The following is a 143,609-nucleotide window of genomic DNA, read 5'->3' on the forward strand; positions in this document are numbered from 1 at the left end:
AAAATCAGGAGGGGTACTGAGTGAATTGTTTGCTATGAATTATTCTCTCAGCTCCAGCCGGTCTTGGCTCATGTGTATACAATCTGTAGATGTCACGTATGGTCAAAGTCATCTGAAATTCAGAATTAGACTGGCTTTTATGATAGAAAGAATAGAGCAATGGGCAAAGGATTCTTCCGTTTTTTATTGATGTTTAGTGTTAACAAAGCTGTTGTTTTTTTTAGGTACATGATGGGATCTCTCTCTATGGATATATTCTGAAAATACAGAGTTAGAAAAAATGACCTTTCAAATAAAATTTAGCATGGGTTAAAGTCCTATATTTCTGTGGTATTCTCTCTCTCTCTCTCTCTCTCACTCAGACACACAAACAGACACGCCCAGAGTTTTCAGTGTCCCAGTGTAACATTTCTTGGTTGCATAAAAGCTTGTATAATACTAGTAGCCTGGTGACAGCACAAAATAGATTTCATTTGGTTAATTTTTGTGATAGCTAGTCAGGACAGATACAGTACAAGAGCAATAGAAGATGACAGACAGTTATCTGGCTTCTGCACGCAAACTGGCTTAGGTGGTTCAATGAAGATAAATCTAAACCAACTGAGAAAGTATGCACAAATAAATGTCAACTCTCACCATGTTTTCACGGAAATATGCTTATCATTTTTTCCCACTCTGTTCCTGCAGACCTTTTCTCACATGACATAATTTCTAAAAAATATGACCGTATTTCCCCTCTCCCCCAAGCTATCCCTACTTTTAGCTTCCATGTGTTGACAGGCTCTATATATACAAGCAGCTCTCAGTTTTATAACATTGATGCTGTTTCCAGCTGTGACCATCTCAAGCAAATACAGCAAGATGTTAGATAATCAGCCACTAGATAGTACTATGCAGCTCAGAATATAAACAGAAGCATTATAGATGGACTTGATATACTACGTATGAACAATCACCATCAAAGTTTATATGACATAAGTATTGAGAATGCTGATTTTTCCATGTCCGTTTCAGCACCCCCTTTTAAAAACATGTTTAGTAGACGATTTTCTGACTGGGAACTTGATCCTGCACCTGCACAGTTTGGGCGAAGAGTGTTATATGAATAAGTGCAAGTTAGCAAATGAAGAGCCACTCAGGACACTAATGCTACTACACAGCTATGCAATTATTATTCCTGAGTCCTATTTGGTAGCTGCAGTAAGGCTGAGAAGAGGAGTGCGCAGTTGCACAAACCCTTGGCTTGCCTGACCCTTCCTCCTAAAAGAAAAACAAGGACAAGATTCATCATCTCAGTCACCACACATCTGGAACCTTGACCTTACTTGCAATTGCTCAACTCAGAAAAGACTCTTGTGCTCTGTTTCTCTCCCCCAATGATAGACATGTTGATCTTCCCTTTCCCAGCTTGCTCCTCCTCCCAACTGACTTGAGTTTCAGTTTCTCATAAATTCACTGCTGAGTCATCCTCCCTCCTGTAACTTCAAAGCTCATGCTAATTTGCCTTTTGTAACAGAGAAGTGCTGATTCCTTATCATAGCTGAGACTGGCATGATCATCAATCTAATTGTATAAGCTGTGAAATGGAGTGGCTATTCTAATTGCAGCTTTCCATCACTACATGATGCGGTACAGCTGGGACACACAGACATGCTAGTAAGAGTTTTTGGACTTTTCTGTATCTGGATATGTACCAAAATAGCTTTTCCAGAATAGCTATTTATGTAATCGTTCAGTGTAAGTCTCTGTGTGGATATTCTCATTTCAGAAAATACATTTGGTTTTTAAAATGAATTTTATCTTAATGATTTATGATGTTTGTTTACATTCTTCCTATCCCTCAGCTTAATCAGGGAAAATAGACTAGCCTGTTTTTTATTACTTAATTTTGATCCATTTAAGTTGATGAAACAGAAGGTCATTCCTCCTATGGGTCTCCCAGTGAATTTTGTCTTCTGAGAATTTTATTTTGTACCTACTATGGATCTGAGCACCTTATCATATAATAATCTTGAAGTAATGTTAGTTGCAGACAAACTAGATATGGAATATAGGCACTTTGCTAATTCAGATCTAACCTGAACCAAAACAATAAAGGTAGATTTAGATGCAAGGATTCAAATCCTAACTCTCATGGGATTGAAAGGCTTTCGGGTTTGATATTCTGGATCAATCCTGCTGTATTTAGGGTTGCCAGATGATTTAACCAAAAATACCGAACACTTTCCCCCTCCCCCCACCAGGGAAATAATTCTGTTGAGGAAAAAAAAAGGGGGGAGACCAAAATTGTTGAGCAAAAAAAAAAAAAAAAGATAAAACAGCATGGCCCCTTTAAGAAAAGTCTTTAGGTTTTTCACTGGCGGCCATCTTGTTTTCTTGATCGGAGCCAGAAGGCAGCTTCCCTGTGGAACCAGGTAAGTGGGGGTGGGAGGGCGAGGGCCCTGGAAGTGGGGGCCAGGGGCCCGAGGGAGGTGCGGGGGCTGGGCCCGGTTTCTGAGTGTGTATAGGGTTGCCAAGTGTATGGAGGGTTGCCAGGTGTCTAGTATTTTCACCTCCTCTCCTGACAGGGAAAAAAAAATCAGAAAATACCAGACATTTTAGGTGTCTGATATTTTCTGAATTTTTTTACTGGACAGGAGGCAAAAATACCGAATACCGGGTCAATACTGGACACCTGGCAACACTAGCTGTATTTTCCTCTTTTGCCTGTTTGCAAAGAAAAGTTTGTGCAATCATCAATTCTGCTTGTCCTGAACTTTAAAAACATACTAACTATGCATTTTTATGCATAAACCGTATTAAGATAACAGAGGAAGATGCTGAAGACAAGCTCTGGGAGACAGATACATGGTGACCAGAAAAGCTGCAAGGATTTAATAGCAAAATGTATTTGCTCTGTATTTGTTCCATGTTTACAAGGCCTCCATTTCCCACACTAAAGCTTTATGCGGTAGCAGATAAAGTGATGTTTGGATCCTTTGACTAGAAAAATAAAAAATGAGGCATTGCACAGGCATCAGAACTAGATCTGAATGTGGGTCAGTGTGATCAAAAAGTCTGGCAGCACAATAATATATGGGTTGGAGTCAGTGAAAGCCTTGTTGGTTAGCATAAAAAGCTACATGTGCTTTCCTGCCTTGGTGTAAAATGTAAAAACTCAAGTAGATGCCAAAATGCTCCATATCTGATTCCCACAGGACTGGGGAAGAGCTTGCAGAGATAGGCCGGCAACTTTTAAGGCAGTAAATTATTTATTAACTAATACTGCATAGATATTATATCACTCCTCTAATTATTGGCAGCTTTCTTGAGATGGGATCCAGTCTCTGTTGAAATGCAAATAGAATATGACCCCCTTATCACATGAAGCATGAATCTAAGGTCTGGTTTACACTAAAAAGTTAGGTTGACCAGCTACACCACTCAGGGGTTTGAAAAATTCAAGTCACTGAGCAATGTGGAACCTGGTAAAGACAGTGCTCGGTGGATGGAAGTATTCTTCTGTAAACTAAACTGCTGCCTCCCAGTGAGGTGCATTACTACACAATGGGAGAACCCCTCCTGTTGTAGATGTTCCATTGTTAGCAGCAGCTGGGTTTCAGAGATGGGCTTTGATAGCAGCTGTCTACCAATAACACAATCATTACAGACCCGTGGTATCCAACACGCTAGCCACTAGCCACACGTGGCTATTTGGCTGGTTGAGTGTGGCTAGTTCGCTGTATCTTCAGAACTGGTTGGACACCATGGTTATAGACCATTAGAAAGACATGCTAATAGAGATGTTCTGTCCATTAGCTAATTTGTTCTGATTTGCTCTTTTACACAATAATTTTTGCTTAATCTTTGGTGATCAGAAGTGGTTTACGGGACATAAACTCTTCTGTGAAAACAATTGAAATGCTTCACCATATGTTTGCTGCCTATGATTCACCTGAAGGATCCAGTTCAGATAGGAGTCAGAAATAAACTGAACCAAAAAGAATCAATATGTCAATTGTAAAAATTACTACTCACTTATTCTTCAAGAAAGATGTGGAAAAATTGGAGAAGGTCCAGAGAAGAAAACAAAAATGATTAAAGATCTAGAAAACATGACCTATGAGAGAAGACTGAAAGAACTGGGCTTGTTTAGTTTAGAAAAGAGAAGACTGAGAGAGGATATGATAGCAGTTTTCAAGTATTTAAAAGGGTGCTATAAGGAGAAGGGAGAAAAATTGTTCTCCTTGGCCTCCGATGATAGGACAAGAAGCAATTTCAGCAAGGGAGGTTTAGGTTGGAAAGAAAGAAAAACGTCATAACTGTCAGGGTGGTTAAATACTGGAATAAATTGCCTAGGGAGGTTGTGGAAACTCCATCAATGGAGATATTTAAGAGCAAGTTGGATAGACATCTATCCAGGATGGTCTAGATCAGGGGTTGGCAACATATGGCTCAGAAGCCAAATACGGCTCACTAGAAAGCCAGATATGGCTCTTCTGGAGCCCCAACTCAGCCCTCCCTCTGCCCCCCAGCAGGGAGCCAGTGCTGGTGCTATAGCCTTACATTGTCCCCCCCAAGATTGGAACACCAGCGCTGGTTTCCGGCGCGGGGAAGCCCTGAGCCTCTGTGCCGGATCTGGCATGCAGGAAACAAAATGGCTCCATGCACCGCCCTTTCCCTTCCCAATACTGTACGTGCAGGAAACCAAGAACCAAAAATGGCTCCATGTACTGCCATTTTCTTTCCCCTGGAAACATTTCCTGCAGGTTTCCCCTGCAAATGCTTCCTAGCTCATGGGATCAGCGAGAGGTATGTTACATGCAGCATAAAAGCAAGTAAGTATCCCTTCAATCCTCATGCCGAGACTCCACACCTTTCCCACTCATACCCCCGTGGCAGGGGATTGGACTTGATGACCTCATGAGATCCCTTCCAGTTCTAGTGTTCTATGATTTTATGAAAGCTTAGTGGACTACAGAGAGGCACTCAGGAGAGGTTCATGACAGTATGGGGCTGAGGAGATTGGGACTGTAGTTGATGGGGAGGAAGCAATATTATTCCCCACTATGATGTCTGTGTGCTGACAGTTATTCTGGAGGACTCTGTATATCCACTCCTACCATGGCTAAAGAAATCTTATCCTGACATCAAGAACCCAACAAATGGGAATTAAACTCCAAACTAAGCAACTGGATGATGGTAGTAGAGTGTGCCTGTGGACAACTGGAGACTCATAGGTGAGGCACACACACCCAGTTGGATGCCAATGAGACCAATGCCATGCACATTATTATGCTGTGCCCTTCATAACACTTGTGAGATAGAAGGCGAGTATTTCAGGACAGATTGGGCAGAGGATAGATCTGGCTTGCAAACCCCTTTACAGACAGTCTGATTCAGTGAATATTTGTACTGGTGCTGGAGTATAGCAGGCCAGGGAAATCAAAGATGCAATTTGTGCCTATGTTTTGGAACAGGGAGCAGGCAGGGGCTGACCTCAGTCTAGTCCCAAACAAAGCACAACAGATGCCACGAAGGTCATAAAAAAACAAGTGGGACCCTCCCCATGCACTTGTATTAGAACACACAGTTCTGTTCCCCTCCTGACTATGGTTATTAGCTGGCCATTTAAGTAATGACCCATTAAGGATAATTAGAGCAGGCCACCTCTACAAGTATGACACCCTCTGGTTTGTGATGGTTTTGCACAGGATGTCTGCTCAGTTGAAATGCGCCTATTGTTCTTTTGTCTAGTGTTAATCTTCGCAGCTGTTAGCTAGGCCACAGTTTAAAGGGGAATTGAAGGACCTTGAGAATAATGGTTGAAGGGGATAGGAGAGGTTTTTATAACTGATTTCTGGTGACCATGTTTGTGTGTATGGGGATCAGGGCACTTACCACCTGTTAACATGAATAACTTTATAGTTCCAAGCAGTGGTGGTTCTATGAATATGGGGATCTGTGGATATAGGGTGGAGCCCTCCACAGTTAATAAAGTTATCTGTTTCTGTACACGTTGCACTTTCAGCATGTCTCTGTCATATTTATACTCATACATATCTCGACAGAAGACTGGGAGTGGTGGGCTGTGCAATTCTCTGCCGTGGAGTGTTACACGACTCAAGGCAATGATTGGTACAGCCCAAAAAACAAAGGGAAAAGAAATGGACCTTGCCAAATGAGACTACCCTTGAAACTACGACATGTAGTAACTCTTGATGTTTTCTTAAAAAAAACCCCAAATACCGTGAATGAAACCAGAACGGATCAGACACCAAAAAGAAAATTAAAACTTTACTGCCTTCGACCCCACCTCCTTAGCCTTGATCATCTCCTCCCCTAGACCAGGGGGAAATGACTGCAGAAAACATTCTTTGGGACAAATGGGGAGGCCTGCTGCATGGAATTTGGGGGCCAGACACATGCTGGCTTCAGGCAGTTTGGGGTTCATGATTCCCCCCCTGCAGACTTACAGGACTCTTCCCACTTGGGGTTTTGGGTCCCAGTGCAGGGTGTTGTGCCTGGAGCACTGGAGCTGCTCTCCCATTTCAGGAGGAGGAGGTTGGGTCCTCCACCTCAGAATCATGTTGGGCTGCAGATGCAGGAGGAAGTAGCTAGAGGTGCCAGTTCCTGGATATTGGCAATGGTTGTTGCAGCAGGTGGGTCCCAAATCTGTCGTACTACTACTTGTAACAGGGATTATAACGCGGCATTCTCCCTATTGACAAGCTCCCGATCACCTAACCATACATTCTGCTCCAGAAGCCAGATCATTCATGTCTTCTCCTTCAGAAAAAAACATTCCTCCTACCACACAGCTCATTCTTCCCACTTGATAGCCTGTTCCCTCACACTTCTCCTAGATTCTTCTATTGATCCCAATCTGCAGATCCACCGGTGTCATCCTCTCTCTTCTCCTGCTCTCCTTGGCTGCCACTCCTGCCAATTCAGTCACAAGAGAAGCCTTGTATTTTATCTTTTCTTGGAAACGGGGTAAGAAATCTGCCCTATCATAGCCTAACTTTGCTGTTGGAGGCCACAATATTGATACTTCTCAGCATTTCAAGAATGTTTCATTGCTTCTTTATCCTTGATCCTTGGACAACTTTTGCTACCCCGAGAAAGAAGAACTTCTGAAAATGGTAGGTAGCATGAAGTAATGTTTGAGATTTTTTTTAAAAAAATATGACCCTTAAAGTGTGTGATTGGAGTGGGGTGCACTTATTTCAGGTATAAGATTGAGGATTCTCAGTGTGGTCTTTCAAGGCTGGCCATCAGTGGGAGAACATCACAGTTTTGAAAGTTCCAGTTGGAACAGGGAAGTGGAATTCCAGTCCTGTGATGTGGATCTAACAATCTATGCCAGAGGGATGTTTGTGCTACTTGCCACTCTTTCATATATCACTGAATGGAAGGATTTGCTGACCTATGAAGGTGGACCAAGTACATTTGTGCTGCTGTTGAACATTAAGAACCAACTGACATTTGTGCTGCATCAAAAAATTTCTGACACATGCTTATTGGACTGGCAGGCAATTTGAATAGTATCAGCCTATATTATGAATCAGCAGACAGAGCCTGCATGAAGCAGGAAAAGCTAACCATTTCAATTGCCCACCCAACCCTAAACCAGCTCCTGCAGTGTCAGGCTATCTGGCCCCTTCATCCAGTGAAAAGCAGAGAAAGGAGCAGGAAAAGAAAGTCACATGACAACTGTACTTTGTTCTATGAATTCTTTGATCAAGACCACAAGATCCTCACTTATCTACTGCCAAGGGACACAGCATTGTGTTTGTGCAGCCACTGGAGTGGATCCACCCACCCCATTGCCCCCAGATTGCGTGGAATGGCTCTGAGCAGGGAGACTCCGGACACCAGGGCACAAGAATGCTTGAAAATACTTGTGCTGTGACTGTGTCACATTCCTTGAAGAAGCAAAGGTTCCTTTTCTCCTTCCTGTATGTAACCAACCCTGATATTAAACTGAACTTACCCTTCTGCATGATTCCCGTGTGGAGCAGTGAGGGGGAGTGAGGGGAGAGTCATTGTGAAAGTCTGTGAGTTTGAAAGAATTAGAAAACAGCTATAACTTTGGAGAACCATTAATCTTGTACAAATGTCCTGTTCCAAACCGGACCTTTCCTCCCCCTCTCTCTTTGTCAGCCCATTTGTTGGCCAACAAAAGCATAGACCCCGGGGCAATATGCTAATTTGCTGATAAGTTGTATAGCTTCTGGAAAAGGTTTTACAGTTGGTTGTGGTAATTCAATAAAATGATGCAACTACAGTTATGTCTTGGTTTGGGACCACTGGGTGGGTGCTGGCCTGCCAGTCCTACATGTGGTCCTGGACAGAGAAGGAGGGGATGTTGATGAGGAGTGTGGGAGCCTGCTGAGTCTTGGGGTCCTTCTCTGGCTCGTGATGAGGTCTACCAGGCATTTGCTGCCACCTGCAAGAAGTCCCATCACTTTGGCACCTCCCAATTGAAGCAGGCATTATTGTTGGAAGGTGTAGCCAATGATTTGAGTGTGATGTTATTACATAACATGTCATGTCATATGTAATTATTGTCTGTTAAATAGAGTTAAGTTGTAGGATTATTGAAGTGCAAGAGTGATCTGTATTTAGGAGGAGTAATTATGCAGCAAATATCTAAGTAAGGATGGCTGAGGCCTGCATGGTTTTAGCTTAGCTATTTTAGTCCTTGAGATAAGAAATGCTAATATAAGCAAGTAACCAAAGAATAAGATTATGTGAAAAGAGATACCAAGGGGTATTATTGATAAAAAATTATGCAGAAGATTTACTTTTAAATCGCAAAAAATGCTTTAGGGGCACATCTATCTCTAACATATGTCTTAACCATGGGATACAGATTGTGTATCAATGCTAGTGAGAACAACAGGACACTAGACACAACCTATAGTAATTGTGGTACGTCAGGTTTCTAGGGGACATCAGACAATAAGGAAAAAGAGGGTTGACACGTTCATGTAAATGTGCAGAATGTAGGTGTGGGCAGAAACACTTTATGAGGCCCACCAATGGGGGATGGGTGGGCAAAGGGGCAACTGCCCAAGATCCTGGTGATTCAAAAGGGCCCCGGGCTCCCAGCTGCTACTGCTAAATCATACCAGCTGGCATGCTCCAGGCAGTGCCGAGGGCTGGCTGGGGGAAGCTAGCCCCAACCCTGCCCCTTCCACTTTGACGTGTGGAACTGTGCTCCCATATCTTGCCCACTGTCGGCCCCACTGCACATTATAAAGTGGGGGTGCCCTCAGTAGGGAAAATTGAGCTTCCTACCAGAAAACTCCAACAGAAACCATTCCTCTGCTGATCAATTCACTTGGCCCTAACAATATCTAAGAGGATGTGGGTGTGTCTGTAGCTAAAATTGGTTCATGGATATATGTAGGATTTGTATATGCTGTGACAGCCATAACTTTGTTGGTAACTTACTTTAATAAAATCGAGAAAAGATAGAAGACTTTGTTCTTGGCGATCATCTGTGTTATGTGTCCATGGCTTCATGTGTTCCTATGAGCTCTAAAACAAGCAGAGGTAACTATTGAACTTGAGATGGTAGCTTCCAGATCTGACCCACTGGATGCTGTAATACAACTCAGTTTACTTTAAATAAACATAAAAAGCTACAAAGGGAAGAGCAGCAAGGTGAGCAAGGGATGCCAAGAGAGGCCTCTCATAATCAGCTGCAGCCATAACCAGTGAGAGCTGATCCGCTAGCACCTAGAAAGACCAGCAGCAGGCAAAGGCCAATCAGAGTCCAGCAGGCCAGATAAAAAGGCTGCCTTGATAAGGGTCAAATCTGGATGAAACCAGGCTTGAAAAGGCAGGCTCTCCCTGCTCTAACACAAGTAACTCTTGCCTGGCTTTCAGCCTGTATGAGGGACGTGTGCTTATATTATGGACTTCAAAGGCTGGTGGCTAGTTTGAGTTGATATTTACTTTGTTTTCTGCTAACCGTAGAAGGGGTGTAGACTGAGAGCTAATCCAGCTGGAAGGCTAAGTCACTGAGGGCGGCAGGCCATTGCAGAACCAGACCCAAGGGAGCCCTGAAGCTCCTCATCCTATCACAAGGAGGGCTCTTTGCTGGTAAGTGCATGCTCTAACCACACTATACATATAATTGGGACTAGTAATCACATAAAGAATTGGCTGCACTTGCTAGATCCACAGGATTAACCAGTCTGACTGCAGAAAATCTTCCATAACTTTTTGGGATTTAAACTAAGTTTATTTCAAACTCCCCTCTGCACTAGCGACGTAGGGTGTTGTGAGCATGTGGGGGATGTGAACTGGTAAAACCAATTCACTTCTGAGTTATGAATTGACAAAACCCCCTTTTTACTAGTCAGAAACTTCTTACATTTTCAGTGCCCTACAAAAACAGTGTGATTGCTTCTGACACACTCACACTTCTCTTCTAGCCTGAGGTTGAACAGGTGGGGTTTTTATACCACAGGATTGTCTTCTGCTGTTGTTAGAGGGGGACAGTTGTGTGGGTAAAGCACCAATATAGGACTTAGGATTCTTGGTCCAGTTCTTCTTCTTGTCACAGGATCCATGTGTGGCCTTTGGCAAACCACTTGAAGCCAAGCTTCTCAAAGATATTTTGGCACCTAATTCCCACAGACTGCAGCTGACTTGCAGTCAGTGCGAGATGGGTGCCTAAACCCTTTGAGGGTTGGGCCTGTTGTATTAATTGGACCTATAAGTTTATCCTCATTGTGAGCTGAACTGTAAGAAGTGAGTGACATGTGCATGGATGTCTCAATAGCCTAGCACAACAAATGTTGATACAAGCATTACAAAAGTGAGGCAGACTGAATAAAGTACAGGCAAAGAGCCCTATTGATATAACTCAAGCACTGCGTTAAGGATGTGATATGCAGACAAAAGGAGTGGAGGACCAGAAAGCAATGAACCAAAACTGGGGTGTGAGAAGTTAAGAATAACTGGTGGGCAAAACAATGAAGGGCTGGGCTTTCCCACATTTTACTCCTTTGGGGGATCCTCAAAGAAAGGGACTGTATGAGAACAACTGGCTACTGGAGTGAGCTTCACCGCAGTCTCCTTAGACTCTAGGCCTTCATTGTCTTGATCATGAGAGATGTCATGACTGAACCAGTCCAGACCATCACTAGCTCCATCAGCTCTGGTGAATCCCAAACACCACCTCAGATGTGAGATTTTCTCTCTTCCACCCTCTCCTCAAAATGTGTCCTTCTCCCTGCTTATCTTAACTTGTCTCTTCCATATCTCTGTCATTTTTTTTCTGTTTATTAAACACTGATTTAGTTGTCCAAGACTGCATATATTGCAATACTGCTAAAAGCCTGTGACCTGCAAGGCTATGTCTGTACTGTAGCCTTCTTGCGGAAAAGCATATGCAAATGAAAATCATATAAAAAAATGAGGAAGAATGGCTCTCGTGTAAGAGGTGGTTTTTGCGCAAAAAGGAGCCATCTACACTGCTTGTTTTTGCGCAAAGGCCTCTGGCGCAAAAACAGCTGTTCATTACTTATGCAAATAAAGCATGGCTATATTCCATACCACGCTACATTTGCGTTTGCTTTTCTGCAAGAAGGCTACAATATAGATGTAGCCCAAGAAATAGCTAAAAGCAATGCCCTAAATATAGACTCATAGAAACACAGAATACTAGAACTAGAAGGGATCTTGAGAGGTCATCAAGTGCAGTCCCCTGCCCTCACGGCAGGACCAAGTACCATCTAGATCATTCCTGATAGATGTCTATCCAACCTGCTCTTAAATATCTCCAGTGGTGGAGATGCCACAACCTTCCTAGGCAATTTATTCCAGTGTTTAACTCATAACACTTCTGTGACCGTGTCCGGGTCCGGGGCCCCAGCCCCGTCCCCTTGGGGTGATCCCTCTTCTGGCCCAACTGGGTCCCACCCCCACCTCCAGGTGCAACTCATGTATGGTGCACGACGCTAGACGCGTTCTAAGCTCAGGCAGAAGCGCCCGATGCTCTCTGGGTTGGAGAGGGAGAGGGGGGCCCGGGCCTGCCCTCACTCACGGGCCCCAGCCCAGGGCTCTAAGGACTTGGATCCTCCGCGATCTGGCCCGGCTGACGGGGCGCCTAGCTGAAATGCGGCAGCCCACCAACCACTCCTGGTTGTGCCCTGGGCTGCTTCCTCTCCCCCTTTCACTCCTTCTATACTGCTGAACAGGGCAGGGACCACAGGGGCCCTCATCTCCCCTCTTACCCACCCGACCTGGGGTCTTGAGGCTCACCTCCCCGGAGAAACTAAATGAATTCTTTGCTTCAGTCTTCACAGCTGAGGATTTTAGGGAGATTCCCAAACCTGACCCGTCCTTTGTAGGAGAACTTGTCACAGATTGAAGTGTCATTAGAGGAGGTTTTGGAATTAATTGATAAACTTAACAGTAAGAAGTCACCGGGACCAGATGGCATTCACTCAAGAGTTCTGAAAGAAATTGCGGATCTATTAACTATGGTTTGTAACCTATCCTTTAAATAAGCTTCTGTACCCAATGACTGGAAGATAGCTAATGTAATGCCAATATTTAAAAAGGGCTCTAGAGGCGATCCCGGAAATTACAGACTGGTAAGTCTAACATCAGTACTGGGCGAATTAGTTGAAACAATAGTAAAGAATAAAATTGTCAGACACATAGAAGAACATAATTTGTTGGGCAAAAGTCAACATGGCTTCTGTAAAGGGAAATCGTGTCTTGCTAATCTACTAGAGTTCTATGAGGGGATACATAAACATGTGGACAAGGGGGATCCAGTAGATATAATATAGTTAGATTTCTAGAAAGCCTTTGACAAGGTCCCTCACTAAAGGCTCTCATCATGGGATGATAGGGAAAGTCCTTTAATACATTAGTAACTCGTTAAAAAAACAGGAAACAAAGGGTAGGAATAAATGATTAGTTTTCAGAATGGAGAGAGGTAACTATTGGTGTCCCTCAAGGGTCTATACTAGGACCAATCCTATTTAACCTATTTAAAAATGATCTGGAGAAAGGGGTAAACAGTGAGTTGGCAAAATTTGCAGACGATACTAAACTGTTCAAGATAGTTAAGACCAAAGCAGACTGGGAAGAACGTCAAAAATAACTCACCAAACTAAGTGATTGGGCAACAAAATGGCAAATGAAATGTAATGTTGATAAATGCAAAGTATTGTGCATTGGAAAAAATAATCCCAACTATACATACAATATGATGGGGACTAATTTAGCTGTAACTGCTCAAGAGAAAGATCTTGGAATCATTGTGGATAGCTCTTTGAAAATATTCAATGTGCAGCAGTGGTCAAAAAGGCATACAGAATGTTAGGAATCATTAAAAAAGGGATAGAGAATAAGACAGAAAACATCTTATTGCCTCTATATAAACCATGGTATACCCACATCTTGAATACTGTGTAAAGATGTAGTTGCCTAATCTCAAAAAAGATATATTGGCATTGGAAAATGTTCAGAAAAGAGTAACAAAAATGAGTAGGGGTTTTGGAACGGGTACCATATGAAGAGAGATTAAAAAGTCTGGGACTTTTCAGCTTAGAAAAGAGAAGATGAAGGGGGGTATGATAGAAATCTATAAAATCATGACGGGTGTGGAAAAAGTGGATAAGGAGGTTATTTACTTGTTCCTATAACCTAAGAACTAGGGGTCACCAAATTAAATTAATAGATAGCAGGTTTAAAACAAACACAGGAAGTTTTTCTTCACACAGTTGGCCTATGGAACTCCTTGCCAGAGGAGGTTGTGAAGACCAGGACTTTAACAGGGTTCAAGATAGAACTAGATAAATTCATGGAGGTTAGGTCCATGAATGGCTATTACCCAAGTATGGGTAGGAATCAAGGCCGGCTCTAGGCACCAGCAAAACAAGCGGGTGCTTGGGGCAGCACATTACCAGGGGTGGCATTCCGGCCTGAGGAGGAGCAGGAGGCGAGCACCGTGGAGGCCACCCCGAGCTGGGAGCCCCATGGGTGCTGGTGCTAGAGCAGAGTTCAGGGGCTCGGTGGGTGCTGGGGCTCCGCTGTGCTGGGGTCCCATCCCCTGAGTGGGGAGCCCCATGGAGGCTGCCCTGAGCTGGGAGCCCTGCGCCCAGCTGCTCGGAGCCTGCGCCTGTCCTGGGGGAGGGGAGGGCAGGGCAGGGTGCTGGGAGGGCGGGGCACCTGGCCCCAGCACAGGGAGGTTGCAGCTGGTGATGCTGAGCTTGGTAGGGCAGGCCATGTCCATGGTGGTTGCTCCTGGCAGCCAACTCACTAGTCTGGAGTGGAGTTCAAGGGCTTGGCGGGCACTGGGGCTCAGCCACGACGGGGCCCCATCTCCTGAGTGGGGAGTCCTATGGAGGCTGCCCTGAGCTAGGAGCCCTGAGCCTTGCTGCTCGGAGCCTGCACCTGGCCCCAGGGCACTGGGAGCTCTGCATGGGCAGCCCCGTGGTGCTGCCCTTTCTGCGGTGCTTCCTGGAGGGCGCATGGGATGGCCACAGCTGGAAAGACTGAGCCCGGCGGCCTCTTCTTTGCCTTCGTGAGTGCGGCCCCACCTCTCATGCACCCTCCCCACAACTCCCCCTCCCTCAGCCCCCCACTGCCTGTGTTCTCTCCCTCGCAACTCCCCTGCCTGTGAAACCCCCTTGTCCAGCTGTCCCCCCACCCCCCACCTGTGTGCCTCTGCCCACTGTCCCGCGCCCCCCCCGCTACCTCTCCACTCTCTTCCCCTTCCTGGCTCGGCTTCTGCCCAGCAGCTCCACCTCCTGGCCCACTACAACCCTGCTGGGACCCCGTCTCCTCTTCTCTCCTCCCCCCGTCTCTCTAAACAATCGCCCGTCCCCTACTCTCTGGGCCCTGAACCCTCTCCACCCCCCCATACACATCTGCCCAGGAACCCAGCCCCCTTGTGCTGTGTCCTGACAACCTCAACCCTGCCTGGGACCCAGGTGATTCTCCCTCTCCCTTTGTCTGAGAAAGGGGAACTCTGGTGTTCCCAGTGCCTGTGTCCCCAAGTCCCTTCCTGTCTGGGGCAGGAGAGCTTTATTAAAATTGGAATTGTGATCCCATTTAAATAGACTTTGTTTTAAATAATTTACCTTTAAAATTAAATTAAAAATTACTATGGCCTAAATTTATCATAACCTATTTAAATAATGTATTAATTAAATTTAAAAATTAAATAGAACATGTCTCCTGTCAACTTTTAAAGAAATTCTACCAGTTCACTAGTGTAAGTACCCAGAACCAGTGTTTACATCAGCAGTAGCTTCTTCTGCAGGTGAAGAGAGAATGTTTTTATCACTTTGGTTTATTAAGCTAGTTCAATTCAATGATTAGTTCATGCACCATTGCAAAACTGAGAGTTGATGAATCAGAAAAACTTGTTTTCCTCTTCTCTCAGTAAAAAAATGCTTATGAGAACGTTCTAAGATCTTGAAGAACATGATGACTAGATTCGATCTGTTAAATTCACCATGGATATTTCCTTTGTTTACTAAATTAATTTTAGATGCAAAATGTGTTTGGATACTTTTTTGTTATGTGTCCTTCACATTTAAAGTAGTTTTATTTCATACAAAAACTAAATGGTGGTTTTGTTTATTTTAAATAGAATTTCCATTCAGATAGAAGTAGTTGCAAATCATATGTTTTTAAAAAGTAGCCACCACTTAGCAATTAATAAATGGGGTAAAACCTGTCTCTTAAGTGTTCCAATTACACACCATGTAAAAATTAAGAATCCGAATACATGTAAGTTACACAATTATTTGGGCATTTATTTAGTTGGTAGCTGTACTGAGTGTATTCTCCTAGTTAGTAAGTAGAAGCACCAAATTTGGTATAAAGGTTATATTTAGATGTAAATCAATATGTTTTAAAGGTTGCTAATCAATAAGACTCAACCATCCTTTAGGAAAATATTTTAAAAGTATAATTTAAATGATTAATTGCTCATTTAAACCTAGATTTTCTGCTTGCCGGTTTAAATCATGATTAAAATTAGAGATTTAAATCAAAGCTATTTAAATCAATCCACTCTGCTTCAGAGGCTGTTTGGTCCATCCCTGAAGGAGAAAGCACAGGGCTGCGCTCATGGAATAGGTCCTAAGCTAGTGGGGTTTTGTTGTCTGGTGCCTGTCTGGTTTTTGACAATTGAGCTGGGAAGTCGAAACAAAAGTTCTCTTAATCCCTTTGAACTGTCTCATTGTATAGTGAGGCTGATTCTTGTGCATGGACACCAAGAATCGGACAGCTTATGTGTTGGGGTTGGAGTCTGAGTGACTATAAGGCTTCTAATAATAAAATCCCTTTGCAGAGTGAGGAGTGGGACCAGGACTCCAGCACTAGGTGATGTGAATAGCTGCATGCTTTAGAAGTCTTTAACTAGCTTGCTGTGAATGAACCTGCCCTTCCATTGTCCTCATGTGGGGAGTGTCTGGCGCTCTCCTAGGAGATGAAAATGCCTACCCCCCAGGAAGCCACACAAGCTGCATTTGCACGCACAGCCCCAGCAAGCCGTGGAAGCTGCATTTGCGCATGGACTCTCCCCAGACAAAAAAAAAAAAAAAAAAAGTGGGGGGAGCGGCCAAAAATTTTTTTGCTTGGGATGGCAAAAAACCTAGAGCTGGCCCTGGTAGGAAGGGTGTCCCTAGCCTCTGTCAGAGGCTGGAAATGGGTGATGGGAGAGCGATTACTTGATGATTCCCTGTTCTGTTCACTCACTCTGGGGCATGTGGCATTGGCCACCAATAGAAGATAGTATACTAGGCTAGATAGATCTTTGGTCTGGCCCAGGATGGCTGTTCTTATGTTCACCTTATAGTAGCCCCATCAAGGCTGTATTTCCCTAGTTCATCGACAAGAAGGCCATTGAGACCATATCAAGTGCTTTTCTAAAGTCTAGGTATACCACATCCACCTCTTCTCCCTTATCCACAAGACTTGCTATCAAAGAAAGCTATCAGATTGGTTTGACAGGAATGTATGTTTAAATGAAAGCCGTATTTCATACTCCCCATTTCAAATGCTTTATCTGTTTTCCCTTCTTTTCTGTATCTTTAAAAAAAGATTAATGATGTTCACCATGGTGATGAACAGGCTGATGTCTCTGGATGCCAAACATTGTTTAAAACTGTTTAATGCTAGACAGTCCTTGGATTGTGATAACAGTGCTGATTCCTTGGGCCAGTTTGTTCCATCTAATTCTGTATAACAGCATCCTTTGGATGCATCTACACTCCACCCTTAGCTCAAAATAAGCTACACAAACTGCATAGCTTATTTTGAGTTAATTTTGAAATAGCTTATTTGGCAATTTTGCGCTGTCTATACAGCACCAAATTTTGAAATAAACCACTATTCTGAAATGTCCCTTAATCCTTGTGGAACAAGGTTTACAGGGACATTGGAATAGCGAGCCAGTTATATTTGAAAATAACGGGCTTGTTTCAAAGACACGGAATAGCTATTTTGGGATACCAGAGGGTATGTCTACACTACCCTCCTATTTCGAAATAGGAGGGTAATGTAGGCATACCGCAATTGCAAGTGAAGCCCGGGATTTGAATTTCCCGGGCTTCATTTGCATAAGCGGGGCGCCGCCATTTTTAAATCCCTGCTGGTTCGAACCCCGTGCCGCGGGGCTACACGCGGCACAAACTAGGTAGTTCGAACTAGGCTTCCTAGTTCGAACTACCGTTACTCCTCGTGGAATGCTCCACAGGGTGTTCCACAGGGTGGTCCGCCTCGCCGACCCGGATGCCATCATCCAGGGGTTCGGCGCCTTCGGCTTCCCCAACTGCGGTGGGGCCATCGACGGGATGCACATTCCCATCTGTGCCCCGGAACACCAGGCCTCCCAGTACATCAACCACAAGGGGTATTTCTCCGTGCTCCTGCAGGCCGCGTGTGACCACCGGGGCCAGTTCACGGACATTAATGTGGGCTGGTCCGGCAAGGCACATGACGCACGGGTGTACTGGAACTTCTCTGTGTGCCAGAGGCTGCATGCCGGGACCTTCTTCCCCAACCGCCACATCAGTGTCAGGGACTTGGACATGTCCATGTGCCTGGTGGGGGATGCGGCCTACCCCCTACAGCCCTGGCTCATGAAGCCGTACACGGGGCACCTCAACCCCTCCTGCCAGGCCTTCAATGCCAGGCTCACTAGGGCCTGCATCATGGTGGAGGGGGCCTTTGGACGATTGAAAGCACGATTTAGGTGCCTCCTCACCCGCCTCGACCTCGCCAAGCACAATATCCCTCCCGTGGTGGCAGCATGTTGTGTGCTGCACAATTTGTGCGAGAGAAAGGGGGAGGCTCTCCTGCCAGCCTGGATGGCTGAGGCTGAGCGCATGGCTGGCCACTACGCTCAGCCCTGCACTGCCGCCATCCGGGAAACCCAGCGGGGGGCCGTCCTGATCCGGGAAGCCCTGTGGGAGAGCTTTCAGGTGGAGGAGGAGGACTGAACTCTCCCTGCATACCCACTGGGGCCTTCTTCCACCCTCCCCATCTTGCCCTCCTTAACCCCCCTTCCTAATGTCAAATAAAGACACCTGTTTTAACAACAAAAATCTCTTTTTATTTTACATAACTGGGGTGGCGGGAGGGAGGAGTGAGGGTGGGAGAGGGGAGGGGAAACCTGGGAGGAGGGGAGTAGAAGAGGAGGAAGGAAAGGGAAAGCTCAGGCTTGGGGGTCCTGCTGGCTATCCCGTCTCGCAGCACTACGGGTGCAGGGGTGTCGGGGGGGAGTGGGTGTGGAGGGTGGGGCAGGAGGGACGGGGGTTTCGGAGGAAGCGGGAGGGGGAGCAGGGGTGGGAGGAGGAGCGAGAGCAGGGACGGCCGCAGGGGCTGGAGCAGGAGGAGGCAGGAACCTGTCGACCAAGGTCTGCAGGTGGCCTCTGAGGGCACGGCCCTGCTCCTCCAACACCTCCACACTCCGCTGCCGCAGCCGCAGGTCCTCCTGGACCCAGTGGTCCTGGGTGCGGAGCTGGTGCTCCAGGAACTGCAGGTGCTGCCACTGGTACTCCTCCTCATTCCTGGCATGCCTGCTGGCCCGGGTACAGGTGGCTGTTGCAGGCAGGGTGGTGCGCCCTGCAGTCCCAGGTGCTGCGACTGTGGTGAAACAAGAGCAGCGGTCAATTCTCCCTGGGGACAAGGTGGGTGAAACCCAGCCCCCCTCTGCAAGACCAGGGCCCCTGCATGAAACCCAGCTGCTGCTCCATGGTGGGCAAGGCCCAGGTGCACGGTCCCTGGGCTCCCCCTCCCACCACGCCCCCTGTACACATAAGGGGAGCATGATGGTACTCACATGTGGAGCCCTCCCAGCCTCGGACGACACAGGTGTTGTGCTCTGTGGGGTGCCTTGGTGGTCCTGGGTCCTGGGCAGGCTCCCTGCAGGTTCCTGGCTCTTGGCGTCCTCCTCCTCCTTGTCCGGGACGGGTCCCTCTGCCCCGGGGTCGATCACCACCCGGGGGGCATGGATGGCATGAGCCCCCAGGATGCGGTCCAGAGCCTCAAAGTGGGGGCAGGCCTCCGGGTTGGCCCCTGGCTGGCATGCCCTGGAGTAGGACTGCCACAAGTCCTTTATTTTACAGTGGACCTGCTCCCGGGTCCGCATGTGGCCTCTGGCGGCCAGGCTGTCAGCCATGTGGCTGTAGACGGCCACGTTTCTGTGGCTAGTGCAGAGATCATGGACATTGGAGGCCTCCCCCCAAACCTCAATGAGGTCCACGATCTCCGCACTAGACCAGGCGGGCGCCTGCCTCTTGTGGCCTCAGGCAGGCTCCTGGGAGCCGCCAGCCTGGTCCTGGGAAGAGGCAGAGGGCTGGGTGGCAGCGGGTGGCTGGCTCATGGTGTGCCAGGTGCAGGGTCTGCTGGCTGGGTGCTGGCAGACTTGCAACTGGCACAAACACTGTAGTCAGACCGTGACCCTTTAAGGGCTCTGGGGACAGGAGGGGGGGCAGAAGAGTTTCCCTGGTGGTGCCCAGAGTGGCCACCAGGGCAAGCTGGGAAGGGCTAGCCTCCCACTAGTTCGAATTAAGTGGCTACACAGTCCTTAATTCTAACTATTTAATTTGAACTAGGTGTTAGTCCTCGTAGAATGAGGTTTACCTAGTTCAAATTAAGCGCTCCGCTAGTTCGAATTAAGTTCGAACTAGCGGTTTGTATGTGTAGCGCCTATCCAAGTTAATTCGAACTAACGGTTGTTAGTTCGAATTAACTTTGTAGTGTAGATATACCCCTACAATGCAGTATGTGAGGTAGAGAGCATAACACTAATAAACAAGTGCTAGTAAAAGAATTCATGCATTGGTGGTGGCTGCCAGAGTACTCAGAGAGAGGCTGCTTCTGGGCTTCGTAGTTGGTTTCAATTTCTTGGTTTCACTTTTAAAATTGCTTGAACAAGTCAGAGCAGTTGTAGAAAAACAGAACTACCAGTGGTTGTATTCTGGATATTTGAAAGATATTAAAGGCAATTGAAGCTAGTGAAAAAAGTGCTTGGAAGTGACCACCTATAAAGAAAGGGACTGAACAAAGGAAAAGTTACAGAAAGCAGAGCAGAGCAAAGAAGATTCATCACCACACTATGACCATTTTTCTCCTCTTTGATTTTGGAACTGTGTTGGAGCCTACAGGGTAAATCACAGGGATGTAGAAATAACGATAATGCATTAGGTAAAGAAATGCCCAGGAGGACAGATTTGCCATGACATGATGGAGACTTCATAGAATGCTCCGCAGCAGCCACTGAGAAACCAGGACTAAAAAGGAAACAAAGTTATAAGTTACATAACCGAGAAGCTGGGGAAACACAAACAAGGAAGGCGAACACAAATTCATCCCCAGATTATTTTAACTGCTTCATAGTCTTTGATCTCATGCCACATGCCAGATCCACAAAAGGTAAGGCTACAACATATTAGCAGAGCCAAGCGCTTATAGCTAAAACACGAACATTATGGCCTTGTCCTTGATCCCTCAAACCATTTAAATGTATGAATTTAAGAACTTTGGTAGCCCTGTTGCCCTTTGTGTGGCTGCTTAAATGCCTCAAGTCACACATGTGCTTAAATGTGCTGCTGGATTAGGGCATAAGACCCAGCTATTACAAGCATGCAGACAGTGTTGTGTTTTTAATGTTTATTTCCTTTCTTATGGAAACTATTTTACCGTAAGCAGAAAAATGATGAAATAAACTCACAGTGATTCTGCTAACCAATAATTGTGTGTCAAGGGATATTGAGAGGGGGAGTCCTGGCTGTTTTGATGGGAATGTATCTTATAAAGTTATTGACATAGAGGCCAGCTGTCATTGGAAAGGGCAGATATGAAAAGCACAAGTGACAGATAGTTGGAAAAGCTGCTTGGAGCTCAAATGTAAACTGCTGTTAGTACCTGAATGCGCTGAGAGAGCCAGATATTTTGATGTATCCAGCATGGCTATGTCTTTTTGAATGGAAATGCAATTAAATGGTTATTAAAATTGATCTGTTGCAATAGGAGGCGTCAGCTCTGTCATTACTGCTGAGGAAACACTGGGCATTTGCAGTTGGCACACCTTCAGATTGATTCTCATATAACTTGGGGGTGGAAGTAGAGTTAAACATTCTTACATCTGATTCTCATTGGTTGCCTCAATGTCAGTGTTGTTTATTCTCTTATGCTGTGCAGGCCTGCTCTGAGATCGCTAGTGTGAATCTGAGCAAGTGCCAAGATGGCTCCAGAAAGGAAAACAGATCAACTGGTTTTCTTCGTGAATGGAAGAAAGGTAAGGGAGAGTCTAACTTTTCGTTCTCTTTGCTCTTGGATCCTGGCTGTGTTAATCAGTCCTTCTATCGTAGCCTTTTCCACTGAAGTTTTCTAAGAGAGAAGCAGCAGTACCAATATCATTTAAAGTTGGGTATATAAGCTCTATGGATGGAAATTCTGTGCTTGTGTAGCAGTTGGAGTAAACTACTGACCACCTGACCAAGGAGGTAATTGGGATTATGAAATGCTCAGGAGGATTAGAGAGGCTACATAAATTCCCCTGCATACAAAATTATGTTTACAATTGCTCCTATCATCAAAAAAGAAATTTTTGAGACATTGTGGCTAGTTCTCTGAAAACATCCTCTCAGTGGAGAGGTTGAGGTTTAGGGGTTTTGTCTGTAAATAGGTGACAGGAGAGGGATCACGCGAGGGCATGAGAAGCAGTAATCAAACAAGCAAACACCGTTAGGAGAGAGGGTTAGATAATAAGAGACACAAGATCATAATGCCACTATACAAATGCATGGTATGTGGCCACATCTTGAAAACTGCATACAGTTCTGGTTGACCCATCTCATTAGAGACATATAGGATTGGAAGAGATATAGAGAAGGGAAACAAAAATGATTAGGTGTATGAAGCAGCTTCCGTATGGGTACAGGTTAGGAATACTGGGATTGGCCATCTAACCCCCTTTAATAATCTCTTCTTGAGAGGTCTATCAAATCATAATGGTGTTGGGAGAGTGCATAGGGAAGTGTTATTTACCCCTTTACATGATGCAAGAACTTCAGGTCATCTCATAAAATTAATTTGCAGCAGTTTTAAGACAAACATAAAGACGTACTTCTTTATCCTGCGTTCCATCAAGCTGAGGATTTTATAAGGGAATGTGAAAGTCGAAAGTATAACTGTGTTAAAAAGACATCGCTGCACTTTGAATGCATTTCTTAGAAAGTTACTTTATCATAAAAGTAAAATTGTGCACTAATTATATGTAATTATTTGAGAAACCATTTCAACAGACAAAGCAGACCTGAAAAATGCTGCTGGGGGGAAGCTTTCTAACTTTCTATCAGAGGCAGCAGTGTAGGTGAGGACAGGGGAGGCTGCCGCGAAGTAGCTTCTGTCTGTGGCAGCTCAGGCCCGCTGTGAACAGAGGCAGGTTTGTGGTAGCAGCCCTTGTCCATGGGGGGTCTGAGCTCCCACGAACGGAGGTTGCTGCCATGGACAAGCCTCTGTCCATGGGGAGCTTGGACACCCATGGACAGGGGCTGCTGCCACCCTGAGTTGCTGCTTCTGTATATAGGCAGCAGTGTGGGGTGCATAGGCAACTGGTCTGCGTGGGGAGTTGGTTGTTAAACTGACTCCCCTGATGGACCGGCTCCCACCTGCCATTCTGCGCTGCTGCCTCTGTTACAGAAGCAGCAGCGTACGGTGACAGGGGGCTGCCTGGAAGTGGAGCCAGGAGTGCACTGGCTGCCGGCCCTGCCCCCGGGGGCTATTGAATAGTTATGTAAGCACTCAGATTTCATGTGGTTACACGGCTATTCAATTACACGCTATCTAGCATCTCTAACCCAGAATTGCAGTCTCTGTCCTTCAAGGCTTTGGAACAAATCAGGTCCACCACTCTCCTGAACTCTCAATAGAACTTACTTATGTCTATGTTCAGTGTGGGGCAAACCCTTCCCCCTCTTTATGGCCATTGATCCTGAGTGTTACTGAGCCCCCTTATTCCCATTAGGCCTGACATGCCTATTGCTTGCCCAGCTTTCCATTTAGGTATTGCCAGTTACTCCAGTGGAGTTCATGCTGTTTTATAACAAGAGGAGGAAGAGGTGAATTTGGTCTGTTAACTTGAAAAGGAGGTGCAGTGAGGAGCCAATTCCATTCCAAGGCCTCAGCTTGAAAATGTTTTAAGTTATGTGGACTTACACGCAGTCTTAAATGCTTTGTTGAATAGCTGTGGGCTTAGCAGATGTCTAAAGCTTTGCTGAATCCGGGCCTAAACCCATATTTTCAGCCATGTACAACTTCCCAAGTCATGGTCATTTGGTGATGACTCTTCATTGTTGATCCACAGTTGGATTCTTCTAGGAAAGCCACAAAAAAACCTATTTGGCCATTCTGAGTTTATCGAAGCATTAAAAAAGTGTCTAGAATAACTCAAAAAGAACTTGGTTTGAAAGGATCAGGCCAGACATGTGCATAGACCACAGAAAGGGATGTGGATTTTGCTTAGTTTAACAGGAACGTGATTTGGAAATAGTAATTCTCGAAATGATCTGAAATAGGGAACTGGTTCTTGTTACTAAAACAAGCACACACCGAGCTACCATTTATGCAGGTGGAATGCAGGCCCCGATGGCTGGAGGCAAGAATGGCTGCCACGGCGGGGGATGCATTGCAACCAGGAATACTGCCCCAAGGCTGGGAGAAGGGATGTTGTGCCTCTATTCACCAGAGCAGTTGTCACACAGGGTATGTCTACACTAGCTCGTTAGTTCGAGCTAGGTAGGCAAATGAGGGCAACCGGGGTTGCAAATGAAGCCCGGGATTTAAATATCCCAGGCTTCATTTGCATCTTCCTGGGCGCCACCATTTTTAAATCCCCCTTAGTCCGAACTCCGTGCCCACGGCTACACGCGGCAAGGAGTAGGTAATTCGAATTAGGATTTCTAATTCGAACTACTTGTACACCTCGTTCCACTGGTACCCCAAGCAGTCCTCTGCCTGTGGCTCACAGTGGACGGAATGTTGCTCCAGCCTTGTGGGGGCCAGGAGCAGAAGCTGTCCTCCCTGCGCTTGGGGCTGCTGGCTTCTGCTGCTCGCCCCCTCTCCTCCACGTGTAGGAGGGGGCTGGCAGTGGTAGCCCCATGCATGGGGGAGGGAGAAGCGGGAGCAGAAGCCACCTCCCTATGCTTGGAGCTGCTGGCCCCTGCTTCTCCCTCCACCTCCACGTGGGATCCCTTGTAATCAATTAAGTGGTTAAGCCTGAGATTTAACTGGTTAACTGATTAAACAGGATTTTACAGCCATAATGAGTCTGTTACAATATGACATCTGTGCATCTTATTGGTTAAATTTGGCCCCAGAATAATCTGAAATGCTCAGCAGTGTGTAAGTGAAAATCTGACTTCATGAGTCTGTTTCTCTTCTTTCCCAAATCACATGCACAAAACAGGTTTATGTGCACCTCCCTACTGGTGCTATTAAAATGTTTGGCTACTTTCAAGGACAAAGTTGCAGTATTACAGAGATACATATCGTAACCCCCAGGATTCACATACTTTCAACTGAATGCTGCAGTTATCACTGGGGTGCCAGTTACCTGAAAAGGTGATATTTGTAAAGATTTGAATACTGGCAAGTGCCAGTGTCCACTTGTCAGGAAAACTGTCTCTGTTTTATGGCCGCATATAGGACTTATATGTGTAAAAGCTGCCCAGCTGCATTTTGCAGGAGTACTTTGATCAGTCAGTTATAAAAATGTGGGTCTTGGGGGCGGGGGGAACTGAAAGTACAGAGGGTGGTAAACTATCTTATCTTGAAGGTGTGGGGGAAATTATACATGTGTCCTTTCCTTCAATTAATCTCTCTTGGTTATGAAAGTCTATCATAAACCAGTTGTCATGACTGCACTTAGGACTTCTACATTATTAGAGTAAAAAACACATTATCACATCCCTTATTATGCAATTTTATTGGAAATGTGCCTTGATACTGGTGGAGCAAAACAAGCCCTGCAGGTCAGAAGAAAAAAACAAGTAAAGAAAAATTTCTGATCAAGGGGTTAGAAATTTCAAGGTTCAACAGTAAACAACATTGCTAACAATCAAGAGCTCACTGACATAGTGCAGATTAAGATTCCTCCACACCAAAATCTCCCATTTCCAAGTTCAAGCTGTTTATTAATGTAACAACTATCAGTATAACATTTAAAAAAGCCATCTAAATGTCATGTCAAGTCACAATCAGTACTGAACCTTAGGTTGTATCCTCAGATCCTACCATGGTTAAACAGCTTGTTACCTTAATAAATGATATCCAAAAGCCCCTGCTTCTATTCCCAGTTGTGCACTGCACAGCACAGCTGACTCTTGCCTCCCCGCTGCCACGCTGGCGATTCCCCCCCAATTTCTCTCACAGCCTCCTCTCCCCACAGACCAAAGAGAGCCAAATCCTCCCCTGCGTTCCTGGCAGGAGAGTGTTTGCTGTTGGGAGCTGGGCAGTCTCTTTGCTCAGTGGGGCTGTAGCTATGTGAGCACTCCATGCTGAGCAATTTCCAAACTTCCTGGGCATTGAAAGAGGAGGGGTGCATGCCCATGTAGCTGCATGCAGGGCCATAGAGTCCAAAACAGTGAGCAGAGTGGTCACAGTGAGCATTGTGGGATATCTCCAGGAGCTTAGCTAAGGCAGTGTGAGGATCACAGTGTTGACAGTGATACAACGTTACTCTAACTGTGTTGGGAGAAGCTCTGTGCCTCTTGCGGAGATGGCTTTATTTTGTCAGCATAGCAGGAGGTTTAAATCAGTGTGTACACTTCCACTGTTCTGTTGACAAAGCCATGAGTTGTAGACAAGGCCATTGTCTGCTGCTAACTCTGGGTATGTCTACACAGCAAAGTTATTTCAAAATAACAGCCGTTATTTCGAAATAACGTTACCAGCGTCTACACAGCAAACCGCTATTTCGAAATTAAATCAAAATAGCAGAGGGCTTATTTCAAAATTGGTAAACCTCATTCCATGAGGAATAGCGCCAATTTCGAAATTGCTATTTTGAAATAAACGCTGTGTAGACACTTATTTCGAAATACGGGGCCTCCAGCCCTTCCCAGGGTGCCACTCTGGGCACAACCAAGAAAACTTCACCCCCTCGCCCGAGCCTTTAAAGGGATAGACTCTGACCACAGTGCCTGTGCCAGCTCCAAGCCTGCCAGCCCAGAGCCAGCAGTCACTGCACCTAACCCAGTGGCTCCAGCATGAGCCAGGCAGCCAGTATCAGCCAGCCCTCCACCGCTCCCCAGGACCAGTCTGCCAGCTCCCAGGAGCCTTCCAGGGGCCAGAAAAGGCGGGCACCTGCCTGGTTCAGTGTGGAGATCAGGGACCTAATTCAGGTTTGGGGGATGCCTCCAACGTCCATGATCTCTGCACTAAACAGAGGAATGCAACTGTCTATAGGCAGATGGCTGCCAGCCTGGCCAGCAAAGGCCACATGTTAACCCAGGAGCGGGTTCGCATGAAAATAAAGGAGCTGTGCCAGGCATATGCCAGGGGCAAGGGGGAAGCTCCCAACCAGAGGCAGACCCAGACCCCTGCTCCTATTTTGATGCTATGGACCACATCCTGGGGGGCAGGATGGTCCGTGCCCCCTTAGATGGTCATCGACCCTGGGACAGAGCTTGCTACCTCCTGCTGCTCCAGCCCCTGCTGCCTCCCCAGCTACCGCTTCTCCTCCCACTCCTTCTCCCCCTTCCACTTCTTCCTCCTCACCTTCCCTACACCCCCAGCAATGCTGAGGCCCCTGCACCCGTGGTGCTGGGAGACAGTTGGGCCGGCAAGACCCCCAACCCTGAGCCCCGAGCTTCTCCTCCCCCTTCCTATCCTTGCCTCCCCCTGACAGCTCCCTCCTCCCAGTTTTCCCCCTCCACTCTCCCACCCTCCCTCCTCTCTCACCTTCTTTCCCTAGTCTCACCTCAGTTTCATTCCCCCCCGTCCCACCCCAGTTTTGTTCAATAAAGAGGCCTTGTTGTAATGAACACGTGTCTTTTATTGTACAGCAGGAAGGAGGGCTAGGGAGGGGTAAGTGGAAGGACGTGAGGGAGGAATGAGACACAAGCCCCCAGTGGGGCACACCAAGGAGGCTGTTACTGCCTGCAGAATGTGCTGCCAGACTTGCAGCAACATGTGCAGGAGAAGCACCAGAGTGCCCAGGGGCGGCTCTGGCTCCGTGCTGCAGAGTGCTGTGGTGTCCTGAGTGAGGGCAACCAGAGGACGCAGAGAAAAAATGCTTTGTTGTCCCTCAGGGAGGTAGGCAAGCAAACAGGGAAACCTTAGAACTGGCTGTCCGGGGAGGGGAGAGGTCCCTTTAAGCACAGGTCTCAGATACCTTGTGTGGCTGCTGCCTGAGGCTAACTCCTGACCTGATGCCCTGCCAGAACCAGTTCTGGCCGGCCTTAAATGCAATTCAGTGTCCTATCAGTGTGGACGCACTATTTTGAAATAGCAAAACACTATTTTGAAATGCATTTTGGGTCTAGACGCATTATTTCGAAATAAGTTATTTTGAAATAACCATTTTGAAATAAGATACTTTGAAATAACGCTGTAGTGTAGACATACCCTCTGTTACTGGCACATTTTACTTCAGTGTTTCTTAAACTATGTTCCGCGGAACACTGGTGTTCCATGAACAACTCACAGGTGTGCTGCGACCTCTTCTTTGTTTTTGTCTTTTTGTGTGTGACAACAATTTTTTTTTGAAGAACATTTCCATAGGTGTTTTGTGTGAAAAAATTATTATTGTTTGGTGTTCCATGGTTTCAAAAAGTTTAAGAAACACTGTTTTACTTTCTAACTTTTTTGTGCTATAGAAGCAGATCTTAAAAGTAGCAGGCAGTGGGAGAAGGGGCAAAGTGTAATATTGATTTGTACAGAGTTGATAGAGTTGTACAAGGACTGAAGTTCATCTTCAAAGTCTTTATATCTGGCTCATTAAATAAGCAAATCTTGGTTATATGTTTTACCATCGTTTTCTCTTCTTTCAGGTGGTGGAAGAAAATGTGGACCCAGAAACAACTTTATTGACCTACTTGCGGAGGAAATGTATCCAATGTCAGGAAAGCTTGTATAAGGTTTCCAATAGTTATGACATTCCACCGTTGTTTACTGTTGCTATCCATCTATCAAACTCTAACCAGGCAGTGTGTTGGGGAAAGAGAGGGGAGCAGGAGAAGAACAGTATGCGGGTTGCTCTTATTTGGACTGTGAGTTCATCAGGTCATCTAAGTTAAGCAGCATCAAATCTAGATAGTTCTTGGAAGGGGGCCTCTGATAATTGCTAATGATTCAGGATACGACATGGAGGCAGATTCGTACAAAAGAAGAAGCCTACAAAATTGAGTGAATGGTTCGTTTCTGGTCACATGTAAACTGTGAAGCAATTTCCTCACTTTTACAAATTAAGGCTTTTTCCATTTCTATTTTAGTACATCAAAGCTATTTGTGCAAAGAGATTCCTCCCTTGGACTCAGTGTCTCTATATAAAGCTGTGCTTTGAGTGTATTTCCATGACTAAGCTGTGTTCTGCTGTAGCCGATGCATGGTTGTACAAAGACGATCAGTTTCACGTTAATTCCAAAGGGAACTTCCAATACATTAGTATAAAAGGGCCCAAGCCTGCTCCCATTCAAGTCCATTTGCCACAGACTTCGGAAGTGGAGGGACAAGCCTAAACTGATTATCTCAGCGTAGCCATATATTTACTCTAACCAAACCTGGCTTCTCTGTGAGAATCAGTTCAGTTTCTCTCTGCAGGGCTTGGTCCCATTTGCAAGAAACAGTGATAAATAATAATATAGGATGTTGGCCTAGCACCTCTCCTCCTAGCAATATCCGAAAGTTTATCTTTTAGCAGGCATCTGGTAAATGGAGATGATTTGAGGATGATGTGAAAAGCCCTAATATGGGCATTTTCCTGGCTAAAAATGATGGGATTTGCTGCTGCGAATTCTCTCTGCAAAAAACGCCATTTGAGGTCAGTAAGGCTATTGCTATTATGCTTCTGTATTTTCCTTAACCCTTGTTCTCTTAGTGGGGCTCCATGGAACCAAGCTAGGTTGTGGAGAAGGTGGATGTGGTGCTTGTACTGTTATGATATCCAAGTATGACAACTTCCAGAAGAAAATTGTGTATCCTTTGCAAACTGAACAAGGAAACTGAGGTGGAAGTGAAAATAGCAATCAATCCAGGTTGTTGCCTTTGGGATGTATCATTTTTTTAATTAAATAAATGTTGTTATATAATGTTCTGTGTCTGCTGAAGACTCAATCCCCATTTAAGGAGTAAATTCAGCAGATACTAGAAGTTATTTCCTCCAATGGTATTGTAATTGCTTATGGAGATTTTACATCTTGCCTTGGAGCATGTGCATGTGACAGACTAGATGATAGTTTAGATGGTCTTTCATGATAGGATAGCCTTTATGACCCTAAAATAGCAGTCTCCTGTTGCAATGAAGCCCAGCTTTTAGCCTGGCAAAAATAAAATAACAATTGCCCTGCTATTACATTTCTGGAATCATCTGGCTTCTGTGTGTCTGTCAATATCATCACTGTATCTGTAAAATAATGTAATCTGCAAAACAGTTCTTTCTGCTTGGCACATGGCTACGTTGTTCTGAGTTCTTGACTGTTTTTAGAGCTAAAAAATGAAAACACACAAGAAGTCGTCAAATACTGATTATTCTGTTCGTGGGGAATGTCAAAACCTTCAAATAGTGAAAATGCCATAAGTATTGAACAATAGATTGCTGAACATCTCTAGTGAGGAAATCACTTTTTGGTCATTCTCAGAGGGTAACACAGGCTACATCTAAACTACAAGCCTCTTTTGAAAGAGGCTTTTTTGAAAGAATCTTTCTAAAAAGCCTTTTTCAAAAGAGAGTGTCTAGACTACAAGCAGATTTTACAAAAAAGCGAGCCGCTTTTTCGAAAGAGAGTCTAGACACTGTCTTTCGAAAAAGCAGAGTTTGCATTCAATAGCACCTTTTTTCGAAAGAGTACTTTAGAAAAAAGGCATTATTCCTCGTAAAATGAGGTTTATCGCGATCGAAAAAACTGCCGTGTTCTTTCGATTTACTTTCGAAAGAACGCATCTGCAGTCTAGACGCAGGTGAAGTTTTTTCGAAAAAAGGCTACTTTTTCGAGAAAACCCTGTAGTCTAGACACACCCCAAGAGAAGGAAATGTATGTGTCTCGGTAATAAATTCCTTGAATCATTCTGTCCCCTAGCAGCCGGAATATTTATTTTTAGGGCTATCCCAGCTGTAGTGATTATGAAAACTAATTATGAGGAAAGTTCTGGATACTTTGTCCTACGGATGTCAGCTTGTAGTCGACTATATGATTAACCATTAAGCCTAGGCTTATCGGTTAATCTTGTTGACTACATGCACTCCTCCCCTTTGCTGCCTCTATATCAGATGCAGCAAGAGCGGGAGGGGAGCAAGAGCCGGTGTCTGTGAGGTTCTGGCTTTTAGCAGGCTCCCCATGAGCACCGGATCTGCCTGTCCCCTAACTCCCACAGCAGAGGGTGAAGGGGGCAGGCAGGAGCTGATACGTGCAGGGACCCAGCATTCAAGTAGGCTCCTTGTGGTGTGCTGACTCCATGAAACTGCCTGCCCCACTTGCTGCCTCCTACAGAGGCAGCAAGGGGGGGTAGGCAGGAGCTGGTCCTGGGGGAAGCTGTCTTAAAAGCTGGTCCCCCCCAGTATCAGCTCCTCAGTGCCACTTGTCTCCCCTGCTTGCTTCTTCCCCTCCCCCCCCACCGGCATCCCACGGAACAGCCTCTGCCTATGGCAAGCCTGGGCCCACTGTGGACAGAGGCTGTCACCATGGCAGTGCAGTGAGCAGCAAAAAGTACACTAAGAAAGTTCCACCTGGCCCTGCCCATCCAGGGAAGAAGGCCTAGTTATACCCCTGGGAGTTTCAGGCTTCACAAGGGCTCTGCTTTGTCTATTCTGTCACAGGCAGCATTGCCCATTTATCGTACCCAGATTGGCTGGAATTGCAGGATCAGCGGCTGCAAAGCGGGTGGTGAGCATGGCTGGCAAATGATTTTACAAATGGAGCGACCTTAACTTACGGTCCCAGCCACTACTCTGTCAATGCTTGTCTCTTCCCAATCTGCGCACTGCACCATGTAGCAGTCACTACTGTTGAAGGCATAGGAAGCTCAAAGACGAGGTTGCATCCGGTCCAGGTGAGCTGTCTCTGCTATTAAATCTTAGGATTTAAGCTGTGGCAGGCCTCTTTTGTAGCCTCACCCTCTTAGCCCAGGGATCTAACACTTGTGGAGCTACTGCTTTCTGCTGACTCCTTGTGGGCACATGTGGCTTGTTAGCTTGACCCTGGCTGTAAGGGACATTGGGATAATACTATTTCCTTGCTTCACAGGGGCATTGCTGAGGATTAATTCCATAGCATTTCCAAAGGGCTCTGGAAATTGTGAGAGAAATGCGAAGTGTTACTATTACACATTGCAGATACTACAGTGCAGTGTTTGGAGGTGTTAATTGTTTCATCATTGGCAGAAATGCTGCCCTTGAGATGGAAATTCAGTCTGCACATCCATAGCACTTTGTGTAGCTTCTTTCCATGATGATCCACAACAAAGAGAGACCACTTGGACCTAGAGTGACACGGGTGGGTGGGTCCAACTGCATAGAGGTTGTGTCCTCCTTTCCCTACTGCCTCCCCACCTCCCAGGCTCCACACACATAAGCTTTGAGATAAAAGAGTTTGAAATCCAAAGGCACATCTGAGTCTTATCCATAGCTCCTATCATTATGATGGAGCAAATGAAAACTCAATTACACCTGAGACTCAAATACCCCTGGGGTGAAATCCTGGCCTCAAAGAATTCTATGGCAAAACCCTCATCAATTTCCATAGGTCAGATCCCAATTTTGCAGTATGAATTCATTTTGTGAGTCTGCTTGAAATCTGTCTGTATGGACTAACTCCTTGGGAAGAGCCTGCCCAGAGAAGCAAAGAAATACTGACCTAGTGAAGTGAGGAAGTCCATGTAGTCCTGTTCACAAGAGCTGTTTGTTTTGTTGCTTTTTCATCTCAGGAGAGAATAGCAAAAAGCCATGGATCCCAGTGTGGCTTTTGCACTCCTGGCATTGTCATGTCCATGTATGCATTACTTCGCAACAGACCTAACCCAGTAATGGAGGAGATCGAAGAGAATTTCCAAGGTAATGCCTGTTCCAAAACAGGTTTGCAAGCAAGCCCCTTGTGCACTGTTTTTTTTTTTTTGGCAGGAGGGGGAGAAGGACTACATTTCCCTCCTCTTTGAAATGGTCAAATACTATCTGAGTAAAACCCAGATTCTCCAGAATAAGAGAATCACTTTACTTAGCTGTGTGTGTGTGTGTGTGTGTGTGTGTGTGTGTGTGTGTGTGTGTTTGTGTGTGTGTGTGCATGTGCAAGAGAGAGAGAGAGATTTTGGTCAGAAATAGCCAGGGAAGAATTCCCATTGTTATTGTTAATTATCTTCATTACAGTAGTGCAGGCCATATATCAGAGCCCTATTGTGCTAGCTAGGTGGTATACAAATACAGAACAAAATGGTGGTTTCTGAACTAGAGAGCTTACAAACTAAATAAGTCACCAAAGGTATGTCAAGACTACATGGCTCTGTCGACGGAACAATGTAAAGTACTTCACTCGACATAGTCAATGAAGCGGTGATTTAAATAATCCCTGCTTCATTAAAATTAAAATGGCCGCTGCGCTGTGCTGACAGTCAGTTGATCCAGCACAGCATGGCAGTCTAGACATGGAGCAGTCAACAAGGGAAACCTTTGTTGACTGCTCCAGTAAACCTCGTTTCACGAGGCATACTGGAGCAGTCGACAAAGGCTTCCCTTGTTGACCGATCTGGGTCTAGCCTGCCCCGCTGTGCCAGATCAGCTGATTGTTGGCACAGCACGGCAGCCATTTTTATTTTAATGAAGAGGGGATTATTTAAATCACCGCTTCATTGACTATGTCGAGTGAAGTACTTTACATTGCTCCGTCGATGGAGCCATGTAGTCTAGACACACCCCAAGAGCTGTGGGCAACCTCTTGCTGGCACCAAGCCAATGGAGATGACAGAACTGGCTTCCACACTAAACACCAGCCCTGGTGTAGGGGTGTGCCATGGGTTGGGGATCTGGAAGAGCAAAAGTGGCATTATGCCAATTCTTCTCTTGTGTAGGTTAGAGCAGTCTCTTGGCTGCTGTAACTAATGCTGGGACTGGGCTGGAACTGGAACCAGTGGCGACCCTGCTGAAGAGAGGTCAGCCCCAAGAGAGAAATGAGCTGTGTGTTGCTCCAGGCATTATATAATTGGCATGTGTTATCAAGGCCACTGATTGCTAAATAGAGATGGCTGAAATTTTTGAAATGTCAGTGAAAATTTTCATTGCAATTTTGAATTTCCACATGAAGATGTGAGTGGTGGTTTCTGTGCAGAAATATACCCCCAATTTCATGCCCCCACAGTTTTTGATCAGCCGTGTCTGATGCTGATCGAGTTAATGTAGGGAAAAGCCCACACAATCAGCCTCCCATGTGTGCACAGAAATTGTTGATGGAAAGACTCTTAGCCTGTATCACTTTGCTTTTACCATGCAGGAAATTTGTGTCGCTGTACAGGATACAGACCCATTGTGCAGGGATACAGGACATTTGCTAAAGTAAGTGGCTTAAGATAATATTACACGTTTCTGGAAAGCATTCAGCAGGCTGACTTGCTCAACTGTGGAATCAATACACCCTTGGGCTGGAGAAAAAGGAAATACGCTTGCCAGCCAACCCTCCCTCATGTCCCAATCAATCCTAAACAGAGCCCTGGCTCCTGTCAATATATGTGTTACATGTTGCTAACATGACCAGACCTACTCATAAATGGCAATTGCTCAGGTAGGCTCCCTTTAATAACTAGGATGCTCCATGTGGTGGTCCTATGTCAGGTTACTAGTCAGCAGCCTCTTTTTTTTTTTTACATTGCTTTTGCTTAGACTCTTAAAAGTACTGCATCTCACCAAACAAAGCAGCTCCCAGATCCCCCAGGGAAAAGTGTGGGTAGGGAAAAGTGCATAACAGCAAGGTTTGAGTAAGGACGGATGCATTACTCAGGACATACCAGTGCAGAGCCCCATTGGGCAGCAATTACTCCTAAGAAAGACAACTGCAAAACTAAAATGACAAAGGAGGTTAAGTTGAGCTCTCTAGGGATATTAAATTCAGTGTGATCAGCTAACCGAGTAGTCAATGGAATTTCCATTGACTACTCAATTAGTTGATAAGTGGGGAAACTGCAGAGCTGCAGCGGGGTTAGCTCCCAACCCTAGGCACTAACCCCACTGCATCTCTGCCTTTTAAATATATTAAGAGCTGCCAGGCTCTTAATACATTTAAAAGGTAGAGGTGTAGCGGGGGGATGGGTGTGAGCCAGGTGTAGCGGGGGGACGGGTGTGTCCCTGCTGTCTCCCTGGCTCCTCCACTGTGCCTCTGCATTTTAAATGTATTAAGAGCTTGTCCGGTAGTCGGCTAGTCCTTTACATCCCTAGAGCTGTCATCACTGAATATACACATGCCGTACCCACGTGCTCCCCAGGTTGGGTGGGGCATTAAGCACAGCCGTCCATTTGTTACTTAATCTTTTAAAACAAGTCTCCTCCGAGGGTTACCTGGAGAAGTGGGAAGTGATTAGTGCAAGGGATGTACCTTAGATGGGAAGTGAGCACTAAGATATAAAGCAATGAACTAGAATGATGTGCATCAATATTTTTCTGTGTAATGTCTGAAATTAAAGAGAGGAAAATATGGGTAGCTGTGAAATCCATTAGACTTGGGAGCAAAATCCAAAAGGAGATGGAGAAAGCACCACTACTTGACTTCTTTAAAACTTAAATAGACATAAAATATGCTATAAGGGGCCATCGGACCCACTGATGAAGGGAGAGATGTAATTATTTGGCATCTTCCATCTCCAATGTCTCTGTTTCTATGATAGAAATTATAAATGGGAGAGCATTTTCCTTTGCAAGTAGATGAAATTTATTTAGCCTGCTTGAAATCTACAGATTTTTCTCTAAGAAGTTTTTTGCCTGTGTAGGACTGGCGTTGCTGTGGGAAAGGAATTAATGGCCCAGGCTGCTGTAAGACTGGAAAAAGCGAAGGTTGTTGTGGTGGGAAAGCCAGTGGCCAGGGTTGCTGCATGAATGAGAAAGAAGACAATGCGGTAAGACCTTGCCACACCTTCATTTTTTCTCCTCCTCTTTCTTTTCTCTATCCTTTGTTAGCACTTCGTAGTTCATTTTTTGTTTTGTAGGTGCCAAAGCCTGGCTCTTCTGATTTTATCCAAGCAAAGCACCTTAGACTGAGGTCTTGTCTACACTTAAAGGGCTACAGCATCTCTGCAGTAGCACCTCAGTGTAGACACTACCTATCAGCGGGGTGGTTCTCCCTTCAACATGTGTAATCCACCTCTCTGAGAGGTGGTAGCAAGTTTGATGGAAGAATTTTTCTGTTGACCTAGTGCTGTCTACACAGGGATTCCGGTCAGCTTAACAACACTGCTCAGAGTGTGGATTTTTTACACCCTGATTGATTTAGTTAAACTGACCTAATTTTCCAGTGTAGACCAGGCTTCACTTTGCTTTTATGTAATCCGTGCTCAGGCAAATCTACCACTGATTCTGTTCAATTATCCCAGTCTAGCACTGCTAGAAGGGAGACTGGGATAAATCCCTGTGTGTTTATCCAGGCCAACTCCTGAATAAGAGAGAGAAATAGAAGTGGAGAGCTCAAGATCTGGGCCATTGTTTCATCTGTCTGTGTTGTTCCGCTCTGTTAGTTGTACTGTTGATCATTTAACAAAACAATGACAAGCATTTGGGTCAGAAAGGAAAAAGGAACCGGGGTTAAACCTGGGCAGAGTTAAGTCCTCTTGTTCTAAGACAAGAAGCACACCAACCAACAGCAATATTTGGGGTCAGGAAGGAATTTTCCTCCAGGGTAGATTGGCAGAGGCCCTGGAGGTTTTTCACCTTCCTCTGTAGCATGGGGCACGGGTCACTTGCAGGAGGATTCTCTGTATCTTGGGGTCTTTAAACCATCGTTTGAGGACTTCAATATCTGAGATATAGGTGAGTAGTGGGTGAAATTCTGTGGCCTGCATTGTGCAGGGGGTCAGACTAGATGATCATAATGGTCCCTTCTGACCTTAAAGTCTACGAGTCTATGCTTTGTTTTACAGGCCATGGTGTCCTCCATCTTGTTCAACCCAGCTGAGTTCCAGCCTTTGGATCCCACTCAGGAGCCTATCTTCCCTCCAGAGTTGTTGGTAGGTGCCTCCATGCAGCAGTGCAAGGCAGCTCGTTGGCCTGGTTCTCTCTTCCAGGGTTTGAGTGCCGTTGCGGTTCTGGCGCAAAAGACAGACACCAATAAAACAAGACCCTGTGGCTGACCCACAGCAGGCATTGGCATTCCAGCCTTTCCTAGAAGAGCCAGGCCAGGAGAGGCTTTCCATGGGATATGCAGGATAAGCTCAATCGGTGCATCCCCCAGCTGCCCTGGCTATGCCACTGTCCGGTCAGCACTTCTCAGGGCTTGTCTACACTGCTGCTTTCCTGCGCTGTAAACGTCTCGCTCAGGGGTGTGAAAAGACACCCCCATGAGCGCAGCAAGTGACAGTGCTGTAAAGCGCCTGTGTGAACAGGTTCCCAGTGCTGTTACTCACTCCCCTTGTGGAGGCAGTTTCCCTGCCAGGCTGGGAAAGCTCCACTCAGCGCTGCTGCTGTGATCACACTGCTGTGGCAGTGCTTTAAACTTGGAAGTGTAGACAAAGCCTCATCATTTTCAGAGTGCTCTGGCTTCCTCTTCAAGCGTTCCCTACTACCCTGTGAAGAGGCAATTATGGAGGCTTGTGCCCCCGCAGTCTCTGTCTGGGCAGACTTTGTACTCGCAGATGCCCTCCACACAGATTGTATCATCCTCGCCCAGGTTTTGGTCAGCCAGGGGCATGTGTTCTCCACGTCCCTGTACATTTAACGAATCACCCTTAAAATCAATTGTTAATTCTCTGGCTGCTGGTAGTGCTCCCTGACTCAACCCAACATTAGTTTGTGTGCTGGGGGTCCCTCACACTGAGTTTGTTTATGCCAACACCAGCTCTCTCTATTTCACTTGTAAGAAGTTCCTATGTTATTGGAGGGCAGCGACATTGGGCTGACTCCTCTAGTTTCTTCTTCCTAAGAAGCAGCAGTCACAGAGAACTGGCAAAACCAAAGTCAGGGCAGGGATTCTGCGTGGAAGCATTTCCCCATCAGAGTCCATCCTATTTTATTTTCTCAGATGCAGAAAAACAAACCCCTGGAACAGCTGTGCTTCAGAGGTGAGCGTGTGATGTGGCTACAGCCAGCAACCCTTGAGGAGCTGCTGACGCTCAAGGCCCAGTACCCTGCTGCCAAGCTCGTTGTGGGGAACACAGAAGTTGGTAAGAAGGTAGAGCTGAGGCTCAGCTGGAGAAGCTGCTAAAATTATCCACAGAAGGGTTTTTCCAAGCACAGCACAAGACCAGTTTGGATTTCCTTGAAACAGTCCCAGTCAAACACCCACGGAAGTGGTTTCTAGAGGGCAAGTCAGGGAAGCTTTTACTTCCTCTTTCCTGGATCAGTCTCACAAAGATCCTTTGGCCTGTTTGTTGTGGCAAGCTGAAGAAGTGCAAATTTGTTCTAAATTAGTGCCAGGTATTGATGACACCTTAAGGACTAACCAGTTTATCAGGGCCTACGTTCTTGTGAGATGCAACTCACATCCTCGGATGCTTGAAGCAAAAGAAAGACAGAGATACAGAGATGGGAGTGTAACATCACCTTCAGATACTCTCATTGTTGCATGTGAGCCACATCTCCCTGATTTAATTAGCACTGATGTTAAACTCCCATCTCTGTATCCCTGCCTTTTTTCACTTCAAGCATCTGAGGATGTGAGTTGTATCTCATGAAAGCTTATGCCCTACTAAATTGGTTAGTCTTCAAGGTACCACCGGACTCCTTGCTTTTTTCTGAAACAGACTGACAGTCTACTTCTCTGAAAGTTATCGATGGGATATTGACAAGAAGAGGCACACAGATACAAAACAGACTGCTTTGTTTTCAGAGAAAGGGAAGAGAGACACTGACAAAGGATTAATCCTGGTGTGTCCAATCCTGAAACTTTCAATCATTTGTCTGAAGTTGTCCAGGAGCTGCATAAATCTCTTAGGATGTTCAGGTTTGCACTGCAGCACTCTCAAACATTTTTGGTTTTGCAGCGGGTAGAGAGGGAAAGAGATATTTGTAAAGCCAATCTGATTCCATGAACAATTCCTCTCCTGATAGTTAGTCCCATTTTCACACTCAAGTGCTATTCAATCTAACAGGGTGATAGCACCGAGCTAGTAGTATCCACATGCAGTCTGAGAGCTCCTTCTCAAGGGAAAAGGTTGGTGGGTGCTGCAGATGGGAGAGAGATCTCATGGATTCTATCCCTCAAATGTTATTATGCAGGTGCTGCCACCATTGGCCAGTGATAATGTGGCCCTTCTTTGGGAGCTCTTTAATCTGGTAAGCTGTGTCTAGACTGCATCCCTTTTCTGTAAAAGGGATGCAAATTAGACACATTGCAATTGCAAATGAAGCGGGGATTTAAATCTTCCCCGCTTCATTTGCATAAACATGGCTGTCACTTTTTTTCCGGCTTGGGGCTTTGCCGGAAAAAAACGCCAGTCTAGACGGGGATCTTTTGGAAAATAAAGCCTTTTCCGAAAGATCCCTTATTCCTCTTAAAATAAGGAATAAGGGATCTTTCGGAAAAAGCTTTATTTTCCAAAAGAGCCCCATCTAGACTGGTGCTTTTTTCCGGCAAAGCCCCGAGACAGAAAAAAGTGGCAGCCATGTTTATGCAAATGAAGCAGGGAAGATTTAAATCCCCGCTTCATTTGCAATTGCGTTGTGTCTAATTTGCATCCCTTTTACAGAAAAGGGATGCAGTCTAGACACAGCCGTAGGGTATATCTACACTTGCACCCTCTTTTGAGAGAGGGATGCAAATGAAGACATTTGAAATTGCAAATGAAGCCAGGATTTAAAAATACCGCGCTTCATTTGCATATTTGCATTATGGCGCTATTTCGAAATAACAGACGCTGTTAAGACACAGTTATTTCGAGAGAAAACTCTTCTCTCGAAATAACTGGTAAATCTCATTGTATGAGGAATAAGGGTTATTTCGAGAGAAGGGTTTTCTCTCGAAATAACCGTGTCTTAACAGAGTCTGTTATTTTGAAATAGCGCTATTTCAAAATAGTGCCATAACATGAATATGCAAATGAAGCATGGGATATTTAAATCCCAGCTTCATTTGCAATTTTGAATGTCTTCATTTGCATCCCTCTCTGGAAAGAGGGTGCAAGTGTAGACTACCCTTACTGAGCAATTTTAAGATGCAATTGCTGAAGCTCACTGGTCCGAAATATACAATAATGTTGCTTTTTCCATGAGAAGCATCTAACTCAAGGAGTCTTGTTTTTGCTTTAGGTATTGAAATGAGGTTAAAGAACATGCTGTATCCAGTGATAATTGCACCAGCATGGATCCCTGAAATGACCTTTGTTCAGTACACAAAGAAGGGTAGGTAAAGAATATTCAAAACACTATGCGCTCAGTGTGGTTTTTGGGAGAGGTACAAGGGAGGGGCTGTGTACATCCACCAAAACTAGTGACATTAGAATGGCTCTGAAAAGGAAGGACTCCCCCTTCTTTTATTCCCATTACCTTTTCTGAGGCTAGATCTGTTCAGCTTAATCCTGCTGAAATCAATAGGACAGTTGGCATGTGTAAGGGTAGCATGCATAAGCCCATCTTCATTATTCTGAGATTAACTAATTTGCAAGGGACCATAGTCTTCCATTTTAAAAAATTGAACTTATAAAGCATTGCATTAATAGCCCATGTGAACGACGTCCTGAGTTTATCTGGATGGCAGAAGCAGGCCAAACTTCCCATAGTTCTGCCCTGCCAGTATGCCTCAACAGCTAGAGCTATGTAATGGTAGCGCAGAGTTGGTGGGACTTGAGCTTGTTGATCCATGTTGGGGAGCCCTGGGTGTAAAGCATCTATATTGTATATTAGCTCTATGTTAAGACTTCCCTAACCCAGGACTGAAAATAAAGCTCTGGCATCCACACTGCAGGATGCAGGCCCAAGCCAAAGTGACCATAACTCAGAGTCCCTAGTGCTCCCTGTCCTCCCCACCCCCCCAATATGGCTGCTGTAGGGCTAAGGTGCATGGTGGGCAAATGTTACTGCCCACCTTTCACATTACCAGGAAGCAGATTGCTTTGCAGAAGGCACAGTCAGTTTGTGCCTCCTGTCCGGGAGACTCTCTGATAGTGGGCTTGCAGATTGAGGATCCAAACAGAATGGGTTAAGGCTGACCTGAGTGACTGCCGCTTGCAAAGCTGGGTTGGCTTTCATTTCCAACAGAGTGAGTTGCAGATTCTTGGGAAATAGAGGAGTAAGGATGTTGTCCCATGGAACTGTGGGATACTTCTGGCTGAAGTATCAAGCAGGGCAACTGAAGTCGGGACATAACTTGAACATGGATCCTCTAGCCCTGCAGGGTCCTGGGGCTGTGTCTGAGCCCTTGAATGACACAATTGCAGGGTGGTTACAAGAGAGTAAGGCTTGGGCTCAGGCTCAGACAGGGTCTTTTGTTGCAGTGTAGACATGCCCCTAGGAGTAATTCAGTATCCATGGTCCAGTGCAGTTCTTCACCTCTTTGATGAGCCTAGGAATCATATATATATTAGCCCAGTGTCTGTGAGTCTGTAACGCCAAAATGCTGGCTGTTCCCTCTGGGGGGGCGCTGTTGCTGAAATGCTGGCTGTTCCCTCTGGGCAGCCCGTGCTGCATGGGGAGTGTGGGGCCCAAACGGCCGCTTGCGCCACTTGCTCCCCTGCAGCGGCCCGGCTGAGTGGCACAGAAGTCAGCCGAGTGCCACAATGGGAGGCGAAGTGGGGCGGGCGGTGATGTGTGGCGTGACAGCGGCTCCAAGCCCTGCCCCCTGGCTGTGAACGTCACCACCCCGCCCCCCTTTCGCCTCCTGCCGTGGAGCTCGGCTGACTTCTGCACTGCTCATCCAGGCCGCCGTGTGGGAGCAAGTGACCATTTGGGCTCCACTTCCCCCATGCAGCACGGGGAGTGCAGAGCCCAAACGGCCATTTGGGCTCCACGGTCCCACGAGTGAGAGGCAGGAGGGGGAGGAGAAGAGAAAGAGAGAGACAGAGAGAGAGGCAGGAGGCGGAGGAGAGCTGAGGGGGGGGGGAGGCAGTAGGAGGAGAGAGAGAGAGAGAGAGAGAGAGAAAGAGAGAGGGAGACAGACAGAGCGAGAGACCGGAGATTCAGGAGAGAAGACCGACGTGGAGAAGAGACCTGAACATCCTGTCTTATGATGGGCTAATTGGCTAGTTCATATAAAGAATCATACTCAGTTTCTTAGGGTAGAGTTGGAATTGGCATCCACTAATCTCATCTCAGATAGGGGCTCCCATTTGATAGGAACAATCTTTATATGGGTCTGACAGCCTATGAGCGAGAGGTTTTATCGCTCATTAGCTATTCCCAGAGGCATTGGGTCCCCCAGTAAGTGCTGGCATATGAGTGGTGGGGGGAATGCTAGGGGAGGGGATGTAGTTTGTAAGTGGTGGATGCAATTTGTGCGAGTGCCTGTTGGTGGTGGCCGGTGTGGTTCAGCCAGAAGATGGCATTAGCAAATGAATGAACAAAAACTTTTTATGGACAGAATGCAGTACCTCATGCCCCTTTCTCTGTAACTTTCCTGGGAAATGTACACTTGGGCTGCTGGCAAAAATTCTGTTCTTCTCCCTTGCAGGTATTATCTTTGGTGCAGCCTGCACCCTGAGCTCTGTAGAAGTGGTGCTGAAAAAAGCCGTGGCTGAGTTGGATTCCTACAAAACAGAAGTGTTCCAGGCTGTGCTAGACCAGCTGCGGTGGTTTGCAGGCCCACAGGTCAAAAATGTTGCAGTAAGTGACTCAGGAAAGCTGGTGAGCTAATGTTGGAGAGAGGGGCAAGAAACAAATGAAGAAAACACAGGTTGAGTAACTCACTCTGCCAGCGTCACATGCCTAGTGGTCCTTTTATTATGTTGTAACATCTGAAAGTCATTGTGTTCCTATTTGAAAGACACTGTATCCCTTTCTTGTGGATTCTTTTCCAATAAAATTCTATTGCAGGCTCATTTCAGCTGTAGGGATGTTAGATATCATGTAACTGAATAATCATGTAACATCACCAAATTTTTTGTCGGTTACATGATTATTCGATAGTCCCTGAGGACAGGGACAGGAGCCAGTGTGCTCCCAGCTCTACTCCGGGAAACCCCCTGCTATCCTGTGCTGCTACCTCTGATGCAGAGGCAGTAGGGCGGGGTGGCAAGTGGGAGCCAGTCCATGAGGGCAGCTGTCCCACACAGACTGGCTCCCGCCTACCATCCAGAGCTGCTGCCTCTGTATCAGAGGCAGCAAAGTGGGGGTGGGGCAGTGCTTGTACTTGATAGGATTAACTGATAAGCCTAGGCTTATTGGTTAATTGTGTAGTTGACTACATGTTGACATCCCTACTAGGCTGTAGACTATTTTGTCACATAGGGTGTGTCTAGACTACATGCCTCCTTCGACGGAGGCATGTAGATTAGCCAGATCGGAAGAGGGAAATGAAGCCGCGATTAAAATAATCGCGGCTTCATTTAAATTTAAATGGCTGCCCCGATCTGCCGATCAGCTGTTTGTCGGCAGATCGGGGCAGTCTGGACGCGATGCGTCGACAAAGAAGCCTTTCTTCATCGGCACAGGTAAGCCTCGTGAAACCAGGTTTACCTGTGCCGATGAAGAAAGGCTTCTTTGTCGACGCATCGCGTCCAGACTGCCCCGATCTGCCGACAAACAGCTGATCGGCAGATCGGGGCAGCCATTTAAATTTAAATGAAGCCGCGATTATTTTAATCGCGGCTTCATTTCCCTCTTCCGATCTGGCTAATCTACATGCCTCCGTCGAAGGAGGCATGTAGTCTAGACACACCCATATTGTCTAAGGTTGCTATATGACAGTGGTTCTCAATAAAAGGTATGTGTACCCCTGGGGGTTTTTAGAGGTCTTTCATGGGGTACATCAACTCATTCAGATATTTGACCAGTTTTATGATAGGCAACATAAAAAGCACAGAAAAAGCATAGTGAAGTCAGTGCAAACTTATATACTATACACTGAAATATAGGTAAACATTTACATTCTAATTGATTTATTTTATAATTCTATGGTAAAAGTGAGAAAGTAAGCATTGTTTTAGTCAAAGTGCGCTGTGGTACTTTTTATGTCTAATTTTGTAAGCAAATTGTTTTTAAGTGAGATAAGACTTGGGGCTACACAACACATCAGTTTCCTGAAAGAGCTAGATAAATTCATGGGGGTTAGGTCCATCAGTGGCTATTAGTCAGGATGGGTAGAAATGGTGTTCCTGGCCTCTGTTTCTCTGGAGGTGGGTGACAGGAGAGGGATCATGTGAGGATTTCCTGTTGTGATCCCTCCTTTTGGGGCATCTGGTATTGGCCACTATCGGCAGACAGGACACTGGTCTAGATGGACCTTTGGTCTGACCCAGGATGGCCATTCTTATGTTCTTACGTTATGTTCTGAAGGGATGCAGTAGCCTAAAGAGGTTGAGAGCCACTGCTCTATGACAGAGGCAGCTCACCAAGGGGAAGTGGAAGGAATCTGCTGCATTGATCACTATTACCAGACAAAGGGGAAAACTCTAGAGCAGCCAGGCACTGTGGAGAGATATCACAAAGAAGCACACATGGTAGATCCACAGTGTCAAAGGGTCTGTAACAGAAAAGCCTGACCAGGCAGCCTCAGAGCATTGACTCCATAATTCTGTAAGCAAAAGAGACTCCATCGTCGATAGTCACTGCTACTGCTTCACATGGCAGCCCTCACTAGGGGATTATCTGTAACGGTGTCACAAGGCTGCCTGAATGACACAAGCAGAGCTGATGTGGTTTGTTCTGGTCTGAATCGCCCTATGCCCACAGTGTCTGGATTGTGTAGGGAAAGATGTAGGATGGGAAGAAGTGGGTTGGCCAGTATCTCTGCAATGTGACGCTAACATGGTCACCTTGCTCAGTGATGAGTGTGGCAGCTGGTAGCTCCTGAAGCCTTGTTCCCTGCAAACCCCAGTTCAAGTGCTGCTCTTAAAGCAAGAATATGAACATCCACTGATCTTACTAGAGCTCTCCTCTGTGCTTGGCAGGTTATCTAGAGCTATGTTTTTTGAGGTCCAGAGACCAGTTGAATAAGAAAATCGTTTTTATCGCAGGCTGAAAAACCTGACACGAGTCCTTACGGTGCAAGGTTCTAAGAGAATTTTTCAGGGGGTGCTAGGCACCTTGTAGGGTTGGGCCATTGATTAAGGTTCCTGTATTTGAACTTTGGAGCCATTACCATGAATGATTAAAGCACGAGGCATTTATCATATGTAGCTAAGGACTGTCGTTGAAAACCATTTCAGTTATATCACTCTATTGATTAGGATTGAAACTGGCTCTGTGGGTCTTGTGTGTTCATCATGGGAACTGAATAAAGGCCCTAAAGTTGGCATGGTAGCAAAACAAATATAAATCTAGTCAAGCTCTAGAGCTTTGGGTGAATCAGTGACACAGAGCAAAGTAGCATGAGCCATACCTTTTTAACTGTCGTCTAACCCATGTGTTCGGATTGCTTTGTTTCAGGCCCTTGGGGGAAATATAATGACTGCAAGTCCAATTTCTGATCTCAACCCTGTCTTTATGGCATGTGGCAGCAAATTGACTTTGGCATCAATTGGTAAGTTTATTCACAGTTCTAAATGACAATGGGGGATGTAGTATAATCAATAGTCCTTTTCTATAACTGCTTAGTTCAGACCAGAACATAGGGGAGAAAACCCCACATATAACGTTAAGGACTCTGTTTTAATTTCCCTGGCTGCTTAACAGCTAGGGAGAATCACAAGGCCTATCTATGTTCCACAGTCTCAATAAAGAATCCCTTTTGCTTTTATTATGGCAGATGTTCAAAAGAATCATGCTAACACCCCTACCTCCTCTCCCTCCACAGATAGAAAATTAACTGAAAAGGAAAAAACAGGACTATGTAGCACTTTAAAGACTAACAAGATGGTTTATTAGGCGATGAGCTTTCGTGGGCCAGACCCATTTCCTCAGATCAAAAGTGGAAGAAAATTGTCACAACCATATAAACGAAAGGATACAATTTAAAAAAATGAACACATATGAAAAGGACAAATCAAATTTCAGAACAGAATTTCTGTTCTGAAATTTGATTTGTCCTTTTCATATGTGTTCATTTTTTTAAATTGTATCCTTTCGTTTATATGGTTGTGACAATTTTCTTCCACTTTTGATCTGAGGAAATGGGTCTGGCCCACGAAAGCTCATCGCCTAATAAACCATCTTGTTAGTCTTTAAAGTGCTACATAGTCCTGTTTTTTGTTTCAGCTACACCAGACTAACACGGCTACATTTCTATCACTATTCTAACTGAAAAGGTGCATTCCTGAAGAAGAAGTAAAGTGATTATGGTGACCATGGGAAAGAAGTCCTTGTTTCTATCACCATAGTTCCTTGGGATGGGACAGGGGCCTTGACTAGATGATCTCTTGAGGTCTCTTTCAGTTCTATGATTCTGTGACCCATGGGTCTTGTGAGATCAGAGTTGTTATCTGACTTTTCATAGAATCATACAACTGGAAGGGATCTCGGGAGGTCATGTAGACAGTTCCCTGCACTCAGGGCAGGACTAAGTATTATCTAGACCATTCCTGACAGGTAATTATCTGATCTCCTCTTAAAAATCTCCAATAATGGAGAGTTCACAACCTCCCTGAGCAATTTATTCCAGTGCTTAACTACCCTGACAGGAAGTTTTTCCTAATGTCCAACTTAAACCACCCTTGCTGCATTTTAAGCCCATTGCTTCTTGCCCTATCTTCAGAGATTAATGAGAACAATTTTCTCCCTCCTCCTTGTAACAACTTTGTAGGTTCTTAAAAACTTTTATTATGTCCACTCTAATCTGGAGAAGACTGAATCAACTCAATTTTTTTTAAACTTCACTCAACGATCATGTTTTTACACCTTAATTGTTTTTTTGCTTTTCTCTTGACTTTCTCCAGTTTCTCCACAGCTTTCCTGAAATGTGGTGCCCAGAACAGGAAACAATACTTAAGTTGAGGCCTAATCAGTGCAGAGTAGAGTGGGAGAATTACTTGTCATGTCTTGCTTACAGCACTCCTACTAATACATCCCAGAAATGATATCTGATTTTTTTTGCAACAGTGCCGCACAGTTGACTTGTACTATCATGCTAAATATGACAAAGATCATATACAGTATTTGCTATTCAGAAGATTTTGAAGGGGTTGGTATAAAGAAGATCCTTTTGGGAATTAAGAAAAAGTGATAGTTTGTAATGTTCTCCTGTTAATGGTGAAAAAGGTACATTGGGATAAGTGCTGGGTGAAATTTTTCAACAAAACTGTTTTAGGGAAAATAATAAAGACTTGGTAACACTGAAATGTATTGGGAATTTGTGAGACAAGGTGAGTAAGGTAATATCTTTCACTGAACTAACTTCTGTTGGTGAAAGAGACAAGCTTTCAAAGTACATAGAGCCCTTCTCCAGATATGATATGCTGGGACCAACACAGCTACAACATTGAGAATTTGTGTCAGTTTTGTCATATCGTTTTAGCCAAAAGCACCCTTTTAAAAAGTCATTCCAAAAAAGTTAAAATGTCAAAAATGTTTGAGATTAAAACAAAATGATATTTTATAGTTATTGTTATGTATTTGACTTAATGAACATTTTGAAATAATTGTGTTTTGAAAGATGATTTTTTTAAATGTTTTGGAATTGCCAGCAAACTGACAAATTTTTTATTCACAGAGCTCTAATTAGGGATACTGGAAACTGATTCAGCATATCCCAAAGGGACACATCCCAAAGTCTTTATTTCATATTTGACTCAGCCCATATGCCGTCAAAATTCCTACAGAAGTCAGTGGGAGCTATTCCTGCATAAGGGCTGAGCTGACCTTGAAGTTATTCAGGATTTGGCTAAAAAGATTTAGAAATGAAGAAGGAAAATAACAGAAATTGTATCAACTTTAGTTCATGTAGCTGCAAAGTTCCCTCTACATACCTGACCATAGTTTTTTATCTGGATGCAGTTGGAAACTATTGCCTGATACACTCAACTAGCCAATTTGTTTCTCTTTCCTTTCCCTGTTCTGCAGAAGGCAGAAGGACGATAAAGATGGATAAAAACTTCTTTACTGGTTATAGAAAGACAGCACTAAAGCCTAATGAGATACTGCTCTCCATTGAGATACCGTTCACTAGGAAGGTGAGAGGTTGGAATTAACAATAATCTAATAGCCGTGTAAACCTGTGCTGTTCTTTTGGTGTTGCTCTATAGGAAACCCAAAAGTGCCTAATGCTTCTAAACTAACCTTTCCTTGAAGACTGACTTCCAGCAGAGATGTACTTAAATAGTCCTTTACTGGGTCAGCCAGAAGGGGTGGGGGTCATTTTTAGAATGTCTGACCCCTCTTGGATCAAAAGTGCTCTGTATTCAATTTTGGCTATTATAATATGTCCTTAGATGGGGAACTCCAAACATTATTTAAGCCTCTTAGTGGCTGTCTACCAGATACATACGAGCCTTCTCAACATAACCTTTTAGGCTGTCAAGAAATATGGGTGGACCCCAAGAAAATAATAATAAGAAAGCTAGCTGAAATCAATGCAATATTTCCTCTGAAGCTATCTGACAATACAGTTTTTAGAAATGAACTGTCAGTGTAATGAATATCTCTACTTCCTTCTGGATGATTTTTTGGAGGTGGGAAAAGACATGGATGGGAGATGCTGAAAGGCTTTTCTACTCAATGTTTTGGCAAATCTAACAAAAGCTATTTCCCCAAGGAAGTCCCATGCTGGACTTATCCTCAGCCAGTTCCCCACTGCAGATATTTTTTTTACTTCACTGCTACTACTTCATTTTCAAAAACAGTCCTGGCTGCACTGCATGGAGTGTTGTGTTTCAGTTCCCTCTCCATAAGGAGGAGCAAGATGACAACACAAAATGTAAAGTATTAAAGCATCAATTAGTTGACCAATGAAGTTTTGCCCCCTTCCCCTGTATGGAACAATGCACAGCTATATCCACAGTCAGAGGAGCCTATCAAATTCAGGTATTTAACTAGTACAGGAAATCATCAGATCGGCAGAACATTTCACCTGAGTGTTTTGGGGTTTCCCTCCCCTCCCAAGTGAGTTCAGATCTGTCAGAAGGTGTTAGTTTAATATTCCTGCAGATTCAAGTTCCCTGTTGATCACAGTAAAGCTGGTGGCCCTTCAAACTTCCCCATATAGTTCTTGTGGAGTTAACCGTTGGAACATTTTACCAAGGAATGTGGTTGATTCTCCATCGCTGATAGTTTTTAAGTCAAGGAGGGATGGTTTGCTAAAAGCTCTGCTCTAGAAATTCTTTTGAGAGAGTTCTATGGCCTGTGTTATACAGGTGGTGACTAGTTGATCACAATGGTCCCTTCTGGCCTCAGAACCTATGCCTCTGTTTCTTGACTGTGAACTATAAAGTTAGTCTCTAGGGATAAGAAGGCAGTGCAGTCTCTGGGTCCACTCAGTCCTTGGCCTATATTTGCTGAGACTGTAAACAAAAGCACTGGTCAGGGTGGTGGTTTTTGCACTATGGACTTTATTCTGTGGGGATCTGGACTGAGGCCATGAAACTCACCTCAAACTGAACAATGATCAAATCTGTTCACCGGTGGCATGGTTTGAAATTTAACAAGTCACAACTAGTGGTAAAAGCCACTATTTAGCACTATCAACCATGAATCATAGAGTCCTCCTCAGAATCTACATTTTTTCATAACTGTTTGTAACCCTTTTTACAAATACAGAACTTGATCCTATTAGTCAGAATATGAAAGGATTCTCTGTGCAGTGATTTAGTCTTTTCTTTTAATAAATGGCAGGTGTTCAGAGAGCGATAGCAATAATGCCCATTATATGATGGGATGGAACCAAAACCTTCTTTTCCAATTTCTGGTTATCCCGCACTTCAAGTCATATTTCTTTATCCCAGACTATTAAGGGTAATTGGATATTTTATTTGTTGTGGCATTTCATTTCCTTATCAGTCATTTTGAGCTCATGGTAATTGTGAATAAGATCAGTTCCTGAAAAATAAGGAAGTGAAATGAGGAAATCAATGAAAAACTCAACATGTCAACAGGTTTATGGCTTTGCTAAGGAAACTAACTCATGCTCAGCAAATTGTGCAAAGTCACCCCATCAAGCAATTGACATAACCTATAGCCTGGTCCTGCGGATGTTCATCAGTTGACCTTGAAAAACCAAAGCAACTTTTGAGCTCTCTGAAGATCATGATGTCTTGACTCGTCTTTGGCTTTTATATCAGCTCAGCTCAGTAATTAAAGTTCTTCAATGCATGCCCAAATCTATTTGAATATTGGTAAGAAGATTTTCTTTCTTCTAAGTGGCAGGCAAGGTGGTCCAGGGTCAAAATATTTTGGCAATTGGTAAGCTGAGTTACAGAGAGGCTGGCTTAGCACAGTGCCAGTAGGAAGGGTCTGGCTTTCCATTGTGTCACACCAGTTTTATACTGTTATAATTCTGTTGATTTCACTGGTGTCATACGCGTGTAAAGCCGATATAACAAAATAGAGATTCAAGCTCCATGTTCAGCAACCTTCACTGTTGCTCAGTGTAGTTGTAATTTGTAAAGCCATTGTCTTATCCAAAGGAGATGACATCTCAGTGGTGAATGTTGATTTGTCTAGTGTGTATATCTTCACTTCGAAATTTTTTTCATCTTGATTTTGGCTCCGTATCCTCACATGGTATCACAACTTCCTGATCTAAACAAGTTTACCTTACAGAAGGAAATTCAAAGGGTGACAACCAACCCCTCCTTCATCTCTCCTATTAATATCACCTATTGCAATTTTATTATTGGACATCTTGATTGGCCTTCCTCTTTTGTGATGCTTGCTGGGGAAGAAGCTTGCATTGCAGTGTTATCCCTGAAAATGTGAACATTGGCTGCTACACTTTTCCCACTGAGTTGGCATTGTTAATGTGACATAAGCGGGCAAGCTGCCATCTGACACGTGGGTGTGGAAGAGAAGAAAGTAATTTTGATTTGCAACTGAAACTCCTGCTGCTACCAGGAAAACCCTTTCTTTCTTTGTCTTCACTGATCAGATGGGTGTGTTTTTACTGCTAGGTGACTAATGCAAGTTAGTTTTATCCTACTGTAACAAGCTTGAAGAAATCAGGCCCCAGTATCAAGGTTAGCTGAGGGCTGTACAAGGGGCATATAGTATTGAGCTTACCTAGCTATATGGTGGAATAAATTCCACGTGCTTTGTTTAACTTGTGTCTCATTGTAAAAACTGCACCTTTAGGGCAGTGAAGTCCTGGCCTCTGGTACAGAGTCTACAGGAGATTTGCTGAGTATCAACTTCTCAAGATCACTTCATGACTGGAAAGCTCCATTGAAATGCAAAGCGAGAGTAGAGACTGCATTTCCTCTTTGTCAGTTAATTAGCATAACAAGCAAAGTAGCAAAATGAGATACGTTGGCAGGGAGAGCACCAATACTTGTGGTTCTCACATTACCTGCTGGCTGGCTGCCTGCTAATTAGCGTCATGTGTGGAAAGAATCATGCAGGATGTGACATGTATGCTTTAGCTGGGTTCCTCCAGTAATGAGTTCTCCAGGCACAAAGCCAGACCTTTGAGGGACTGCGCTCATTATAAACAATAGAGGAATCACTCCTGGCTGCTGCTGAGAGAGGATGATTAACTGAACAGAACTTTCTGCTGGCTGCTCAGTGACTTAGGCTATGTCTACACTGGAAGGTTTGGCGATGAAAGTGCTGTTGACAGGCAAAAGTTGCCAAAAGCGAAAAAATGGTCAAACCAGTTTTTCTGCCTCCCATTGTCAACATTTCATGACCACATTGCTAGCTCCCCTGTTGAAAGACAGAGCAAAGCAATGTGGGTGAGCATCTCACAGTGCAGTGTTGTGGGAAGGCACAACTGATCCTTGAGCTTCTAGGAATTCCTTTGTAGCTCAGTGAGCTCTCCATGCTGAGGAATGTCAAAGCAGCACAGCAGTCTCTCCACTCGCCCTGGAACGAGGTGTACAGATAGTTCGGAATGGCTTGCTAGTCCGAACTATCTAGCCCGTGTCGCATGTAGCCGCGCGGCACGGGGTTCGAACAAGCCGGCATTTAAAAATGGCGCCGGCCGGCTTATGCAAATAAAGCCCGGGAAATTCAAATCCCGGGCTTCATTTGCATGTTCGGTATGCATACATTACCCCGCTAGTTCGCACTAGCGGGGTAGTGTAGACATACCCTATCTGATTAACACAAGGAAAAAGATGGAATTGTTGAGAGAAGGAAATAGAGCTGGGTGAAATTTTTCATCTGAAACTTCTTTTTTTTTCGAAGAATTTCAAAGGTGGTGATCCAAAAGTTTAGCGAATTCATGTCAAATTTGCCAAATTGTTTCAGTTAAAAATATTTGTAAAATATTCACAAAAAATCAAAGCATTTCATTTTGACATTTTTCTGTTGAAATCATTGGATTGTTTTGAAGCTTTTCATGTAGACATCTACTTGACTTTTATTTATTTTTTTAAGGTAAAAATCCTCAAAAACAAAATGAATTGTTTAATTTTGAATGAAACATTTTGTTTGTTGCACCATTTTTTGTCAGCTTCTTGATTTGCCAAAATTAAAAAGTACAAACAATTTTTTTTGGTTTGGCCAGTGAAGTAAACATAGTTTCTCATATAACTCTATGACAATTTAGTAGTCATTCATTTCTTTTCCAAAGCTAGAGGAGAGAGAGGACAGATATCGACAGAATATTCTCTGACAGTTTTCAACCCTTACAGGAAGAGTAAGTAACTTTAAAACAGCACATGATGGACTGAAGATTTCTCAGCTGGCCTAAAACCCAGCTTTGAATCATGGGGAAAAATGGTCTTTTCTGAAAAATGATTTCTCATTCAGAATGCAAAGTCAGCTCTCCATGTGGAATTATCTTGTGCATCCTGGCCAGAGGAGTAGATTACTAGGCTGTCCACATTCTGCTTCTGGCTTTTGCTTGTGACCCAAGTTGAGAACAAATTCTTTCCCCTCTTCTAGGGTGAGTATTTCTCAGCCTTTAAGCAGGCTTCCCGTCGGGAGGATGACATTGCTATAGTGACCTGTGGAATGAGAGTCCTCTTTAAAGAAGTTAGGAATCAAGTCAAGAAGATTAAATTGAGCTATGGAGGAATGGCTCCCACAACAGTAATGGCAGGAAAAACTTGCCAGGCACTCATGCACAGGTAGGAGAATCATAATCTCATCTCTAGCTTCTTAGTGCAACAGTATTCATTTTGAAGGGTTAATTTATAGCAACTGACCAGGTTTGTGAATGCTCACTTATCGTATCTGTAAGAGGTAATATAAGCAAGGGACAAAAGAGTGAGAAGTTTGGGTAAAATCCTGAACAGATTTGTCTGACCTTACCCAGACCCCATCCTTAATGCTCTCATGATTTCCAGTGCTCCTTGCAAGGATTAAAATCCACTCAAGAAATGTGGAGTCTGTCATTGATGCGATTTCATTGAGCCGTAGCCCTATTTTAGGGCTGTCAATACTTGGTTGAATACATTGATGGAGCTGGTTTAAAAAAAAAAGATTTCTTATTTTGTGAGAAATTCTGAGATTTTAAAATTGTACTTAGCTCTGAATCATCGTGAAAAGCAGAAATGTCAAGATTTTTAGACACACTAAGTATTCTAAAATATTCCCTTTTTAATTTATCATTTGGACTTTGTATCATATATAATCCAAAACAAAGTTGAAATGAAAACATTTTTGATAATTCCCAATAAAAAATTGACACATTCCCAGGGAGCTTTTTCAATTTCATTAAATAAGCCTTTTCTGAGGGAAAAACTTTCTGTTGCAAAATTATTGTTGTTGGTTTTACCATTGCTTCTGTGGCTACCAGAGGAGTGTTGTAGAGAGCAGAAGCCGAGTAGGTACTGTGGAGAAATGGTTTCAGTTACACAGTTCGGCTACGTCTACATTGGCACCCTTTTCCAGAAATGCTTAAAACGGAACAGTTTTCTGTTATAAGCATTTCCGGAAAAAGCGCCTCTACATTGGCAGGATGCTTTTCCGGAAAAGCGCTTTTTCTGAAAAAGCGTCCGTGCCAATGTAGACGTGCTTTTCCGCAAAAAAGCCCTGATCGTCATTTTCGCGATCAGGGCTTTTTTGCAGAAAAGACTACTGGGCTGTCTACACTGACCCTTTCTGGAACAGTTTTTCTGGAAAAGGACTTTTGCCCGAATGGGAGCAGCATAGTTTTTACATAAAAACAATGACGATTTTACATTAGATCGTCATTGCTTTTCTGGAAAAGCAAGCGGCCAGTGTTGACAGCTGGCAAGTTATTCCGGAAAAGCGCCTGCTTTTCCGGAATAAGTGGCCACTGTAGACACAGCCTTAGGGTATGTCCACCCTCCTGAAATGAGGAATAATGGTAGTTCGAATTAGGAGCTTTAGTTCGAACTACCTAGCCCATGCCGCGTGTAGCCGCGGGCAGGTAGTTCAAACTACGGGGCATTTAAAAATGGCGGTGCCTGGGACCATGCAAATGAAGCCCAGGATATTTAAATCCCGGGCTTCATTTGCAAGCTCGAATGACTACATTAGCCACCCCAGTCCGAACTAGGGTGGCTAGTGTAGACATACCCTTTTAGAGCACTGCATAGTTGCATTATCTCTTAATCTGTCCTTACTAAAGGAAGGGTTGCCAGGTGTCTGGTATTGGCCTGGACAGTCCGGTATTTGCGGCTTCTGTCTGGTAAAAAACCCCGCAGAAATACCAGACATGTAAAATGTTTGGTATTTTCTGTTTTTCTCGGACGGAACACCTCTAGGGACATTCTTCTGCTGTGTCTGGCGTGCCACGTCTGGTGGAGGCGGGAGGAGTGCAGAGATTTAAAGGTGGAGGTCCCCTATTCCCTGTTTTTTTCCCAACCAATTTTTCTCCTGCCATGTTTGGTATTTTTGGTGAAACTATCTGGCAACCCTAACTAAAGCAGAACTTCCCCTGAAGTCGGGGGAGTTCTGTTTGGGGTAAGGCAAAAGAAGTGTGACAGAGATCTGTCATTGTATGTGAGGATGTGGGGTTCAGGTGTTGGAAGAACATGTTAATTAATGTCTGGCAAATGTTTTGCCAATGTAAACTGCAATGAACTGCTCCATATTATTATTGTTATTTTTTTCTTTGTTCCTGGGCAGAGAATGGAATGAAGATCTGCTGCAGGAAGCCTGCCACCTCTTGGCAGAGGAGATGAACCTGTCTCCATCAGCTCCGGGGGGGATGGTGGATTTCCGGCGCACGCTCACGCTCAGTTTCTTCTTTAAATTTTATCTGACAGTGCTTCAGAAATTGGACAGCGAGCTCAATGGGAATGTAAGTGCTGCCCTTCCCCTCTGGGGTTGGAATAGAGAGACTGAAATAAAGGATGACCCAGTGGAATGGAACACATTAAAATGGGCAGCTTCTCAGCACACAGTGAAAAATGTGTTTCCAATGCCTAGCCCCTGTGTTGGGGAGAGAACTGGGAAAATGAGTGCAGAAGGAATCTATTCTACCAAGACAATCTGTTATAATAGCTGCCATGGAGTACGATGCTCTTTGTGTATATGCTAGAGATCTAATCATTTGCATAGCAGATCCATTAGCTCACCTGGCCACCCATCCTTACTTTTCCTATAGCGGGCTCTGTTCTGTGGCAGGCAAGCAGGATCCTAAGTTTCTGCCCTCTCCACGTACTGTTGTTGCTGCTATTGCTGTTCACAGGGGCCTATAAAGATGAATGAACTCACTGGGGATTGAACCTGGGACTTCCTTGCCAAGAGCCTGAGCTAAAGTAGCTGAAGCATAACTCCTTTATGTGGACTAGCCTATAAAGGAGACGAATCACACCACTCAACTGATGGGTTACATAGGCAGACTGAGCCACGTTAGATGTGAAATTGCATCGTGCGGTGAAAGTTAGGCAATTAAGAGAAAAAGGCTAAAGACCTCCTGGGAGACACAAGGAAAGGGAAACAGAAAAGAAATGGTCATTTTTTATTGTGTCTTTGGCAGAATAACCCTCATGAGCTGGTCCCCTACGAATATGTGTGCGCCACTAAAGTGTTTCATAAAGATCCTGTTAACAACGTTCAGCTCTTTCAAGTAAGTGGTGATATGCACGTCATCTAGGCTGGCCTGCTCTATGACTCTAGACTCACTGTATTCTATTTCACCTCCTGAGCACGGCCAAGATTCTTGCCTGGATTCTGTCATGGTTGAGGTCTTTAAGCACTTCTTTACTGGAGTACTATGATGTTCTCTTTGATTATGTTCAGTGTATGAATCCCAGCAGGCTGCTGCTAGAGATCTCTTTCCAATCAGCTACGTTGCTCCTCTCTCCTCCCTCTATCCTTGTGAAGTTCACTGGCTACTCATCCACCTCCAGATTCAACTCAAAGCTGCCCTTCTGCTTCCCAAGGTCCTTGGGCAGGCTCTCACCTGCCTCTGACTTCAGATCCACCTACACCCCCAGCCTGCTCATATTAACTCTCTGCTCATGGCTAGTTCTGCTCAACAAAGAGTGGGGAAGATGCTTTTACATTTCCACTTTCCCATGCTAGCTCTTCCTTCAAGTCACATGCAAGAACAAATGGAGTCCCATTCAAACCCCTCTCTTCTCCTTAGCTTAGAGTTATCTTAAGCTGAATTTACCTCTTCCTCTTCTTTTTCTACCACAGTATTGTCCTGTTCCACTCTCATATTCTCTCATCCATATTTATTTTCCTTTGCCCCACTCCAACTACTCCCTATTTCCCTCATCTCCATCATAGAAGATGCCTTCCAGCCTCTATATCTGGGTATCCTGTGACAGGAGCAAGGATATTTAGTGTGTGTTTTGTTTCAGGAAGTGCCTGCAGGACAGTCTGTGGAAGATATGGTGGGACGGCCTCTGGTGCACCTTTCAGCAGCCAAACAGGCATGTGGAGAGGCTGTCTATTGTGATGACATACCATGCTATGAAAATGAACTCTACTTAACGCTGGTCACCAGCACCAAAGCCCATGCCAAAATTCTGTAAGTGTCCATTCTCTGTCCTGGCGTTCGTACAGTGTACCCAGCATTCCTGTTGGGCTGGAGCATGCTCTCTGAGGAAGTTCTAGCTACTTGAGTATCATTAGCTGCAACTGAACTACTGAGGTTTGCACATTTCAGCTGTTTGTGCCCTAAAGAAAATATTCCTGCTCATGCTCACATGGGGTACGTCTACCCCATGAAATAAGCTATTCCGGAATAGTTATTCCACAATAGCTTATTTCGAAATAGCATATCTACACTGCAGGGAAGCCTCAAAATTAGTCCGAGGCAGACTTCCTTAATGTAGATGTGCTATCTCAGTTTGGAGCCCCAAGAGGCATTGTGAAGGAATAACTTAGAATGGCCCTGGTGAGGGCTATTTCGAAATGGCAGCAGGGGAGCATCTACACACGCCTTATTTCAAAATAGCTATTTCAGAATAGGTGTTATTCCTTGTAGAATGAGGTTTACACATTTTGGAATAAGCTGTTCGTTATTTCAAAATTATTTTCAAATAACAGAATGGCTGTCTCTACATTGGCCCCTATTCCGTAATAGGGATGCAAATGTAGCACTTTGGAATAGGCAAATCCGCGGGGGATTTAAATATCGCCCGCGGCATTTGCATTAACATGGCTGCCGCTTTTTTCTGGCTTGTAGATAAGCCGGAGAAAAGCGCCAGTCTGGACGCGATCCTCCGGAAAATAAGCTCTTTTCCGGAGGATCTCTTATTCCTATGTAGATGTAGCCAATGGCTGTGTAGACGCTCGCATTGTTATTTCAAAATAATGGTGCAGTGTAGTCACACGCATGGCAATCAGCAGTGAGTACCAGGTTATTGCTGTGCTCCAGCTTAGATGTGAGTTTAGTGCTAGGCAAAGTCTTCTTCATTAAGCAAAAACAACAGTCCCATGCCCTTTGCGGTGGCACTTTTTTATTTATAGGAGTGCAGAGTGAAATAGGGAAGATGGATGGGCACAAGATGGGGTGCATCTGAGGATACATTGTCTTACGTGCCATCTTCCACGTGCAATTGGGACCTGCTTTGCTACACACTTTGACCTTTGAGGCAGCAGCACTTGGTAGCTGCGCAAGAGCACTCATTTGGTAATGCAAGATTGTGTTCCTTTGTGCCCTTGTGCTGGTCCTTCTTTTACCTTGTACTTGAATGCGTAATGCTGCACACTTGATATGGGCAGGCTCAAGCCATCAGTGCAATGATAACCAAATGATTGGATGAATGAGTTCCTAAAGACAGCAATAAAGCTCTTTATACACTACAGGTTGAACCTCTCTAGTCTGGAGGTTGCTTGGAACCTGGTTGCTGCTGAACCAGAGAATTTGCCGAAGCATCGGAAGCTAATATTGTCTAGCAGCATTACCAACCCTTCCACTGCTTAGTGAGCTCTTACAAGACATTTAGCATTTAGGAGTAAATTAGAACTAAACAACAGCACAGAAAACTGAGAGCCAGAGCTGGTGGTTGAAAACAAACTTTGTGGAACTGTGGGAAACTTGGCTGCACCCATGATAAGTGAACATCTAGCTAGCTGAAATCATGCCAGAACATGCATATTACCTGACCAGAAAGTGCTGGATTAGAGAGGTTCAACCTGTATAAAAAGATACACATCCCTTGCTAATTAAAAAGACAGTTGGCTCTAGACATGCCCAGCATGAATGCAATTTGTCTCTGAATGTAGACGAATCGGCAGAATAGTTACTTTGATCTGGAGAAAAGTGTATCACCCTATAGTTTCTGACATGCATCTGATGAAGTGGGTCTTTGCCCACAAAAGCTTATGCTCCAATAAATCTGTTAGTTTATAAGGTGCCACAGGACTCCTCGTCACTTTTGTAGATTCACTGGGTGCACTCCTATTTACATCAATAGATATAGGATTTCAGTTGCTGGATCTCAAACAATAATCATTTAGCAAAACTACAAAAGTGTGTGTGCGTGCATGCGTGCGTGCACACTCATGTGTATCTGCCTGTGTATTACTGGTTTGGAGATAATTAATGAGTCATATTTAAATAGAGGAAAATGAACTGTTCAGTGAAATATGTCTGAACAGTTATATTTCAGACATATTTTACCCCCGTTTACCATTAAGATGATGTTCTTTTTAAGCATCCTAATGTGTTACTGGCTTTTCACAGACTACTGCTTTTAAGGCACAATTTGTGTGGGAGTTTTAGGAACCTAAACCAACAGACTGTGATAATATTGTAGCTATTTTGCTGAAGACAATAAATCATTCAATCGGGGAAAACAATCCATGGCCCTTTCTATGTCAAATAGTTCCATTGTTAATCCAGCCAATTGCCCAATGATTTCACAAAATGCTGTAGAGTGAGCTCTACTGTCTCTTGTAATATGTTTTTATGAAGAGCTTTATATAAAAATTATATAATGTTGGCCATTATTCCACCTATCACTTACAAAAATTTAATTGTAAAGCTGTAGGCAAATGATTGGCTAAATTCCTCTTTTGATGAGCAAAGAAGACATTTAATGAGATCTTTTGCTCTGGATTTTCTTTTTCTTCATATCCAGTTAATGATGCATCAATCATAAATGAATTGTTAGGGCCCAAATATTCTCCAGACTACGAGCCCTGTTTCTCCTCAGAGGTGGTTGCACCTCAGTGGTTTATAAATAGATCTATTTAATATGTAGTACCTTTTGTCGCAAAGGAACCCCAAGTTTCACAAACCATAAAAAAGATCAGTCCTGGCACTACTGCATTATTGTAACCTCTGATTGTGATATGGCAGCTGGGACAGGAATTAGATAGGCAGACTATAAGTGGCTGGTAGGCCATCACATCAAACCACAATCCATCTTTTGTGAAAAATGCTGTGGGATCTTTAACAACTTCAATGGTCAGAAGGCTGAAACTCAGTGTTACGTCTCATCTGAAAGATGTATATTACAGGATTGTCTGGGGAAGTAAATTAAATCAGTGATTGGGTATCGGCTGGAAGTCAAGAAACATAGATTCTGTTCCTTGTGTGAATTTAGGCAATGTAACAAAGATACTAGTGCATGCCTACATTTAGAAAGCACTTTGATATCAATATGTTAAAAGTACCACACGAATATTTAATGGTTATTTCCTGTATTAACCATAATAATAGATATTCTCATCCTCCTTAGCATGGATTTCTCTGGCATTCTGGAAAATATCTGTGTACTATTTGTTCATTGATGACTGAATCACCTTTGACTGGCTGTAACTAAAAACAAATTTCTACAGAAAAAAGTTTTTGCTAAATGTCATTGTCAGTGGTCACTGAAACTGTCAGTTTAGTCAGACTGTCTTGTTTATACAGGATTTTGTAATCACATGTACAAGCAAATGTAAATGGTGTACAGGTTAGCTTAAAAATGGCCCCAACCCATCCATTGCAAGGAGCTCTCTCTGGCTACAACTACACTGTGAGCTCTTCTGGCAAAAAATATACTAATGCGGGACTCTTTTGTATGAGTCTCAATCTCATTAGCATATTTTCTGCCGTTTCTTTTTGTGCAAGGAGTTTTTGCGCAAAAAGAAGCCCTGCAAATGGGCATTTTTTTGCGCAAAACCCCTGTTTTGTGCAAGATCCTTATGCCTTTCCTGGGGGTTTTGTGCAAAAACCCCTTTTGCAAAACGAAATGGCAGAAAATATGCTAATGAGACTGTGACTCGTGCAAATGAGTCGCACATTAGCATATTTTTTGCCGGAAGATCTCGCAGTGTAGACGAAGCCTCTGTGTACAGGCAGTCCCTGGATTACATGGATCCGACTTACATCGGATCCCTACTTGCAAACGGGGTGAGGCAACCCCGCACTAGCTGCTTCCCCCCAGCAGACCAGGGAGACGCGAAGCTAGTGCCCCCTCATCCCCAGCAGACTAGGGAGACGTGGAGCGGCTTTTCTCAGCAGACACCTCAGCTTGAGAATAAAGGACTGAGGGAAGTGAGGTGTGGGAGAATAAAACTGAGCTCTGGAGAAATGTTTGGCTAGAGTTTCCCCTACAATATGTACCAGTTCTGACTTACATACAAATTCAATTTAAGAACAAACCTACTGTCCCTAACTTGTATGTAACCCGGGGACTGCCTGTATATCTATTTACCTAAAAGAGCTTGTGTTTGCATTGTCCGAATGGTTAATAATTCAAGTAAGAGTGACTGAGGGTATGTCTACACTACCCCGCTAGTTCGAACTAGCGGGGTAATGTAGGCATACCGCAATTGCAAATGAAGCCTGGGATTTGAATTTCCCGGGCTTCATTTGCATAAGCGGGGCGCCGCCATTTTTAAATCCCCGCTCGTTCGAACCCCGTGCCGCGCGGCTACACGCGGCACGAACTAGGTAGTTCGAACTAGGCTTCCTAGTTCGAACTACTGTTACTCCTCGTGGAATGAGGAGTAACGGTAGTTCGAACTAGGAAGCCTAGTTCGAACTACCTAGTTCGTGCCGCGTGTAGCCACGCGGCACGGGGTTCGAACGAGCGGGGATTTAAAAATGGCGGCGCCCCGCTTATGCAAATGAAGCCCGGGAAATTCAAATCCCAGGCTTCATTTGCAATTGCGGTATGCCTACATTAGATATTTATCTCTGGGTATTTATATCTCTGAGATATTTATCTCTGGGTATCATATTGTAAAAGAATCACATACATTCCTTTAGGGATTTCTAATTTGTTAATGTTGACTCCTGCCAGTCAGTCCCAGAGCGTTTGACCATGCTGACCTCTGGATTCTGTTGGCATGATTCTTCACTGCCTTGCTCCTTGTTTAGCCATTTACACCTGATCAAGCGGAGTACAAAGTGTTACCATTCTGATCTGGTGTCATTCCAAACCTACTCTGCACATGTGTGAATGACTGCACAGAGGGCAAGAGAGGCAGAGAAGAAAATCAGGGCTTGTAGAATCTTTAATATGCCATACACATTTATAGTGCTATGTACATGGAAAATAGTAATTCTCTGTTGTTTGTGTTACTTGCTTCCTTAGTTCTATAGATACAACTGAAGCCGAGTGTGTTCCCGGTTTTGTGTGTTTCATCTCTGTAAAGGACATTCCTGGGAGTAATGTCTCTGGAATTGCCTTTGATGAAACTGTTTTTGCTGATAACATGGTATGTAGTTTCTTAGCTTTTTTTTTTAATATATATATACAAAGGTCTAGTCTGTGGAGTATAAAAGACCAGCAGATTATAGGGTTATTTACTTCTGGTAAAGTTCTCCATTATATGCAAAGTGAAATCTCGACTCCATTGTCAGCGAAAGTTTTGACATTAACTTCAGCGGGGCCAGGATTTCTGCCCTGAATATTCTTTGTTAAACTGCAAACAGCTGCAACAAACTCACCCAACCCAGTTTCCAGTGACAGAAGGTGCCATGTTTTCATGGAAAGGGATAGGAGTAGTTACTGACTTCCACCTGGCTGAGTGAATCTTAAGTCTCAGGTTGATGGCAACAAATCATTACTCTGGATTTGCATCAGTGTAGGTAAAGTCAGAATTTTTCTCATTGTACTTGAAGCTGGTTTTAATTGATTTCTCAAAAAATACGTTGCAAAAAAATCAATGTGAGCCTTTCAATGATTTATTATGGTGAGCACTGAAATCTCTTTTTATAAATAGGTCACTTGTGTTGGCCATATCATTGGTGGAGTGGTTGCAGATACACATGAACATTCCCGAAGAGCTGCTAAAGCTATAAAGATCAAATATGAAGACCTCTTACCTATTATCACTATTCAGGTAAGATGGCTTAGATGTGATCATATGGTTAGTCAGCCTCAGACCCTATCATGCCTCCTTTAGTGCTGTTTTTCTAAATATGGCTAACTATATTGTTATGTCTTTAGTTACTCATGTTTTGGCATTTGTGACATGACTTTATCATGAGGGGTGTGGCAGAAGTGCATAAATAAAGCAAAAAAATCTCTGATGTTATATTAGTTGGGAATAGAACCATAGGATTGGAAAGGACTTCTAGTCCAGTCCCCAGCAAACAAGACAGGACTAAGTATTATGTAGGCGATCCCTGACAGCTGTTTGTCTAACCTATTCATAAAACCTTCCAATGACAGAGACTCCACAACCTTCCTCAGCAGTTTGTGCCAATGCTTAACCATCCCAACAGGAAGATTTTCCTAATGACCAACCTAAACCACCCTTGCTATAAGTTAATCCCATTGCTTCTTGTCCTATTCTCAGAGGTTAATGAGAACAATTTTCCCCCTCTTCCTTATAGAAGACCTGTATGTATGGCCCCTCATTTTCTCTTCTCCAGAGTAAACAATCCCATTTTTTTCAAGCTTTATTCACAAGTCATACTTTCAAGATATTTAATATTTTTAGTTACTCTTCTCTGGACTTTCTCCAATTTGTTCATATCTATCTGGAAATGTGGCACCCAGACCTGGATACATACTATAGTTGGGGCCTTATCAACTCAGAGTAGAGTGGAAGAATTCCTTCTTGTGTGTTGGCTTACAACACTCCTAATACATCCCTGAAGGATGCTTGCTTTTTTGCAACAGAGTTACACTATTGATTCATATGTAGCTCTATTATGACCCCAAATCCTTTCCACAATTTCCTTCTTAGTCAGTCATTACCCATTTTTTGTGTGTGCAACTGATAGTTCCTTAAGTGGAACACTTTGCATTCATCCTTATTGAATTCCATCCTATTTACTTCAGACCATTTCTTCAGTTTGTCCAGTTTATTTTGAATGTTTATTCCTATCCTCCAATGCACGTGCAATCCTTCCCAGCATGGTATTATCTGTAAATGTTATAAGTGTACACTCTGTGCCATTATCTAAATCATTGATGAAGGTGATCAACAGAACCAGACCCAGGACCGACTCCTGCAGGACTCTACTTAATATGCTCTTGACTGTGAACCACTGCTAGCTACTCTCTGGATATAGTTTTCCAACTGTTAGGAGCCCACCTTACAGTACCTCTCTGTTGGTTTGTTAATTAGAAGGTCATTCAAGACTGTATCAAAAGCCTATTCAAGCCAAGATAGATCAGCTCTACTGCTTTCTCCCTATCTACAAGGCTTTTTGCCCTGTCAAAGAAAGCTGTCAGGCTGGCTTGACATGATTTGTTTGTGAAAAATCCATTCTGATTGTTACATCACCCTATTATCTTCAAAGTGGTTGCAAATTGATTACTTAATTATTTGTTCCATTATCTTTTTGAGTACTGAAATTAAGATGACTGGACTATGATTCCCTAGGTCAGTGGTCTCCAACCTTTTTACAACCAAGATCACTTTTTAAATCTCCGAACAGGCGAAGATCTACTGCCCCACCCCTTCCTTGAAGCCCCGCCCTCTCTATTCTCCTCCTGTCCATCACTTACTATCCCCAGCCCTTACTTACACACTGATAAACAGTTTATTTTTAAATTATGCGATGTATAAAATTAAAATCACATGTTTATAGTTATGAAATAAATGGTCTGTTTTTTATTCATGCTATTTAAATCTAAAATGAAGCATTTATAATTATACATTTTGTGGGGACAGAGTTCTGCGGCTGGGGGCAGGGAATAGGGAACAGGGTGCTAGGAGGACAGAGGACAGGGTTCTGCAGCAGGGGACAGACTGCCAGTGGGGACAGGTTTCTGCAGCTGGGGACAGGGTGCCAGCGGGGACAGGAATAGGGAAAGAGTTCTGTAGCTGGGAACAGGGGAGTGGGAACAGAATTCTGTGGCTGGGGACAGGGGAGTAGGGACAGAGTTCGGGGAGTGGGGACAGAGTTCTGTGGCTGGGGACAGGGGTGTGGGGACAGAGTTCTGTGGCTAGGGACAGGGGAGTGGGGACAGCGTTCGGGGAGTGGGGACAGAGTTCTGTGGCTGGGGAGTGAGGGCTGGGGAGTGGGGTGCCAGTGGAGGCAGAAAGTCCCCTGTATCTGTCTCCTCCCAGGATTCCCACCCCCCCAGAGGGAAACCAGTGCATGCCTGCCCCGGGGCCAACCCCTCGGTGCAAGAAAACCCCGCGCGCGCGTGCCTGCCCTGGGGCTGACTCACTCCTCCTGTGTGGTGCAGGGAGTCGATGCTCCCTCCCACAGTACACCCAGCAGAGCAGCTTAGCGCTACTTCCGGAATCGCCGGAAGTAGTGCTAAGCTGCGGGACTTCCGTCTATCCCCGGTAAGCCTACACTACCTCCATTTTCACTTGAGGTAGGTAGTGGGGCTTCTCGGGGGTGGAAAGGAAATGGGGGCAGAGCAGACAGGACACCTCGTGATCGACTGGTCGAGGCCTCATATCGACCAGTCGATCACGATCGACCTGTTGGTGACCACGGCCCTAGGTTGTTCTTATTATCCTTTTAATAGATTGGCATTGTATTAGTCCTCTGGAATCTTTCCTGGCTTCCATGACTTTTCCAAGATTATTGTTAATTGTTCAGTCATCTCCTCAGTCAATTCTTTGGGTAGTCTAGGAATACTCAAATACAGTGATGTCTCATAAGAAGGCAATAGTCCATGTTCTGTGAGATATCGTGGTCAGTGTAAAGTAAATTTGCTTGCACTGGTATAGATCAGTAAAGAGTTTGGCTCATTTTCAATATTCTGAGACTGATTCAGATTGTGAGACTTTGCAGAACAATTTGCCTCTTTTTTAAGGCTAATGAAATTAAGGAAATGGCCACTAAAACTTTCGACATTTCCATTGACACCCTGAGAACAAATCTGTGAAAACATAATCAATTAGCTAGTTTTCCAAAGTTGAAGGATTCTGTGTATAAACAATTCATGATATTTCATGGTTTCTGATGTTTTGAAACTGGAAGTCTTTACTAATCAGATATTCTTAAGATGATCACAACTGTTTGCAATCTTAAATGATAAGTCATCACTGGACAGGAGAAGCAAACTGTTGCTAATGAAATGTACAGGCAGTCCCCGGGTTACATACAAGATAGGGACTGTAGGTTTGTTCTTAAGTTGAATCTGTATGTAAGTTGGAACTGGCGTCCAGATTCAGCCGCTGCTGAAACTGACCGCCAGTTCTGACTTACATACAGATTCAACTTAAGAACCCTAAGCTTCCCCAAGTCAGCTGCTGCTGAAACTGATCAGCGCTGATTCCAGGAAGCCTGGGGCAGAGCAACTCTGCCTTGGGCTTCCTGTAGTCAGCGCTGGTCAGTTTCAGCAGCGGCTGACTTGGGGACGCCTGGGGCAGAGCAGCTGGGGTGCTGCTGTGTTGCTCCAGTAGCACCGCTCCTTGGCGCTACTGGACCAACCCAGAAGCACCCCAGCTGCTCTGCCCCAGGCGTCCTGATTCAGCCACTGCTGAAACTGACCAGCAGCGGCTGAATCAGGACCTGGGGCAGAGCAGCTGGGGTGCTGCCGGGTTGGTCCAGTAGTGCCCAGAGCGGGCGCTGCAGGACCAATCCGCAGCGCCCCAGCTGCTCTGCTCCAGGGTCCAAAACAAAAGCCTGGTCTGCTGGGGGGGGGCACACTAGCCGCGCCCCCCCCCAGCAGACCAGGGACACGGGGAGCAGAGCTGCAGCGGCAGCGGGGTGCCGCGCCTCTGAGGCTTTGCTCTGGCAAAGCCTCAGAAGCGCGGGAACCCGCCCGCTGCTGCCGCTTGAGTCCCGGTGCCTGTGGTCTGCTGGGGACGGTCCCCAGCAGACCACAGGCACCGGGACTCAAGCGGCAGCAGCGGCGGTTCCCCGCGCTTCTGAGGCTTTGCTCTGGCAAAGCCTCAGAAGCGCGGGAACCCGCCCGGTGCCTCTGGTCTGCGGAAAATAAGCCCTTTAACAGAAGATCCCTTATTCCTACTTTCAAGCGTCTAGACTGGTGCTTTTCTCCGGCAAAACCCCAAGCCGGAAAAAAGCGGCAGCCATGTAAATGCAAATGCCGCGGGGGATATTTAAATCCCCCGCGGATTTGCAATTCCGACTCGTCACATTAGCATCCCTTTTCCGGAAAGGGATGCCAATGTAGACGTAGCCGATGAGTAAATAACAACTCCTATTTTTGGCTAAAACACTTTAACAAAATCATTACATTTTGCACAGAAAGCAGGCATTTTCCGGTATTTTGTTGCAACCCCAATTTTCTGTCAAAAGCCTATTTAAATGGGAAATTTTCAACCAGCCCTAACTCAACAGGCCATTATAATTAAAACCTTAATTGGTCTCAAACCAGTTTTCTTGACTCTGTCCCAAATAATTCTTTTTTGAATCAGAACAAAAGTACTAATGCTACTCTAGCTGAAATATTTTGATCTACCATCTTCCCAGGCAACCTTACTGTGTAACTATGTTTTCCCAGGAAGCTATTGAGAAACAATCCTTTTATGATGTTCCAAGGAAGATTGAGAAAGGAAATGTCCAGAAAGGATTTGAAGAATCTGATTACATTGTGGAAGGTGAGCACAAAGTTATCACCTCCGTCTGTCAAACAGATACAACTCCTTTTCCTACAATGCTCATATAAGAAATCCTATTGAAATCAAGAGATGTAATTGCATAAGTAAGATTCATTCATGTGACTAAGGTTTGCTGGACTGGGTGCAAGGTTTCATTTTACTGAATACAACTTTGTGTAAATAGACAATAGGTAGAACTTTCAAAAGTGCCCACCCATGTCCAATTTTCTAAAGTGACTTTTAGACACATTGGCTTTGTTCACATGTAGAAATTGACTAAAATAGTTCCCTGTGTGAACACAGTTCTGGAAAAAAAAGTCACTTAATTATGTGTTAATTAGTTATTCCACTAATGACTCATATTCAGAAATATAGAGTCCACACAAGGAACTATTCCAAAAGCTTATGCCCATCTGTTTCTCCATGTAGCTAAGGCCTCAGAAGCCTGTATCTCTTTGAAAATCATTGGACTTGGGATTCTAAGCACCTAAATCTCTTTTGAAAATGAGACTTGGTCCCTTTAGAATCTTTCCCCCTTGTGGCTTTTGGCTTTAGGTTCTGTGACGCATATGGAACTGTCCTATCGTAATTTATTAACATTATATTTTGTCCTGGTGTCATGGGATGTTTCCCTGCTAGGCTGCCTCCTCCTGACTGCTGTGGGAGTAGCTCTATACAGGTGCTGCACCCTCCTCTCATCATCTTCATTCTTGCTGTGGCCCCTCTCACTCCAGCAGTTGCAGTTTCCTGTTTGTGGGTTGCCCTCCGGTCAGTCACTATAGTCCTCCCCCTCTGAGGAATCAACATCTTTAAGGGCAAATTTTCTTCACCTGGTTTGTGAAGAGGTTGGCTGCTGATATTCTATATCTTGCTGCCTTTCCCCAGAGCCTCTCTTACCTTTCTGGCTTGTCCCCTTCTCTGAGATTGGGCATAAACTTTAGTGCGTAAAAATCCACAAAAAAGCTTACATCGGACACCTTAAATACTAAAAGATTTATTTGGGCATAAGCTTTTCTGGGTAAAAAACACTTTGTCAGATGCATTGGAGTGGAAATTACAGAGGCAGGGATATATGTACTAGTATAACAAAAGAAGGGAGTTACTTATCAAGTGTAGGACCAGTGCTAATGAGGTCAATTCATTCAGGGTGATGTGGCTCACTCCCAGCAGCATATTAAGAGAGGGGAAATTGCCTTTGCAGTGAAAGAACCATTCTAAATCCTTATTCAGTCCTAATTTGATTGTGTTAAATTTGCAAATAAATTGCAGTTTTGCTGTTTCTCTTTAAGTCTGGTTTTGAAGTTTTTGTAGAAGGATAGCTACTTTTAGATCCATTACTGTGTGTCCAGGGAGGTTAAAGTGTTCTCCTATTTGTTTTTGTATGCTACCTTTCTTGATGTCTGGTTTGTGTCCATTTATCCTCTGGCATGGAGACTGTCTGGTTTGGCCATGGCAGAGAGGCATTGCTGGCACATGGTGGCATGTATCACCTTAGAGGATGTGAAGGTGGATGAGCCCCTGATGTTGTGGCTTGTGTGGTTAGGTCCTGTGATGGTATTGCTTGTATAGATATGTGGATAGAGTTGGCAACTGGTTTTGTTGCAGGGTTAGGTTCCTGGATTAGTGTTTCTGTGGTATGTGGTGGCTGGTGGGTGTTTGCCTCAGACTGGGCCTGAGGGGGAGGCTATCCTCACCTACAGTCATAATGGAATGGTAGGACCTTAGATAAGGTAGCTGTTGTGTAGACCTGTTTGCTGCATTGTCTAATGCTTTGTTCCTAGTGCAAAGTAAAATCTTTGGCTTTAAGAAGGCTGTTTGGTCACTATATATCATGGATCACTTGCTCCTTAAGGAAAGAAACACAGTTGCATTCAGTTAGACTTGCAGGGTAATAAGCTGTTGTAGATGGGGAGTTGTACTCAGATCTTGGTCTAATTGTATGAAACTTGTGACATTCAGCTCTAAAGAGATAAAGGCACAAGGTGACCCAGAGAACCCAGAAAGGGGGGAAAGCTGCAAACAGCTTTGTAGCAGCGACAGTCCTTCTGAATACCTTTTCATTGGTTCTCTAGGGGAAATGTACATTGGTGGACAGGAACACTTTTATCTGGAGACTCACTGCACCATTGCTGTGCCTAAGGGTGAAGACGGAGAGATGGAACTGTTTGTATCCACTCAGAATCCAACAAAAACACAGGTAACTGCTTGTCAGGACCGGCCCGAGCTATTCGTGCGCCCCTGGCCCCAGGAGCATGGCCCCGCCCCCGGGTGCCCAGTGCATGCGTGGCCCCACCCCCACCCGGTTTGGCAGTCCCGCGCGGGGCCCCCTATAATGGGGTGCCCTGGGCGGTAGCCCGGTCAGCCTGTAGCTTGGGCCGGCTCTGCTTCCTGTATTGGTGAATTTGGTGAATGCTAGACTGGGACAAAACGTTCATCTGCAGTGGATTCTGGCTTTTTCTTGTGTCTCAGAAAGCTGGGACTAGCTAGGAAACCTATTGCATTTAGCTCACTGGGACAGTCCAGTTCCCAGTGGCAGGTGTTCGTATTGCATAAACCCCTTCCACTTTAGCTAGTGCTAGTTGTTGGCTGTCTCAGCAGAGAGTCCAAGGGTTGAATGGGCACAGAGGTTGAATTGCACGTCCGATATGGGTGTGGTATGAAACCCAATTAACTGGAACAACCCTTTCCTCTGTAGGGGTGATCTCTTCAGACCAAGCAGGGCAATGTGTGTGTGTGAGAGAGCTCTGCCTGTACTTTGTATTCCTGTAGATAAAGTAAAACCCTGGAAACTGAAGGTCAATTGTGAGCTTTCCATGATCTCTACGTTCATTCTGAAAAGAGGTGGGACAGTTACATGGCTATTCGGAATGTCCATAGTCCTAAATGATTACAGTAAAATGTTTTGGAAGGGGTATTAAACCTTTTGCTTCAGAATTTGGGTCAATTTCTATTAGGTCTTGGTTCCTATGTGTGCGTGTGCGGGGGGGGGGGGCAGATTATCCTACATCTGCCTTCTGCAGGAGTCTTACCTCAGAAGCTTCTGGTGCTAGCCACCATTGGGAACAAGACACTGAGCTAGGGGCATTTGCTGGTCTGCTCCAGCTTGACAGTTCCTTTGTTCCTTCTTAAGGTGGTAAAAATACCCTACTGATGGGTAAGGAACCTAGCAAGCTGGATCTTTACCCATCAGTAGGGTATTTTTACCACCTTAAGAAGGAACAGAGGATCTGTCAAGCTGGAGCAGACCAGCAAATGCCTCTAGCTTAGTGTCTTGTTGCCGACAGTGGCTTTAGATTTCAGTTCCTTCATTACAAGCTTCCTGCCTGAAAGGCACAAAACTAGGATCAGACAGTCTTTGCTGCAAGTGGAGATGATGCACGCTTTCAGTTATCTATCTAGACATCTCACTCTTAAGTCCCCCCGCCACCACCACAGTGTCTGAGCACCTACGTTGATGCTACAGTCACAGGAAAGAGAAAGTTAAGACCGAAGTTGTGTGTGTTTCTAGCTCCCCATGCCCTCACTACTGCTCCCTCACTAACCCACTTCACTTTTTCTTTAGGAATCTGTTGCCAGTGTACTAGGAGTTCCTGAGAATCGAATTTTAGTTCGAGTGAAGAGACTGGGAGGAGGGTTTGGAGGCAAGGAGTCCAGAAGCACTATTGTGTCAACAGCAGTAGCTGTGGCTGCATTCAAGTAAGGTTTGCTGCTGAGAAGTGGGTTCCTTTCTCACCTACAGCATAGACCCACCTGTGTCGTACCATTGTCTTTTTTTAACAAGATGAAGGAAGTCCGGGTGCTTTTGAATCAGGACAGGAACTCTTGCTTCCTGGACTGAAATCTCTCTCAGTTTCTTACCCCCAAAGGCTTACAACAGGTTTGAGAATCCCAAGGGTAGGTAACTCCTCAGCTGGAAAGTGAAGTTCTAACTGCTTTCAGGCAGACGTAACCCTTGAGTAACATATGAATAGGGTGGGCACAGCAAGCAGGATGGCAGCTATCTCCAACATCAACTTAGAGAACCTGAGGGAAATAAAGCCACATTGTTAATCGTTCTGTGATTCTGCATTTCTGCTGTGTCTGAGGCGTACTGCAAATTGAGTATCTTTTTCCTATTTACTTTCGAAAGAGGCTCTTTCAAAATTTGGCATGTCAACAGTGCCAAATTATGAAAGAAAGTGCTCTTTCGTCAGTTCTTCTGAAATTTTTTTCGAAAAAGAGGACATGTTCCTTGGACTCGGCGTTGCTTTTTCAGGATACCTCTGGTATCCCCAAAAAGCACTGCAGTCTAGAAGTAGCCTGAGATTGTTCCCTTCTGTCATTTGACTGATTGCTCCACCCCTTTCAGAACCCATCACAAATCTCACCTCAACCACACTGTGTACCAACATGGCTATGGCAACCAGTTGCCCCCCCCCCCATTCTTGCTTCTTTTATTAACCCTGCACCACCCCTGGTGTGCCTGTTCTTTTTGAGTGCCCTCTGGCCTTGTGATTGGACCTGGAGTTGGGCCCGGTCTACAGAATACGAAACCCAAATGTCAAATGCCCCAACATTCTGGGGTGCTTGGATTTGGGGGTTTTGGTTCAGCCCACCACAAAGCACATGGTTATTTGTGAAATTTCAATCAGGATTTCAAACAAACCTCAAATTCAAGGCTTTTTGAGGGCACTGTCATGGGGCCCCATCATCTCTAAGGCTGTGTCCAGACTCAGGGGTTTTTTCGGAAAAAGTAGCCTTTTTCCGAAAAAACTTCACCTGCGTCTAGACTGCAGCCGCGTTCTTTCGAAATTAAATCGAAAGAACGCGGCTTTTCTTTCGACGGCGGTAAACCTCATTTCACGAGGAAGAACGCCTTCTTTCGAAAGTGCTCTTTCGAAAGAAGGCGTTCTTGAATGTAAATAGGGCTTCTTCGAAAGAGAGCATCCAGACTCACTGGGTGCTTTCTTTCGAAAAAGCGGCTTGCTTTTTCGAAAGTTCCGCGTGCAGTCTAGACGCTCTCTTTCGAAAGAGGCTCTTTCGAAAGTATCTTTTGAAAGAGCCTCTTTTGAAAGAGGCTTGCAGTCTAGACATAGCCTCACTGTGCAATAACTGTGTACTGTGAAGTGAGAGTTGTATGTACGACCGTCATCAAGCTGCTGACGACACTGCCTGGACAATATGCTGCAACAGTGACTTTGATGGAGTCCACTGGGGTCAATTGCTGTGGTAGAGAAAGGTCTCTTGCCTTTTCGAAGGAATCCGTAAAACAGTTTATTTGTTCTTCCTCTAAGTATTTCATATCCCTGGAGATTTCTGCTCTGAAACCTTGTGAAGAGCAGAGGAAAGGCAGGAGGCTCATTAGACAAGGAAGAACAACTTTGCCACCTAAGGGATGAAATGTAAACTTGCTTAAATAACTAAGGCCAGGCTATGTAATGGAAGGCAAGTTACTGTTTTAGTTAGCGCTATTACATACTTAAGCTGACTAGAGGATATTAATTAGTGATAAATTACTTTATTACTGTAATATAAGCCATGTTTCTAAGAAGCCCTAGTATCTAGCCAGGGTACCAGCAGGATTGCAAAGCCCTGACAATGTGGGGAGGGGCAGATCTGTGCTCCCAGGAGGGGCGGGACCTTGGGCAGAAGGAGTGGGGCTGGAGCAGTACCCCCCTCGGAGCTGGTGGAATATGTGGCGTGGGACTCTGGAGTGAACCACACAGTGCTCCCAGGGCCATTCTACAGGGCCTGGGGCTTCAGCTGCTGCCACCGCAGGGCCCTTTAGAATTGCCGGGCCCTGGGGCAATTGTCCTTTTGCCTCCCTGTGGGTGGGATTGGTATCCTGCTCATCAATAATGCCAATTGCTTAAGAGGAAAGTGAATAATTTGGGTGATTTACTCCCTAGCTCATGCAGCCATTGGCAATCCACCAGCTTAGTTGTAATGAAAAATCTCACAAACCATGGGAAGTATTTCCCTGTTCCAAGAAGGTAGCAAGTTTCAGGCTCAACATGCTCTTAGCACTCTCAATGTATCCTTTGATAGGACTGGTCGCCCTGTACGCTGCATGCTGGATCGAGATGAGGACATGCTGATTACTGGTGGGAGACATCCCTTTTTGGGACAGTACAAGGTACAGAGACAATGCGAAAATGTGTATTATTTTGGTGATGTCACATAAACAAATGTAATTGAGTAGTACAGTATTGCAATGAATTAGCTAGTGTGTATGTCATTGACCTGTACTGGATTGAGTCAGAATGGTTCACTTGGGTCCTATTTCCTTCACAGCTGACAACTAACAGAGATTCTCTTTTAGCTCAAGAAGGAAGAGCCTGAACTTTTGGAGTAGAAGTGTCTAAGTTCTGTGTCTCCATTGCAATCACAGCAATTGGCATACTGTGAGCTGTAACACTCTTTAGATGGCCTTGACATTGTGAAACCTCCACTGATAGTGTCCATGTGGTAGTTGTTCAGCAGAAGACAACACGCATCAATGTTGCCAAGATGCTACCTGTCATCAGCATGAGGGCCATTCAGGGTTGTTGGAGGGTTTTTTTTGGAGGAAAGTTTTTTCAATGACTCACCTGGGGAGTGAGATCTTCTTGTCAAGAGGTCAATAGGAAGGGTTGTACGGTCTTAAGCAACAATCCCTTCAGGTTGAAAGGGACTGTTTTCTCACAAGTTGGTTTCACGAAGGGACTGTTTTCCCGCAGGTTGGCTTCATGAAGAATGGTAAGATCAACAGTTTGAAGGTGTCATACTACAGCAACGGGGGCAACTCTGCAGATCTTTCTTTGGCTGTAAGTAGCAAAAAATGCACAAGCGCTGACTAGAGAAACTGACCTGAAAAATATATTAGCAAAGAAACTTGTCTTGGTATTTCCACATGTTAGAGACTGTGGCCTGCCACATTTCATTTCAGAGTCGCATTCCACTTTCAGCTGTTCCCAGCAACACTCACTCATTTTGTTCTCCATTGTAACAACACGGAACGTGCCCATTCCGCAGCACCAATAATTGCTATCTAAGCCAGCTCCAGCACATGGGACACCGTGACTGCCATGACACTGGGACGCAATTCTCATGACAGCTGCGAGAATTCAGACTGTGCACATTAGAAAATATGAACTATGCCACATTAGATTATATGAAATGTAAAAATGTTCATTAATGGAATTTTAGGGCTACAATTGCTTTTCAACCCTTTTAAACACAATTTTGAAGTCAGATATGTAGCACAACTCCATTTTGTATCTGGGACCCAGTTTTGCTCTGGATTACACCAGTGTTGCTCCCATTGCGCTCGTTGTGTGCTGGGTAGGCTTGTTGTATGGGAGTGCACAGATCAGGTCCTTGCCCATTTCAATTAGGGTGGGATTTTAAAAAGTGCTCAGTGTCAACTTTATTCTGTTCCTGTTGAAGTCAATTTGGACTCCTTTGGTAGAACTCCTTAGGACTTGAGTAGGAGCTGAGTTGCGCCAATGCTGAGTGCTCTTGAAAAACCTCACCCTAGTGCTGGCAAACAAAAAGGAAGGGAAGGGACCTGATTCTGCAAACGTCACTGTGCATAGTCCCATTGACCACCCTTCCTCATGTAATCATCCTTACTCTCACAGTGTCAGATTGTGCTTCCCTTACTCACACTGAAGCCAGCCAGCCATTAAGTTGTGCATTGACTTACTACAGGTTGGACCTCCCTGGTCAGGCACCCTCAGGACCTGACCGGTTTTGAATGAGCTGATTTGGTGGATCAGGGGAGATTCCTTGCCACTGGCCCCCCAGCCTGCTACGCTTCTGGCCTCAGCCACTCACCCTACTGCTGGCCCTGGCCAGGCTACATGTCACTGACCCCAGCTCAGCCTACTGCCGGCCCTTCTGCTTCCTACCTCCAAGCCACGGGGCTCTCTGGCCTGGGAACATCCTATCAGACCATGGATGTTGCTGAATCAGAGAGTCACGGTGTAGGGAGGTGCAGCCTGTTTCAACATGCATGAGGGTGGCAAAGTCAAGCCCACAAATAGTGCCTGTTTCAAGGCTGGATTTTGGCACTTAGATGCATTCCAGAGCAGGCACCAATGTGAGGCAGCACCGTCCCAGGAGGAGCTTTTAGATGGACTTTACTTCAGAAGGCACAGTTCTGTCGAGCACAGTGTGCAGATACCTGCTGCATTATCCTTCGGGAAGCTGCAGCAAACTCCTCCTTCTGGAGTCAGCCAACTTCATGTGCCAGTGCAGTCAGGGTTGGAGCCATGGCCTTGCCTCCTTCACTGCCTTCCTTGGGAGTGATTTGCATCTCAGGGGCTCACACGGAAAGCAACCCTCCTCTTGTAAATTAGCCCTTGCTGCTTTGTGTCACCTCACTGCTTTAGCAAAAAGTGTACAATCTGACATGGGATTGACACAAAAAAGTGCTTTCCCTTCTGTTTTTTATCTGTGGTTCTTCAGGTGATGGACAGAGCTTTGTTCCACATGGACAACGCTTACAACATCCCCAACATCCAAGGTGAGGGTACGGTTTGCAAGACTAACATGCCCTCTAACACAGCATTCCGTGGCTTCGGGGGTCCCCAGGGAATGATGATCGTTGAGTGTTGGATGAATGATGTCATCCTGAAGTCTGGACTGCCAGCAGAACAGGTACAAATCAGTTGAAGCAGAACAGTGCAGCATATTAGCCACGTCTTGGGAATTTGACACATAAGTACAATTAGGGACTAAACACAGGCATTCTCCCTTTGTCTGTGCTGGTCCTATTTGGAGTCCCAATTCTTTGTCTACTGAAGTCAGTAGGCCACATTGTGACTTGACTCATTATCTTCTGCCTCGCTGAATTTCCTTTGCCACTTCATTTGTCTCCTTCTATAACATCAGCAATTTTCAAAGGCACCTAAAGCAATTAGGTACTCAAATCCCATCAGCACCTAAATCCCGTAGGCTTTCTTAAAAATCCCACTCTCTAAATTCTTGTCACCAGGTTTTCTCGTGAACGTATCATGGACTTTCAACATATTGTTCAATGGAGTTAGAAGAGGAGGAGGAACAACTAAAGCCTAATTTGTTCTGGACATTGTTCTATAAAAAGACTTGGACAAAAGCACTGATTTAATTACACTTAATGGGCTTTATCAATGTCTCTTTCTTTGGTAAGGTGAGAAAGCTGAATCTTTATGATGAAGGAGACCTGACCCATTTTAACCAAAAGCTTGAAGGATTCACTTTGAAGAGATGCTGGAAAGAATGTGTAAAGAACTCAGAGTATCACACCAGAAAGCAAATCATTGATGACTTCAATAGGTAGGTTTTATACTGTCTACTGAAGTCCAAGTAGTAACCTTGGTGATTTAGAGTTAAAATTGTGGTGAAGATGTGGCTTTTTTCCTTTTCTTTTCCTGGCATCTCTTCAGTCCCAGTGTGGGAAGGACCCTTAACGTTATAATGAGTCAAGGACCTCCCATGGACTGGCACAAGGGATTAATTCAGCCTATTGTTTTACATTTGTGTAGGGATAAGGAAGTAGAGGGAGGGGTTTATCAAATCTAGACTTTGCATAGCATTTCAGCAGCACATGAAACCAGGTTTTTTTGCTGGTTCTTAGATAGCCAAATAAAGAAGGCAAAAGGTGTGTATATATATTCATTGTCAAGTACTAATCAGTGCAGACAATCATTTCCCTAAATATTTGAGGGGAAAAAATTCAAATCCGACTTCCTCTGATGGGGACCCAAATACCAAGCACATCCCTAATAGACATTAACGATTGTTTTTAACTCTATTCCTGCCAAGTGCCTTGTTCTAGCTTCAATATAAGTATCTGTTAGAATCCTAGGAAAGTAGGGTTTCAGTGGACCTGCTCTATTCAATTAAATGGAATAAATGGGCCGAAGGTGTTACTGTAACCCTGCCTTTGACCAATATTCAACAATGTTAAACAATGTCAAGGGTGTTGGGTATGAAGACATGAGCCTGCTTAATGCCATGGCGAGCACACCATAAAAATCTTTTATTATTAACCTTTTATTAAAGATGTGGAAAAGAAGGAGAAACTGCTAAAGCATTTGGAATGTAAAGTATTTAAATAAGGCAGTGTTTCTCACACCTGTGGTCCACCCCACTTATTGTAAATCTTTCCATGGACCACCAGCCAACCACTCATGATAACAAAATGGGTGCAGGAGGTGATGAGGGTGCAAGGTCTGGCTGGGAGGAAGGGTGCAAGAGCAGGCTGTGGGGGGGTCTGGTTGGAAGGGAGGATGCAGGAGCTGGATGAGGATGTGGGGTCACGGTGGAAGGGGGTGTGAGTGAGAGTGATGGGGTACAGAGTCTGGGCATAAGGGTGATGGAGGCACTTCCCTGGCTCTGGGTCCCCAGGCATTGCCCCCTGCTGCTCCCATTGGCTGGGATTCCAAGTGAGCAGGAAAAGCCTCCAGGTGAGCTGTTTCTCGCACTGCTGTTCCCCCAGCTGGGATGAGGGGGAGCAGCAGTGTGTGGAGTCGCTTCCTCCCACTGCAAACTGGATCTGGTCCACAAAACTCAGGGCTCCCTCCTACTGCAGCTGGGAGGCAGTACTGGTGCTCTAACATTGTCGGTGTGGGGGCTACTCCCTACTGCGGGGGGCAGGGAAGGAGGAAGGGGGTGAGTCCTGATCCCATGGCCCACTTGCAAGATAGTCATGGACCATTAGTTGTCCTCGGACCACACTTTCAAAACCACTGAAACAAGGCTTTCACTTTAACAACATCCCTCCTTCCTTTTCCCTTTAGCTGGAGAGAGTATTTTAGGTGGTATCAAAGATGGTAATTGTGCTTTTGGGGGAAAGAGAAATTGGTTGAGATGGATTGGAGATGCAGCTCTCTGTCCTGCCCTTGGTGGCAATGGATAACGACTGATCACTGTTCTCATTGTAACAGCCTTTTGCATATTTGAAGACCATTATGAGGTCCCTCCTCAGCCTTCTCTTCTTTAGCTAAGCATGCCCAGCTCTTTCAACCTTTTTTCATAGGTCACTTTTTTGAAATCTCTTATGATTTTTGTAGCTGCCCTCTGGACTGTCTCCAGTTTGTCCACATCTTAAAGTGTGGTGCTCTTAACCGGACATATTACTCCTGACGAAGTCTCACCAGTGCTGCATAGAATGGGAGAATTAACTCCTATGACTTAGGTCTGACACTCCTATTCATACATCCCAGAATGACCAACCTTTTTCACAATTGCAACGTAGTTGGCTCATATTAAATTTGTGATCTTCTATAATCCCCAGATCCTTTTCAGCAGTACTATTGCTTAGCTAATTAGCTAATTATTTCCCATTTTGTAGCAGTGCATTTGATGTATTCCTTCCTAGACATAGTAGTTTGCATTTGTCTTTACTGACTTAGAGGAAAGCACAGTGTCCTAGTGTGGATGAATGCCTGACAGAAGACAGCTGGGAATTACTAATGGTGCTTTGCTCTCTCAGACAGAATCGCTGGAAGAAGAGGGGGATAGCCATTATTCCTACAAAGTTTGGGATCAGCTTCACTCTTTCCTTTTTGAATCAGGTCTGCAACTATCATTCATCTTTGTCAGAGATTAACTAGATTTTATGATCACCAGTCCAGGTTCTCCTTCTGAATCAAAATGATTCAGTCCTTCTCTGAACGTCCCCAATGGAGAAATGACACAAATCTTTCCAAAGCAATGCAGATGTTATACACCACACTTTCAGGGTTCCATTTGTCCAGAAGACCCCATGACGCACCCAGTTTCGTGCACAACTCCATCTCCTTAAAGATAACTGCATTGTGAAATATGCTGGCATTATTGAATGTCAACAGTTGTCATTGTCTATACATAGCTTGGGCTAGTTGGGTTTTGGGCAGGATCAGACAGGATCTGGCCTGGCCTTGTGGCAGGGGCAGCTCCAGCCCTGCTGTGCCCCAGGTAGGGGCAGGCAGGACCCCAGCCAGCTGTGCTGCAGCAGCAGCTCTGGCACCGCCATGCCCCAGGTGGGGACTGGTGGGGCCTTGGCCCAGCTGCATGGAGCAGCAGCTTGGCCTTGGCTGCTCTGGCAGCCACCACCCTATGCCCTGGGTAGGGGCAGGCGGGACCCCAGCCGGGCAGCTCCCTCCACCAGATCACGGTTAACCAGTTAAACATTTTGTTTAACCAGAGAACTGTTTATCAGCTTTTTTTACATCCCTGCCTAGTACTGAAATCTACTAGGTAATTTGCTAATTTATTTAAGGTAACCCTTTAAACCCTTTATCTTTTGAATAATCCCTGTTGTAGGCTGGGGCTCTGGTCCAAGTGTATACAGATGGTTCAGTGCTGCTTACACATGGTGGGGCTGAGATGGGTCAAGGACTTCACACCAAGATGATCCAGGTAATGACATGTCAGCATGAGGCCTCTTTTAACAAAAATTCCAGTTTCACTTCTTTAATATTCTTTCCAATGGGCAGTAAGGAACTGCTGTCATGGCTTGTACGTTTGTGGAGGGTCTGAAACTCTAATAATCACCTTCATTGCATCAGCGCCTATGATAGATTTCTAAAATGGCCTTGTAATGGGAAGGGAAGACTATAATCTGTATTATCTATACACATTGGTTTAAACTAATATATTCAGTTTTATGCAGCTGTGTAGGACAGGTATCTTAAATAACTGGCTCACAGGCCAGTCCCAGCTAAAGCGATTGCACAGTCCGGCCTAGTGCATCCACCCAGTGCATTCTGCTTCCCCTGGGACCTCTGTCACCTCAGGGGGATGTGATTGCTGCTGTCACATGGTGTCAGCCCCTGCCTCAGTGATCCCCAAAGCTGTGTGCTCAGGGGACAGGATGCCATGTAGGGAGAGGGTGGGCCAATGGTGGGAAGGGCTAGGGATTGGAGGCTGGTAACAGACAACTCTCCCCAGCCCACTGGGAGTCCTGGCTCAGATTGTGCAATCGCTCTATCTGGGAGTGGCCTGTGGGCCGGGGCGTTTGGGTCCCTTGACGTAAACTATGCTGTATGAATAGCACTGTTCTCCTGAAAATAAGAAGCTACATCTTTTCTCTCTGGTCCTTTAAAACTGCAATAGCCACATTATATTTAAGCTAATTTTTCTCCTTGTCTTTTGTATTTGACATCTATTTTTAAATTTCAATAAAGATGAGTGCTGAGTTCCTGGCAATGTGAATATGGAGGAATTCCACTGATGCTGATGGTGTTACTCTAGATTTACCCTGGGAATAAGCAAGTCTGGATTAACTTTAAAAGACCTTGCTACTGATGGGGGAACCTGGAACCTATAATTTGGAACTTAATAGGTTCTAGAATTCTGTGGGTAGAGTCCTGACTCCATTGAAATCAATGGCAAAACTCTCAATGACTTCAGTAGAACCAAGATTTCATCCTGATACTTGCAGAACACGTTAAGGTTTTATGTCACTTCAGAAAGAGAGATGTTTAGAAACTTTTTACCCCAAACGTTTGGGTTCTTCCATCCCTCCTTCTTTCCATGGTTCCCTCTTCTTTCCATGGTTTCCCTGGTCTGTGATGCTACATGGCATGTACAAACCCTGTTATGCACAAGTCATTGTAACAAACTCGTGCAGGGCAGTACTGCAGCAAGCATCATCTTTTAATAAGCAGACTCTTTGGCACAATGGCTTATTTAATATAGTTAGAGTGCCAAGTAGATGGTAATGTTTTTGAGAGAGAAATTTGAAGTGCCAATGGAAAATGCATGGCCTCATTACAGGAAGAGCTCAGGTGTGTCCAATCCAAGGATGAACTTAAATTCTGGAAGGATGCAAAAACAGAAACTGCAATAAATGTTATAGCAATTAAAGGGCATTTGCTGCATACATAGTACAAGTACAGGTAGCATATACCCCCATTGTTTGGGTAACATTTAAAGCTAGGTATAGCACATCTCTACTATACTGAAAGGAACAATCTCATACTGGCAAGACGATGGACTGAGTGAGCTACAGGGACTTTTCCTTCTCTGTCTTTTACAGCTGTTAAATCTCTGGCGGGATAAAAAATGTCTGTGTAATGAAACAGGTGTAAGGAAGTTTGACAGACATACATACACAAGTTCTCATGCTGGACCATACGAAACCTAGAGTTAACTAACTCCTGCAAATAACCAAAAGGGGTGAAATTTGGGATGGGCTAGAAGAGACATTGTAGTATGGGTAGGAACTGGCATGCCTCACAAATACATACACTACACAGTAATTTTTTGTTGCTCTGCAGGTTGCCAGCAAAACTCTGGGAATCCCCACCACCACCATTCACATCAGTGAGACCAGCACTAACACCGTCCCCAATACCTCTCCAACAGCCGCTTCTGTCAGCGCAGACATCAATGGGATGGCTGTCTTTGTAAGGCGTTTGAGTAACTCAACCCTCTGGTGTGATAGATTAGGGTTCCAGGACATGCTGTGTACTTGTTGCTTCATAAAGATATGGGATGTCCTTGGAAAGGAAATACTAAGTACATGATACTTCATAATTCTGTGTGATGGCCATGATTATTAAGATGCAGCAGATAATGAATGACCATATTCATTTCAAGGTTCTTATGAGACTCCCATGCTTACTCCTTGGCCAGTTAGTAAACTGAAGAAAGGCAGGTTCCTAGTCATGTCTGTGGCATTAACCGCAAGCATGGCACACTGTTAAGGGTAACATATAGATGGGTTGGGACTAAAACTGGAATTGGGATCAAACTATAGGCATGCTGCATGGTTAAGTGAATTGAATGAGGGCACGGTGAATTATTTCCATGATGCTACAAGCTCACCTTGCTAGATACTGTCAGGTAATCTGGAAGTAGTTAAACTAGGCAATGTTTTCTTCATGAGCTAGAGTCCTTCCAGTAGTTTGTGTCATGACTCAGAAGGCCCCATACAAGGTGTAGCCTTAGCTATTTTGCCTGCCAGGATGGAAAACCTTACTAGTGCTTTGGCCCCCAGTGGCTGAGCGAAAAACCAAAACAAAATCACCATAGCCAGCCAGTAAGAGCAGAACCAATATGGCAGGCCACTGCAATACAGTGCCCTCTTCAGGACGGTAGCTTGGCTGACCACCTTGTTTTTCCACCCGCAGAACTGGCTCTGCTCTTGTGCCATCACTGGGACCTCCCTTTACCATAAGCACAACCAATCAGCTTTAGAATCTAATTTTTCTCCAGTCAAATTACATCTTTCTCATCAACTCTCCCAGTTACTGAACCTTGTCCAGTTAATGATATTTCAGTGTCATGAAGACCATGTTGACTTAGGCAGGGGGTAACTATGAATGACTGTGTAATAAGCTCACATTTCAAAGGACTACTTTTAAAAGTGTTGCTCTGTGTTTCGTTTTGTTTTTTAGAATGCCTGTAAGACTATTTTAAAAAGGCTAGAGCCATTCAAAAGTTCTAACCCCAAAGGATCCTGGAAGGACTGGGTAAGTTGTTTATACCTGGTACAACTTAGATATGAGCAGTTGAGAACTTTGTTCATAAATCAACCCCACATAGACAAATCCTCCATCCCTGCTTATCCTGTAGGAAAGGCTCTAGGAAGCTCTAGGATAGAGAGTATAGCATAAGGATTTTAACTATCGGTTATTTTATTAGTCGAGTAGTCGATGGGATTTCCATCGACTACTCGACTAGTTGATAGGCACTTCCACATTCCTCCTTTGAAATATGTACACCATTCCCAAATGGTGCCAGTGTTGCTCAATGGTCAGATTGCAATCCTGATGCAATCTGAATAAAATGAATAAAATCTCTGCTCACCTTAGAGTCACTCTGTGGGGAAAAAAAGTTGACTTCTCTATAAGAAACTTCCATAATACTTTTTAATCAGCCTTGGTGGGGACAATAGTTCTCTTTTTCCAGCATCCAAGACTGGGCACTCCTTGCATTGTATTGTCAAGGGCCACCCAAATTGAAATACTCCCATGTATGACTATTCCAGCCAAGTTCTAAGTTTCAAACTCTAAGTCTCCTGTGCTTGGAAGATTTTTACTATGGTGCAGAAGGAAGATGAAGAAATCAAGAAATCGCTAAATGTTTCTCTCTCCAAAAACAATTATTGGAATCATAGAATCATAAGACTGCAGAGACCTCAGGAGGTCATTGAATCTAACTCCCTGCAAAACATAGGTCCAATCCCAACTAAATCATCTCAGCCAGGTTTTTGTCAAGCTGGGATTTAAAAACCTCCAGGGATGGTGATGACACCACTTCCCTAGGTAACCCATTCCAGTACTTCACCACCCACCTAGTTAAATACCTTTTGCTAATATCCAGCCTAGAACTTCCCCACTGCAACTTGACTGCACTTCATGCCACTCTACTGTGAATGCCATCCCCTCTTGTGTATGTGAGCTTTCTCAGCGTTCACTCTCAGGTTATTGTACAAGAATTAATTTACTAAGAATAACTGTCTCTAACACATACTTACTTTATCAGGTGAATGAAGCCTACGTTAACTGTGTTAGCCTGTCAGCCACAGGATTTTATAGGTGAGTGATTATTAAAGTTAGGATAGCGCAGTGGCGTTTCTAATTCCATAGTCTATGTGCAGGAGCATTGCATGAGGATTACTGGGTGCATAATTAATCTTTCAGGCCATGAAGCTGTTTTGCAGCTTTTTATGGCAGGTGAAATTTGCAGTAGTCCTCACAGCAGCTGCATATCCTGACCTATGTGGTGAGGTAAGCTGAGGGGTGCTTGTATTAGCCCATCCATCAGCCACACCTTTATGAAGCTCTCCTGAGCTAGAGAAGATGAGTCACTGCTGGAGCACAGCTCTGAGGCAAGTGTGTGGAGCCACATTCAGAACTCATTTTCTCCAGTATAACCCAGAAGTACTGCTACTGATTTCAATGGAGTTAGTTCTGATTTAGAGATGCAAGTGAATCTGCTCCTGTATCCTGCTCTCAGCTTCCTGTCTTCTCTCAAGATCAAAACTTGGCCAGTTTTTACTGCCTTTTAGGTTTTCCATGCCCAGTGGAGAAGGGGTCCAGGTTTATTACCTAGGAAAACCTCAAAGGGATTTCAGAATGGTACTAGAGGCAGTCAATTAAATAAAGCCACATTCCAGCCTCCAGTGCATGAGTTGATTCCATTATGCTCAGTTTCATTCTCTCATTTTAAAAAATGCCTTTTCTGTTTTTGGCTGGTTCTTGTGTAGCTCTAAAATTAAACCTTTCTCCCATCAATCAGTATTACTGTCAGAGGCAAACACAGCCCCATCATTATAAAAGGCATAGGACTCATCACAAAACATTAAACTTGATATTGTGAATAGACACTATGGGGCTGAAATGTGTGAGGTGAGGCAATTTCCACTGCATCTTTGAAAAGCCTTTGTCTCCTAGCCAAGTGGCTTTGTTGGTGTTTCACAAAACATTAATAGTTACATAAACTATAAGCCGTCAGAGCTGCATAACACAGGATTTGCTGTGAACAACTCTTAAAAAATGAATGGCTTCACAACTCTGTCTTATTTCCTGGCTCCATTTCATGTCAGCATCAGCACAAAATTTTACTAGTTCTGGCATTGCACAATTCTAGTCCATGCATAAAGTATTTAATTTTGGACTTTTGGGATTGGGACTGTATATGGATATTTTAAATGTGTGGGTTCCAGATAGGTTAGTTAAGATTGATTAAAAATACTTCTTGAAGAAGGAGTCTTACTAAGTTTACGGAATACAAGATAGTCTTGTATTCTTTATTTCTTCTTTGAGTGATTGCTCATGTCCATTCCATGTAGGTATGTGCTTGCTGTGTGCACTCGTCGTCAGAAGTTTTTTCCTTTAGCAGCACCCAGCAGGGGAACCCTGTGGAGTGGCACCATTTTATTGGCTAATATATACCCCTGCTGGACCTCCACTCCCTCAGTTTCTTCTTTCTCCGTGTGAGGGTCATTGGAACCTGCTCTGGTCTTGCTTAGCAAGCGCTCCCAGCAGTTCTCACCCGTTTGTTGTTCTGACACCCAGGTCCCACTAGTTCTGGACTACCTCCTCCACCTTAAGGTCCAGGAGTTGTCCTCCTCATCGATCACCTAGTGGTTATAACTGCCTTTCCTCAGGGCTCTAGGGACATGACGCTCTTCACGCATCCCATGGTCCACAGATTCTTATAGGATTTGGACAGACTTTATCTGCATGTGCGTCAGCCCCTCCCCCAGTGGGACATAAACTTAGTTCTTTCCAAGCTCATGGGGCCCCCTATCAAGCCTCTGGTGACATGTTAGCTGATGCACCTCTCCTGGACGGTGTCCTTCCCGTTGGCTATCACATCGGCCAGGTGCGTGTCCAAACTGAGGGCTCTCACTTTGGACCCCCTATATACGGTCTTCTTCAAGGACAAGGTCCGGTTACGCCCCCATCCAGCCTTCCTTCTAAAGGTGATGTCTCATTTTCATATGTCTCAGGACATTTTTCTCCTGGTTTTTTACCCCAAGCCCCATGCTTCGGGCAAGGAACAGGCATTACACATGTTGATGTTAGGAGAGCCTTAGACTTTTATTTAGAAAGGACAAAGCCCTTCCAAAGTTCTCCACAGCTGTTTGTAGCAATTGCAGAAAGGACGAAGGGAACTCCTCGTGGATTACGTCCTGTATCAAGGAGTGCTATGAGCTGGCCGGGTACCAGTTCCTCCCCTCACAGCCCACTCCTCTAAGACCCAGGCCTCCTCCACAGCCTTTGTGGCTCAGGTCCTGATCCTAGACATCTGTAGGGCCACCATGTGGTCTTTGGTCCGCACCTTTGCCAATCATTATGCACTGGCCCACAAGGTTAGGGAGGACGCAGCCCTGGATAGGGCTGTCCGCCGCTCAAATGAAGGTTATATATTAGCTGAAAAAGCGACGCTGCTCCAGGGGGCTTCCCTGCTGGCCCAACGGTTGCTGCTAAGGAAAAAAAACTTCTGACGCATGCATGCAGCACGCGTACACCTACATGGAATGGACATGAGCAACACATCTTGAAGAGCAGCAGTTAGAGAGGTAAGTAACATTTTTTTTCTGTGTATCTCCTATGCACAGAGGGGAAAAAGTGTGAAGCATAAGAAAATGAAATCTTATGAAAAGCAGATGATTCAGTGAAAAAGTATTTATTTTGGCTGTTCATGGACCCAGAAATTTGTATTTTTTTTATTAAGAGTTCCTGGCCTTGGGTATGACTTTAAGGAGAATAAAGGAAATCCTTTTGACTACTTCTCTTACGGTGTTGCTTGCTCCGAGGTTGAGATAGACTGCCTGACAGGTGACCACCAGGTGAGTGGGTTACATGATTAAATCCTCTGTAGTTAAGGTAAAAAAGCATTGTCCAGAGGTTAGATTGAGGACTCTGGATTAGTCTGTTTTCAGCTATGCCAGCTATTTTCAGCTATTAGTCTGTTTTCAGTCACTGTGGGTGTGTCTAAATTGCATGGCTCCATCGATGGAGCCATGTAGATTAGGTTGATCAGCAGAGGGAAATGAAGCCGCGATACGAGGCATACCTGCGCCGGTCGACAAAGGCCGTTTCACGAGGCATACCTGCGCCGGTCGACAAAGGCCGTTTCACGAGGCATACCTGCGCCGGTCAACAAAGGCTTCCTTGTCGACAGCGGCGCGTCCAGACTGCCCCAATCTGCCGACAAACAGCTGATCATCAGCTGGTCGGCAGAGTGCGGCAGCCATTTAAATTTAAATGAAGCCGCGATTATTTAAATCGCGGCTTCATTTCCCTCTGCCGATCATCCTAATCTACATGGCTCCATCAACAGAGCCATGTAATTTAGACACACCCACAGTGACTGAAAACAGACTAATAGCAGATTTCTTAACTTTACTGTTCCTTGATGTAACCATATGCAAAGTTGGTATAGTATATTAATAATTAGCTTCCTCACTAAGGTACTGCGAGACTTGCAAAAACATTTGAGAGTGTTAAATAAAAGGTGCCAGCACTATGTAAGCACAAAGTAGCAGTAAAAGATTAGAGACTTGCGTTACTCATTAAAACTAGGGATGGGAGATTTTTATTAAAAAAATACTTGCCTGAACAATTGCAGAAAGGACGAAGGGAACTCCTCGTGGATTACGTCCCATTGATTTCATTTGTTATGTTCAGAGACAAAGCCCTGATCACTGGGACCTAGAACTAATACATAATGGATCAAAGAGATCTCTGAGAACTTGAGATGATGTTTGAGTTTCCAGAGCTGCGTTTGATTTCAGGCTCAATATTATGGTTTAAAAAGAACAATCAGCTTTATTTACTGTCTGACCCATGGGTGTCTGGTGGCTTAGGCGGAGGAAGGCTTTGCCTTCCCAAATTACCAGCCTGGCCCCGCCCACACTTCGTCCCCAGCATGCCTGCTGTAGGCGTTCTGGGGGTGGAGTGATGCTGCCCCCAGCACCTGCCCTCCCTGTGCTCTGGGCTAGGGAGTCTGGAGCCATGCGGCCTCCTCTCCTCCCCCGGTGCTCCAGAGAGGTAGAGGAGCTGCGCTGTGTGCATGTGCTCCCTTGTCTTTCTTCCTCTCCCCCACTGCTCTGGGGAGGTGGCTCCCCCACCTCTCTTTCCCCTCCCTGGTGCTCCAGGGAGGCTGGGATACACTTGGCACACTACCCTGCCTCCTCCCCTTCCCGTGGGGGGCGGGGCCTTACCAGAGGAGGCGGAGCTATTTATGGGACTGGGGTCTTGCCTCCTCCAGCCCCAGCTACACCAACTGCCCATCGTCTGACCAGTGGAGCGTGAGAAGTCCTTATTTGCCATACATGTTTATGTGTGAACACAGGAATCCTGGCCAAAATGTGGGTGGTAGTGGATATGCGAACTAAAAAGTATAAATGTAGATTGGCCTGATTTCAATTATTCTTTGTGCTTGTTTATTCTTTACTTCTGATAACTTTCAGAATCTTCGCACACACATAGTAATGGATGTTGGTACCAGCCTAAACCCAGCCATAGATATAGGACAGGTAAGTGTTAATATCTCTCATTCAAATTCATTTTGTTTGGTCAGAAAATTCTGCTGCTATGGGCCATTTCTAGACAACCTCTTCTATTCTGTCTACAAGCTGTGTCTTTGCAAATGTAACACCGTAGATTTAAACAGAGAAGCATATTGAGCTGGCTAATGAGAAATAACCAGCCTCCAAAATTGGAGCAGGAATAGACACAGGGTTAGGCAGGAATAGTCCCTTGTTTGGTACTGTTTAAGACTCCTGTGTGGCCTTCAGTTACCGTGGTTTTTGTACATCTCGGCCAAAGTAAGGAGAATGAATTCAGAGAAATTTCACATACTGGGTTGGTGGGGAGAGAAGATTTGCACTCCTTCAGGACTGGACCCTCATTTGGCCAATTTTGTGTGTGCAGTATATTATGACAAATTTAATTGCCAATCCTGCCGGCAAGGCCCTTCCATCAGATCTCTTCCATGTACTGGTATTCAGGGTTAGCACAGAGAGTGTGACTTGAACTTAAAAGAGAGTTCTATTTTATTTACAAGCAATTCTTTTCCCTCCTTCTCACCTTTTCTTTGGAGTGAGTTGTTGTGAATTTATAATTATCCTTTTGCATTCAGAGCTTATTGAGGAATCTTCTAGGCTATGTCTAGACTGGCATAATTTTCTGGAAATGCTTTTAATGGAAAAGTTTTCCGTTAAAAGCATTTTCGGAAAAGCGCGTCTAGATTGGCAGGACGCTTTTCCGCAAAAGCACTTTTTGCGGAAAAGCGTCCGTGGCCAATCTAGACGCGCTTTTCCGCAAAAAAGCCCTGATCACCATTTTCGCGATCGGGGCTTTTTTGCGACAAACAAATCTCTGCTGTCTACATTGGCCCTTTTGCGCAAAAGTTTTTCGGAAAAAGACTTTTGCCCGAACAGGAGCAGCATAGTATTTCCTCAAAAACACTGACAATCTTACATGAGATCGTCAGTGCTTTTGTGGAAATTCAAGCGGCCAGTGTAGACAGCTGGCAAGTTTTTCTGGAAAAGCGACTGCATTTCCGGAAAAAGTGGTCAGTCTAGACATAGTCCTAGAGTATTTGCTGTATCATCTCTCTAGTCTTTCTAGGTCCCATTGCCTGTCAGTGAGACTTGGATATCTGTGAAAAATGTGCCTGCTGTTGACCCATTGTATCTAATGTATTTTTCTGTAGCTCCTTTTGTTAGGGTATGTACTCAATGGGTGGGGGACTTCAACCCTTCCTGGTGGCTGCTGTGTGCAAACCACCACAGACACAGCCAGAGAAATGGGCAGACATGTACACACATCTCTGTGCTGATGAGGCAGGAATATGGAGTGTGTATCAGAGTACAGCAGTGGGAGATTTTATTTTGAAATTCATAAAATAAGTAAAAATCATTTGTTTTCAGAAGTTTTCTTTTGTCACCTTCAGCTTTTAGAATGCCTTACAAAAGACCACAAGAATGGCCATACCTGGGTCAGACCAAAGGTCCATCTAGCCCAGTATCCTGTCTTTCAGCAGGGGCCAATGCCAGATTCCCCACAGGCAGTGAACTCAACAGGGCATCATCAAGTAATCCCTATCTCGTCACCCATTCCTAGCCTCTGACAGAGGCTAGGGACACCATTCCTACTCATCCTGGCTAATAGCCATTGATAGGCCCTAACCTCCATGAATTTATCTGGTTCTTCCTTGAACCCTGTTAAAATCCTGTACTTCGCAACATCCTCCGGCAAGGAGTTCCACAGGCTGACCATGCACTGTGTGAAGAAAAACTTCCTTTTGTTTGTTTTAAACTTGCTACCTATTAATTTCATTTGGGTGACCCTAGTTCTTATGTTATGGGAACAAGTAAATAATTTTTCCTTATTCACTTTCTCCATACCTGTCATGATTATATAGACCTCTGTCATGTCCCCCCTTTAGTCTTTTCTTTTCTAAGCTGAAAAGTCCTGACTTGCATGAAAAGTCTTGACTTGCATTAAAATCTTTGAATTACCATTGGATTCACTAAAGGGTTAAATTTGGACATAGGCCTACAATAACAGCATCTATAAAGAAATCAGTAGCTTGTCATTTATGGGTGTTTTTCATTTACTGCATAAGAAACACTGCATCTTACATTTCCTGCATATAGTATGTTTTATCCCAAAGGATTCCATATCACTTTACAAGCATCAATTTGTGATGTAGAGGAATTACTCACCAACCGCTGAAATGAAGTCACTTCTTGGTTGGGACACAGCCATATTTCACAGCAAGTATAGGACAGGGACACAAGGAGAATACCATATCCAATTGAAAATGCAAGTGGAATTTAAGGACACAGAGTGTAATTATCCAGGTGGGAATTTGGCCAGGACAGTCCCATTGAGAACAATCATTGCTTTTGGGTGTGTGTGAAGGAGAGAGAGAGGAAAAAAAAAAGAATGTGACTTAGTCTTTCTTTATTTTACAGATAGAGGGAGCATTTGTCCAAGGCCTGGGACTCTTTACCCTGGAAGAGTTGCGCTATTCTCCTGAAGGAGACTTGTATAGCCGAGGCCCTGGAATGTACAAGATCCCTGCCTTTGGAGACATCCCGACAGAGTTCCATGTCTCTCTTCTCCGGGACTGTCCAAACAGCAAAGCCATTTATGCATCCAAGGTATCCTCCTGGCAACCACATGCCCTCTACTAATCATTATTTGCATGGAAGCAGCACATGAACATTGTGTAAAGAAATCACATTTATAGTAATGAGGAGGTTCCTGATGTATCCAGCTTTGAAGAGATCAGAGCATTTTGATTAGCTGTTCCTCTTTGTTTGCATTCCTTCTACCAGTAATCCTTAATTTGAATGGTAACATACATGTTAAAAGACTTAATGATGAAATGGCTAATACATTGTCACTACTGCCCTGTACTGGACAGACTCTGAACTGCTCAGCTGTGACCTAGACCCTATACTGCTAACCAAGCTACTTTAGCTTAAGTAGCCTGTGTGTTCAGATCAGGTGTTTTGAGTTCTGCTCCTCCTGTTGTTCTGAAAGTGCTGAATAGTTGGGGTGTGCAGCATAGAAACCACTGTGAAGCTACAGATTTATTTCCAAGGATTTGGTGTAATTCCATTATCTTTTTCCCCATTGGTCGCAGAGTGCTGTTTTTTTGGGGGGGGTTCCAGGGTCCCTCGCCATAAGGAGTTAATGATGTATTGTAAATGTTGCTCTGCTGTTGCCATGGCAGACTGGCTCTGGTCAGATTGCTAGGACTGAGCAATATGCAGCTTGACCTATGACCCTAGCACAGGTTCAAAGAATGTCCAGTTTACTGTCCATTCAAGTGGGCACACAAAGGGACCCCAGAATGTCATCATCTAAATATTTTTTTATACCTTGTCTGTCTGACCACTCATCTCCTTCCCCTGGCTCCAGGGAAGCATGCTTGCAAATCCATCAAGCTATTTTTGTCTGTCACTGTTATTCATGATCGTGTACTCATGCAGTTAGCAGGAAAGGAGGTCAAAGCCCTACAAAAGAAGGAAATCAAGAGTAAAGCAGATTCTGCTCCTCTTCCACTGGCCCTGCAGTCCAAACTGTGTGGGGTCAATGTGATTCTTTTGTGTGTTCTGTCTATTCAGGCGGTGGGTGAACCTCCCCTGTTCCTGTCAGCCTCTGTGTTTTATGCCATCAAAGATGCCATCTTCGCTGCAAGGGCTGAATCAGGCCTGACACAGCCATTCAGACTAGACAGCCCTGCCACCCCGGAGAGGATCCGCAATGCCTGCGTTGACAACTTCACTAAACTGGTACAGTATTGAGGCTTTCTCAGCTTCGTAAAGTTCCATGACCCAGTTCAACAACTATCCCACCCCAGGTTGTAGAAGAGTCATTTTGAGACAGTTCATGTGATCAGATTAGGACATTTAATATAGATCGTGGCTTTCTCTTTTGTCCAATGGTTTGATGCTATTGAAAGAGAGATGCAAATCCAAACATCGGCTGCATCATGAGAGGGAATAGACACTGCAAAGTGTACTCAGTGGTGAATGCAGGTATCTCCTTACTCTGTACATTTCTCTGCTGTGCTGGAAGCTCAACCTGAGCTCAGTATTGACCCTGGCTTGAAACAGGAAGTGGAACTGACCAGCCTGTACTGAGAAACCAGGTGGGCGCGGTAGTACCTTTTATTGGACCAGATTCTGTTGGTGAGAGAGATGAGCTTTTGAACCACACACAGAGAGCTCTTCTTCAATAGATGCTGGTCCAATCAAAGGCATTGACTTACCTTCCCCGGTCTCTCTGATTGAATAATCTTGTAATTAGACCTTATTGCATGTGCTGAATTTAGAGAGTGGAGGGAAGTCTCCTGTAAATTATTTCTTCTATTTATCTGCATTATATGGTTGAGAGGAAAGTCTTACTGTGTACTGTAGAACAGGGTTGGGCAAGATACCTCTCACAGGCTGGATCCAGCCTGCCAAGCCACCGGATCTAGCCTAAGGACCATCCTGCTGGGACCCTCAGGCATGCCAGTCCAATCGTTAGCTCCTATTGGCTGGAAACAACCGGCCAATAGGAACTGACCTCAGCCAATCTCTCAACTCCTATTAGCCAGAAACAAACATCCAATAGGAGCTGAGAGATTAGCATGCGGGCCGGGAGCGGCACAAGCCTCTCCCCCTTCCTGGAGCTGAGAGCCACATGGAGGGAGCAGCCTGCAGTTGTAAGTGGTCTGGGGCTGCAGCAGGCAGGGAGCCTAGCCTGCCTTGGGGGTGTTGTAGGGCTGCTGGCTGGGAGACGCTTAGGTAAGTGCCTCCCAGCCAAAGCCTGCCTCTGGCACCCCTGCCCCTCCCACACTCCAACTCCTTCCCCTGGTCACCTTCCAAACCCTCTGCATCCTCCCTGCCCTAGGTTACAACTCCCTCCCAGACCCTGTACCCCCTCCTACACTCCTCCTCCAGGCCCAAATACTTTCCTGCACCCACACTCCCTCCTTGACCCTACACCCCAATCCCCTGACCCAGGACACAACCCAAACTCCCTCTCAGACCTCACACCATCTCCTGCACTCCAGTCCTTTACCCTGTGTTCCCTTCTGCACCCAACCTTCATCCTAGACCCTGCACCTCCTCCACAGAAAAGAGCCATCCTTGACCACTTTCCAAAATCTTGGAGTGACCCCCTACCAAAAATCATTGCCCACCTCTGTTGTAGAATCATAAAGCAGCCACTTGGATTTCCTTCTCAGAAGAATACACTGCTTTTATTAAATAGAGTTAAAGTTTCCTGAGTCACAGAGCTCAAATCAGCAATCTAGCAAACTTAGAAGTCAGCACTGTGCACAGCTCTCTCTCCAATCTAATTAATAAAACACAGGCTCAGGCTAGAATGCAACCTTGGCTCAACTTTAGCTGCCTCCTGGGCTCTGCTAACCAATATGGATAGGACTATTCCCTAGGAATCCAGCTTACTATAACGCAACGGCATAGATTAAATGATTTAATGGCATCTCCTTAGTTTTTCTCACCCTTCTTTCTGAAGGCTGTGCCAACAATGTTAATGCATCTAGCAAGTCTATCATTAACATTGTTAGCCTCCTGAATGGAATGGAGAAGTGCTGCTACGGCCTGACTTTGTGCTTTCTGCTTTGATGACCATTACTGAATATTATGATCTCTTCAGTTTTCTGATTGAGGGCCAATCCTGAAGTCTTCAGACTGGCCCTGATCCTGATCTATGCCCTTGTTGACCCTGCTTCCTTGCAATCCCTATTATAGTCAGTAGGAGTGTGTTCAAGTGGACCCCAACATCCCAGTGGAACCTTGTTGACTTTAATGAGGCTCTATTAAGGCATCTGTCTGTGTGTAGTCAGTTGCAAGACTGGGGCATCAGTCATTTCTCAACTTTCACGAGGCATACCTGTGCCGATCAAGAAAGGCTTCTTTGTTGATGCGGCGCGTCCAGACTGCCCCGATCTGCTGACAAACAGCTGATCGGCAGAGGGGGGCAGCCATTTAAATTTAAATGAAGCCGCGATTATTTTAATCGCGGCTTCATTTCCCTCTGCCGATCTGTCTAATCTACATGCCTCCGTCAACGGAGGCATGTAGTCTAGACACACCCTTGCAGTTCTCTGCATGCTAGTTACATCTGATACAGATCCTGTATTCTGTCTAATGGGGATTCTATGGCCACATATTCACTACGGGGAAGATTGACACGCTGTGATCAATCTTCCAGAGTTCGATTTAGCAGGTCTACTAAAGATTCACTAAATTGAACTCAGAGAGTGTAAGAAGCAGGAGTAAGGAAAGCCAACAGGAACGTTTTCTCCCATCAACCTCCTGCTGTAAAGACCATGTGGAAACTAAAATTAAGGTGTGTCAATACCAGGTAATTAACGTAACTGGAGTTTGACCTTCCCCTTTAGTAGAGACCTGGCCTTAGGTTAGATATTTAAGAATATGAAGCCAACCTACCACAAATGTTAACAATCTGGTCAGTCTGTCTGTAGTAGGAATTGAGTGTTTGCCTCCAATTTGTTGCTTTCATGAGTCAATTAAACTTTTTGTATTTATATTTTACAGTGTCCATCTGCAGAGCCAGGGACATTTAAGCCATGGTCTGTGAGAGTATAAAATGGAAGTTTAAGGAACAAGGTTTGTCCATGAAGCTGGTTTTACCTGGAGGGGGCCATAAGAAAAACTGTCGCAGAAAACAAAACTGTATTCATGTGTCTCATTCGTGTGGGCTGAAAATGCAACTGATGAGTAAATTGATGGCTTTAATGTTTGTGTAATTGAAAAGGTTCATATAAATTTGTTGTAAGGATTAGATAATTGTTTACAACAAGCTTGTTTGTGAAAGAATTTGTTTTTTAAGTATGATTATAAAACTCGAAGATGTGTAAAATTGGGGAGAACTTGGATTTGCTAACTCCATTAAAAATGGCCTTTCCCCCCCTTTTTTTGCACTTTGAAGTCTCTGTCCAGCTGGTGGAAGCAGCTGTAACTTCATTGACTTAAATGGAGTGTTATCCACTTACATCTGGTTTGAATTTCGCCTCTGTGTTATGATATTGAAATGGATGCAGTGATTTGATTCCTGGATTCCCAGACCAGAAATAACTGTTGTGATCATCTGGTTTGATATCCTGTACAACACAGGCCCTAAAGCTCTCCCAAAATGATTTCTAGAGCAGAGCTTTTAGAAGAACATCCTATCTTGATTTTAAAATTGTCAGCGTTGGAGAATCTCCTGAGAAGGTTCGTAAATTGTTGCAAAGGTTTATTACAAAAACTCCCCTTAACCTCTCTTTGTTAAGCTACAGTAAATTCATTGAGTCTATCACTCATAAGGCAGCAGGGCCGACAGCTTTTCTGGGCCTATGGGCAAGGCTTGAGAGGGAGCTCCTCCATGCCTCTGGAAGTAGGAGGGCCTCTAGGGGAAGGGGCGGGGGTAAGGCTAGGCAGCCCTCAGCACCACCCATAGCATGCTGCATGGCACTCTGGCAGTGATTTAGAGGGCCCAGGGCTCTGGGTCCTTTTGTATTACTGGGCTCCAGGGCAATCGTCCCCTCTCCCCTGTTCTATCCCCCCAGTGGTGAGCCTGCTATAAGGCATTTGTTCTAATCATTCCTGGGGCTCTTCTCTGAACCCTTTCCAATTTATCAGCAATGTTCTTGAATTGTGGGCACCAGAACCGGACGCAGTATTCTAGTAGCAGTTGCACCAGTTTCAAATAGGTAAAATAATCTCTCTACTCTCAAATGAGATGTCCCTGTTTATTAATCGCTGGATGCCATTGGCTTTTTTTTGGCCCCAATGCCATGTTGGGAGCCCACGTTTAGCTAATTATCCATCGTGATCCCTATTTTTTCAGGGTTACCATTTCCCAGAATAGAGTCACTCGCTATCTCCTATATTTTTTGTTCCTATAGACATATATACAGCTTAGTTGTATCAAAATGCATATTGTTTGTTTGCTCCCAGTTTACAAGATTCAAGGCATTTAAAAACATTGCTAAAATGCAGCTCTAAATATTATGGCTCTATGACAGAATATATCACTGGGTTTACACTATCCCCTATTGTGATAATTTTTGTACAAAATATGCCTTCTAAGTATTATTTGATAACTCATAATTTGCTGATCAGTATGATCCTGATAAAATATGTGTGGCAACGTTGTATGTGAAGCTGTAAATTTCTGCTATTTGGTGTTATAAACACATTTTCCAAATGGAGGTTTGCAAACAGGCAAACATGATGAAGCAGAATAGGTACTCTACTTAATTTTCATTTAAGCAATAAATGGTAAGCAGGAAGGAAAACAAAGGAAGGAACAGATGAGGAAAAGCAGCAGAAACATCCTTCCACTGAGACTTTTTGCTTCGTGGTACCCATCTGGAAATGTTTTCCCAGACAGGGACTGGAACTATAAAAGGAAGGAACAAACATTTCAAAGCACTTTGATCTCTCTCCCTGCCCACTACATTCACTGCACCAGAAGCAACAAAGGAAGCAGTCACTGGATTCTGGGAGAAGGGTCCTCTCCTGACCTAGGAAGTTTGGCAAGTAAGGCTGCTTCAGGCATGTGGTGACAAAACTTTGCTTTGAATTTAATCTCGTTTGTGAAGTTAGGCATCAGTTGCATTTTATCTTTATTTTTCTTGTAACCATTTCTGTCTTTTATGCCTCACTTAAAATGCTAAAAAAGTTATTAACTAATAAAGATATTTTAAGTCAATAAAATATTCTATCTGATCCAGTGTGTTTAAATTGAAGTGCCTAATAACTTTTTATGATAAAAGGTTGACATATTATTGCTTTTAAAGAAACAATAGACTTAATACAACTTGCAGGAGAGGGCTGAGCAGTACAGGACAAACATTTCGCGGGTGGAAATCTAAGGCATGGGGTGTATTGGGCTCACCCTGCAGTAAAACCAAGGCTGGTGAGAACCAAAAGGTAATCTAAGCATGGCTGCCAGGCTGTATTAGACAGAGACACTAGAGTGTGGCTCTTATCCTGGAAGGCTGTTTAGGATCAATCAAGTGGGAGCTAGGTCAGCAAGGCGCTGTAAGGCACCCTAAGTCACAGGATAGGGGTGACGCAGCCACTCATTATTCTGCATTGCACTCTGGTATGACACAGGGTGTCATATAGACCGTTTGAAAACTGGGATTTACACGTTCAAGCTTTAGGACCATGCGTCTGCTCTTCTTGAAGCTTTGGCTGTTATCGTAAGTGAAATGTGACATATTCTTTTTTACATTTCAGAGGGTCTAGGGAAAAATTTTATTCTTCCTAAAAATGGCACCATTTAAGCATCTCCCCTCGAGAGAGAATATTTTGCCCAGGGGTCTTGGCAGTGGCAAGAGCCAGGGAGTCCTGTTCTGACCAAGCATGAATTAGGGATGTTAAATATTGGTTAATAGACTGGTTGAGTAACCTCATGAAATGTTATCGGTTAGTCAACTATTCTATAGCCCCTGAGGGCGGAGCCGGCAGCCACTGTACCAGAGGCAGCAGTGTAGGGTGCCAGGTGAGATCTGATCCGCAAGGGGAGCCAGTTTAAAACCAGCTCCCCTTGTGAACCAGCTGCCTGTTGCTCTGTGATGCTGTTTGAGAAAGAGGCAGCAATGTGGGGTGGCAGAAGTCCCTGTCTAGTGCGGGGGCTGAGCTCCTGGACCCGGTGCGATCCAGAACTGATCTGGGCTGCCTGCCCGCCGGTCTCTTAGTACACTCTAAATGCAGAGTCACAGCAGGGTAGGTCCTGGACCCGTCGCAAGCCAGGACTAAGCCAGGCTGTTGGCCAACCTGCAAAAAAATGTACTGGAAGGGAGAGAGGGAGAGGGAAACGCGTGTAGTCTATAGATTTAACCGATAAGCTTTTGCTTATCGGTTAATCAGTTAAACAACTACACAATTACATGTCTAGCATGAATATAGAATGCAACATCTGGAACGATTACAGGCAACTGAATGCAGAAGATCCACCACAATTTCATGAGATTCCTGATAGCACTTGGTCCTGGGGTTACACTAGGTTGGCACAGATCTGCTTGAAGAGAAAAGAAAAACAAAGGGAATATCTAATAGTAGCCACTGGATACTGACCAATATTTTGTCATATGGGCATAACCATTACTACCCAGCCGCCTGTGAGTTATACTGAACCCCTTTAATGTCCGTTACAGTGTAGTAGACACTTTAAATGGCTACAGCTACACTGTAGCCTTCTTGCAGAAAAGTTTATGAAAATGAAGCATGGCGTGGAATATTGCCACACTTCATTTGCATATTTAATTAGCAGCTGCTTTTACACAAGAGGCATTTGCGCAAAAAGGAGCTGTGTAGACAGCTCCTTTTTGTGCAAAAAACTCCTCATGCGCAAGAGCTGTTCTTCCTCATTTTTTCAGGAAAAACGGTTCTTGTGCAAGAGGGGGTTTTTGAGGAAAAAAGAGCCATCTATACAGCTCCATTTTGAACAAAAGCCTCTTGCACAAAAGAGGCTGCTAATTAATTATGCAACTGAAGCATGGCGATATTCCACACCATGCTTCATTTACATAAGCTTTTCCGCAAGAAGGCTACAGTGTAGCCATAGCTGAAGAAGGGATAGGGTCTTCCTAGGGTGTATCCTCGTTGCTTGACATAATGCAGCCTCCATCCTGGTAAGGGCTTTTAGGTGCTAGTGTGATGCCAGGAATAGTGGAGCAGTATCAGCTGACTCCCATGGCTATTGCAGCACCTTCTTTCATGCTTTGGTTTTGGTGCTGTCCCTGAAAGAGACCACTAAAAAAGAACAGTGGCTTTGTCATGACATGGACACTGTTTTAAGCTTTGCTTCTGTAGCTTAGTGTGACATGCTTTCCTAAGATGTGTATCTGCCGTGTTCACTATGTGGTCGTTAGACCAGTTCTCACACTGTAGCCTGTAGGCTCATAGAACTGCTTCTGTCATAAGCTCCTCAACACTGACGTTTGCTCTTTGCTGTACTCTAATTCAGGACTCTGTAAGCTTTCCAGAGCAATCCAAGCAGTGAGCAGCAGGCCTTCCCTTTGCAGAGCCCTTCCTCCTTGGGATTGTAATTTGATATCTATTCAGTCATGAGCCAAATGAGGGGGACACCCAACTCCGTGGGATAGCTAACATCTGGAAGGAAGGATGAAACCAGACTACAAAATGGCGTGAGGAAACTAGAATAATGAGCTTTGAAGGGGCAAAAAAAGGGAGATGAGCTACATAGCATCATACAGGTCTACTTTCAGCAAAGAGAAATAAACAGCAAAGACAGCAAATCGGGCTGAGGGTGGGGGAGAACCAGGAAACATAACCAATGCATTAAAGTGATTTTGTATTCATCTTGTCTCTTGGAGACTGTCTTAGCATTTCCTGAGTTACTTTTCCATGAAATGCCAATGTGCCCCAGAGACAATATGGGATCAGGGAGGGACGATGGTCCTACTATGTGATCGCCCATTTTAAAAATTGCTCCACAATCCACAAATGTTTGAGAATTACTCTTCTATTATGCTCGTGCACTACTGCCCTCTGCTGGACCATCGGACAGCTGCACCAGTATAATCCTATAAGACCTAATATTGCTACAGTGAAAAAAATATCTGCATATAAAAATCCAAAATATTACCTTTCCCAATCCTTTTCAATAAGACTGAATATTGATGCCCGATTTAATGTTATGGAAGAAAGTCTGGGATCATGTCCTGATGCTTCATTGTTTCCCATCCAAAATTACATCCTCAGAACAAGGTCTTTACTACTGATAGGATCAGGCCGGATGGGTATCCGAGAGTGGTAGACAGCAGGGATATTAGCCCCAGGAAAAGCAGTTTCTTTCCCCCGGGGCAATTGAACAGGGATTATGCCAGTTTAATTAGGACACCTGGGGCCAATCAAAGGCCTGAAGGAGCCTCTCCTTCAGTGAGATAGGCTTGTGATAGGAGTTGTGGGAAGCAGGTGGGTTACTGGAGAGCTGGGTAGTGCAGGCAGTAACGAATGCCAGGAGGGATACCTCAAAGTACAGAGGTAAAGAGCAGGGGAAATCCTGCCCAACAGGGCCAACAACCTTTCAGGGTCCTGGAGGCTTGGGGGAAGAGAGCTACTAGAAGGGAAAGATTGAACTGGGGCCCACGTGCCACCACCAGAGTTGCAGGGGCTACCAGAGACTGAGGCTCCCCTCCACCTTTCCATTAGGAAGGCCGGTAGAAAACTTCTGTTCAGACAAGAGGGGAACAATAAACCCACGGATGGGGGCAAATTGCCAGGGTGAGAGGAATTCCCCAGCCCAGCATTAAGAGGAAGGGTGGAATCCACCAAGAGGGAGAAGGCGCTCTACCACACTACATTGCAAAGTACTATGCACCCCAAAGGCACGTCAGAAATCATAATCCCTCTAGTGCGACGGTCTGTATGGGAATTATGCTAGATTTGGTGGTATGAGGTCCTCACTAGGTTAATTAACAGACCCAAGGAATGGGAATGGGGGTGGGGTTGGGTGGAGGGAGATGATTCCAGGAAATGTTGAGGGCAGCTTTAATTAATTGTTTGACTAACATTCTGTTAATTCCCACTTCTGTGTTCTTGTCCACCTTGACTCATAGGGTATGTCTACACAGCCACCCTAGTTCAAACTAGGGTGGCTAATGTAGGCATTCGAACTTGCAAATGAAGCCCGGGATTTAAATATCCCAGGCTTTATTTTCAAGTTCCCGGGCACCACCATTTTTAAATGCCCCGTAGTTCGAACTCCCTGCCTGCAGCTACACGTGACACAGACTAGGTAGTTCGAATTAAAGCTCCTAAATCAAACTACCGTTAAACCTCCTTGCAGGAGGAATAATGGTAATTTGAATTAGGAGCTTTAATTTGAAGTACCTAGTCTGTGCTGCGTGTAGCCGCAGGCAGGGAGTTTGAACTACGGGGCATTTAAAAATGGCGGCGCCCGGGAACATGCAAATAAAGCCTGGGATATTTAAATCCTGGGCATCATTTGCAAGTTTGAATGCCTACATTAGCCACCCTAGTTCAAACTAGGGTGGCAGTGTAGACATACCCATAGATACCCTGGGACTGATGCAGCCACTACATGCATGAATTCTTTTAATTAGCACCTTTGTTGTTGCTGGCTCGGTCACATCAATTTGCATGAAATTCTAGCGGTCAGTACGATGATCCCTATTTCACAGATGCGAAACCGAAACACAATCATCCAGCAGATCAGGGACATAGCTAGGACTAGCAATCAGTTTTCCTGAGTACTAGGCCTGTAGACTACACTGCCTTTGTGCTTCTTTTATAGCACCTTCCATTTCAGAAGCTCAGTGGTTGACCCATATTTATGAATTAATTTACACCACATCCCAATGACCTTAGAAGAAGGTAAGGGCACAAGCAGAAAAAGTTCCCCAGGCTGCACTGCTGTGGTTTAGCAGATGATTGTGTTTTCATATTTGCAGCCATGCACTTGTTACAAGTTCTTCTAAAAGCCAATAATGAGTATAAATATCCACGTATCTCTAGCACTATACAGCAACCTGCATGCCAGACGCTTGGCGAGAGGTTACACTCTTTTAAAGGCTTTTCTAAGGAGCCACTGCTTTTCATGTTCAATCAAACCGCACACATTGGGCAGAGAGAGGTTCACAGTAGCCACTTTGCTATGTTGCTATGAAAAGCATTTATTAAGGTAAGTGCTGGTGCCTTCTTCATCTCAACATGTCATTTCAAGTTGGCTGAGACAAGACAGAATATACAGTAGGAACTGGAGCTCATTTGCACAATCACGTCGTTACCTAGCAAAGTGAAATGGGGAGGACTTACATACCCTGCTCACTGAGATTTTGCCCAGTAAGCCCAGAACCATGCAAGGACGCACACTGCTTCCCAAATTTCCTCTGGAAAGCAGCCACTGTGCCACCTTATGAAGCATGTCTCTCCGGGCAAGCCTGCTCTGCTGGCAGTAGTAGGGATATGAGCCCATGAGAATGGACACTAGTAATGGCAGAACAAAGAGAGCAAAGTGATGGTTAGTGCAAAGCCTTCGTCAGAACATGCCCGGAGAGGAACCACAGTCGGTGTTTTCCCCACAAAGATTTAAATGTTGCCCCTTAATTTTTTCTCTTGTAGAATGAGTTATTTTGTTTATTTAGCAGGCGCCCTTCTTTCTGGGGCACATGTATATGGTGGGGATCTGATGATAGGCAGTAAAGGGAGACTCTTCTCACCCAAAGTTGAGTTGTGTCTGGAAAATGAAATAGTGGAGTATTCTGGGCTCCATTGGTGCACAGGAGATTGCTGAAGGGAATGATGTGAATGGAGATGGTATCGTCTAGGATTTACAGGGGATCTCAAAGCAAACCTGCTCTGTGAAATACTCTGTTTTCTCTTGGCTTTAGTGGGTATTTTCATGGAGGAAGGCCTCAAGAATTATAGGTGTACTTTGATGTGGAATTTCTTATCTTATGTATTTTCAGACCCTCCCATCACTGCAGTATTTAAACACAGGGCAATAATTAATCTAAGTTCCATCTTCTTTCTGGGCCCCAGTCTATACTAGACTCCTCTTTAGAAGATGTTTCCCTGCATGGTGCACATGAACAATTGGACAGAGGGAGGGTTTTTCCTGACACCATCTGGTGATTAGCTTGTATTAGGAAGCATTTACCTTTAGAATAACAGAGTCATAGAAATGTAGGGCTGGGAGGAACTTTGAGAAATCATTAAGACCATGTCTCTGCACTGAGGCAGGACCAAGTAAACCTGGACTATCTCTGACAGGTATTTGGCAAACCTGTTTTTAAAATCCTCTATTGATGGGGATTCCACAACCTCTCTTGCAAGCCTATTCTAGAGCGTAACCACCCTTATAGTTAAAAAGTTTTTCCTAATATCAAACCTAAATCTTGTTCCCTGTAGACTAAGCCCATTACTTCTTGTCCTGCCTTCAGTGGACATGGAGAATAGTTGACCACTGCCCTCTTTATAACCGCCCTTATTGTTTTTTAAATTTTTGAAGACTGCTATTGGATTTTTGAAGACTGCTAACTCCCTGTAACTGTTCTCTAAGGGTACATCTACACAGCAGCTTTATTTTGGAATAACTGACATTATTCTGAAATAACAAAATGCGTGTCTACACTACAAGCCTTTATTCTGAAATAATGTCGAGCTGGAGGACTTCTTACTCCGACTCATGGTAACTCTCATTTCACGAGGAGTAAGGGCAAGGAAGAATGTTCTTCCTTCAACTTCCTGCTGTGTAGCCAGCGCCAAAAGCCGAATTAAGCTATTTCGACTTAAGCTACACAATTGAAGTAGCTGAAGTTGCATAACTTAATTCGACTTTAGCCCTGCTGTGTAGATGAACCCTAAGACAGGGTAACTACCTGCTCTCCTCAGTACTGAGGAGGTCCCAAAGCAAGCTGCTAGAAAACTGGAAGGCAGCAAAGTCCCAGCGATAGAAGTGGGCCAGCTGCCTCCTTTCTTTGAGTGAGAGCTCACTGAGTAACTGCTCTGAGAGCCAGCTATAAGTGCTCTGGACCTGGGAGTCTGTGAACTCGGGCAGGTGGACATCCATGGGCAGCCCCATGCGGTGCATTAGGTGAGGCACCTCCCTGTTGAGGAAGCCAAACATCATCACGTAGTCATACCGAAGGAGGCATGGCTGACACAAGCTGACCAGTGGCTTCCACTCCACGCTAGCATTCTGGGCTCCCCTGCTTAAAATGCTCTGGACAAACTCTTTGAAAGTTAGGCCGCCTGCCAGGCCTTGCATGAAAGCAGAGATGAGTCTCTGGAAAGGGTCCCTTACGAACAGCACTTTAGTGTAGGAGCTCAGCATCGCCTCCATCACCGTCAGGTTGTACTCACTAAGTCGCTTCTGGGCTCCATGCTGCTGGGGCTGGAGAACTGGCATCTCTAGTGTCACATCTGCTTTCTCCTCTAGCACCTCCAAAAGCCATTCCCAGCTTTCTAGCCCAATTGCTGGCACTTGGCAGTATAGGAAATCCAGCTTGGTGCTCACTGCGAGCCTCGAAAGCACCTGTGCTGCTTCTTGCTGGCTGGCTGGGAGCTTGGTGACTTTACCAGTTTTGTTGCAGAAGGATCTCAGTGTCCTTTTCCTGAGCTGCTGAACATAGAGGAGAGTGTCAAACGTCAGAGGTAAGTCATCCTTCATCTCTGCTTTCAGATCCTCTGCAAAACAGCATTGGAATACGGGGCATTACTCCCACAAGCCAGGTACATAAGGGATCCTAGGGTGACATTCTCCAGCCATATCAGCGCTGCAGGATTCTCCACTATGGTGTGGGACTCAGGGCATGTCTGCACTACAAAACTGTCAACTTCAGTTGACATGAACTACTGCGGTAGTAAATTTGTATTTTAATATCCACACTATCCTCCTGCCATCCAGAGCACTTGCACAGATTAACCAACAGTGAGAGGCACTTACAGCTGGAGCTTCACTGGGCTGCTAGAGCCCTGCCGCGCTGAGCTGACACCTTGAGCTGCCCCCCTTAACTCCCCACTAGGGGGCGTTGGTGGGGCTCCTGCTGTTCGCCCTGGATGGCAATAGGCAATGTAAGCAACACAGTGTCTCTGTGAACACCGCCTCAAGCTAACTATACCATGGAGGGTGAAGTGGGCAACTTACATCAGTAGCTGCGATATTTTAGTGTAGACGTTTACAGAGTTAGATCAACATAAGCTGAAAGTAGAGAACTCCATTCTTCATTAGTCATCTTTATCTTAACCACAAAGCATTATGGGAGTCCTGCTCCTAGTCAAGCCTTAAATTCTTCCTTGGCCTATATTAAGTATCAACACAATAATAATCTGTATTATGCCTCTAAAAGTTTTGCCTGAGAAAGGATTCCCGATGTTATGTGTAGTACACACTGTAATGAGTAATCACTTTGCAATGTTCCCTAGTGCACTTTAACATAATACTTTTACAGTTTCCAACAGCACTATGTCAAATTGCACTAGGAAATTTTTAGTGCACAAACAGCAGAGAGTACATGGACCAAATAATACACAGCACATTAATGGAAAACCAAAAACCAGAAGCCCACCATATGAATTACCTGCAACAATGGTAAGGAAAACATATCTAGCAGCCCAACATTAGTGTGACTTTGAAGCCGACACAGTCCCTCCATTTTATTAAATTAAATTAGAACAACGTAATGTTACCCATTACAGCATATACAAACAGAAAGCCTCCATCTCCCTAACCCTGATTTTTGGACAGCTATATAAAATTCAAAACTTGCTAAAATAAAGCCTGAACAACTAAATTAGCATCTGTCAGCTCTTAGTTTCTCTTCTCAGATAGTTCGCCCATTTCCATTGTGGTTTGGGCAGATCTTTCATACAGCAACAGGGAAGTGAAAACACTTTAACACTAGGAAAGTCACACTGGAAAGACAGGGAATGAGGGATTCAGGGACATGACCAGTGTCTGGAACTATTTGTAACTTCTTTTGACAGACTACGTTTCAAACTGATGGTGTCTGCTGAATTTAGTGCTGGATTGACAGCTCTGGAAGAAATAATTTCATCTCTTCTTCCTTTGATCAGGTATGAAGTAGATATAAGTGAAACCTTCCCCCCACCTTCTGCACTGACCTATCATGTTCCTCTATTTTTCCAGAAGCTAAGGAGCCTGATCCTCCACCCACCTTTGCTGTGCGTATTCATCAAGACCAGTGAAAAATAGGGTTTTGTGTGACCACACAGGAATGATAATGTTTGATCCCCACACTGCTCTCACCATGTATTAGAGTAAATGACTGTACAAAGAAGTACAAAGAGGAGTGCAACAAAGAGTCACACTCTTGAGGTACAGAGCAGCAAGAGGGTTTTCAATCTCTGTGGCTTATTCAGGCCTTGACTTCTCGGCTGGTGACAAGTGGTCCAATATGCAATTTTGGGGGTGACTTTCATGACATGGACATTTGCCCACTGAGAACTGGACAGGAAACCATCAGTTCATTTCACAGGCATAAAAGATCTACTGGCTGGTAATGAACTTCAGTCACTGCCGCACGAGGCAGACGGGGGCATTTAAAGCACAACAGAAAATAATGTTTAAAGCTTTTCTAACCTATCCTGCATCACCATGAACAGGAAGACGTTACCTCTTTGCTGGAGAGGGTGACTCTTGAGAAGGTGCCACAACCACAAGAGGGAAAAGCAGCACAGGAGAGCCAAGGTGACGAGGCGGAGGAGGAACCGCATGTCTTGTGCATCTCTGAGCTGCCCTACCAGCAGAGCAGACCCGGGCCTGATATAATGGCAAGAGTGTATTTCTTTGTCTGTTTACTCAGGGCCAGGGTTAAAGTACTGTTTGTACAACAGTGCAGCTCCCGGATAGCTGTGCTCGGGGTCAGAGAAGCTCCCATGAGTCTCTGAAATTCCCACAGGAAGGTGACACAGTGGAGTCTGTATCTGTGTCTATCTGTATTTGTTTGCTGTGGTTTTTTTTCTATGTAGATTGTAGACTTTCTACTCCAGGGAGCATATTTATGCTCTGTTTGTACATCGCCTAACACAATGGGGCCCTGGTGTATGAGTACAGCTCCTAAGAACTTACTCTGGTAATACAAATAACGAATAATAGGACACAAGCAGATGTATTGCCATTAAGCCAAAGTTATGACCTTGTAATTCCTAAGGTAAATTGAGGGTCTGACTGGCAGAGGGTAGCCTAGCTCTGTCCCTCATATAGGATTATTTTGAGGCATTCTCCTCACTGGGCTTTGTTTCATTTTTCACTTAGCGATATTATCTTTATTATTTGTTCTTTTGTGGCATCCACGGCAGCGGTTCTCCACCAGGAATCCCCAGGATTCTCCTTAACCTGTGAGGACAGGACAAGAAGCAATGGGCTTAAATTGCAGCAAGGGAAGTTTGGGTTGGACATTAGGAAAAACTTCCTAGCTGTCAGGGTGGTTAAGCACTAGAATACATTGCCTAGGGAGATTGTGGAAGCTCTGTCAAAGAAGATTTTTAACAGCAGGTTAGAGAAACACCTGTCTGGGATGGTCTAGGTCAGTGTTTCTCAACCAGTGGTCTAAGTTGAGTACCTTTAGGGCTACTCGAGAGAAATCTGGGGGGATTTCTGAACTGAACACAACTGAAATTTGGAGAAAACTGAATTTGTGTTTTAAGTTTTACAGCATTTTATCATTTTTGTATTTTTTACACTCAAAAATTTTATCACCAGCCCAGCTATGATTAAGTTGTTTAAACAAATGTGTTGCAACAGTAGAAAAAAATTGTGTGTCTCTGAAAACTGTAGGTACTGAGGGTACTTATAATTTTTTTTTTTTTTTTTTTTTTGGAAAAAGGGGTACTTTATAAAAAAAAAAAAAAGGTTGAGAAATACTGGTCTAGTTAATACTTAGTCTTGGCAAGAATGCAGGGGACTGAACTAGTTGACTCACCAAGTCCCTTCCAGAACTATGATTCTAAAATTCTGTGGTTAGCTCTTGCTCAGTTTGATGGTGCTTGATGAATCTTTATGTTAACAAAGGCTTCAGAAAGACTGTGTGTGTACAAGTGTTGTGTTACACAAGAACATTGTAGAAAAATAAAGCCCAAAGAGTTACACTGGGCTCCTGTGAAGGAACTATTAATATTCCCACCATCTGCCCAGAACCTGGCTCTCCTTATCTTGTCTCTTATTAGTTTCTTATAATTTTTACAGGCAGCCAAGTTCTATATTTCCACCAGAGGGGGCTCCAGACATGAGAAATCATTGCAGAGGCCTCTGTGTGCCTTTTGGAGAACAGAGAATAGAATTTGGTTCTTGGTAATACAGTCCCATTCCTGCTGCAATGTAAAGAAAGGTATTTAAGCTGGATGCCATGAAAGCAATGGCTGTGGGTTTAGGAGCCAGCCAGGTCTCCCTGAGCTCAGGGGGTTCTGATGGGAATCTCAGGCAATTGCTGAGAAATATCTTTGGCAACATTCTATCATGACAGCATGTTAGAGCAATAGAAGAAGCCAGGCCCTGAGTACGCCTCAGTGTCAAAGCCCCATTCCCAAGGCAGGGGCTGAGCATTCCTGCCCAGGCAGCACTGCCCATCCCCACTGTGCATGGCCCTGACGCACTGACAAATTCAACCGAGGTCAGAGTCACAGGTGAAATTTCAGCAGGGCCTGCAGGAAATTTGTGGGACAATTTCATATGCGTTGTCCACAGACACAGTTTGAATAGCACCTGGGTTTAGACCATAAAGGGACTAGATTACCCAGGTGGCAGCGGTGTGGGCTCCGTTGCTCGCTTTCTAGCAGAGGACAGGCATGGAATGTTACAGCCGGTTACAAAACCATGAGAAAGAATCAAACCTGCAGCGCACATTCCAGCCACTACGGAGGCACAAGCAAGTGCTCCAGTCCTGCAGGGAACAGAAACAAACAAGCTTCTCCTTGATGCAGGAGGGGATGATTCCTGGGATTGAATGAAGGGGATATAATAATGTCAAGAACATTTCCTCCAAAGAGCTCAAAGTGCTTTGCATCATTGTCCCCATTTTACAGGTAGGGAAACTGACACACAGAGCAATGTGCCCAGAGTCACTCAGTGGCAGAGTCAGCAACAGAGTCATGGTCTCTGGAGTCCCAGCCCGCTGTGCTGTCCAGTAGGCTACACAACACCTCTTGGTCTAGATGGGCCAGAAGAGAGGGATGAGATTTCCTTCTGTTATGCATTTGTCACTAGAATGGCATCTCCTTCTTTATTTAAAAATATGGATAATATATTTTTTATTGGGGCTGATTAGGGTAAAGTCATAAGATAAAAGTGAAGGACAATTTCTGGCTAACCAGTTAGTGTATTCCTTCTTTGTGCATTCATTTCAAGAAAGTGATGTCTATTAAACACTGGCAGCCTAAAGCTAACCACGAGAAACAAACTTATCTGCTGTGTATTCCAGGGTAGAAGGACAGTGAAAGCCCACCCTCCCAGGAGATAATAAGCTGCATTGTGCTGCGAATCAAAAGAGCTGACTGACTTCATGGGGGGGGGGGGGCTTTGTTTCTGCTGATTCAACGTCTCCAGGCTCTCAGCAACAGGATTACGGCACAAATTCAGTTTCATGCTAGTTAATCTAGTGTGATGACAGTATTTCAAAAGCTTGGTTTGATTCAGCTAACTAAACCCTGCCTGCAGTTTTTCACTGTGGCCACTAGAGACTGTCAATAGGCTGAATCTAACTGGGGAGGGGAGGGTCCTGTGTATGTTTTCTGCCCGCCGGGGCAGTGAGGAAGCGCTAGTGCATGACAGTTAAATGCTGGCAATAATGCTTTGCCAACATACTTGTTCTGCCTCTCAGAAGGACTTGAGCAACATAATCTTAGCTTTATATAGCCCTGTCTCATTCACAGAACAGCAACATAGCTTAGGCCCCTGCTGTGCCAGAGCTGAACTAGTAATTGCCAAAGAGATGCCTTTGAATCTTTTTCTTCCTACTACCCTGCTTTTGGGTCTTGCCAGTGGCTAGCCTAGCCCCTATCAATAGTTTAGAACAGTCCAACAGCTGCTCTAACATCTGCTGGTTAGCTGTGCCCCTGCTCCAAGGACCTATAAGGCCAATGGACAAATAACTGGGGCTTGGTGTGCTTCATTCAGACTCGTCCCCTCCCATGGCCTGTAAGTATCTGGCAGGAACAATCCAGTGGTGCTGGAACAGGTTTTGGAGTGGGGGTGCTGAGCAGCATGCCCTCTTATCCCTCTCTGCTCCTCTCATCAACCCCTACTCTGGGGCTGTGTGACGGGGAGAGTGTACCCCACCCTGAACGGGGGCTAAGACTCTGTGGGCAGAGGAAGTCCCACCCGTTTTCCCAGACTGGGCATGCTCCAAGTGCTGGAACAGTATAAGAGGCAGCGGAGCAGCTCTGGCAGAGGGGCAGGAGCTCATGCCGGATGTGGTTTGCCAGGGTTAAACCACATGGTACTGACCCGGCAGCAGCAGCAGCCGCCACCACCGCCGCCACCATCACCACTACAGGAGCAGCGACCCTGGCAGCAGCTGCTTCAGCCGCAGCTGCAGCGACAGCCTGACCAAGGAGGCTGTCAACGAGGGTCCGAGCCACCGAGCGACGCCTCGAGAGCTGAGTGGTGCTGGGGACCGGAGGAAGTGGCACAGGGCGGAGGATTGGCCTCCGAGAGCTCAGAGCGCTTCGGCCGGGATCCCCGCTGAGCAGGCAGTGAAATCCCCCACTGCTAACAGGGCCCTGAGGGTATGTCTACACTACAGCACTAATTCGAACTAACTTAATTCGAATTAGTTAATTCGAACTAAGCTAATTCAAACTAACGCAGCTAGACCTAAAAACTAGTTTGAATTAGCATTTTGCTAATTTGAACTAGCATGTCCACATTGAGTGGACCCTGAACCGGGATTAAGGATGGCCGGAAGCAGTGCCGGCAGGGCATCAGGATAGGACTTAGAGCGTGGAGCTGCTGTCGCAGGCTAGCCGAGGGCTGTGCTTAAAGGAACCCGACCCACATCCCGGACAGACAGTTCTCAGGGGTTCCCTGCTCGCTTGTCTAACTCGATGAGGGACAGCAAAGCAGTCCTGGCTTGGAATGCCCTGAATGCCCACACTCGGCACATCACAGCACTTGGCCATCAGCCCGGCTGCACTTGCCGCAGGCTGCCATCCAGGGAGGGGGGTCAATCAGGGGGGCTGCACGAGAGCTTCCACCCCGAAGAGCCTGCAGAGCCACCCTAGTCCTCCCCATCGGGGACTCGTACCCCATTCCTCCCTCACCTCCTTCCACTTACCCCTCCCTAGCCCCCCTTTCTGATGTACAAAATAAAGGACACGTGTGGTCAAAAATAGAAACTCTCTTTATTGAACAGAACTCAGGGAAGCTGGGAAAAGGAGGTGGGAGTGGGGAAGAGAGAGGGTGGGAGAGGGGAGAGGGGAGGGCAACTAAAAAGATCAGGGGTTTGGAACAGGTCCCATATGAAGAGAGGCTAAAGAGACTGGGACTTTTCAGCTTAGAAAAGAGGAGACTGAGAGGGGATATGATAGAGGTCTATAAAAGCATGAGTGGTGTGGAGAGGGTGCATAAAGAAAAGTTCTTCATTAGTTCCCATAATAGAAGGACTAGAGGACACCAAATGAAATGAATGGGTAGCAGGCTTCAAACTAACAACAGAAAGTTCTTCTTCACAAAGCAAATAGTCAACCTGTGGAACTCCTTGCTGCAGGAGGCTGTGAAGGCTAGAACTAGAACAGAGTTTAAAGAGAAGTGAGATAAAGTCATGGAGGCTGGGTCCATGGAGTGGTATTAGCCAAGGGTTAGAAATGGTGTCCCTGGCCTCTGTTCGTGGAAGGCTAGAGATGGATGGCACGAGACAAATGGCTTGGTTATTGTCTTCGGTCCATTCCTTCCAGGGTACCTAATATTGGCAGCTGTCGGCAGACAGGCTACTGGGCTAGATGGACCTTTGGTCTGACCCAGTACGGCCATTCTAAGCTCAGGGCTCAGGGTCGGGGGTCTCACTGGACCACCTTGATTTTCATGCAAACCTGCTCCTGGGTGGCCAGGCTGGCAGCTATCCTGTCCTAGACGGCCACTTTCCTGTGCCTAGTGCGGAGGTCGTGGATGAGGTCCACGATGTCTGCACTAGACCAGGCGAGTGCCCGCCTCTTGCGGCCTTGGGCAGGCTCCTGGGAGCCGCCAGCCTGGTCCCGGGAAGAGGCAGAGGGCTGGGTGGCAGCGGGTGGCTGGCTCGAGCCATGCCAGGTGCAGGGTCTGCTGCCTGGGTGCTGGCAGGCTTGCACCTGGCACGGGCACCGTAGTCAGCCCTTGCCCCTTTAAGGGCTCCGGGGCCGGGAGGGGGGCATATGAATTTCCCTGGTGGTGCCCAGAGTGGCCACCAGGGAAAGCTGGGGAGGGCTAGCCTCCCACTAGTTTGAATTAAGTGGCTACACAGCCCTTAATTCGAACTACTTCATTCGAACTAGGCTTAGTCCTCGTGGAATGAGGTTTACCTAGTTCGAATTAAGCGCTCCGCTAGTTCGAATTAAGTTCGAACTAGCGGTTTGCTAGTGTAGCGCCTATCAAAGATAATTCGAACTAACGTCTGTTAGTTCGAATTAACTTTGTAGTGTAGACATACCCTGAGATGGGACCCAATGGGTCCCCCTCCCTCCCCAGTACCCTACTCCCTAGCAGTTTGGGGAGACTTTCTTGTGGACTGGGCCTCTAGGCCGGAGTAACTCTGAGAGAGGGGAGTGTGTTTGGGACTAGGTCTGCAGGGCTGTATTTACCCTGATAGGGGGAACTGCGTTTGAGACTAGGTATTTGCTCTGCGAAAAAGGGACATTGACCCTGATTTTGGGGTGTTCTGACCGTCAAAGGGTCCTGCCCCTCGACAGGCTGGCAGCTGGGACTCTGGGGCTGGCAGCCATGGAACAATCCTGCGATAACAGAGCTAGCCTGTATGGCCAAATATAAGGGTGGTTAATAAGCAGCCCACAGGCCAGATGTAGTTTGCCAGGGTTAGTTCCTGGCAGGCCACCGGAAGCTTTATTTACTTGTGTGGCCGCTCACAGCTTCTGTTGCCATGTTTCACTGTTCCTGGTCAATAGGAGCTGCGGGGAGCGGCATGGGCTAGGTCATCAATTCCTGCAGCTCTCATTGGCTGAGAATGGTGAACTGAAGCCAATGGGAGCTGTAAACGACCGTACCTGTGGATGCTCAGGTAAATCGAGCATCTGACAGCCTGCAGGGGGCTAACCCTGCGAACTGCATCAGTCCCCTGGGCTGCTTATTGCCCACCCCTTTTCCATTATTGGTCCTTATGATTTTCCAGTGGTACCCAGCTGTGCAGATTCTGCAGGTTGGCACTAGTTTCAGGGCAGCTATTCCAGGCCGCAAGTGTGCTGGGGACATCAACCTCTCAGCACACGAGGTTCAGATTATGGTGTCTGAATGAAGGCTTCTGAAGTTGGACTGGTTTGAAACAGAGGGGCGAGTTGACCTCTGCATTGTGGCTGATATGGATCATCGTAGCCAATAGAAATGGGGACAGTAAACACGGCCTCCCAACAACTAGTGCAGAATCTGCCTCAGGAGCTTGTGGTGCTGGGGCACGTATAGGGGGCAGACCGGGGCAGGGAAATCACATGACCAGGACAGTCCTGCACTCTGGTAGTCTGCCACTCATGCAAGGCCCATAGGCGTGGTCAGTGCTTTTTGTGTGATGGCACTGCCCAGTACTCAGTACCGGCACTTCCAGATGCAGTACCAGCACCTCTAGTCAGAGCTCAACAACTTTTCCCCTGGAGTACTGGCACTTTTTTTTTTTAACAAAAAAAGCACTGAGCGTGATTGCAGTGAAGAGTACAAATTAGGGCAGCTCTGATCCACACTAGAGGAAGAACCTCTACTCCTCCCCCCACCATCAGAAGCCCCTAAATGGGGGAGGTGTTAATCCTTTCTCTCTCTCTCTCTCTCTCTCTCTCTCTCTCTCTCTCTCTCTCTCTCTCTCTCAGTGCTGGGGCAGGATGAATTTCAGGTCCCTCAACAATTGATTAACAGGACGTCATGCTGTCACTACTTAGGTCAGAGGCTGGAGTCCCACCAGCTGAATGGGGCCTGAAGGGAGTTCCCATCTGAATCTCTTCAGCGGCTCATATAAAATAAGTCTGACAATCTCAGTCTTTCTCCTAGTCTACAGGTGTCCATGTAAACGACATCATTCCTGCAACAGGCCTCCAGGCTGCGGACTTAGCATAACACTATGTACTAAGTGGGCCTTTGAGATGGCACCAGCACCCTTTGAGTGGCCCTTCAGGACACGGGGAGGTGCGCTGTGAGGCCAGTGTTGATGACTAGAGGCCTCCAGGAATAAATTGTCACTGCAGCACCCATTGCCAGTATTGAACTCAGCCAAGAAAGGAAAAGGTACACACAGAGCATGGTTCTCTGCAAACATTCGGGCTGTGTCTAGACTGGCAAATTTTTCTGCAAAAGCAGCTGCTTTTGCGGAAAAGCTTGCCAGCTGACTACACTGGCTGCTTGAATTTCCGCAAGAACACTGACTTCCTACTGTCTGAAATCAGTGCTTCTTGCAAAAATACTATGCTGCTCCCGTTTGGGCAAAAGTCCCAGTGAAGACAGTTCAGATTTGTTTTGTACAAAAAAGCCCCGATTGTGAAAATGGCGATCGGGGCTTTTTTGCGGAAAAGCGTCCATGCCAATCTAGACGCGCTTTTCCGCAAATGCTTTTAATGGAAAACTTTTCTGTTAAAAGCATTTGCGGAAAATCATGCCAGTCTAGACGTAGCCACAATGTCTGGTGCTGGGTAGTGCATCCAGGATGTATCTGACAATGCACTTGGGCAAAGCTCCCTGTGAAATGTGTGGAATTATATTACTTCCCTGCCTCAATGAAAAAGCAGAGGCAGCTTTGCCTGAGAGAGGACTGTAAGATTTGGCCCCAAAGATGACTATATGCTAAGTCTTTGAGTTATATTCTGTTTTGCTCACTGGCATCCAACCCCATTCAAAGAAATTGTTGTGTGTGACCATCCTCCTTGTTGTTCCCAAGAGTTTCTCCTACACATAGAAGATATTTACAAAGCTTTGTTGTTTGGGACTGTGACTTTAATCAAACAATATGCAAATCCCGGGCTATTGTTCCACTCTGTGTGTAACAGACAAAGCCGCACCAGAATCCTCTTTAACATGGCTTTTGTTGATTGCGTGTGGGTGGAGGAGGGCAGAGTTTGTTGGTGTCTGTTTATGGGAATGTGAACTTTGTTATGTGATGGCAAATACCATCCAATTCATCAAGGGATATTTTTACCCTGCTGTCTGAAGGAGGAGCAGATCGGAAACCTGATTTTTTTTTCTGCCATTTCTTTTTGGGTGGCTGGCACTTGAAAACCTGGATTTGAGATCTAATTGTTGAATGCTCTAATGGAGAAAATGCTACCAAGTTCTTTGCATCATCAGTCACTCCAAAGACATGGCAATGTATAAATAGCCTTCTTTTAAGAGTGGCATTCTAAATGGGAAGAATCTTTTTTTTTTTCCATATCAAGAAAGGATACAATTATAGAGAAATAGACTGGGAACAGGAATCCCTGACTTGTCCACTGCTTGGCTTCACGAAATGGAGGCCGAGCCCTTTAAGATGTACCATGATGGGCAAAACTGATGGGGCTTTGGGAAGCTACTTAGTTTCTGAGGGTATGTCTACACTACCCCGATAGTTCGAACTAGCAAGCCATTCCGCACTATCTGTACACCTCGTTCCATGAGGCGTACAGATAGTGCGGAATGGCTTGCTAGTTCGAACTATCTAGCCTGTGCCGTGTGTAGCCGCGCGGCACGGGGTTCGAACAAGCCGGCATTTAAAAATGGTGCCGGCCGGCTTATGCAAATGAAGCCCGGGAAATTCAAATCCCGGGCTTCATTTGCAAGTGCGGTATGCCTACATTACCACCCTAGTTCGAACTAGGGTGGTAGTGTAGACATACCCTGGGTGAGTTAGCCAAGCAATCAGCCCATTTTTTGAGCTCTTGTCTCTGGACTTATTTCCAGCACCAAAAGTAGCAGATGGCAATGTGAACATTTGTCCACTTGAATCTGGTCTGATACCACCAAACACATTTCACTCAGAAGCCATCAGAAAGTTGTCTGAGGGAAAGGCCTTTGGGCTACTACTAAAGTTCCCTCTAATCTTTTCCATCCATGTGCAGAATAAATGTTTATGTGCAGTGAGGCATTTGCGAGTGTGCACCATCAGTAGAAACTCAAACCTAGCTGTGGGAGCTCTGCTAATAAGCTGGACGGCTCTTGAATTTATCTCCTGAGTGGCCATACAAGTTCACCATTTACAGGGAACTCTGGCCAATACCATTATGTTTTTAAAACATACACTTCATGGTAGGTCTGAGTCACAAAAGTGTCTTCCACCTAAGCCGAGTGCCTAATGTAGTCTGATGGCAACCTCAAGAATTCCTGAAATAGTATGGTAAGATGAATCATCTTCCTGGGTAAGAAATGGTTACATAAGAGGGGAAAGGAAAGGAAAACTGTTTCACATTTCATTCAAGAAGTAAAACAGGTAAGACAATGTTTAAAAGGGTTATACAACTCTGACACTTCCTGTTTTCTTCCAGCCAGGAGCTGTGATTGTCACTTTATATTCAGCATCTCATCCTGGGAGGAAGACAGCATCAGGTTGCATGAGGGCAAGCAGGATGTTTTTATGGCTGACTGAGTCAAGGTGCTGCTTTTAATACTCCCAGGCACAGAGTCAGTAGGGGCGGGAGGGACCCTGCAGCAAAGATTTTTCTTAAAAGGGCCATACACACTTATGATACTTAAAGATGGCCATGCAGGCTCAAAATGCCATTTTCTTAGGCTATTATAAAGGGATTTGACATGATGCTGCAGACTATTGGCAATTCAGTGTGGATTCATACCATTAATGACACTGCATTGAGAGGCTTTGCTTAATTACAATGTAAGCCATTAAACACAGCTACTCAGACCACATTAACATTAATACTTAATTGTAATAAACATAATCAGCTGAGACTCAGCCACATGAGACTTTCTCCCCCTATTTATGCTGTGCCTCTCTTCCCTCCCCCTTTGGGAGCTACGCATTTGCAAGGCATGTTAGAACCAACCGGGGTGCACACAATGGGGCTTATTCGCATTGGTTACCCATGGTGTCACAGCCTCAGCTATCAGGAATGAAGAAGAAATGTCGTTCCTGTAAGTGAGGCGGTGCCGTAACATCAGAGGATTAAATTGGACACGGTTGACTAATTTCAGGCCTGGTGTGCGAGGACTCAGCTACCATTGACGTCAGTTGGGAGTTGGAAATTGGTCCAAAATATCAGCGTATTCAGCATCGGTTTGTTGCATGAATATTACAATACTTAGGCCCTGGTTCACCTCTCATTTACCCTGGGTGTTACTGCATTCACTTCAGCTGTTGTAAGCTTGATTTACTCCGGAGCAGAATAAGGCCCTTTATGACAGGCACGATTGACTGATTAGTGCCATCTAATATTAAGCTTTCCAGACACATCCTATTATAAAACCCTGCCTTCTGCTATTTATAATGTTGCCAAACTGGGACTGGTTGGACATGAAGACAGATTGAGAGCCGAGTGGGGAAGGGCGGGAGAAGGAAGTGATGGGAAGCGGAGACTGAGCTCACCAAGAGTTGGTGTGCAGGGCATGGACTGGGACTGGCAGGGACAGGAACCTGGGGTGGAGTGGAAGGCACTGAGGTTGGAAGAGGAGCCTAGCTAGGGAGATTGGGACTAGGAGACTATGGCTATGGGGAATATGAGTGTGGGGGAGAGCACAGACAGAGGCCTCAGATGGGAAAATAGATTGCACTGGGAGCTTGGAGGAGGGAAACTAGCTCTGTCTGGGCAAGGAAACTGGTGACAGTAGGTTGGGGTGGGAGATGTGGGGGCTCAGGTGGAAGAGACTTGGAATGTCAGCAAACACCTATGAAACCCACTGGCAGACTGGCTCCTACCATGCTAATGCTGACTTACATACAGGATAACAACCTACTATCGCTCATTAAGTGAGCACTTGTCCATCCTATGCACTGATTGAGTCTGGGCCCTTTGTAAAATACAGTATGTGATCATGTAATTATTAAAGATTGTGCCATAAGGCACATGCAGCAGGGGTGAATCAAAGTTGCTTGGAGAACTTTCATTCTGGCATTTCCTAACTTTGATTTCTTGACTGCATCCCCAATACCTTAATACTCAGCTTTGCTTTTTTTTTTTTTACACTCTGTGTGTGTGTGTTTCCCATTGGGTTGCCTTGTAAGACCTGGTGCATAGTATAGCTGTGAACAAAGCTGCCTACTGTCCACCCCAGGAAGGTGATTATTAAAGATGCTCATTGTTGTATCCAGGTAGGTGCTGTGAATTTCCACAGGCTTAATTCTGCAAATCTAGCTCTCCTTGCTCATCTATTTGTAATGGGAAGGAGAAGTCTGCTCCTGGGCTGGCAGGAGTGGCCCTAGACGAGCTGCCGGCAGTTGGCGCCCTAGGTGAAACATGCAATCGGAGCACGATCGGCGCCCCCGCCTCCAAAGCCCTCAACGGCCGTTTATCTTGGCGCCCTAGGCGACCGCCTAGTTTGCCTGTATTGACAGGCCGCCACTGTGGGCTGGCCATTAGTTTACCTCCTTCACAATAACTCCGTCACGCTGAGGTTATCTACTGATCTGATAGGTTAGAATCCATGGAGATTTTTAATAGGGCAACTGGTAAATGAGTTTAGGCCTCCACACGCTTATCTCTTTCTGGGACTCTGCTCATTTCTAAACCACCATCCTATTTTGGACTTAGATAATTACAAGCTAGTAACCCTCTACACCAAGACGTCAGCATAATAACTCAGATTTATGACACAATGTGTCCAAGTGCCACCTTGTCACCTTCGTCTAATATTTAGAGGGTGGGAATGAGGGAGTGGCACAATTAATTGGTATCGCCTCATCCCCTGTGGAGCTCTCCTTGAAGAATGGGAATTCTTCATTCAAACTGACCGCAGGATCAGGCCCTCTGTTTTCTATTGGAGGCAATGCTGGTTGGCTGAGTCTCACAGACTGAGTTTCACAGATCCAGAAACTTATAGCCTCATAGTTCATGTTTCTGCTCTGTCACAGGCTTCCTGTATGATTGTTGGTAAATTCCTCAGGGTTTGGCTAGCTGAATTGATAGTTTGTGGTAAGCTGGTGTATAAACCTACCGTTCACCAGCCTGCTGGCACACTCACTATTGGTATGGACCCTATTTTCACACACTAAAAAGGCCCGAGGGTGCGTCTACACTGCACCCTTACCTCGAAATAAGCTATGCAATTTGCACTATGCAAATTACGTAGTTTATTTCGAGGTAATTTCGAAATAAAGTGCTATTCTGACAAGTCCCTTAACCTTCGTGGAATGAGGGTTACAGGGGTGTCGGAATAGCGTGCCCATTATTTCAAAATCTATTTAGAAATAACAGGCACATTTAAAGACGTGGAATTGCTATTTCGGGATACTTCCTGGCTGTCTGGATGTGGCTCTGGTGTGCATTGACCTCTCATGATTTGGAATGTCAGTAGATCTAAGTGCACTAGAAGACTGTGGACAGCAGGGTCCACACAGTTATTTCATGAGAGGCAGGCTAGCGTGAGGCAGATTTATACTCCAGCATGCTACAAACTTCGTCTAGACAAGGCCTCATTTTCTCTGTGCTTCAACACCCCACCTGTGAATCGGAGATAACAACCCATCCTTTCTCTCATTCTGCCAGCTTTGTCCATTTAGACTGTAAGCTTTTTAGGGCTGTTCCTGTCTCTAACAATATGCATGTACAGTACCTATTACAATGGGTCTCTGATCTTGGTGGAGGCTTCTCATTTTCTACTGTTGTCTAAATTATCATATATATAGTAGTCCAGTGTCTGAGAGTCTGTAATGCCGAAATGCTGGCTGTTCCCTCTGGGGAGCGCTGTTGCTGAAATGCAGGCTGTTCTCTCAGGGCGGCCCGTGCTGCATGGGAGTGCGGGGCCCAACGGCCGCTTGTGCCGCTTGCTCCCCCGCGGCGGCCCAGCTGAGCGACGCAGAAGTCAGCCGAGTGCCACGGCAAGAGGTGAAGAGGAGCGGGGTGGTGATGTGTGGCGTGACAGCGGCTCCAGGCCCCGCCCCCAGCCATGAACGTCACCGCCCCGCCCCCCTTCGCCTCCTGCTGTGGCACTCAGCTGACTTCTGCACTGCTCAGCCAGGCTGCTGCGTGGGAGCAAGTGGTGCAAGTGACCGTTTGGGCTCCGCACCCCCCATGTAGCACGGGGAGTGTGTAGCCAAAACGGCCACTTGGGCTCCGCGGTCCCCCAAGTGAGAAGCAGGAGAGGGAGGAGAAGAGAAAGAGAGAGACAGAGAGAGAGGCAGTAGGAGGAGGAGGAGGAGGAGAGAGAAGGGGAGGCAGTAGGAGGAGAGATAGAGAGAGACGGAGCGAGAGACCGGAGGCTCAGGAGAGAAGACCGACATGGAGGAGAGACCTGAAAATCCCATCTTATGATGGGCTAGTTGGCTAGTCATATATATAGTAGCCCTTGCTCCCCACGGTGGCCCGGCTGAGCGGTGCAGAAGTCAGCCAAGTGCCACGGCGGGAAGGGAAGTGGGGCGGGGCAGTGACATACATGGCCAGGGGGTGGGGCCTGGCCGTGTACATCACCGCCTCACCCCCCTTCACCTCCCGCTGTGGCATTCGGCTGACTTCTGCACTGCGCAGCCGGGCCGCCACGGGGGAACCCAAATGGACGCTTGCTCCCACACGGCGGCCCAGCTGAGTGGCGCAGAAGTCTGCCGAGTGCTACGGCGGGAGGTGAAGGGGGGGCGGGGGTGGTGGCCATTTGGGCTCTGCGGTCCCCCGAGTGAGAGGCAGAAGGGGAAGAAGAAGAGAAGGAGAGAGACAGAGAGAGGCAGGAGGCAGAGGAGAGCTGAGAGAGAGAGAGGGGGGGAGGTAGGAGGAGGAGAGAGAGAGAGAGAGAGATGGAGCGAGAGACCGGAGGCTCAGGAGAGAAGACCGATGTGGAGAGAGACCTGAAAATCCTGTCTTATGACGGGCTAATTGACTAGTAATTAAATAACAGCAATGACCTTTCTACCACTTGTGTGAAAGTCATCCTAAAATTGTGTCTGTGAAAAATTCAAAGCATTTCTCTTACCATGACACACTTCATGGTGTCAACAGAGATGCATTTCAGTGCCCAGGGAATTTCAGAAGAAGCACAAACTGTATAGTTATGCAGACTAACAAAGTTGTTGTGCATGGTTGATTCTTTCCCTACATGGCACCTCCATTTGCTTTTTCCCAGGCCCTGACCTTTTTGTCAGGGCAGCAAGCAGCTGTTTGAATGAAAGTCATGTTGTTCCAATTATGCTTGGCTGCTGCTGAAAGTATGTGCTGGAGGACCTGAGTCAGCGCTTTGTGATGGCTGCTGTTACCCATGTTTGTGACTGCAGAGCTGGGTCAAGACAGAACAAGTTCTGCCTTTGTTATTGTTGTTCCCTGGCCTTTGGCCACCAGCAAGCAAAGGCAGAGATGCAACCAAACTGGGTCTGGAGTGGGAAGGGAGAAAGAGGGGCAACCACACAGCAGTTATCTGAAGGCTGTCATCTCTCACTGTGACACACACAGTTGTGTATCAACACACAGCTCAGAGAAACACAGTTATGGTGACAAGGTGTGTGTGAGCTGAGTACCAATTACTGTGTGTTCATATGGGGATGAAGAAGCTGACAGGTTTGTCTTTAACCTACACACCATACCGTTGTTGTGACTCTCTCTCTGCCTCCCTTGCCACTTTACCTGGCTGGGAGAACTCTGTGTCCACTACCCTCTGGCTAGGGGCACTGGTCCTCCTTTGGTTAGTGATGATAACCCTCTAATCTGGATAGGTGTATCTCCTTCTGCCTTCTAGTTAACAGTAGCAGCCTTTTCCTAAATAGCTGCCCTTTTCTGTCTAGTAGCATTCCCACCCCTTAGGCTCAAAATACTTAGCTTGTAATTAAACCCACTGTGTCAAGTTCTGCTCTCATTGTAATGGCTCAAAGGGGATGTAACTTCCCTGACTTTATGGAGATACTTTTTACATTGAGTCCATTTCTGATCCCACTTACACTGATATAAAACTGGCGGGTGTACTGAATCAGGCCAGTTGTCTCTTCTGCTTGACACTGGGCAGTAACTATTGGCAGCCTTAAGTCAGATGCATGGAGCCATAATATTGCATAAAAGGTGGGCCTGCTTGCCAGGAGCTTTTCCACACATTGGAGCACTGCTCAGTGTGCAAGAGGCTGGGTTCCTCTCTGTTATGCAGATTTAAAGCTGGAGTCAAGCTGTTGACTCTCATGTGATTGTTCCAGTTTTACCGCAATGTAGCTGACGAAGATTAGGAATGAGGGAATGAGGAGTAAAAAAAAAAGGCCCCAGATACTTCAGTGTCAGCCACAGCTACAATTTTATTATTTCCATTTTCAGGGGGAAAGGAACATGGGATTCAGAAACACTGATGTCATTGGAACATCCTGGCTAAGCACCTGCTCTTACTGAAGGGAAAAAAAGGCTAGAACAGTCCTGCCAAATTTCCCAAGGAACATCATTAAGTGCAGAGAGTCCCTATGGGTCAGATCCAAAGCCCAGTGAAGTCAGTGGAAAGATTCTCATTGCCTTCAGTGGGCCTTGGAACAGGCCCTTACACAGCTAGTCCCCATAAGATCCAATGCAGACAGCATTAACAATAAATCAGAGAAGCATGGGATTGATTTTAACAGCCACTAATGATCCTGCCTCCAGCTCTCCTGAGGATGAATCACTCTAACCAGATCTGCTTTTTCATTCTCACTCTGCCAGCTGCAGTTACCATCTATGCACATGCACCTACACTTGTAATTTTCTTGCTGCAAATGAGACATTTTTGTACCTGGCTGAGTAGTGCATGGCCATTTTTGTGGGCATAAAGAGGCTGCAGCTGAGGCTGGTGGAAAATTTGGCTGATCTTGTCTTCTGTGAGAACTATTTTGCACAGATTGCTCTGTTTGTAGATGGCAAGAAGACTAGGTGTTTTCCTAGATGCTGCTTTTTAAATTATTACATCTTTCAAAAGAAGACAAACATGCAATTTGATTGCAATTTGACATGATCTCACTGCCATTGTAAATTGGCATTGTGTTGCCCCTGAAAACCTGGGGAGGAAAGGTGATCTTGTGGTGAAGGATCTGGAGTAGGTCACAGTATATCTGCCTTTAATTCTCAGTATCAGAGGGGCAGCCTTGTTTGTCTGTAACTTTAAAAATGTGTAGTCCTTTAGCACCTTAGCCCTGGACTACACTAGGGAGTTATTTCAAAATAACCCCCATTATTTCTAAATAAATAAGAAGAGTTTCCACACTACTGGTTATTTTGAAATCTGTACTCCTGTTTTCCTTGGGGAATAAGTTTATTTCAAAATAGTTATTTCAGGAGTTATTATTTCAAATTTAGTTATTTAAAAAGAATTTCCTAGTGTAGGCATGCCCCAAGAAACTTACAAACGTATATAGTATCATGGGCTTTCGTGGGCAAAACCATTGTGCTTATCATCTGATGAAGTGGGTTTTGCCCACGAAATCTCATGATGATACTTTTTAGTTTCTAACAAAAGTCTTGTTATTCCCCTTAGGGTGTGTCTACACTAGGAAATTATTTCAAAATAACTTATTTCAAAATAATAACTCCCAAAATAACTATTTCAAAATAGTGTGTCCACACTACAGGGAAGCCTCAAAATTAGTCTGAGGCAGGCTACCTTAATGTAGACATGCAACCTCAACATTTAGCCCAAGGAAGCACTGGGAAATAATTACTTTGAATGACCCAGGGAAGTAGTTATTTCAAAACTAGCCAATTAGCCCGTCATAAGATGGGATTTTCAGGTCTCTCCTCCACATCAGTCTTCTCTCCTGAGCCTCTGGTCTCTCGCTCCGTCCGTCCGTCCGTCTCTCTCTCTCTCTCTCCTCCTCCTCCTCCTCCTGCTTCCCCCTCTCTCTCTCAGCTCTCCTCCACCTCCTGCCTCTCTCTCTGTCTCTCTTTTTCACTTCTCCTCTTCCTCGGGGGACCGCGGAGCCCAAACGGCTGTTTGGACTATGCACTCCCCGTGCTGCATGGGGGGTGCAGAGCCCAAACAGTCACTTGCGCCGCTTGCTCCCACATGGCGGCCCACATGGCTGAGCAGCGCAGAAGTCAGCCGAGTGCCATGGCGGGAGGCGAAGGGGGATGGGGTGCTGACGTTCACGGCCAGCAGCAGGGCCTGGAGCCACTGTCATGCCACATGTCACCGCCCTGCCCCCCTTCGCCTCCCACCGTGGCACTCGGCTGACTTCTGTGCCACTCAACCAGACCGCCGCGGGGGAGCGAGTGGCGTAAGTGGCCGTTTGGTACCCGCACTCTCCATGCAGCACGGACCGCCCAGAGGGAACAGCCAGCATTTCAGGCAACAGCGCCCCCCAGAGGGAACAGCCAGCATTTTGGCGTTACAGACTCTCAGACACTGGGGCTGTGTCCAGACTCCATGCCTCCGTCGACGGAGGCATGTAGATTAGCCAGCTCGGAAGAGGGAAATGAAGCCGCGATTAAAATAATCGCGGCTTCATTTAAATTTAAATGGCTGCCCCGATCTGCCGATCAGCTGTTTGTCGGCAGATCGGGAGAGTCTGGACGCGATGCCCCGACAAAGAAGCCTTTCTTCATCGACACAGGTAAACCTGGTTTCACGAGGCTTACCTGTGTCGATGAAGAAAGGCTTCTTTGTCGGGGCATCGCGTCCAGACTCTCCCGATCTGCCGACAAACAGCTGATCGGCAGATCGGGGCAGCCATTTAAATTTAAATGAAGCCGCGATTATTTTAATCGCGGCTTCATTTCCCTCTTCCGAGCTGGCTAATCTACATGCCTCCGTCGACGGAGGCATGGAGTCTGGACACAGCCTGGGCTACTATATATATGATAGCAGCAGTGACGCATCCACATTACTGCTATTTTGAAATAGCTATTTCGAAATAAGCGTTATTCCTCATGGAAAGCAGGAATTATTATTTAGAAATAACAGAGTTGGTAGGGTACGTCTACATAGCAGGGCTAAAGTTGAATTAAGCTACTCAACTTCAGCTATGTCAATTGCATAGCTTAAGTCGAAATAGTTTAATTTGACTTTTGGCACTGTCTACACGGCAGGAAGTCGAAGGAGGAACACTCTTCCTTCAACTTCCCTTACTCCTTGTAAAATGAGGGTACTATGAGTCGGAGTAAGAAGTCCTCCAGCTCGACATTATTTTGAAATAAAGCTTGTAGTGTAGACACGCACTATATAATGTCAGTTATTTTGAAATAATGCTGCTATATTTTTGCATCCGTAGTCTGGAAGTTCTGCTTGTTGTTTCAAAATAAGGGCTAAGGTGCCACAGGACTACTCTTTGTTCTTAATTCTCAGGTCTGTCACAGACTTCCTGGGTGACCTTGGGGTAATTCACTTAACCTGTCTTGCTACACTTTTCCTTTTAAAAACATAGTAATATTTTTACTGTAAACTCCCCAGGCCAAGGACACTCTTTTACTATGTATCTGTACAGTGCTTCACACAGTGGAGAGTTTGTCAGAAAATGGCTCTCAGCCCCTTCAATACATACCACCAGGCTCTAGTGAGTCTTGAAGCAATGATGTGATTGAAATGAGCTCTTTTTAAAGTGGATATTTGTCAATTTTTGGTATTTCTATTGTGTGATTGTCCAAATGCCCAGAGATGGTTTATGGCTGCATATTTTATAGCTCATAGAGCTACTAGATAGACTCAGTGACCAGTCTTTGCACCTTCTCTACACCTAACTTCCAGCTAGGTTATGAGTCATTTGGATAGATAATGTTTTTGGGAAAACTAGAGTCTCTGATCGCTGCCACTTACCATTGCAGCAACAGAAGGGGGATGAGGATTTAATGGCTGTTTGTTTTTCTTTTTTTTCCCAGACAATAACCTGGTAGATAGGCCCAAGTTGTTTATATTTGGACAAGGCTGTAGAGTGTCCGGTGGAAGGAAAATGACACATCTCCCTCTGCTTGAATGAGAAGTGTAAGAAAAGCAGAGATGGCCAAAGACAGCCCTGATGTATCTCTGTTGATTTCAGGGGAGTTACACCAGGGATGAATTGGATGTGATGTTCATTTCAGCACCGGCACAGGCTTCCTTCAGATTCTGGGGGTGGCGTTGGTGAACAGAGCTGCCAGTGGATGAGAGATGCCGGGGGAGGGGGGGGGGGAGGGAGAGGGAAATAGGCGAACTGGCTTCTAGTGGGAACTAAGCACCCACTATTTTTTTTCTGTGGATGCTCCAGCCCAGGAACACCCATGGAATCAACAGCTTTGCATTTTGTGCCTGAACCCTCATTAAGTGTCAATCTGAGATAAAAGTGAATAAGAGGAAAGCCATGTAACTCTTTGGTTATTGGGGCACACACGCAGGAAAGGTGGTGTTTGATCACAAGCCTGCACAGGATCACTTGAACTCTGATATCCCCCACCTTCTACCTCCTTCCCCTGTCTGAGTTCATGTTTTTGTGGGATGACAGTCCTCTGAGCACATCCAAGGAAATCTGGAGGCCCTGAGTCTAGTTGGAAAACAATTATAACCCAACCTGCCATCATCAATCTCACTAGTGCCAAAAAGTCACCCATTTCCCCTTCCTCCCCTCCCAGTAAATGACATTGTTTCAGAACACACTAACGATAAGTCAGAAACCAATACCCATTTCCCATGCTATCCCAAGGACACATCAGCAACAAGAATGGAGCAGGCAGGCAGAAAGACAAGACAGTGTGACTCACGCAAGCTGATATCAGATGCCAGGCAGATGCAATGCCTGACCTTCTGCTCTTTCAGGGTCTCAAGATCAACTTTACTTCAATCTCTGAAACGCCTAAAGAACATTAAGAGACATGGACTTAGCCTGTAAAATTCAGTTCTGGATCCAAAATGGAATCCCTCCAATGCTCCAAGGGGTTTTGATCTTGGATTTAGGTCTGACAGATCAGGCTACATCTACACTACATGTTTTTGCGGCAGAAAATATGCTAATGAGGGACTCATTAGCATAAGTCGAGACATCATTAACATATTTGCTGCAGTTTCTTTTTGCGCAAGGGGTTTTTGAGCAAAAAGAAGCAGTGTAGCCGCTTCCGTTTTGTGCAAAACCCCCATTTTGCACAAGATCCTTATGCTGCTCCCAGATCTTGCATAAGGATCTTGTGCAAAACCAGTTTTTTGTGCAAAATGGAAGTGGCTACACTGCTTCTTTTTGCACAAAAACATCTTGCGCAAAAAGAAATGGCAGAAAATATGCTAATGATGTTGCAATTTATGCTAATGAGTTCCTCATTAGCATATTTTCTGCCACAAAAACATATAGTGTAGACAAAGCCTCAGAGAAATTAGGCCCAGCAGTGAACTTCAGAGCCAAAGCCAGACTGAATCCAAATTCACAGTGGCTGTGTCTAGACTGGCCAGTTTTTCCGGAAAATCAGCCACTTTTCCGGAAAAACTTGCCAGCTGTCTACACTGGCCGCTTGAATTTCCGCAAAAGCACTGACTTCCTACTGTAAGAAATCAGTGCTTTTTGCGGAAATACTATGCTGCTCCCATTTGGGCAAAATTCACTTTTGATCAAAACTTTTGCGCAAAAGGGCCAGTGTAGACAGCTGAGATTTGTTTTCCGCGAAAAAGCCTCGATCACAAAAATGGCGATTGGGGCTTTTTTGCGGAAAAGCGCGTCTAGATTGGCCACGGACACTTTTCCGCAAAAAGTGGTTTTGCGGAAAAGCTTCTGTGCCAATCTAGATGCTCTTTTCCGAAAATGCTTTTAACAGAAAACTTTTCCGTTAAAAGCATTTCCGGAAAATCATGCCAGTCTAGATGTAGCCTGTTAGTATAACAATAGTGAAATATCAGATGAGCACTCTAAATTAATGAAATAGGCCTAAGATTAGTTAGTCAACACAATTTGCAATAAACTGCCCATAACACTATGTGAAATGTCAGTTTGCTGCTTATTCGTTGCACCCCTAAGTTTGGTTCAATTACTTTTCATTTTTTTCACATTAGTGGGTGCATCTATTACCTTTTATACTGGGCCTATGGGAGTCCTCGTGTTGGATGTAACCCTGTTTTACTGCTCCCTCTATCTTCTCCCACCATTGTTTTTCTCCCGTCATCCTTCTGTAAATAAATATTTCCTTCCCTATATTTATTCTACTATTCATTCTCTGTTTGCTTCTGCGGGGGTTGGGCACAGGTACCCCAGAGATGAGAAGGGAGTTTCTCTGCTGCATCCCTGTGTGTGCCTTTTCTTGGCCAGAAGCCTCACTCCATCTTAGCCACAAGGTCATTGCAGTTTCCCTTGAAAACAAATCTGGTTTTAGTTTTGTTAATGCCCCCCACAAAACACACATTTCTTTTAAATCAGTCATTTCCTGTGGAAATTGACCCCCAAAAGCCATTTAAAAAAATTCTGAATGAAAAAACTCAACCCATCCTAATTGTCTCTCCTGGTCTATTGTGTACTTCAAAAGCTGCGGCAGCAGTCAGCCTCAGAGATAGCTCATTTCAGAGGTGGGTGAAATGCTATGCATATAGTCTGTGTGTGTGTGAACTCTGATTAATCAGTGTGAGGAGTGAGGACTATTTTGGGAGCTTTGCATGTAAGAAACTACAGACAGTCCCCGGGTTACATACAAGATAGGGACTGTAGGTTTGTTCTTAAGTTGAATCTGTATGTAAGTCGGAACTGGCGTCAGCAGCTGCTGAAACTGATCAGTTTCAACCACGGCTGAATCTTAAGAAACCCAACTTAAGAAACCCAGGCGTCCCCAAGTCAGCTGCTGCTGAAACTGATCAGCGGCTGATTCCAGGAAGCCTGGGGCAGAGCAACTCTGCCTCGGGCTTCCTGTAGTCAGCCGCTGGAAAGTTTCAGCAGCGGCTGACTTGGGGACGCCTGGGGCAGAGCAGCTGGGGTGCTGCCGGGTTGGTCCGGAGCGGCGCTGCGGGACCAACCCGGCAGCCCCCAGCTGCTCCACCCCAGGGGTAGGCAAGAAAAGCCTGGTCTGCTGGGGGGGGGGGCACTAGCTGCACCCCCCCCCCAGCAGACCAGGTAGACGGGGGTGGCGGGACCGACCAAGTCCTCCACGGCTTTGCTCCATCTCCCTGGTCTGCTGACCTGGGAGACGCAGAGCAAAGCCGCAGAGCACACGGGCAGCGGGACAGTCCAGGCACGCCGCGGCTGTCCCACTGCTGGCGTGCTCCGAGGCTTTGCTCCCCATCTCCCTGGTCTGCTGGTCAGACCGCAGCAGGACAGCCCGGGCGCGCTTGAGCTGTCCCCCTGCGGGCGTGCTCCAAGGCTTTGCTCCCCTTCTCCCTGGTCTGCTGGTAGGGAGACGGGGAGCAAAGCCACGGAGCACGCCCGCAGGGAGACAGCTCAAGCGCGCCTGGGCTGTCCTGCTGCGGGCGTGCTCCAAGGCTTTGCTCCCCATCTCCCTGCAGACCAGGGAGACGGGGAGCAGCTTTTCTCTCCCCGTAGGACGGGGGCGGCGAACCGCGGCGCATCTGGGCGTCCCGCTGCTCCCGTCCTCCGGGGCGAGAAAAGCCCCGTTCGTAACTGCGGATCCGACATAAGTCGGATCCGCGTAACTCGGGGACTGCCTGTATATGTATGTCAGTCACTATCATTTCTCTGTGTATTTTATTTAGCTGACAGCCAGAGAATCATCACAAATGTTTGCAACACAAAACTGCTTCCATGTCTTTGCTATGTAGAAAGGCTTCGCTAGCATAGTAAATAGTGAACAACTGAAGGAGACTATACAACTGATCCCCTTGTCCTCTCTCATTTATGACTTTGCTTTTCTTTCCATTATGTTTGCTGTACTGTACATAAAACAGCCTGTCACTTCCCTATGCCCTCGGTTCACCCTCCTTTATCTCTACTGCTTTCAACTCAGGTTTATTCCTGAGTCATTGCACCTGATTCTCTTCTGACCTAGGTTAGTGTAGCACCATTGATGTCAGTGGACAGGCTCCTGATTTAAACCAGTGTCAAGTGGAGGAGATTCAGTGATTATGTGCATGGGTAATCACTAATGCCAGCAGTAAAAGGAGGATCAGACCCTCTCATTGACTTCAGCAAAAGCAGCTCAGGTTTAGCCATCACTGACTATGATACATATCAGCATTCTAGCTGCAGCATGTAAGAGTCAATGATTTTTTCTACTTAAAAATAGACACCCCCCTTCCATTTCCCATTTATCTCAAGGAGCAGGTGAGGAGGTTAGGGGTGTTGAGAGAAGTTTCTTTGTTAGAGGCCTGAGAAATCTATGTCCTATTTCCATGCTCTCCTAGCTCCTCTCCTTAGAGTTTACATTGGCTATGACAATTACTTCACCAGTAACAGGAACTGCAAGTGAAAGAAATGTCCCCTAATGAGCAGAGGCTGGTGACTGAAAAATCCTTGACAGTACCAATCACTTGCAAACATTTCTTTCTCATATAGTTAAGGTTGCCAGTAGTATTAGTGGTTTTTCTATGTGGTTACCTGTTCAGCAAGCAGCTGGGCAGAGAACAGGTAACTCATTTCTCCCAAGCCTCTGAAAAAGATAAGTTGTCCGTGGCTAACCACCCTTGTGTAATATTTAGAACCTTGAAACTGTGAGATCTTTGTTTCCCATTGTGAATTTAAAAGAAATTCTGGTTGCAGAGGAAATATCCACTTTTGTGTTTTATACCACATCTTGTCACCACAATTCTTATGTTTCTCCTTAGGCAAGGGCAGCCATATGCTTTCCCTCCAAATGTCTCTCTTTAAGATTATGTACAACAACAACACTAAGAAAGATTCTTCATGTGAGAGAGCATAGTGTGTGGGTTTCCTTTACAAGAGGCTGCCACAAGCAGCTGTCACAAGGACAAAGTGGCTGTTTTCTCTGGGCACAGGCAGAGTGCTTAGAGTTTAAAGGTGGAGTACATCAAAAACAAAAGCATCAAGTTCCATTGTTTCTATGTTCTTGCTTTTCAGATGTGGTAATGGAGACTCACCCCCACTACCACACCTCCACCCAGGGCTGGACCGAGCCATTCTGGCGCCCTGGGCAGACAGTTTAATTGCGCCCCGGGTTGGGGGAGGGCGCATGCGCGGCACCGCCCCTATGCTGGTGCATGGGGAGGGCATGCAGAGCTGGCAGCAGCAGGATGCACGTGCCCGGCCTGGCTACTGCCGCTGGTGCGCAACCCGGGGCCGCCCGGGGTGGGCTGAGTCTGGCCATGCATGGCTCCGCAGCCGTGGGGGGAAGGGCGTTGCTGGCCGGTGCTGTGGGGGTTAATGTGGCCCCCGCCCCAGGTGGCTGCTGCAGGGTGGCTGCTGGGAGCTGCTGCAGCCCGCGATCCGGGAGCCAGGCGCGTGGTGCCTAATGGCAGCCATAAAGGAAATTATGCGCCCCTTACAGCTGCCATCAGGCACCCCCGATAGGTTGGCACCCTGGGCAGCTGCCCGGCTAGCCCATGCCTTAATCTGGCCCTGCCTCCACCCCCTGCACCACAGCTACTCTCCACACGGCCCCACCAGCTGGGCCTGTCGGAGCTGGAATCTGGGCAACAGTGTGGCTGCCCCAGTAGGAACATTGCACTTCTGGGAAAGTTCTAGAACATACCACTCGTTAGCCATCGTGGCAAGCGGCAGACTCGGATACTTGCATACCTAGCAGAGTCTGGGGGTTTTTCAGGGATCTTTGACTAGAGTGGCAAGTTGCGTATCCCAGACCTGAGACCTCTCTCTCTCTCTCTCTCTCTCTGTGTTATTTACTTAATAAGTCACTGGTTATTTAGAGGAGACAGTGTCATTGCCTCTGATCCTTTTGAAAATAACTAACGTGGCACCTCATCATGGCCTGGATCAGTGTTAAAAGTGAAAATAGTTTTCTCAAGCCAGCTGAACATTGTCCTAAGAAGACGGCTGCAGAACTGGCTGCAGAGCATGTGCCCCTTTCCATTTTATAAATCACACTGGTTTATATGCCCTTTGGGATTGTATATGGTGTAATACTCCAGAAACACTCACAGCAGATTGGAATAAACATATGTACGAACTGAGTTGGAGGCTGCTTCCAGCTAGTAGGCCTGCATAGGACCCAGTGGTTCCCAATCTTTTTTATACTGGGGACCAGCAAACCTGTTTGCAAACTTGGGGTGGACTGGCAATATTTGCATATTCATTATGCAAATAACAAATATGCAAATAGAACATTTCCTGTTTGCCAAAATACGTGCCCCCACTCCTTCATACACTCCAACCCTGACTCCTGCAGTCCCCATATTATTTTATTCAACCCCAGCAGCCAGAGTAGTCATCCACCAGATGGAGCAGATCCTGGGCCACCGCCATGCAGCAGGTTCCATCCCCCTTCTCCCCACAGCATATCCCAGCCCCCTCACCACCCCACTGCCGCCAGGAGTCCTCAGCCTACCCTGCCACACAGCTGCGGAAGGCCCAGCCTCCCCATCAAGCACCTGGCCCTAGCCCCCCTCCCCTCTCCCGGGCAAGCCCCACTCACCACATGGCTGTGGCAGGCCCCATCCCCTCTGTCCCATGCGGCTGTGGCACAGGCTCTGCCCCTGGCTGCTCACCATGCAGCCGTGGCCTCACTCCCCTCCTCCCATCACCACAGCCACTCTCCACACTGCCCCGCCAGCTGGCCTGTGTAGTGGCTGTCGGAGCTGGAACCAGGGCCACAGTGAGGCTGCCCCAGTAGGGACAACCTCACCACAGTCCCGGCTCCGGCTCCGGCTCCGGCTCCAGCCCTGCCCGCCGCTCCACTCACCTTGCTGCTGCATGGTGAAGTGGGCAGAAGGGAACGGGGCTAATCAAAATCTGGGAGAGTGGCCGGGCGCTGTGCCTGGCCCAGCAGGCAGGGGCTCACGGCCCGCCATCCGTCTGCAGACTGGTGGTTGGGAACTGCTGGCATAGGAGACCAATGAAATTGTGGGAATCTGGAGCTGAACAATGTGTGCGGGGAGACAATGCAGGAAACAGAGACCCTTGTGATTCATGATGAAATCATAAATGCAGGCAATAGCTGTGAGATTAGCTGCATAAATAGCCAGGCACTAAATGAAACAGGATGACTGATTAATCTGTGTAGTAGGCTGAAATGCAATAGATATTTTCTTCCTACTGGGAGCTCTTTTTGAAACCTTGACCAAAGTTTGGGCAACAATTCATGCCCATGGGAATGGGTGTGTGCATGTCCAAATTCAGGGTCTAATTTTCTATTAGATTTCTGCATCTGGATTTAAGATCCGAGTTCTGCACCGAAATTTTGGTTCCCATTTTTGTATCCACATTTGGGATCCAAGTTTTATATCTGAGTTCTGGGGAATAAGCTGACAGTCAAGATTTGACTCTAACTTGAGCAGGACCCCAGTTTCCTAACACACTGGAGTAACTTCTTGCCCTTTAGCATTCCATTGTGTCCAGTGGCAGCATTCACATGCATGAAGTGACGCAGGCCCAGATCTACAAGGATGTCTGGGCTCCTTATCACCATTCATTTCAATTGATGTTAAAAGCCCAAATACCTTTGTGGATCAGGGCCTCAGCCACCACAGGCTTGTGGCCTGTATTTAGGAATCTAAATCTGAGATCCAGACTTGAGAGCTGAATTCTGGGTCTGAATTTGGGCTCCCCGTTCAATCTTCTGCTCCTTACAATGTCCTGACGATGGGAGACAAATGGGGCTCGTGTGTGGCTCTCCAATGGGAATAGCATTGAGGGGCAGCACCCAGTTTAGGGGGCTGTTGTGGACTCACACCCACTCAGACGTCTGGAAGCAGTGGTGTGGAGGGTTGGGGGGAAGGGTGGGAAAGAAACATGATGTTCCTTATACTTCCCCCATATTAATTACTTACTGGGAAAAATGCAAAGCCAAATCCTGCTCCTAAAAATACTCCAGCCAACAGGAGAAATTTTCCACAGCACAGATTTGCTCCAAGAATTCGTAGTCTCATTAGAGTTACTTTGGGGGTGGCATTGCTTGTTATATTAGGAGACCGTGAACAATGAAAGTCCATCCCACCTTTAGTACTGTCTCCCTTCAGAGAGTCCATCCATAACCCTGCAACAGCCAACTCCCCCACCAGCTAGGCAAAAACAGGATTTTCTTATCGGCACAACAGGAAATTCTATTTTTACTTGATGTTTGAATTAAAAGTACAGGAGAAAGACACAAGCACACGCGCTCGCGTAAGTGTTGTGCTAAAATTAGACCATTCACTCTCCCACAACTGCTTGTCCCTGGTGCCGTCTTCCATGAGCATCCGGCGCTGCACTGCAAGGAGAATCATACTCTAACTTAGCACTGCTCAGGTATTTCACATTTTGGTGGTGTCTTCCCTCAGAGCATTTACTCTCAAAGTGCTTAATGAACATGAATTAATTACGCTACCCCAAATCTCTGTGAGGTGGGAAAGTATCCTCCTCCTCCTCATAATCCCACCACTGTAGATGGAGATAGCTGAGACTAGAACCCAGGCCCATGCTCTAAGATGGGTGAGACCATCTTACCTTATTATTTGCCAATTGGCAGCTGGTGGCTACTGGTTCTTTTTGGAGATATTATAGGAGAGACACCTTGTGCTATTGTAGTGAGACCAGAATGTGATTATAAAGGGAGATTAGGGCATTATCTAAAGCCACAGGCTCAGAGCAGGCAAAGACTTTCGTGCTTCAGGACAAGCTGGCAGATGTTTTCCCTTTGTAACCCCCAAAATCATTCAGATGGCAAATAGCCACTCGGCACTTCTCTGTGTTTGGTAACCCCAGTTTAGCCTGTTCTATTGAGTAATCCCGTGGACCCCAATGCCAGTTTATTGAGAGCAAAAGAGACTTTGTTTCAGGAGGGAGGCACTATTGTGCCATTTTAGAGGACTGGAAATTATGCTGGGACGGGTTGGTATATTTAGGTCCTAATTGGATGCGAGCTATGGAAATGCTGGAGGGGAAGTTGCAAAGGTAGAAACTGTGTTTGCCTCACCTCTCCTTCCAAAGGCGGGTGTTAGTCATTAAGAATTGAATTGTCTCGGTGTTGTGGCACCGGTATATTGTTTTGGATCACCCTCCACTCCTTGTAGAAAAACTTCATCAGGTTCATTTTTTTCAGAGTGGCCATCGCTGGCAAAGTGTCTTGTATTTGCCTGATGTGGATAGAGATCAAGGTCCCATTGATCTTTTGATCAAAGTTGTTGCTTTTCAGTGACAGCAGCACCTGTTAAACAAACTTAAGAAACAACAACGGTCCAGTAACACCTTATAGAGACTAACCAAAAATATATAGATAGTATATATATATATATATATATATATATGTTTGTCTAGTTGAGAACTTGAAAGTGGAAGACAGTATAGGGGACAGTGATCACGAAATAATAGAGTTCATGATCTTAAGGAAAGGTAGAAGGGAGACCAGCACAATTGAGGTAATGGATTTCAGGAAGGCAGATTTTGATAAGCTCAGAGAACTTGTAGGTAAGGTCCCATGGGAAGCAAGACTGAAGGGAAAAACAACTGAGGAGAGTTGGAAGTATTTCAAAGGGACGTTGTTAAGGGCCCAAAAGCAAACAATTCCGCTGTGTAGGAAAGATAGAAAATATGGCAAAAGACCAGCTTGGCTTAACAAGGAGATCTTGCACGATCTCAAAATAAAAAAGGAGTCATATAAAAAATGGAAACTAGGACAACTAACAAAGGATGAATATAGGCAAGCAACACGGGAATGCAGGGGCAAGATTAGAAAGGCAAAGGCACAAAATGAGATCAAACTAGCTACAGGCATAAAGGGAAACAAGAAGACCTTTTATAAATACATTAAAAGCAAGAGGAAGACCAAGGACAGAGTAGGCCCACTGCTTACTGAGGAGGGAGAAGCAGTAACAGGAAACTTGGAAATGGTGGAGATGCTCAATGATTTCTTTGTTTCGGTCTTCACCGAGAAGTCTGGAGGTGTGCCTAACGTAGTGAATACAAGCAGAGAGAGGGTAAGTTTAGAAGATAGGATACACAAAGAACAAGTTAAAAATCACTTAGGAAAGTTAGATGTCAGCAAGTCACCAGGTCCTGATGAAATGCATCCCAGGATACTCAAGGAGCTGATAGAGGAGGTATCTGAGCCTTTAGCTATGATCTTTGAAAAATCATGGCAGACAGGGGAGATTCCAGAAGACTGGAAAAGGGCAAATATTGTGCCCATCTATAAAAAGGGGAATAAGAACAACCCAGGAAACTACAGACCGGTCAGTTTAAAGTCTGTCCCAGGGAAGATAATGGAGCAGGTAATTAAGGAAATCATATGCAAACACTTGGAAGGTAACAAAGTGATAGGGAATAGCCAGCATGGGTTTGTGAAGAACAAGTCATGCCAAACTAATCTGATAGCTTTCTTTGATAAGATAACAAGCCTTGTGGATAAGGGAGAAGCGGTGGATGTCATATACCTAGACTTTAGTAAGGCATTTGATATGGTCTCGCATGATATTCTTATTGATAAACTAGGCAAATATAACTTAGATAGGGCCACGATAAGGTGGGTGCATAATTGGCTGGATAACCGTAGTCAGAGAGTTGTTGTTAACGGTTCTAAATCCTGCTGGAAAGGGATAACAAGTGGAGTTCCTCAAGGGTCTGTTTTGGGACCCGTACTGTTCAATATCTTCATCAATGATGTAGATATTGGGATAGAGAGTACGCTTATTAAGTTTGCAGATGATACCAAACTGGGTGGGGTTGCGACTTCTTTGGAGGATGGGGACATAATTCAAAATGACCTTAGCAAGTTAGAGAAATGGTCAGAGGTAAACAGGATGAAGTTTAATAAAGAGAAATGCAAAGTGCTCCACTTAGGAAGGAACAATCAGTTCCATACATACAAGATGGGAAGCGACTGTCTAGGAAGGAGCATGGCAGAAAGGGATCTAGGGGTCATAGTGGACCACAAGTTGAATATGAGTCAACAGTGTGATGCTGTTGCAAAAAAAGCAAATATGATTCTAGGTTGTATCAACAGGTGTGTTGTAAGCAAAACTCGTGAAGTCATTCTGCCGCTCTACTCTGCACTAGTTAGGCCTCAGCTGGAGTACTGTGTCCAGTTCTGGGCGCCACATTTCAAGAAAGATGTGGAGAAATTGGAAAGGGTACAGAGAAGAGCGACAAGAATGATTAAAGGTCTAGAGAACATGACCTATGAAGCCAGGCTTCATGAACTGGTCTTGTTTAGTTTGGAAAAAAGAAGATTAAGGGGGGACATGATAGCGGTTTTCAAATATCTAAAAGGGTGTCACAAGGAGGAAGGAGAAAATTTGTTCCTCTTGGTTTCTGAGGACAGGACAAGGAGTAATGGGCTTAAAGTGCAGCAGGGGAGGTTTAGATTGGACATTAGGAAAAAATTCCTAACTGTCAGGGTGGTCAAATATTGGAATAAATTGCCAAGGGAGGTGGTGGAATCTCCCTCTCTGGAGATATTTAAGAACAGGTTAGATAGACATCTGTAAGGGATGGTGTAGACGGAGCTTGGTCCTGCCTTGAGGGCGGGGGGCTGGACTCGATGACCTCTTGAGGTCCCTTCCAGTCCTATTATTCTATGATTCTATCATGAGCTTTCGTGGGCACAACTCACTTCTTCAATAACACCTGTGGATGAAGCAAAAGGCCTTTGCTTTTCTTTGCTGCGTGGGAGATTTGGGTTTTTATTGGGCTCCTTTTTGTGGGACTCTGGGGATCTCACTTTTGATGCGTGGAGATTTTTAAAGTTGAAGCTTTGGGAGGGGCAGCTGGAGTTCCCAGGCCTGCATGTTGTAATGCCTTGTTTATAACCCTGCTGTGAGGATCTGCAGTCTTGTTTCTAGGAGTCTTGTCTTTTCCCTTATGATAGCAGGGGTAACAAAACTAGTTCATTTAATTGATTTTACTAATTTTCCATGTCTCAGTGGTTAACTAGGTTGTCAAGCTTGATTTTTAGCCCCTTCACAGGGTTTCTTGGTTTTTATCAGAAGCAGGATAAGCCCGTCCTATGAGCAGTATTGCCAGGCTGGCAAGTTACCTCCTTGAGCAAGTCATTCCTGAATATACTAATGCTTTTGTCGTCTCAGCTCTTGCCTCTGATGAGTCTGGATGCTCTCGTGAATGTGTTGTCTGTATAATTGCATAGTGGTGTTGAACCTAAAGCAAGCTGTAGGTCTCTTCTGCTTGGAATGGCTTGATAGCATTTTTATTATCTCTATCCCACATGATCTTAAAATCCTCAATGTAGGTTTACAACAAATCGTTAACTGGTTTTGTGCTAACAGGGGAAACAACATAGCTGGAGCAAAAGTGATAGTGGATAAATTCTTTAATTTATTAAACTCAGTGAGACCATTCTATTTTGTTCTTTAATGGATTGGTAAATCTTGATTCCACTCTGTCATCTGGAAGCTTGTTCATTCCACCTCTTTGACATATGTGTTTAAAAACAACCCTGCAAAGGCTGATGCTTAGGGTTTTCCCTGAACTTACATCGGGTCAGAAATCCTAAACTTTGTGGTGAGAATTCAAAAGGGATATAGATCTAGATAGGCAGGAATGTCACGCCAAGAACATCCTTTCTCCTTTCATTGGAGTATTGGCAGTTTTAATAGAAACGGCGAATGCTGAAACAAATGAAAATGACACAGGGAGAGAATGGGTCAACTAAACTCTTGTCAAAAGTTTTGGCAGTAGAAAGGCTCAAGTGCAGAGGGGGAGCTTTCTGCGGTTTGACACAAGTGCACAGAGTATTTGTTTTGGGGAAAGAGTGAGAAATTACCAATTCTGATTAGACAGAACTGACATGGACATCTTTAAATCAACCAAAATTGAAAAGGTGGAAATTGAGGCATAATTCACTACCTAAGTCAGAAATCTTAGATTATGTCTACATTGCAATAAAACACCTGTGGCTGGCCTATGACGGTGCAAGAGCCTGGATTCCAACCTAACCCTAAATGTCTACACTGCAATTTTATAGCCTGAGTCCGCTGACCTGGGCCAGCTGTGGGTGTTTTATTACAGAGGAGACATACCCTAAGTTGGGCTGGCACAATTACTCTTCATGACTCAGCCTTCAGGCTAAATTGCTATATGGTCCCCACTTCTGCAGTATCACCAGACCAGCTGTTTGAATGGTTTTTCTTCTGTCACTTCCCAATGGCTTGCAGGGGAAGCCAGGTCTCCTCACTATGCTGGGTTCCAGCCCAGGAACCCTGTAATCCGCAACGGCTACCCAGTTTCCTGCCTTGCTGCTGTTGCCCAGGCTTCTTCCCTACCCTGCCCTCTCAGGCTTTCATCCTTCACAACTCCTCTGAGACTGACTCTTCTTCCATGGCTACGATGCCAGGGCTTATTCACACCCTGCCCAGGTTCCTCCCTCCTCACTTCTCTGCTCTGAGAGAGTGACTGCGGCCTCTCCCCCTGTAACCCCTACAGACTTCATCCTTTATTTCCTTATCAGCTGGGCTTCACCAGCAATTAGTATTTGTAATGTCCTGGGCCTACCTTTAAGTGCAACTGTGAAAGTTAGTAGGCCTCCTCTGGACTACCTTAACCCCTTCATGGCTGGTGTGGGGTGAACACCGCATCATTGTGCTCTGTATAGGACATACAACACATACTATCCCTGTATCAGTTGCCTCTTCAGCTACAGTAGTATTGGATTTAACCTTGCCCCAGAAGTTCCTGCCTCAGTGCAGGGGGTGGATTAGATGACCTCTCCACGTCCCTTCCTGTCATACATTTCTGTAATTCTATGAAATAAAAAATTGGGCTCTTGAGGTAATAGGGATCTGTAGGTAAAAAGGTAGGATCTATAGGCTATCCGCATTCTAAATCCATTCTCTGGAATGTGTGATGAACCTGATTGAGCATGAACGTCACACTTCTTCCCAGAATTGTCTGGGGGCCTGTATATTTACACTCAATTCTGAATTGAGACTCAAAAAAGCCAGAATTAGTTCATGTGGCATGAAAGGAATGTGGGGGAGAAAAATATTTAGTGGTGACTCTTTTGCTGTCCTCTCTCAGAAGGCTGAGGGAGTCAATTATTTTTTTAAAAAACCCTCAAAACAGGAAACTCCTATCAGCTCAGCAGGAAGTTCTATTGCTTCGTGGAAGTGCTACTTTAGGCTCATTGCTACTTTAAGGAGCTGTTTGTGAGTAATCTATGGTCTGAAATAGGCGTCAAACCTTCCCTGAACAGGAGGAGTGGTCCTTTGGTGGGACGGGTAGTGGCAGAGGGGTGGAGGAAGGGGGAAATGACAAGGGAAATAGCTTGTATTATCTTGCAATGTACATTTACATTGATAATATTTTCATTGTCCACTACGGTAAATTATGATCCTGTTTTTGTTCCATATTCAGATCCAGGAAGCAGGGAACCTGTGTCTTTTTAAAAATACACAGTCTTAACCTTTTGAGATTTTGTTATTCAATAGAAATTGGTATGTATAGAATGTGAGATATGGAGGGATTCAAGAAGATATATCGATCTTTGGAACAGCATGTGCTAAACTCTTACCATATATAAATCAGCAGGCTTCTGTGTGTGTATAGGCCTGCTGATGGAGTGGACAAAGGGGGCAGTTGCCACAAGGCCTGCTAATGCAAAGGGATGTGGAGCCTGAATTAGGTGGCTCTTAGGGCTGCCTGGCGAGGTGGGGGCACCGCACAGCATGCTCCAGACAGCACTGGAGGAGCGGGGTGCAATGGTTAGGGAGCTGCAAGGGCTTGCTGCCCTCAGCCTGCCTCTTCCACATGAGGCCCTGCCCCTTTCGGGCATGTAGAGACCCCTCCCCCTTGCCATGGCCTAGCCATGACTGTTGTGTCCCCTGAATATATATATATATGCTAAAATTTTTATATAGGACTGACTACTTCTTTTGGGGACCTCAGTTTTGAAATGTCCAGCATGAGACTGCTTAAAGGCTGAGCACTATGTATTCTTTGGGTGTGGAGTATACATAATAATTCTGACTGAAGAGGCGCCACTGGCTCACTACCCAATATTAGCTATCTTTTGTTGTAGTTGTTTAACTATTTTGGATTGTTCTTATCGCTGTGGTGAAGCCTGTTATGGCTATCTTTACAATGGAATCATTTATTATCTGCAAACTGTACTGAACTTGTGTAATACAAAGAAGGAAACCTATTTGCAGCTTCCAGTTTCTCAGTTATCATTTTCAAAGCTGAGGTGATCAAAGTGTTTGTTCATCTTTGTTCATTGTTTGATCATCTTATATTATTATGAAGTTTGGGAAATCTGAATGTGTTAAAAATAAGAGCTGAACCTTCATTGAGACTTGAAAGATTTGGTTAAATGATTTCAGTTTCTAGGATTTTTTTTAATTCACATGGGCTCAAAGTAGTATTCCAGATCCAATTCTCACACATGAGCACTTTCAGAAAATGAATATACAGAACCACCTGCACCTCCACAGCTCCATGTCAGCTCTTTGCAGATGAGGCTTTATCCCATTCACTTTAAGTAACCACTTCCAACCATGATTTCTCAAATACAATTACCGTCCCCTTCAAAGAGGATATTGCTTCTTTTCTACTACTTGTCTCCTGCCTAATGTGCTGACGAGTCTAAAGTAAACATTTTGAAGTTGGTCTTTGTCATCTTAGTTGGGGATCTTCCTAGATGAGTTTCCCAGATGGGCAATAAAACTCCCTTCCTCCATCTCAATACTACAATTTACGCAGATAAAATTCACAGAGCAGAAATGATTTAGTGGAGGAGTTTGCAAACTTGTCATAGTGTGGTACTCATCTTCATGGACAGAATGTCTCGTGAACACCTCACCTGTCATTCACAATTGTGCAGACCACCTCTCCTCTCACTGGTGATTGCACATTATCCCTGGAGAGTCAGCACTTTTGAATGCAGGCTTCCAATATAGGTGTCTAAATATAGAATTAGAGCCTAGCTTTAGTACACTTAAGATTGTTTAGAATCTCGGCCTATGTGTTTTCAAATACATTGTTGATACAAAGAGATGTGTAGCGTATGAACTGTAATTTTTTGTTATGTGCACCTCTTTGTTTTTTATCTACTTACCTCTATGCTAGGCTTTTCGAAGAAATATATCTCAGGCTTGCTAATGCCTTTTTTGTCCTTGGATTAGATAAAATGTTTCCAGTTGTACTTAGGAAGTAAATAGATTTTTGCTAGGGCTGTAAAATCACTCTTCCTCTCCCAGTGCCTCTGGACTATTTCCTCTGTTGAGGGTCAAGTGCTGCTTCTCTGAGTAAACAATTGAATAAGGATGCTTGAAAGGGTGTAACTTGTCAGGTAGCAGCTCTCCAAATATGAACCTGCAAATAACAGGTTGTGATGACTTATCTATTTGAGGAATGGCCTCTTTCCCAAATGACATAGCACCACAATTGTGGTTAGCGCTGGTGCCTGAGCTGGTGCCTTATTGTTATGAGAAAGGGTTGGCTGGAAGGCCATTCTCTACTCATGCTCCAGACTTCCACAGCTCACCTCCTCTGGTCCACAATAGCTTGAGTATCTCAGGGTACAGGGCCAGATTGCCCTTGAGGGTCAGGAGGTTGGGTTGGGTTGAGTAGAGGTTGTGTATGGCAGCAAATTCAGATGACTATGCTGTAGCTATGGTGGCATGTAGAACAGACTTCTAACTTGAATGACCCTTTGCAAAACTTCTTCCTTTGACAATACGGTAGGGTTTAAATCCCTCAGAATTGCATCTTTTAGTCTCATTCATGGTTACAGAAGGCTGGCTTTTGACCAGAGTGATCAGGGAAGTTGTTCAGCGTGACGTACTGATAGGGGAGGAGGGGCTTCCCACTCTCCCGGACAGAGGGCCTCCTGCATTAGAAGCCATAGGGCATGGGAGGGGATGTGGTAGCAGAGGCTCCTGATGTGATGTCTGGAATGGGTGGTTGACTGAGCCTGGTGCGAGGTTGAGGGGGTGAAGGGGGGGGATGTGGTCTGCCTCATATTCTGCTTCCTTCAACCTCTGCTCTATACACTGTCTGTAAAAGCATACTTTCATGTGTATGTGGGACATGATCCCACCATTGCAGTTGTGCTGTTCAGCTGGTGCAACACTGCAATTTGCCAGGATCTTCTGAGTATCTCCTCATTTGTGACAAAATCAAACCAATAGAGGCTAGGAATATGCCATAACTCTTCACTCTGAAAATGGTGTAGAGTTTCCTCTCTTCAGCTGTTTATAAATTCCATACTTCTGCTCCAGGTAACATGGTTGTCATTACTATCATGTTGAGCAGTCAAATCTTCATTGTCACACAGACGCCCTGCTGCCCAAAGACAGGCCTCTGAAGATTCTCAAATACCCCTGAAGCAAGACTGAACTGGCATGTGACTTCTTCATTCATAGAACCTCTGCTGTCAACTGACTACCCAGACAGATACAACTATTCACCCGTTCAATGTCATTGCCCTCTATGTGCAGCATCAGCCGGTTATTCATTTCCTTAGCTTTTCCTTTATCACCACTGATGTTAACTTCCATAGATCCTGCATTTTTTCTCCGGCGGTAGTCTCTTCAAGTAAGGCAATATCATCCACACGCTCCAGATCTTCTAAAGCCACCATTCTCAGTCTGGAGGCTGGGACCCCAAAGTCGGTTGT

At 45.3% G+C, this 143,609-nt stretch overlaps 2 protein-coding genes across 7 annotated transcripts; one reads left to right on the forward strand and one right to left on the reverse strand.

Annotated features, from left to right (window-relative positions):
- Positions 1 to 1,464: 1,464 nt before the first annotated feature.
- On the forward strand, positions 1,465 to 96,126 carry XDH (xanthine dehydrogenase). 4 transcript variants are annotated; one of them, XM_075925324.2, is made up of 38 exons: positions 1,465 to 1,656; positions 9,970 to 10,095; positions 21,679 to 21,775; positions 28,533 to 28,590; positions 29,579 to 29,675; positions 31,638 to 31,746; positions 32,620 to 32,746; positions 34,173 to 34,234; positions 35,659 to 35,784; positions 36,802 to 36,888; positions 37,899 to 38,040; positions 40,124 to 40,216; positions 42,480 to 42,631; positions 45,395 to 45,488; positions 47,963 to 48,072; positions 52,940 to 53,124; positions 55,094 to 55,268; positions 55,950 to 56,039; positions 56,782 to 56,951; positions 61,963 to 62,086; positions 62,594 to 62,713; positions 67,258 to 67,354; positions 69,427 to 69,551; positions 70,917 to 71,050; positions 73,382 to 73,469; positions 74,053 to 74,139; positions 75,785 to 75,976; positions 76,488 to 76,633; positions 78,795 to 78,876; positions 79,607 to 79,702; positions 81,565 to 81,693; positions 82,687 to 82,761; positions 83,777 to 83,829; positions 86,477 to 86,591; positions 88,218 to 88,283; positions 90,732 to 90,920; positions 91,893 to 92,060; positions 94,842 to 96,126. In XM_075925324.2, exons 3-38 carry the CDS (start codon positions 21,722 to 21,724, stop codon positions 94,890 to 94,892), a joined length of 4,068 nt encoding a protein of 1,355 aa, XP_075781439.2. In that variant the 5' UTR covers positions 1,465 to 1,656; positions 9,970 to 10,095; positions 21,679 to 21,721; the 3' UTR covers positions 94,893 to 96,126. The 4 variants fall into 4 exon arrangements, with proteins under 4 accessions (XP_075781439.2, XP_075781441.2, XP_075781440.2 ...); XM_075925325.2 differs by lacking the exon at positions 1,465 to 1,656 and adding an exon at positions 1,689 to 2,414; XM_075925326.2 differs by lacking the exon at positions 9,970 to 10,095.
- Positions 96,127 to 102,274: 6,148 nt separating this feature from the next.
- On the reverse strand, positions 102,275 to 106,589 carry LOC149525178 (carbohydrate sulfotransferase 9-like). 3 transcript variants are annotated; one of them, XM_089777478.1, is made up of 2 exons: positions 106,424 to 106,589; positions 102,275 to 104,474 (listed from the first exon to the last, which is right to left on the reverse strand). In XM_089777478.1, exons 1-2 carry the CDS (start codon positions 106,521 to 106,523, stop codon positions 103,663 to 103,665), a joined length of 912 nt encoding a protein of 303 aa, XP_089633604.1. In that variant the 5' UTR covers positions 106,524 to 106,589; the 3' UTR covers positions 102,275 to 103,662. The 3 variants fall into 3 exon arrangements, with proteins under 3 accessions (XP_089633604.1, XP_089633606.1, XP_089633605.1); XM_089777480.1 differs by having other exon boundaries at positions 102,275 to 104,406; positions 106,424 to 106,561; XM_089777479.1 differs by having other exon boundaries at positions 102,275 to 104,409; positions 106,424 to 106,558.
- Positions 106,590 to 143,609: the final 37,020 nt, after the last annotated feature.

This window comes from Pelodiscus sinensis, chromosome 3 (genome assembly GCF_052426305.1).
Source record: "Pelodiscus sinensis isolate ZL-2025 chromosome 3, ASM5242630v1, whole genome shotgun sequence".
NCBI lineage: Eukaryota > Metazoa > Chordata > Testudines > Trionychidae > Pelodiscus > Pelodiscus sinensis.

Excerpts from the sequence above, each read along its gene's own strand:
- LOC149525178 (XM_089777478.1), bottom strand. The coding sequence starts at position 106,523 with ATGCGGTTCCTCCTCCGCCTCGTCACCTTGGCTCTCCTGTGCTGCTTT. Across the intron at positions 104,475-106,423 it reads TCACCCTCTCCAGCAAAGAG|AGGATCTGAAAGCAGAGATG; the intron begins GTAACGTCTTCC and ends GCTGTTTTGCAG.
- XDH (XM_075925324.2), top strand. The coding sequence starts at position 21,722 with ATGGCTCCAGAAAGGAAAACAGATCAACTGGTTTTCTTCGTGAATGGA. Across the intron at positions 74,140-75,784 it reads CTGCAGATCTTTCTTTGGCT|GTGATGGACAGAGCTTTGTT; the intron begins GTAAGTAGCAAA and ends GTGGTTCTTCAG. Across the intron at positions 82,762-83,776 it reads AAGGATCCTGGAAGGACTGG|GTGAATGAAGCCTACGTTAA; the intron begins GTAAGTTGTTTA and ends TTACTTTATCAG.